General features: G+C 43.3%; 2 protein-coding genes and 1 long non-coding RNA gene across 3 annotated transcripts; 2 read left to right on the top strand and 1 right to left on the bottom strand.

The window, feature by feature from the left end:
- The first annotated feature begins 44705 nt into the window (after positions 1 to 44705).
- Positions 44706 to 91154, top strand: LOC124662992 (histone deacetylase 15-like). The gene is made up of 5 exons (XM_047200761.1): positions 44706 to 44753; positions 45249 to 45328; positions 80718 to 80800; positions 90228 to 90273; positions 90960 to 91154. The coding sequence occupies exons 3-5, from the start codon at positions 80742 to 80744 to the stop codon at positions 91152 to 91154; spliced, it is 300 nt and encodes a 99-aa protein (XP_047056717.1). The 5' UTR covers positions 44706 to 44753; positions 45249 to 45328; positions 80718 to 80741.
- On the bottom strand, positions 83770 to 86108 carry LOC124665257. The gene is made up of 3 exons (XR_006990522.1): positions 85238 to 86108; positions 85038 to 85128; positions 83770 to 84875 (listed from the first exon to the last, which is right to left on the bottom strand). It is a non-coding gene; the product is annotated as an uncharacterized LOC124665257 (long non-coding RNA).
- Positions 91155 to 120655: 29501 nt separating the features above from the next.
- LOC124668209 (disease resistance protein RPM1-like) lies at positions 120656 to 123409 on the top strand. Its single transcript, XM_047205380.1, has one exon. It carries the CDS (start codon positions 120656 to 120658, stop codon positions 123407 to 123409), a length of 2754 nt encoding a protein of 917 aa, XP_047061336.1.
- The last annotated feature ends 20770 nt before the right edge of the window (positions 123410 to 144179 follow it).

Genomic DNA, 144179 nt, shown 5'->3' with positions numbered 1-144179 from the left:
GAGACTTCACTTGGCACAACATTGCAATAAAATAAAGATAAGGAGAGGTTGCTACAGTAGTAACAACTTCCAAAACACAAAAAACAGTAGCAAAATAAAGACATGTGTTATCTCCCAAGAAGTGCTTTCTTTATAGTCATTAAGATGGGCTCATCAGATTTTAATGATGCACTCGCAAGAAATAAGAGTTGAAGCAAAAGAGAGCATCAAAAAGCAAATTCAAAACACATTTAAGTCTAACCCACTTCCTATGCATAGGAATCTTGTACACAAATAAATTCATGAAGAACAAAGTGACAAGCATAAGAAGATAAAACAAGAGTAACTTCAAAATTTTAAGCATATAGAGAGGTGTTTTAGTGCCATGCAAATTTCTACAACCATATTTTCCTCTCTCATAATAATTTTCAGTAGCTTCATGAACAAACTCAACAACATAACTATCACATACAGCATGCTTTTCATGATTCACAAACACATAATTTTTATCAAGCTCAAAAATAATAGGATTAAAACTTTCAAACCCACTTTTATCAATAATGTAACAAGATGATTGATCAATCTCAAAAGATATGGGACTCCTAGATAAAGTCAAGATCTCTCCAATCCCATTTTCATTAGTAGTACAATTAATATTATCAAGTAACATAGGACCATCATCTATAGATTTATCATAAACATTTGCCAAGAAAAACTCTTTAGTACCATGCATTTCGACATCAGGCACAAATAAAGCATTATCACAAGATTTATCAAAGTAGCATGGATTATCATAAATAACAGTAGCGTAATTATTCTCACAAGTTTTACTCATAGGTACTATTTCAAGAGAATCCACAGGAACATAACATTCAACCTCCTTTGGTAAGCATGGAGGACAATCAAATAGTGTAAGAGATAAAGAGTTACTCTCATTAGAAGGTTGGCATGGGTAGCTAATCCATTCTTCCTCCTTTTGTTCATCACTCTCCTCTTCTTTTTCATCCAATGAGCTTTCAGGTTCATCAATTTCCTCCTCTTTTTCATCCAATGAGCTTTCAGGTTCATCAATTTCTTCTTCCACTGGTTCCTGCAAATTGTGGGTGCATTTTTGTGCATTAATGAGTCTCTCTTTATAATCAATGATATATGGATTATCACTGTAGCTTTCTACGTAAAAATTAAGAATAGAAGAGACATAATCTTTAAGGTCCTTACAAACAACACAATTTTCATAATTTTTAGCAATGAAGGATTCGATCTCAGAGGCTCCCATAAATATGACAAATTGTTCTACCTCTTCGAACCCAAGATGAATATAGCTATTCCAATTATAGTTCTTAATTAAAACTTCCTCACTAAAGCCACATTGAAATTTAAGATGTTTAGTATCCTGTTTAGAGCAACATTCTGTATCATGGCGTTTAAGCAAGATTTTAGCAATTGCATTCAATTTTTCTATCACAGCACTCATAACTTTTCCCGTTCTTGATTCTCTATAATTATTATATAATTCAATAAGCTCTGAATAGGTTGTAGGTTCTCCCATAGCAACAGTTTTTAATTTTTCGGTTTTTCAAATTTTTATGGATTTTTGGGTATATAGGGAAAATAAAACAAGACAAAAAGAAACTAGACAAAAATAAACTAAGCAAAATAAAACTAGACAGAAATAAACTAAGCAAAAATAAACTAGACAAAAGTAAACTAGCAAAACAAAATAAAATAAAAACAGAGAGAGAGGTAGAGTGTACTCCCCAGGTGAACTTATGAGTAGAGCTATGCCTCCCCGCAACGGCGCCAGAAAATAGTCTTGATAACCCACAAGTATAGGGGATCGCAACGGTCTTCGAGGGAAGTAAAACCCAAATTTATTGATTCGACACAAGGGGAGGTAAAGAATACTTATAAGCCTTAACAATTGAGTCGTCAATTCAGCTGCACCTGGAAAAGCACTAGTAACAGGGGTGATGTGAAAGTAGCAGTGATATGAGAGCAATAGTAACAGTAACACGACGACGGTAGCGAGTAATATGAGAGCAATGGCACCAGAAAATAGTTGATACTACTTCCAATGACATGTAGAACGAGTATATGATGATGAAAGATGGACCGGGGTTCCCATCTATCTACACTAGTGGTAACTCTCCAATAACAAGTGTTGGGTGAACAAATTACAGTTGAGCAATTGATAGGATTGAAATAGCATTAAGACAGAACATCAAGATCATTAATCATGTAGGCATGTTTTCCATATATAGTCATACGTGCTCGCAATGAGAAACTTGTACAACATCTTTTGTCCTACCAGCCGGTGGCAGCAGGGCCTCTAGGGAATCTACTCGGAAATTAAGGTACTCCTTTTAATAGAGCACCGGAGCAAAGCATTAACACTCCGTGAAAACATGTGATCCTCATATCTAAGCCTTCCCCTCCAGTTGTCCCAATTTCTGTCACTTTGGGGCCTTTGGTTCCGGACATAGACACGTGCAAACAACTTGTAGATACAATCTAAGCAATAAGTATAGAGCTTAAATCTAAGATCATGCCACTCGGGCCCTAGTGACAAGCATTAAGCATAACAAGATTGCAGCAACAATAACTTCATAAACTTTGTAGATAGACAATCATAATGTAACAATCCATCGGATCCCGACAAACACAACACCGATTACATCAGATGAATCTCAATCATGTAAGGCAGCTCATGAGATCATTGTATTGAAGTACATGGGGGAGAGAATACCAACTAGCTACAGCTAGAACCCATAGTCCATGGGGGAACTACTCACGGAGCATGATGGAGGCGGTGGCGTCGATGGAGATGGCTTCCGGGGGCACTTCCCCGTCCCGGCAGGGTGCCGGAACAGAGACTTCTGTCCCCAGAAACGGAGTTTCGCGATGGTGGCGGCGCCCCTGGAGTCTTTCTAGAGTTTCGTCAAATTGGTATCGCGTTTTTAGGTCGAAAGGGCTTATATAGGCGAAGAGGCGGCGCAGGAGGGGCACCAGGGCGCCCTCCCCATAGGCCGGCGCGGCCAGGGGCCTGCCCGCACGGCCCTATTGTGTGGGGGCCCCAGGCCTCCCCTCCGACTCTCCTTCGGTGTCCTGATCCGTCTCGGTGAATTATGATGTTTGGTCTTCGTTTCGTTGAATTCCGAGAATATTGCCCGAACAGCCTTTCTGGAACCAAAAATAGCAGAAAATAGGAACTGGCACTTCGGCATCTTGTTAATAGGTTAGTTCCGGAAAATGCATAAAAACATTATAAAGTGCAAGCAAAACATGTAAGTATTGTCATAAAACAAGCATGGAACATCAGAAATTATAGGTACGTTGGAGACGTATCAGTGCACTCCCCAAATGTTTCTGGAAATGAAGCCCTCATATTAAACCAATGTTTATCCTTTTGAAGCAAATTTTCATACCATAGAGTAGCTTTCTCCAGTCAAGGAGTGTGGAAACAAGTTAGATCTTAAAACTCCAGGGTCTATGTTGGGAGTAGAAATTTTAGCACAAAGTTCATCAAAAAAATTAACATGAAGTTCAGCTGCCAAGGCATTCCCATTATCAAATCTTGATTTGTAGATAGTAATCATTATCTTAGAATCAATGTGGTAACCAATGCCCTTTGTGGTTGTAATATGGCTGCAGCCCCGTGTCGCCTCTCTTAACTTTTTATGTTGTTTAATAATGGTTGAAACTAATTTTTATGTGTTTTTTCAATTTTTTAAGAAAGAGAACTAACAAGCAAAAACTAAGAACAAGCAAACAAAGACTAAAAACAAGACAAATAAAATACGATGTAAAATCTAAAAGAGGTAAGAGAGCTCATAGTGGTGTTACCTCCCCAAGCTTTGGTGAGACGCAGTTGTAAGAATATCTTGTAGGAAATACCTCTTACGCAACAATCGCTATGACGTAACTCCTTTATGGCACCAGAAAATGTCTTGATGATGTTGGGACTCCAAGTGCAGAGTGTTGTGTCAGCAGAGTATTTTCCCCACAAGGGTGACTCGAGGGTTTATATCGAACTCTCAGGGAACTGGCAAAAAGTATTCTCTTCTCCCTTATTCTAGCAATCCTGCAAGTAAAATAAAAGCCTTGTGTCCCCAACTCCACCATGGGTTGTCAATCACAAGGTTTCGTGTAAGTAAATAAAACACAAGTAAAAATAAAGCGAGTAAAACTAGATGAAATAAAGTAACTAAGTAAAAACTGTAAAGGGGTTGATTCTTTTTGGTGTTTTGGATGAAAATAATATAAGTAAAAAAATATTTTCGGATTAAAATAGTGCAACAAATATAAAACAAGATAAAAGTATTATAAAGATGTTTCTTATGATAAAAAATGGACCGGAGTTCAAGAGTTCACTTGACTATTCTCTGTTTTAAGTTGTAGCGAATAAAAAGTAATTCATCAATGAGATATGATGATGCAGAATAATAACATGAGTAAGATACGCATTCATATGGGCATCACGTCCTAACATAGAGATGATGCAAATATCTCTCTTATATTCCACAAGAAGGGAAAACTCCATGCAATCTTGAAGTAAGAATCAACATAGTATAGCTTTAAGTACTTTAACATGATGTTTGAATATCAAATATGCTACCTTGACCAAACAAGATCATCACTATTATCACGTGACGAACATAGCACATGCATTCACTTTATCTCTAGTGAGGTCGAAAAATAAAAGACAAAACCATAATAGATCATGAATTTATTGTGACTATTCAATCACTAAAACCATGATACTCCATCTAATACACACATCACCCCACACACGCTCTTGCATAGATGTTGGATCAGAGCAAATACTTAAGAACGGGGTACATAATATGCATCTATCAATACATCTTACACACAATACGAGAAGATCTCATAGTACAATATCATAGAATAAGGATCCACCACATAAGTATTACAAATATTGCCATAATCATGTGAGGCAGCTGTCACTAAGAACTATGAAGAACATGAGAAAAATAGATCACGCTACTGCCACAACCCCGTAGTCCAGAGGTGAACTACTTCCCCTTGTTCATGGTGATGATGATGAAGACTTTGGAGAAGGTGGAGATTCCTCCGGCGGTGATCCCGACGGAGTTTCCCCTCCAATCTTCTCTGCTGCAGCCCCCGCTTTTGTGTTTATGTCTTTCTACGGCGCTCTCCTCCCAAGAACTCTTCGGGGCCATATATATAGTGATTTTTAGGTCAAAATACGCCGGTGGGTGAAAAGATCATGCGATGTGGACGATCGACGGCCGAAACAGGTGGTGCGCCCTACATGTTTGGGCGCGCCACCTGGGCTCTCTTGGGCCTCAGGCCCTTCCAGGCGAGGTTCTAGTGTCGAGGGTGCTTCTCCTGATGAAAAAATGATGCTCCAAAAATCCCAGCGTCACCAGCCCATCTCTGACGTATAGAGTCTCAATCGGGGGCACGGGCACCAGGCACGAAGTTAGCGTCGAATGAAAGCTAATCATGCATACAACCCCCACTACTAGAAAAAGCCTTATTAGTGGCGCACCACTTTTGCCACCATGGTGCACCACTACTAGCACTTAGTGCGCCATTGGTATCTGGCTTAGAAGTTCCACACAGTGTAGCGCACCACTACTAGCCGCCTGGTGTGCCACTGCTAAAACTTGAGGTGCACCACTAGTAAAAAAAGTAGGTGTGCCACTGGTAAATTTTGAAATCTGGATCTAGATCTTGATTTGGCACATTTTTTCGATTTTTTTTGCTTGTTTTTGTTTTCCGAATTATTCTATCGTTCGTGGTCATAACCTAGCTGTTGGTGAGGATGGAGGAGAGAAGGAGGAGAGGTGAGGATGGAGGAGGGAGGAGAGGAGGGCGCATGGAGAGGAGTGAGAAGGGAGGAGGGTGATACGTCTCCAATGTATCTATAATTTCTGATGTTCCATGCTAGTTTTATGACAATACCTACATGTTTTGTTCACACTTTATATCATTTTGATGCATTTTCCAGAACTAACCTATTAACGAGATGCCGAAGTGCCAGTTCCTGTTTTGTGCTGTTTTTGGTTTCAGAAATCCTACAAAGGAAATATTCTCGGAATTGGACGAAATCAATGCCCAGTGTCCTATTTTCCACGGAAGGTTCCAGAGCACCGAAGAGGGGCCAGAGGGGAGCCAAGGGGGCCCCACCCCACATGGCGGCGCGGCCAAGGGGGGGGGAGCCCCCCTATGGTGTGGGTCCCCCAGGACCCCTCCGAGGCTGCCCTTCCGCCTATAAAGCCTCTCCGTCGCGAAAACCCTAAAGAGATAAGCCACGATACGAGAAAAGTTACGCAGCCGCCGCCATCGCGAAGCCAAGTTCGGGGGACAGAAGTCTCTGTTCCGGCACGCCGCCGGGACGGGGAATTGCCCCCGGAAGCCATCTCCATCGACTCCATCGCCATCTTCATCGCCATCTTCATCGCCATCGCTGTCTCCCATGATGAGGAGGGAGTAGTTCTCCCTCGAGGCTAAGGGCTCTACCGGTAGCTATGTGGTTCATCTCTCTCTCTCTCATGTGATCTTTATGTGATCATGAGCTTTGTGATCTAGTTGAATATCATCTATGTGCTACTCTAGTGGTGTTATTAAAGTAGTCTATTCCTCCTCCATGATGTAAAGAGGACAGTGTGTGCATCATGTAGTACTTGGCGTAGGTTATGATTGTGATCTCTTGTAGATTATGAAGTTAACTATCACTATGATAAATATATTATCTTGGATTTATGATTTGACGTGGATATCCCTATGAGTGGTGTTTGTCAAGTACTTGATGAACTCCGAGCGGAGCTTTTGTAGCCACTACACGATTAGTGATTCCATTAGGAGAGTTATCAGAGTAGCACTATTATACACTCTAGAGGTTACTTTAATATGAACTCCGGATTCACTCTCCACGGTGTTACGGTGACGGTGTGCGCATCGTGTGTGTATCCTTTATGAAGTTGTGGAGCTTGTTAACTCCGGCTTGAGGTGTGCTTTTGTAGCCCTACACAATGAATGGTGTTTGTTATCCAACAAGAGAGTGTAGCATTTATTTATTCAGTTATGTGATCAATGTTGAGAGTGTCCACTAATGAAAGTATGATCCCTAGGCCTTGTTTCTAAGCATTGAAACACCGTTTCCAACAAGTTCTACTGCATGTTTACTTGCGGCCATATTTATTTCAGATTGTTATTACCACTCATATTCATCCATATCACTTGCATCTTACTATCTCTTCGCCGAACTAGTGCACCTATATATCTGACAAGTGTATTAGGTGTGTTGGGGACACAAGAGACTTCTTGTATCGTAATTGCGGGGTTGCTTGAGAGGGATATCTTTGACCTCTACCTCCCTGAGTTCGATAAACCTTGGGTGATTCACTTAAGGGAAACTTGCTGCTGTTCTACAAACCTCTCGCTCTTGGAGGCCCAACACCGTCTACGAGGAATAGAAGCGTGCGTAGACATCAAGCTATTTTCACGGCGCCGTTGCCGGGGAGGTAAGGTAAAAGGTATTCACATCCTCCGACTACTAAGCTATTTCCTAGCACTGTTGCCGGTGTGTGAGTGCTCGAAGCTATTTCCTTTAGATCCTGCAATTGCATCTTTCTGTTTCTTGTTTTTATTTTCACTAGTTAGGCTTAAATTTGTTTCACACTTGCTTTTTGATGCTCTCTTTGCTTCAACTTTCATCCTTATGTGAGCATCATTGAAATTACTGAGCCCATCTTAATGGCTATAAAGAAAGCACTTCTTGGGAGATAACCCATGTTTTTATTTTGCTACTGTTTTGTTGTGTCTTGGAAGTTGTTACTACTGTAGAACCTCTCCTTATCTTTACTTTATTGCATTGTTGTGCCAAGTAAAGTCTTTGATAGTAAGGTTGATACTAGATTTGGATTACTGCGCAGAAACAGATTTCTTGCTGTCACGAAATTGAGTAGCCCCGTCTGTAGGTAACTCAGTAAAATCTGCCAATTTACGTGCGTGATCCTCAGATATGTACGCAACTTTCATTCAATTTGAGCCTTTTCATATGAGCAAGTTAAGTGCCTCTGAAAAATTCGTCTTTACGGACTGTTCTGTTTTGACAAATTCTGCCTTTTATTTCGCATTGCCTGTTTTGCTATGTTGGACGGATTTCTTTGTTCCATTAACTTTCAGTAGCTTTGTGCAATGTCCAGAAGTGTTAAGAATGATTATGTCACCTTTGAATATGTGAATTTTTGATTATGCACTAACCCTCTAATGAGTTTGTTTTGAGTTTGGTGTGGAGGAAGTTTTCAAGGATCAAGAGAGGAGGATGATATAATATGATCAAGAAGAGTGAAAAGTCTAAGCTTGGGGATGCCCCCGTGGTTCATCCCTGCATATTTCAAGAAGACTCAAGCATCTAAGTTTGGGGATGCCCAAGGCATCCCCTTCTTCATCGACAACTTATCAGGTCACCTCTAGTGAAACTATATTTTTATTCCGTCACATCTTATGTGTTTTACTTGGAGCGTCTGTATGTTTTTTTTTTGTTTTTTTTTGAATAAATTTGGATCCTAGCAATCCTTGTGTGGGAGAGATACACGCTCCGCTGTTTCATATGAACACTGGTGTTCTTAGTTTTACTTTTAATGTTCATGGCGAAAGCTTAAAGCCGCTTCATTCATTGCTATTTGGTTGGAAACAGAAAATGCTCCATGTGGTAATTGGTATATTGTCTTGAATAATTTGATACTTGGAAATTGTTTTGAGCTCTCAAGTAGATCATGTTTAAGCACTTGCATCATGTAGTTTAAACCTATTAGTGGAGAACTACCGTAGAGCTTGTTAAAATTTGGTTTGCATGATTGGTCTCTCTAAAAGTCTAGATATTTTCTGGTAAAAGTGTTTGAACAACAAGGAGACAGTGTAGAGTCTTATAATGCTTGCAATATGTTCTTATGTAAGTTTTGCTGTACCGTTCTATACTTGAGTTTGCTTCAAACAACCTTGCTAGCCAAAGCCTTGTACTGAGAGGGAATTCTTCTCGTGCATCCAAATCCTTGAGCCAAAAACTATGCCATTTGTGTCCACCATACCTACCTACTATGTGGTATTTCTCTGCCATTCCAAAGTAAATTACTTGAGTGCTACCTTTAAAATTTCATTCCTTGTCTTTGCAATATATAGCTCATGGGAAAATAGCTTAAAAACTATTGTGGTATTGAATATGTAGCTTATGTGTCTTATTTCTTATAAGTTGCTTGTTGAGTGGTAACCATGTTTCTGGGGACGCCATCAACTATTACACCTTTGTTGAATATCATGTGAGTTGCTATGCATGTTCGTCTTGTCTGAAGTAAGGGTGATTTATCATGATCAAATGGTTTGAGTATGCATATTGTTAGAGAAGAACATTGGGCCGCGAACTAAAGCCATGAATCATGGTGGAAGTTTCAGTTTGGACATCAATCCTCAATCTCTTATGAGAATATTATCTGTTGTTGAATGCTTAAGCATTAAAGAGGAGTCCATTATCTGTTGTCTATGTTGTCCCGGTATGGATGTCCTTAGTTGAGATCTATCAAAAACGAGAAATCAAATGCGATCTATCTCCTTGGACCTTTGTACAGGCGACATAGAGGTACCCCTTTGTGACACTTGGTTGAAACATATGTTATGCAATGATAATCCATGTAAATCCAAGCTAATTAGGACAAGGTGCGAGCACTATTGGTATTCTATGCATGAGGCTTGCAACTTATAGGACGTCTTATGCATAACACATATGAATTATTACTACCGTTGACAAAATTGTTTCTATGTTTTCAAAATGAAAAGCTCTAGCACAAAAACAGTAATCCATGCTTCCCTCTGCGAAGGGCCTTTCTTTTATTTTATGTTGAGTCAGTTTACCTATTTCCTTCTATCTTAGAAGCAAACACTTGTGTCAACTGTGTGCATTGATTCCTACATACTTGCTTATTTGCATTCATCATATTACTTTGTGTTGACAATTATCCATGAGATATACATGTTGAAGTTGAAAGCAACTGCTGAAACTTATATCTTCCTTTGTGTTGCTTCAAAACCTTCTACTGAGAATTTATTGCTTTATGAGTTAACTCTTATGCAAGTCTTATTGATTGTTGGGGGGATGACCCCCGGTATGCCAAAGGCATGCCAAAACCGGATGGTTTAGGCCATCAAGATACCGGTTTAATGTTTATACCGGAGCACGAAGTTAAGGATTTGGCTAAGTGAAGCTAAGCCGGTATCCCCAGAAGGGGTATACCGGAACCGGATAGAAAAGACACCGGGCTACCGGTAAGAAGTGCACTGTAGCACGTCGGCAGGACTGGTCAAAGATTCTCTCCAGAGCTAGAGGACAGAGATGAGCTAAGCAAAGTAGCTTTAAACGAAGGTCTGACGATAAAGAAGAGGATGACGCTGAAAGAAGCCGGAGGACGTCAGCCTCCCTGATTAAAGAAGACCCCGGTGTCATCTATGATTAAAGTGACTTTGTAAAGTAGTTTGTCTAGTCAAAGATGCCATTAGGGTTTCTTCCCTTGTAAGCCACCCTCTCCCGTATATAAGGAGAGGGGTAGCCCTCTTCACGGGCACGTACGTATGTGAGCCCTTGTATTCAGAAACCTGTAACTTATTGAGATCAATAAAGAAGATGATCTAGAGCGAGTTCTTCCTTATGTCTTTCTTCTTCTACCTCTAGCCTTGGCTAAGTTCTTGAGGAAAGCATCCGGAAGTTCATCCCATCTAATCGCAAACCCTCCCCGAATCCTCTAGCGTCCATTCGGCCCCAACTTAAGCCATCCTATGGCATCTGTCTGTTCCCCACGACGACAGTTGGCGCCCACCGTGGGGCATGAAGTGGCGCTTGCTGGAGTTCATATTCGGGCGGGCATCCTCGAGGTCGCCGGCGAGCGAACGGTGTCTGCGCTCGTCCAGCGCCTCTACTCCATGGACTTCATCAACGACAACGCGGGCTGCTTCGCCAACGGCGGCATCTTCCCCAAGAACGGCCGCATCATCGAGTTCGGCAGCCACCGCGTCTACTTCGGCACCATCCCTGAGCGCCAGCGCCTCTCGCCGGTGCTGGTGGCACCGGACCCGCCAAGGTGGCTCTGTGCTGGCCGCGCCGCCGGCAGCGTCGAGGTAATGATGGCCGGCGCGGTCGGCGTGGGCAAGGAGGCTGTGGATGAAGGTGCTGGCCGTGCGGCTTCGACCCGTGCGGCCAAGCCACCGCTGGAGCGCGACGCTGGCGCCGCGGGAGCAACTTCCGCACCACCGGAAACGCCACTCCAAGCGGCAATGAACGTGCTGGCAACGCCCATCGCGCAGAACATCGACCCGGCAGCGGCTCAGGCGGAGCTGGAGGCACAACGCCAGAAGCTGCTCGCGAACGGCGCCGACATCGTCAGGGCACAGCGCGAGCTGAACCTAACCCTACGTGAGTACAACGCTGCCCATGGCTTTGCTTCTGTTAGCGCTCATGCTGCTAGGATACCGGAGAACCGGCTTAAAGCTCGCAATCTAGATCAGGATTTGCGTAAGGAAGTTCTTGCCGGCAAAAGTGCCTCTGCATCTTCGAGCATCGTAGAGAAACCTAAGTACAGTAGCCCGGATAAAACTATAAAAGCTGCTAAGGCTGCAGTAGAGCTATGTGAATCGCTTTCCGGAGATGCTTTGGCAAAGCAGCAAGAGCGTGCCAGAGAGCTGCTAGAAACTATCGAGCAACAGAATGCTGAGCAGCTGGCTAAGCTGAACAAAGCTGCGGCCTCGAAATCCGCGCGTTCAACAAGGAATGCCAGAAGCAAGTCCCATGGGCAGGCCTCGTCCCCCCATCCGGACAGGAGGAGAGAAAAAGAAATGAACGCACAGCAGATGACTGTGTACGATCCGGTCCTTGCCGGAAAACAACAAGCCGGGCAACACGATGCCGGTAGAAAAAGCCAAGGGGCAGATCGAGGCTACGCCAAAGGAGGCTATGCCGGAAACAATCATGCCGGTAGATATGAAACCGGGCAAAACTATCAAGCTGCAAGGGCAGCGTATGATGAGGAGATGCCTCCACCAAGGTACCGGCAGGCAAGGGCCGCGGTACCAGAACGTTACGATGAAGCTGACTCGACAAGACTCACCGCTTACCGGAACCCATTGGGAGAGCGCGTGGGAGAAAGACACCTGCCAGAACGGGATGCGAGGCACCGTCTGGATAGAGTGTGTCTGTCTGAAATGATAGAGGCAGAGGGTCCTCCGGGTCCAAAGTGCTTTGGCCCAAGGATCATGAAAGAGCAACCACCGGTTCGCTACTTCCAGTTGCCCCGTGACACCAAAACATATGATGGCACCACTAAGCCGGAAGATTGGCTCGCGGATTACGTAACCGCGGTATACGTCGCTGGCGGCGGAGGATGTGTAGCTGGAGGAGGAAACCGGCGTTGGGCCGTGAGGATTGTGCCAACGTTTTTAGTGGGACCGGCAAGAATATGGCTGAACAACTTGCCGGCAGGAAGCATAAATGGTTGGTTGGACTTTGAGGAAGCTTTTGTGAGTAACTTCAGTAGCACCTACCGGAGGCCCAACAGGCCTCAGCAGCTCGCTTTGTGCGTGCAGCGCCGTAGGAAACAGACCGGGATTACCTGACCCGGTGGAACTCCATTAGAAACTCTTGTGAAGGGGTGATAGAAGCGCAAGCCATAGCTTGGTTTTGCAATGGATGCCGCAGAGGTTCGCCGTTGTGGCAAAAGCTATAGCGGAACATGCCGGTAACTTTGGCGGAGATGATACGTGTGGCGGATAACTATGCCTTGGGAGACCCAATGCAACCGGCGGTACAAGCTGAGCCGGAACAATCAAACCCGCCTCAGCAGCGCCAAGAGCAATACCGGGACAACCGGAACAACAAAAGAAGGGAAGATTTCCCGGATCGAAGGTACGGTCCGCAGCAAGTGGCTGCCATACAAGAAAACTCTGATGCCAGCGGCAGCCAGAGGCAGAAAACCGGATCGCAGCCATGGGCGGGTCCTAAAAAAACAATGGGTTGAAAAGAAACCCTGGGGCCAGAAAAAGAATTGGCAAGAACCCGTGAAATACACCATGGAAGACGCCATGGATCAACCTTGCCGGTGGCACACGCTGAATCCGGCTCATCCGTCAAACCACCTGACAAAGGGTTGTTCTTGGACCAAGTACTTGATGCTCAAGGGAACAGTAAAAGATGCGCAAGCACAAGGGTGCTCCACAATGTTGCCACCATCTCAAGATATGCTGCGCCAGCAACAACTACCACCACCACCACCACTTACCGGAGCAAATGCTTTACCGGTACAGCCTCAGCCAAACGAGCAGCAGTACCAGCAAGTCAATCAGGTGGGAGAGGGCCACGGCCAACCACCTCCACCGGCACCTTTGGGCCGGAATGTTTATGAGGATCCGGATGTGTGCTGTGTCGTGTTCGTCACTGAGCCGACAGACAGGCAGAGCCTACATCGCCGTTCCATGGAAGTAAACGCGGTGATGCCGGCAGTACCAAAATACATGCAGTGGTCAGATCAGGAAATCTCCTGGTCGCTCAAGGATCACCCCAAGGTAATGCCTAACCCGGGTGGTTACGCTCTCGTGGTGGACCCAATCATGAAAGGGCCAACGACTCGCGTCAAGTTCAGCAAAGTGCTGATAGACAATGGGAGCAGCATAAACATAATGTACCGGCACACCATGCACACGCTGGGCATAACAGAAAACATGCTTCAGCCAACTCGTACAACGTTCCACGGCATCGTTCCGGGTTTATCTTGCGCACCGGTTGGGAAAGTCCTGGTGGATGTCTCGTTTGGAGGACGTGACAATTGCCGAGTTGAAAACATTGAGTTCGAGGTGGTGGACCTAGATAGTCCGTACCATGCACTGCTGGGGAGACCGGCACTGGCAGCTTTCATGGCCTCGACCCACACGGCGTATCTCAAGATGAAGATGCCGGCACCTCATGGACCCTTAACTGTGGTGGGAAATTACAGGATTTCGCTGGAAACTGCTTCCGCCGGATCAAACCTGGCAGAATCGCTGGTGATCGCAGAGGAAAAAAGGAGGATGCAAACTGCGGTTGCGCTGGCTCAGTCTTCACAGTTGAGCTTAGCGGCAATGAGTGCAAGCTTGAGCGCTCCGGCGTTCAAGCCGACAAAAGAAACAAAGGACATCGTGCTGGATCCGGCTTTCCCTGAGCGTACCGTTCGTATCGGTGCCGGCCTCAGTGAGGCATAGGAAAGCGCGCTCGTCAGCTTCCTCCGTGAGAATCGGAATATCTTTGCCTGGTCAACGAGAGGACTTGGTAGGTGTTCCGAGGAGCTGGCTGAGCACTCTTTGAACGTCCGGAAGGATGCGAAGCCGGTGCGACAACCCTTACGCCGGTTTGCTGAGGATAGGAGGAAAATCATTGGAGAAGAAGTGACAAAGTTGTTGGTTGCCCGTTTTATCGTGGAAGTGCTGCACACTGAGTGGCTAGCCAATCCGGTGCTAGTCGAAAAGAAAAAAGATGAGAACCTCGAAGCAAAAGCTCCAAAGGTGTGGCGCATGTGCATCGACTACACCAATCTGAACAAGGCTTGCCCAAAAGACCCTTTTCCTTTACCGCGGATCGATCAAGTGATTGATTCCACTGCCGGGTGTGAGTTGTTGTCTTTCTTGGATGCTTATTCCGGTTTCCACCAAATCCCCTTGAAAAAGGAAGATCAAATAAAAACTGCGTTCATTACCCCGCACGGGGCTTATTGCTATGTCACTATGCCTTTTGGTTTGCGCAACGCTGGTGCAACGTACCAGCGCTGTATGCAAAAATGTTTGTTTGACCAAATCGGAAAGAATGTGCAAGTTTATGTGGACGATGTCGTGGTTAAAACTAAGGCAAAAGAAACCTTAATCGACGATCTCCGGCAAACATTCGATAACTTAAGAAGATTCCGGATGAAACTTAATCCGACAAAATGCACCTTCGGTGTCCCTGCCGGCAAACTGCTTGGTTTTCTCGTATCAAGCCGGGGCATTGAGGTCAATCCGGTAAAGATCCGGGCAATCGAGAAAATGACGATACCGCGAGATCTTAAGGATGTACAAAAGTTTACCGGAAGATTAGCATCGCTGAGCCGGTTCATAAGCAGGTTGGGAGAAAAGGCCTTGCCACTCTACGCTCTGATGAAAAAATCCGATACGTTCGTCTGGACCCCTCAGGCAGACGCGGCGTTTAAAGAGCTAAAAACGATGCTAGCCACTGCGCCAATACTGGCTTCGCCGTTGGAAAGAGAGCCCATGTTGTTGTACATAGCAGCAACTAACCGGGTTGCGAGTGTTGTTGTGGTAGTAGAAAGAGAAGAGGAAGGAAAAACCGTCCAGAGGCCGGTATACTACCTGAGCGAGGTTCTCTCCCTCTCAAAGCAAAACTACCCTCACTTCCAGAAAATGACTTATGGCGTGTTCATGGCCGCCACGAAGCTCAAGCACTACTTTGAGGAGCACCCTATGAAGGTGGTGAGTGAGGCACCCATCTCCGATATCATGTGCAACAAAGATGCTAGCGGCAGGATTGCAAAATGGGCGATCCAGATATCACCATACGTACCGGTGTATGAAAGAAGAGATGCCATAAAATCACAAGCTTTAGCTGACTTCTTGGTTGATTGGGCAGAAATGCAATACAAGCCGCCGGACCAAAGAATAGAATACTGGAAGATGCACTTTGACGGATCCAAACTCAAAGAGGGTCTAGGTGCCGGTGTGGTGCTAACCTCACCCAAGGGGGATCATCTCCGGTATGTTTTGCAAGTACATTTCAGGGCATCAAACAATGTCGCTGAATACGAGGCTTTGATCCATGGACTTAAAGTCGCAAAAGAAATCGGTGCACACCGGATCATTTGCTACGGAGATTTAGATCTTGTGGTACAATGATACGTCCAATTTGCATCACTATTTTATATCATAATTTGCTGTTATTCATTGATATATTTCATATTGGGACACAATACTTATGTTATTTCATCTATTTTGCATGTTTCATGATTATTTGGAGATCGAGCACCGGAGCCAGGATTCTGCTGGAAAAAGCACCGTCATGATGCAATATTTCGGAAGATCAACTGTGGAAGGAAGTTTTACCAAAAATCCTATTTTTCCAGATGACGACGGAAGCCAGAAGGGGGAGCCAGGGGGACCCAAGGTGGGCCCACACCATAGGGCGGCGCGGCCCATGGCCTGGCCGCGCCACCATGTGGTGTGGGGCCCCCTCAGCCTCTTTCGCCTCCTTTTCTTCGCGAAACCCTTCGTCCCGAATACCTAAGCCACAGAGGAATCCTCACGAAGGGTTACAGCCGCCTCCGCGGGGCGGAGAACACCAGAGAGAAAAGAGCTCTCCGGCGGGCAGGAATCCGCCGGGGAAATTCCCTCCCGGAGGGGGAAATCGACGCCATCGTCACCGCCATCGAGCTGGACATCATCTCCATCGCCATCATCATCATCTCCACCATCATCACCGCCATCTCCACCGCTGGACATCGTCACTTCTGTAGCAATTTGGGTTTGATCTTGATTGTTTGATAGGGGAAACTCTCCCGGTACTGATTTCTACTTGTTATTGATGCTATTGAGTGAAACCATTGAACCAAGGTTTATGTTCAGATTGTTATTCATCATCATATCACCTCTGATCATGTTCCATATGATGTCTCGTGGGTAGTTCGTTTAGTTCTTGAGGACATGGGTGAAGTCTAAATGTTAGTAGTGAATTATGGTTGAGTAATATTCAATGTTATGATATTTAAGTTGTGGTGTTATTCTTCTAGTGGTGTCGTGTGAACGTCGACTACACGACACTTCACCATTTATGGGCCTAGGGGAATGCATCTTGTACTCGTTTGCCAATTGCGGGGTTGCCGGAGTGACGAAACCTAAACCCCCGTTGGTATATCGATGCGAGGAGGGATCGCGAGGATCTCGCAGTTTAAGGCTGTGGTTAGATTTATCTTAATTACTTTCTTGTAGTTGCGGATGCTTGCAAGGGGTATAATCACAAGTATGTATTAGTCCTAGGAAGGGCGGTACATTAGCATAGGTTCACCCACACAACATTTATCAAAACAATGAAGATTAATCAGCTGCATGTAGCGAAAGCACTAGACTAAAATCCCGTGTGTCCTCGAGAACGTTTGGTCATTATAAGTAAACAAACCGGCTTGTCCTTTGTGCTAAAAAGGATTGGGCCACTCGCTGCAATTATTTCTCTCGCATTTTACTTACTTGTACTTTATTCATCTGTTACATCAAAACCCCCTGAATACTTGTCTGTGAGCATTTACAGTGAATCCTTCATCAAAACTGCCTGTCAACACCTTCTGCTCCTTGTTGGGATCGACATTCTTACTTATCGAAGATACTACGATACACCCCCTATACTTGTGGGTCATCAAGACTATTTTCTGGCGCCGTTGCCGGGGAGTGAAGCGCTATTGGTAAGCGGAATTGGTAAGGAAAACCTTTACTGTTTGTGCTGATTTTATTTCTGCCTGCCGCTATAAGTCATTATGGAGAGATCTTCTCTTCAATTTCTATTTGGGAAATCTACTACTACTGCAACGGTAGTGGATGAGGCGCCATGTGAGGAAGTAATACCATATAAAATACCTACGAAAATTATTGAACATGTTATGGATAACCGCTATGAAGGGGATGGAACTGTCCATCCTGGTGATCATTTACTGTTTTTGCATGAATTATGCGGGTTATTCAAATGTGCAGGTACTGCTATGAACGAAGTTAGAAAGAAACTATTCTCTATATCGCTGTCTGGTAAAGCGGCGCATTGGTATAAATTGCTGAAGAATGGTGATTCTCTTGATTGGGAGGACATTGTGCCTTTATTTGATTCCAAATTTTCTCCTCCAAGTGAAATTCATAAAGATCGGAACCGCATATATAATTTCTGGCCTCATGATGGAGAGAGTATTGCCCAAGCTTGGGGGAGATTGAAGTCTTTAATGCTCAAATGCCCCATTCATGAGCTTCCTGGTAATGTTATTATTGATAATTTCTATGCAAGACTTTCTTTTCAAGACAAGACCTTGCTGGATACTTCTTGTTCTGGATCATTTACGCGCAATAAAGAAGAGTTTAAAAGGGACCTTCTTGATCGGATCCAAGAAAATACTGAAGGTTGGGAGAACGACAAGGATAGAGAATCAGGTATAATTTATGATTATAAATGCATTGAAGCTTTTATGGATACTGATAAATTTCGTAATATGAGTGCTACATATGGTCTTGATTCTCAAGTTGCTGCAAACCTTTATAAAGCTTTTGCCTCTCATTATGAATTGCCTAAGAAGAATTTTGATAAGTATCATGAACCGTATAAAGATAAAATTGATTCATCTATTAATAAGTGTGTTGTAGTTGAAACTGCTGATCGTGTTATTCCTGAAGCTTATATTGAAAAAACTCCTTTTCCTGCTAAAATGAAGGAGTACTCTGTTATAAATAGTGCGGTTCATAAAAGTGAAAAGAAACCTATAGAACCTGAAGAACAAATAAAAGTTGAACCTGCTGTTGCAATTGTTAAAGATCTTGTGACTGAAAATGTGGAGGATGGTCATATTATTTTCTGTGAAGATGCTTCTAATATTGTTTCACATCCTAATAAACCCAAACAAGCTAGTGTTCCTATGCTATCTGTTAGAATTGGTGATCATTGCTATTATGGTTTATGTGATATTGGTGCAAGTGTTAGTGCTATTCCTTATGAGCTTTACACGGAGATTATGCACGAAATTGATTCTTGTGAACTTGAAGATATTGATGTGGTTATTCAGCTGGCTAATAGAGAAACTATTTCTCCAATTGGTATTGTTCGAGATGTGGAACTTCTATGTGGTAAGATTAAATATCCTGCTGACTTTTTGGTACTTGGTTCTGCTGCTAGTGATTATTGTCCTATCATTTTTGGTAGACCTTTTCTAAATACTTGTGGAGCTATTATAGACTGCAAGAAAGAGAAAATTTTGACTAAATTTGCTGGTGAATCTTATGAGTTTAAATTCTCTAAATTTACCACAACTCCTTATAAAGCTGATTTGCCTAGTAATGATTTTAAAATGGAGCAGTGTGCATCTATTGTTCTTGTTCCTAATAATCCTTTGCAGCAACATTTGGAGAATAGCGAGAGTGAAGTTTTTAGGAAAGAAAGAGATGAGCTTGAGGAGATTTTTCTTCGCCAACCTATTCTCAAGCATGATTTACCGGTGGAAGACTTGGGTACAACACCGCCACCAAAGGAAGATCCTGTTTTTGATTTAAAGCCTTTGCTCGATAATCTTAAATATGCTCATATTGATGATAAGAAAATATATCATGTTATTATTAGTTCTAAGCTTACAGAGTTTGAAGAAGAAAGATTATTGCAAATATTGAAGAAACACCGAGGTGCTATTGGCTATACTCTTGATGACTTGAAGGGGATTTCTCCCTCTATTTGCCAACACGCCATTAATATGGAAGATGACGCGAAGCCTGTTGTTGAACCTCAGCGTCGTCTAATTCCTAAGATGAAGGATGTGGTAAGAAATGAGGTATTACGACTTCTTGAAGCTGGTATTATATATCCTATTGCTGATAGTAGATGGGTTAGTCCTGTGCATTGCGTTCCTAAGAAAGGAGGAATGACTGTTGTGCCTAATGATAATGATGAGCTCATACCTCAAAGAGTAGTTGTAGGGTATAGAATGTGCATTGATTATCGAAAATTTAATAAAGTTACTAAGAAAGATCATTACCCTTTACCATTTATTGATCAAATGTTAGAAAGGTTATCTAAAAATACTCATTTTTGCTTTCTTGATGGTTATTACGGGTTTTCGCAAATTGCTGTTAAAGCTAAAGATCAAGAGAAAACCACTTTTACTTGTCCCTATGGAACTTATGCTTATAGGCGTATGCCTTTTGGTTTATGTAATGCTCCTCCTACTTTTCAAAGATGCATGTCTGCTATTTTTCATGTCTTTTGTGAGAGTATTGTGGAAGTATTCATGGATGATTTTTCTGTCTATGGGAATTCTTTTGATAGTTGCTTGCGAAACCTTGATAAAGTTTTGCAGAGATGTGAAGAAACTAACCTTGTTCTTAATTGGGAGAAATGCCACTTTATGGTTGATACGTCTCCGACGTATCGATAATTTCTTATGTTCTATGCCATATTATTGATGATACCTACATGTTTTATGCACACTTTATGTCATATTCGTGCATTTTCTGGAACTAACCTATTAACAAGATGCCGAAGTGCCGATTCTTTGTTTTCTGCTGTTTTTGGTTTCAGAAATCCTAGTAACGAAATATTCTCGGAATTGGACGAAATCAAAGCCCGGGGGCCTATTTTTCCACGAAGCTTCCGGAAGTCCGAAGACGAGACGAAGAGGGGCCACGGGGTGGCCAAACCCTAGGGCGGCGCGGCCCCACCCCCGGCCGCGCCGGCCTATGGTGTGGGCCCCCGTGCCGCCTCTTGACTTGCCCTTCCGCCTACTTAAAGCCTCCGTGACGAAACCCCCGGTACCGAGAGCCACGATACGGAAAACCTTACTGAGACGCCGTCGCCGCCGATCCCATCTCGGGGGATCCAGGAGATCGCCTCCGGCACCCTGCCGGAGAGGGGAATCATCTCCCGGAGGACTCTACACCGCCATGGTCGCCTCCGGAGTGATGAGTGAGTAGTTCACCCCTGGACTATGGGTCCATAGCAGTAGCTAGATGGTTGTCTTCTCCTCATTGTGCTTCATTGTTGGATCTTGTGAGCTGCCTAACATGATCAAGATCATCTATCTGTAATTCTATATGTTGTGTTTGTCGGGATCCGATGGATAGAGAATACTATGTCATGTTAATTATCAAGTTATTATACATGTGTTGTTTATGATCTTGCATGCTCTCCATTTCTAGTAGAGGCTCTGGCCAAGTTTTTACTTTTAACTCCAAGAGGGAGTATTTATGCTCGATAGTGGGTTCATGCCTGCATTGACACCGGGACGAGTGACGAAAGTTCTAAGGTTGTGTTGTGCTTGTTGCCACTAGGGATAAAACATTGGCACTATGTCCGAGGATGTAGTTGTTGATTACATTACGCACCATACTTAATGCAATTGTCTGTTGCTAGCAACTTAATACTGGAGGGGTTCGGATGATAACTTCGAAGGTGGACTTTTTAGGCATAGATGCGGTTGGATGGCGGTCTATGTACTTTGTCGTAATGCCCAATTAAATCTCACTATACTTATCATGTCATGTATGTGCATTGTTATGCCCTCTCTATTTGTCAATTGCCCGACTGTAATTTGTTCACCCAACATGCTTTTATCTTATGGGAGAGACACCTCTAGTGAACTGTGGACCCCGGTCCATTCTTTAATACTCGAAATACAAATCTGCTGCAATACTTGTTTTACTTGTTTTCTCTGCAAACAATCATCTTCCACACAATACGGTTAATCCTTTGTTACAGCAAGCCGGTGAGATTGACAACCTCACTTGTTTCGTTGGGGCAAAGTACTTTGGTTGTGTTGTGCAGGTTCCACGTTGGCGCCGAATCTCTGGTGTTGCGCCGCACTACATCTCGCCGCCATCAACCTTCAACGTGCTTCTTGACTCCTACTGGTTCGATTAAACCTTGGTTTCTAACTGAGGGAAACTTGCCGCTGTGCGCATCACACCTTCCTCTTGGGGTTCCCAACGGACGTGTCAACTACACGCATCAAGCAAATTTCCGGCGCCGTTGCCGGGGAGATCAAGACACGCTGCAAGGGGAGTCTCCACTTCTCAATCTCTTTACTTTGTTTTTGTCTTGCTTTATTTTATTTACTACTTTGTTTGCTGCACTTATATCAAAACACAAAAAAAAATTAGTTGCTAGCTTTACTTTATTTACTGTCTTGTTTGCTATATCAAAAACACAAAAAAATTAGTTACTTGCATTTACTTTATCTAGTTTGCTTTATTTACTATTGCTAAAATGGCCAACCCTGAAAATACTAAGTTGTGTGACTTCACTAGCACAAATAATAATGATTTCTTATGCACACCTATTGCTCCACCTGCTACTACAGCGGAATTCTTTGAAATTAAACCTGCTTTACTTAATCTTGTTATGCGAGAGCAATTTTCTGGTGTTAGTTCTGATGATGCTGCTGCCCATCTCAATAATTTTGTTGAACTATGTGAAATGCAAAAGTATAAAGATGTAGATGGTGACATTATAAAATTAAAATTGTTCCCTTTCTCATTAAGAGGAAGAGCTAAAGATTGGTTGCTATCTCTACCTAAGAATAGTATTGATTCATGGACTAAATGCAAGGATGCTTTTATTGGTAGATATTATCCCCCTGCTAAAATTATATCTTTGAGGAGTAGCATAATGAATTTTAAACAATTAGATAATGAACATGTTGCTCAAGCTTGGGAAAGAATGAAATCTCTCGGTTAAAAATTGCCCAACCCATGGACTGACTACTTGGATGATCATCCAAACCTTCTATGCAGGACTAAATTTTTCTTCGCGGAATTTATTGGATTCAGCTGCTGGAGGTACCTTTATGTCCATCACTCTTGGTGAAGCAACAAAGCTTCTCGATAATATGATGGTTAATTACTCTGAATGGCACACGGAAAGAGCTCCACAAGGTAAGAAGGTAAATTCGTTGAAGAATCCTCTTCCTTGAGTGATAAGGTTGATGCTATTATGTCTATGCTTGCGAATGATAGGACTAATGTTGATCCTAATAATGTTCCATTAGCTTCATTGGTTGCCCAAGAAGAACATGTTGATGTAAACTTCATTAAAAATAATAATTTCAACAACAATGCTTATCGGAACAATTCTAGTAATAACTATAGGCCATATCCTTATAATAATGGTAACGGTTATGCTAATTCTTATGGGAATTCTTACAACAATAATAGGAATACACCCCCTGGACTTGAGGCCATGCTTAAAGAATTTATTAGTACACAAACTGCCTTTAACAAATCTGTTGAGGAAAAGCTCAATAAAATTGATATTCTTGTTTCTAGAGTTGATAGTCCTGCCTCTGATGTTGATCTTTTGAAATCGAAAGTTATGCCTAATAGGGATATTGAAAATAAAATTGTTACTACAGCAAATGCCATCCAAGTTAGAATTAATGAGAATATAAGATTAATGGCTGAACTGCGTGCTAGGTGGGATAGAGAAGAAAATGAAAAACTAGCTAAAAAGGAAAATGTAGCTAAAGTTTGGACTATTACCACCACTAGCAATGCTAATGATTCATATGTTGCTGCACCTCCTACTATCAATGGTAAAATAATTGGTGTTGGCAATGCTTCTACTCCTAGTGCAAAGCGCGCAAAATTACCTGAAACTGCTAAAACTGCTGAAACTGCTTGTGATAAAACTGCTGAAATTTTTTCCAACCTTGGGGATGATAATCCCATTGCTTTAGATTGTAATGATTTAGATTCTGATGATTGCCACATCTCTGAAGTTATAAAGTTCTTGCAAAAACTTGCTAAGAGTCCCAATGCTAGCGCTATAAATTTGGCTTTCACAAAACATATTACAAATGCTCTCATAAAAGCTAGAGAAGAGAAACTAAAACTTGAAACTTCTATTCCTAGAAAGCTAGAGGATGGTTGGGAGCCCATCATTAAAATGAGAGTCAAAGATTTTGATTGTAATGCTTTATGTGATCTTGGTGCAAGTATTTACGTTATGCCTAAAAAAGTCTATGATATGCTTGACTTGCCACCATTGAAAAATTGTTATTTGGATGTTAATCTCGCTGATAATGCTAAAAAGAAACCTTTGGGGAAAGTTGATAATGTTCATATTATGGTTAACAATAACCTTGTCCCCGTTGATTTTGTTGTCTTGGATATTGAATGCAATGCATCTTGCCCCATTATATTGGGAAGACCTTTTCTTCGAACCGTTGGTGCTACTATTGATATGAAGGAAGGTAATATTAAATATCAATTTCCTCTCAAGAAAGGTATGGAACACTTCCCTAGAAAGAGAATGAAGGTACCTTATGATTCTATTATTAGAACAAGTTATGATGTTGATGCTTCCTCTTTCGATAATACTTGAGATACACTTTCTGCGCCTAGCTGAAAGGCGTTAAAGAAAAGCGCTTATGGGAGACAACCCATGTTTTTACCTACAGTACTTTGTTTTTATTTTGTGTCTTGGAAGTTGTTTACTACTGTAGCAACCTCTCCTTATCTTAGTTTTATGTTTTGTTGTGCCAAGTAAAGTCTTTGATAGAAAAGTAAGTACTAGATTTGGATTACTGCGCAGTTTCAGAATTCTTTGCTGACACGAATCTGGGTCTATCTCCCTGTAGGCAGCTCAGAAAATTATGCCAATTTACGAGCATGATCCTCAGATATGTACGCAACTTTCATTCAATTTGAGCATTTTCATTTGAGCAAGTCTGGTGGCCTAATAAAATCCATCTTTACGGATCTGTTCTGTTTTGACAGATTCTGTCTTTTATTTCGCATTGCCTCTTTTGCTATGTTGGATGAATTTCTTTGATCCACTAATGTCCAGTAGCTTTATGCAATGTCCAGAAGTGTTAAGAATGATTGTGTCACCTCTGAACATGTGAATTTTTATTATGCACTAACCCTCTAATGAGTTGTTTCGAGTTTGGTGTGGAGGAAGTTTTCAAGGATCAAGAGAGGAGTATGATGCAATATGATTAAGGAGAGTGAAAGCTCTAAGCTTGGGGATGCCCCGGTGGTTCACCCCTGCATATATTAAGAAGACTCAAGCGTCTAAGCTTGGGGATGCCCAAGGCATCCCCTTCTTTATCGACAACATTATCAGGTTCCTCCCCTGAAACTATATTTTTATTCGGCCACATCTTATGTACTTTGCTTGGAGCGTCGGTTTGTTTTTGTTTTTATTTTGTTTGAATAAAATGGATCCTAGCATTCACTTTATGGGAGAGAGACACGCTCCGCTGTTGCATATGGACAAATATGTCCTTAGGCTCTACTCATAGTATTCATGGCGAAGTTTCTCCTTCGTTAAATTGTTATATGGTTGGAATTGGAAAATGCTACATGTAGTAATTCTAAAATGTCTTGGATAATTTGATACTTGGCAATTGTTGTGCTCATGTTTAAGCTCTTGCATCATATACTTTGCACCCATTAATGAAGAAATACTTAGAGCTTGTTAATTTGGTTTGCATATTTGGTTTCTCTAGAGTCTAGATAACATCTAGTATTGAGTTTTGAACAACAAGGAAGACGGTATGGAGTCTTATAATGTTTACCATATGTCTTTTACGTGAGTTTTGCTGTACCGTTCATCCTTGTGTTTGTTTCAAATAACCTTGCTAGCCTAAACCTTGTATCGAGAGGGAATACTTCTCATGCATCCAAAATCCTTGAGCCAACCACTATGCCATTTGTGTCCACCATACCTACCTACTACATGGTATTTATCCGCCATTCCAAAGTAAATTGCTTGAGTGCTACCTTTAAAATTCCATCATTCACCTTTGCAATATATATAGCTCATGGGACAAATAGCTTAAAAACTATTGTAGTATTGAATATGTACTTATGCACTTTATCTCTTATTAAGTTGCTTGTTGAGAGGTAACCATGTTTCTGGGGACGCCATCAACTATTCTTTGTTGGATATCATGTGAGTTGCTATGCATGTCCGTCTTGTCCGAAGCAAGAGAGATCTACCACCTTCATGGTTGGAGCATGCATATTGTTAGAGAAGAACTTTGGGCCGCTAACTAAAGCCATGATTCATGGTGGAAGTTTCAGTTTGGACATATATCCTCAATCTCATATGAGAATAATAATTGTTGCCACATGCTTATGCATAAAAGAGGAGTCCATTATCTATTGTCCATGTTGTCCCGGTATGGATGTCTAAGTTGAGAATAATCAAAAGCGAGAAATCCAAAATGCGAGCATTCTCCTTAGACCTTTGTACAGGCGGCATGGAGGTACCCCATTGTGACACTTGGTCAAAACATGTGCATTGCAAAGATCCGGTAGTCCAAGTTAATTAGGACAAGGTGCGGGCACTATTAGTATACTATGCATGAGACTTGCAACTTGTAAGATATAATGTACATAACTCATATGCTTTATTACTACCGTTGACAAAATTGTTTCATGTTTTCAAAATAAAAGCTCTAGCACAAATATAGCAATCGATGCTTTCCTCTTTGAAGGACCATTCTCTTTACTTTTATGTTGAGTCAGTTCACCTATCTCTCTCCACCTCAAGAAGCAAACACTTGTGTGAACCGTGCATTGATTCTTACATACTTGCATATTGTACTTGTTATATCACTCTATGTTGACTATTATCCATGAGATATACATGTTACAAGTTGAAAGCAACCGCTGAAACTTAATCTTCCTTTGTGTTGCTTCAATACCTTTACTTTGATTTATTGCTTTATGAGTTAACTCTTATGCAAGACTTATTAATACTTGTCTTGAAGTACTATTCATGAAAAGTCTTTGCTTTATGATTCACTTGTTTACTCATGTCATCACCATTGTTTCGATCGCTGCATCCACTACATATGTTTACAAATAGTATGATCAAGGTTATGATGGCATATCACTTCAGAAATTATCTTTGTTATCGTTTTACCTGCTCGGGACGAGCGGAACTAAGCTTGGGGATGCTTGATACGTCTCCGACGTATCGATAATTTCTTATGTTCTATGCCATATTATTGATGATACCTACATGTTTTATGCACACTTTATGTCATATTCGTGCATTTTACGGAACTAACCTATTAACAAGATGCCGAAGTGCCGATTCTTTGTTTTCTAGCTGTTTTTGGTTTCGAAATCCTAGTAACGAAATATTCTCGGAATTGGACGAAATCAAAGCCCAGGGGCCTATTTTTCCACGAAGCTTCCAGAAGTCCGAAGACGAGACGAAGAGGGGCCACGGGGTGGCCAAACCCTAGGGCGGCGCGGCCCCACCCCTGTCCGCGCCGGCCTATGGTGTGGGCCCCCCGTGCTGCCTCTTGACTTGCCCTTCCGCCTACTTAAAGCCTCCGTGACGAAACCCCCAGTACCGAGAGCCACGATACGGAAAACCTTACTGAGACGCCGTCGCCGCCGATCCCATCTCGGGGGATCCAGGAGATCGCCTCCGGCACCCTGCCGGAGAGGGGAATTATCTCCCGGAGGACTCTACACCGCCATGGTCGCCTCCGGAGTGATGAGTGAGTAGTTCACCCCTGGACTATGGGTCCATAGCAGTAGCTAGATGGTTGTCTTCTCCTCATTGTGCTTCATTGTTGGATCTTGTGAGCTGCCTAACATGATCAAGATCATCTATCTGTAATTCTATATGTTGTGTTTGTCGGGATCCGATGGATAGAGAATACTATGTCATGTTAATTATCAAGTTATTATACATGTGTTGTTTATGATCTTGCATGCTCTCCGTTTCTAGTAGAGGCTCTGGCCAAGTTTTTACTTTTAACTCCAAGAGGGAGTATTTATGCTCGATAGTGGGTTCATGCCTGCATTGACACCTGGGACAGTGACGAAAGTTCTAAGGTTGTGTTGTGCTTGTTGCCACTAGGGATAAAACATTGGCACTATGTCCGAGGATGTAGTTGTTGATTACATTACGCACCATACTTAATGCAATTGTCCGTTGCTAGCAACTTAATACTGGAGGGGTTCGGATGATAACCTGAAGGTGGACTTTTTAGGCATAGATGCGGTTGGATGGCGGTCTATGTACTTTGTCGTAATGCCCAATTAAATCTCACTATACTTATCATGTCATGTATGTGCATTGTTATGCCCTCTCTATTTGTCAATTGCCCGACTGTAATTTGTTCACCCAACATGCTTTTATCTTATGGGAGAGACACCTCTAGTGAACTGTGGACCCCGGTCCATTCTTTAATACTTGAAATACAAATCTGTTGCAATACTTGTTTTACTTGTTTTCTCTGCAAACAATCATCTTCCACACAATACGGTTAATCCTTTGTTACAGCAAGCCGGTGAGATTGACAACCTCACTCGTTTCGTTGGGGCAAAGTACTTTGGTTGTGTTGTGCAGGTTCCACGTTGGCGCCGGAATCTCTGGTGTTGCGCCGCACTACATCTCGCCGCCATCAACCTTCAACGTGCTTCTTGACTCCTACTGGTTCGATTAAACCTTGGTTTCTAACTGAGGGAAACTTGCCGCTGTGCGCATCAAACCTTCCTCTTGGGGTTCCCAACGGACGTGTCAACTACACGCATCAATGGTTAATGAAGGAATTGTATTGGGACATAAAATTTCTGAGAGAGGAATTGAAGTTGATAGAGCTAAAGTTGAAGCCATTGAGAAGATGCCCTATCCGAGGGATGTTAAAGGTATTCGTAGTGTTCTTGGTCATGCTTGGGTTTTATAGGAGATTTATTAAAGATTTCTCCAAGATTTCAAAGCCTCTTACTAATCTTCTTCAAAAAGATGTACCTTTTGTTTTTGATGATGATTGTAAGGAAGCTTTTGAAACTCTAAAGAAAGCCTTAACAACTGCTCCTATATATAGTTGAACCTCCTGATTGGAATTTACCATTTGAAATTATGTGTGATGCTAGTGATTTTGCTGTAGGCGCTGTTCTTGGACAGCGAGTAGATAAAAAATTAAATGTTATTCATTATGCTAGTAAAACTCTTGATGCTGCTCAAAGAAATTATGCTACTACTGAAAAAGAATTGTTAGCTGTAGTCTTTTCTTGTGATAAATTTAGATCTTATATTGTTGATTCAAAAGTTACAATTCATACTGATCATGCTGCAATTAGATACCTTATGAAAAAGAAAGATGCTAAGCCGAGGCTTATTAGATGGGTACTTCTTTTGCAAGAATTTGATTTACATATTGTAGATAGGAAAGGTGCTGATAATCCTGTTGCTGATAATTTGTCTAGATTGGAAAATATTGCTTATGATCCTGTTCTCGTTAATGATAGTTTTCCAAATGAACAATTGGCTGTAATAAAGGTGAGCTCGCGAGACAGTCCTTGGTATGCTGATTATGCTAACTTTATTGTTTCCAAGTACTTGCCTCCAACCTTTTCAGCTCAGCGAGAGGAGGAAATTCTTTTATGACTTGAGGCATTATTTCGGGATGACCCACACTTATATAAAGAAGGAGTGGATGGTATTCTGCGAAGGTGTGTTCCCGAATATGAACAACAAGAGATATTGAGTAAATGTCATGGCAGTGCTTATGGAGGACATCACGCCGGAGATAGAACCGCGCAAAAGCTTCTACAATCAGGTTTTTATTGGCCAACTCTCTTCAAAGATGCAAGGAAGTTTATTTTATCTTGTGATGAATGTCAAAGGGTTGGTAATACCTCCAGACGCAATGAAATGCCTATGAATTATACTCTTGTTATTGAACCGTTTGATTGTTGGGGATTTGACTTCATGGGACCTTTTCCCTCTTCAAAAGGTAACACTCATATACTTGTTGCTGTCGATTATGTTACTAAATGGGTGGAAGCCATACCTACAAAAAGTGCTGATGGTGAGACCTCTTTAAAAATGCTTTTAGATATTATTTTTCCTAGATTTGGAGTACCTAGATATATTATGACTGATGGAGGTTCTCATTTTATTCATGGAGGTTTTAGAAAAACTCTTGCTAGGTATGGTATTAATCATAGAATTGCTTCCGCTTATCACCCTCAAAGTAGTGGTCAAGTAGAATTATCAAATAGAGAAATTAAATCTATCTTGCAGAAAACCGTTAATAAATCTAGAAAGAATTGGGCTAGTAAATTGAAAGAAGCACTATGGGCTTATAGAACTGCTTATAAAAACCCCATGGGAATGTCGCCTTATAAAATGGTTTACGGAAAAGCTTGTCATTTACCTTTAGAACTAGAATACAAAGCTTATCGGGCTGTTAGAGAATTAAATAAAGATCCTAAACTTGCCGGTGATAAGAGGTTGCTACAATTAAGTTCTCTAGATGAATGGAGAAGTGAAGCTTATGAAAATGCTAAACTCTTTAAAGAAAAAGTTAAAAATGGCATGATAGAAGGATCATCAAAAGAGAGTTTAATATTGGGGATAAAGTCCTATTGTATCGGTCTCGTCTCAGATTCTTTGCGGGAAATTACTCTCGAAATGGGAAGGACCATATGTTGTTGAGGAGGTGTATCGTTCAGGAGCAATTAAAATTAGCTCTCTCCAAGGCAATGCTACGCAAGTGGTGAATGGACAAAGACTCAAGCATTATATCTCGGGTGATTCTTATAATGTTGATGTTGATATTATTCAAGTGGAAACACCGGAAGCTTTCATCAAAGGACAAATTGACAGTCCGCCAGAACTCGACTTTGAATAGGTAACAGTACTGGTAATGAAAAGTTCGCAATTTACTTTCCGAACAATATTTTTGCTGTTTTTGGAAAATATGAAAAATTACGAGATCGAAACGGAGTGGAAAGGACGCACGAGGGCGTGCCACCACAGGCCGGCGCGGCCTGACCTGGGCCCGCGCCGACCTATGGTGGCACCGCCTCGTCGCCCCTTTCCGACTCTGGTTCGACCTGGTACTTTCCGTTTGTTCTGAAATTTTTTATTATAAAATCCCCCGGACCCCTGGAGGTCCGTATATCGTTTTCTCGACGTGTTTTGTTTCGAGCTGTTTCTGCCAGGATCTGTTTTCAGTTTAGAAGCACCATGGTCTCCAAGAACAAGGGCAAGGAGCTTCCGGATGAAGATAATCAAGATCGTGAGTGGGAAGAAGAGGACAAGAGGGTCAAGGAAGAAGTAAAGGAGGATGAAGAGGAAGTCGAAGAAGTTCCGCAAGAGTGCCCACGCACCACCATTGCAAGCATCGGAGTGGTGTCAAACTCGTTCAACGCCAAGAAGAGTGCACGGATTAGGACCGGAGGAGGATTTCCACGTCATTACCTAGCTCCAAGGACATCTTCTTCAGGCATTCACCATCCTTTCCGCAATCTAATCTACAATAATCAAATTGAAAGGACTCCCAAGGCAGCATTGCCTAGCAATTGGGATATAGATCGTTCTAACAATGCAGGAAGGACGAAGCCTGAAGCTGAAGGTTGGGGAAATAACTCCAAGAATTGGGACTCACCGTCGGACATACTTCTTAATCGCGTCGAGCATAATTCGGAGATGATCCGCAACCTCATGTACAAGATTGACGAGCTTCAGGAGCTTGTGGAGAAGCTTGTGAGGAATTCATCACCACCATCGCCAAAGGAGTAATCACTCATCGGTATTGGCATCCCCTTGGTTTGTTGCAAGCTTGGGGGAGTGCCGCGGTATCACATTATCATTACCTTTTACTTTTTACTATCAAGTAGTGTCATATCATGAGTAGGGAAGTTATCGTATAAGATGGGTTGCGGTGTGGAAGTATCTCTCCTTTAGTTTGTCTATGTATCCCTTGGTGTGAGTTATCGTTATGGAATATTAATGAGAAGTCTTATCATTTACATATTGCACACCTTATTTTAGTTTGCAATTTCTACTATATGATTGATCTTGATTTTAGTATTGGTACCACTTTGGGAGCATTAAGTAAATCTATTTGGTTTTGGAAAACTTAGCAATGGTCAATAGCAACAACACTTTGAGTTTAAGAAGAATAGAGGAAATAAATGTAGAAGATGTTATTATCTTTCTTATCGGTTCTTAGCTTAGTATTCTGAAGTTAAAACTGTTTGTGCTTACAAGTAAGATGCATGATTGTTTCTATCACTTGTATATTTGTTTGTTTCCCTCAACTCTTATGCTTGTTATTTAACCTTGCTAGCCAAAGACCTGTACTGAGAGGGAATACTTCTCGTGCATCCAAACCTGAACCCAAACCTATGCCATTTGTGTCCACCATATCTACCCACTGCATGGTATTTTCTGCCATTCCAAGTAAATACTTCATGTGCTACCTTTAAACAATTCAAAACTTATTACTTCTTATTTGTGTCAATGTTTTATAGCTCATGAGGAAGTATGTGGTGTTTTATCTTTCAGTCTTGTTAGGCAGCCTCCACTAATGGACTAGTGGCTTCATCCACTTATCCTATAATTTTGCAATAAGAGCCGGCAACGGGGTTCCCAGCCCCAATTAATCAACTTTCATTAATAATTCTCTTCACATGTTTTGCTCTGATTCATCAGTAAGCAACTTAATTTTGCAATAGACACTCCTCCATGGTATGAGATTGTTGGAAGGCACCCGAGGATTCGGTTAGCCATGGCTTGTGTAAGCAAAGGTTGGGGGGAGTGTCACCCTTAAATAAACTAAAGTACATGTGTAAACAAAAGAGAAGAGGGATGATCTACCTTGCTGGTAGAGATAACGTCCTTCATGGGAGCCGCTCTTTGGAGTCTGTTTGGCAAGGGGGTTAGAGTACCCGCTACCAGTCGTTGACAACAACAAACACCTCTCAAAACTTTACTTTTATTCTCTTTATATGATTTCAAAACTGAAAAAGCTCTAGCACATGATTTAATCCCTGCTTCCCTCTGCGAAGGGCCTGTCTTTTACTTTATGTTGAGTCAGTACACCTATTTCCCTCCATCTCAAGCAAGCATTTGAGTTGTTGTGATCAAACTATTATATTGTGATTTGCTTCATCATGTTTTTACTCTTTCTTGTTTAGTACAAGTTTTACCTGAATGATTATAGCTTTGAAAGTCATCAATGATTAATATGATTGAGTATGCAAGTTTACCATAAGCTTTAATATGAGAGCGCTGCTCAATAGATAAGTATAATCTGTTAACTGTTCTCTGACCAAGAACAAAGTTTGCCATCACCAATTATGATTTCTTATGCACCTTTATTTGTGACTACCTTATACTTGTTTCAAGTTGAGTTATATGAGGAAGTTGTTTACTATAATGTCTTGTGTGAATGAATATGATGCTTCTTGTCCGTATTTTGTTTATCGACTCTTCACTCCATAAACATGCGGTCCTGTTTACCGAGTTCAGTTTCGCTTGGGGACAAGCGAAGTCTAAGCTTGGGGGAGTTGATACGTCCAATTTGCATCACTATTTTATATTATAATTTGCTGTTATTCATTGATATATTTCATATTGGGACACAATACTTATGTTATTTCATCTATTTTGCATGTTTCATGATTATTTGGAGATCGAGCACCGGAGCCAGGATTCTGCTGGAAAAAGCACCGTCAGGATGCAATATTTCGGAAGATCAACTGTGGAAGGAAGTTTTACCAAAAATCCTATTTTTCCAGATGACGACGGAAGCCAGAAGGGGGAGCCAGGGGGACCCAAGGTGGGCCCACACCATAGGGCGGCGCGGCCCATGGCCTGGCCACGCCACCATGTGGTGTGGTGCCCCCTCAGCATCTTTCGCCTCCTTTTCTTCGCGAAACCCTTCGTCCCGAAGACCTAAGCCACAGAGGAATCCTCACGAAGGGTTACAGCCGCCTCTGCGGGGCGGAGAACACCAGAGAGAAAAGAGCTCTCCGGCGGGCAGGAATCCGCCGGGGAAATTCCCTCCCGGAGGGGGAAATCGACGCCATCGTCACCGCCATCGAGCTGGACATCATCTCCATCGCCATCATCATCATCTCCACCATCATCACCGCCATCTCCACCGCTGGACATCGTCACCGCTGTAGCAATTTGGGTTTGATCTTGATTGTTTGATAGGGGAAACTCTCCCGGTACTGATTTCTACTTGTTATTGATGCTATTGAGTGAAACCATTGAACCAAGGTTTATGTTCAGATTGTTATTCATCATCATATCACCTCTGATCATGTTCCATATGATGTCTCGTGAGTAGTTCGTTTAGTTCTTGAGGACATGGGTGAAGTCTAAATGTTAGTAGTGAATTATGGTTGAGTAATATTCAATGTTATGATATTTAAGTTGTGGTGTTATTCTTCTAGTGGTGTCGTGTGAACGTCGACTACACGACACTTCACCATTTATGGGCCTAGGGGAATGCATCTTGTACTCGTTTTCCAATTGCGGGGTTGCCGGAGTGACGAAACCTAAACCCCCGTTGGTATATCGATGCGGGAGGGATCGCAGGATCTCGAGTTTAAGGCTGTGGTTAGATTTATCTTAATTACTTTCTTGTAGTTGCGGATGCTTGCAAGGGGTATAATCACAAGTATGTATTAGTCCTAGGAAGGGCGGTACATTAGCATAGGTTCACCCACACAACACTTATCAAAACAATGAAGATTAATCAGCTGCATGTAGCGAAAGCACTAGACTAAAATCCCGTGTGTCCTCGAGAACGTTTGGTCATTATAAGTAAACAAACCGGCTTGTCCTTTGTGCTAAAAAGGATTGGGCCACTCGCTGCAATTATTTCTCTCGCATTTTACTTACTTGTACTTTATTCATCTGTTACATCAAAACCCCCTGAATACTTGTCTGTGAGCATTTACAGTGAATCCTTCATCAAAACTGCCTGTCAACACCTTCTGCTCCTCGTTGGGATCGACATTCTTACTTATCGAAGATACTACGATACACCCCCTATACTTGTGGGTCATCATACAACAATGTTCCGGAGATTGGGACGCAAAAGATGCCAACATGGCCTCATACCGGTTTCACGTGCAAAAGTTTGCCGGCTTCTTCGAAGGGTGTGAGTTTCACCATGTGCCGCGTGCACAGAATGAAGCCGCGGATGCTTTATCCAAGCTGGGCTCATCTAGGCAAGAAATTCCTCCCGGAATAGCCTTGGCACACTTAAGAGTACCATCGATCAAACCGTGTCCGGAGTCGTAGTCAATTTTTGTACCGGAATCACATGTTGTACCAATGGATATCGATGAAGGAAACCCGGGGACTGTTCCGGCAAGCTCGGGGACTGTTCCGTCAAGCTCGGGGACTGTTCCGGTAGGTTCGGGGACTGCTGCGTCCGTGCCGGAGGAAACAATGTTGGTGGATAACATGGACATAGACGTACCGGTGTTCCTGATTCGGGAGGCACCATCATGGGTTAAACCTATTAAGGAATTCCTGATCAACGGCACCTTGCCGGTTGACGAAAGTGAGTCCAGAAGGATCCAGAGGAGGTCCAAAGCATACACCATCATCAATGGCGAGGTGTACAAAATAAGTGTTACCGGTGTCCTCCAAAGGTGTGTGGAACCGGAAGAGGGAAAAGAAATGCTTGAGGAGATCCACCGAGGGGAATGTGGGCATCACGCTTCGTCAAGGGCGCTGGTGGCAAAAGTGTTCCGGCATGGGTTCTATTGGCCCACGGCTTTGGAAAATGCGGAGGATCTGGTAAGAAAATGCAATGGGTGCCAGAGGTACGCCAAGCAAAATCATACCCCAGCATCCGGTTTGAAGACCATACCGCTAACTTGGCCGTTTGCCGTTTGGTGCCTAGACATGGTTGGCCCATTCAAAATAGCAAGGGGAAATATGACCCACATTTTGGTTATGGTGGATAAATTCACCAAGTGGCTAGAGGTGAAACCCATTGCAAAATGTGATGGGCGCACAGCGGTGAAGTTCTTAAAAGATGTTATTTTGCGGTATGGCTACCCACATAGCATTATCACTGACAATGGCACAAACTTTGCTCAAGGTGAGTTCAAAAGATTTTGTGAGGACAACAATATCCGGTTGGATTTGTGCTCAGTAGCACACCCACAAGGCAATGGCCAAGTTGAAAGAACAAACGCTTTGGTACTTTCTGGTATCAAACCAAGGCTCATCGATGCGGTGGAAAAGTCACCAGGGTGTTGGCTCGATGAGCTACCATCAGTGCTGTGGAGCATAAGAATGACTCCAAACCGGTCTACCGAATACACTCCATTCTTTATGGTTTATGGAGCAGAAGCGGTCATACCAACCGACATTCTCCATGATTCACCAAGGGTGCAACTCTATACCGAAGAAGAGGTAAAAGAGGCCCGAGAAAACGATGTGGACTTTCTAGAAGAAGCAAGAGAATTAGCATTGGCAAGAACAGCCATTTACCAGCAAAACCTCAGACGCTATCATAGCCGGAAGGTTAACTCGAGGGTGTTTCAGGAAGGAGACCTAGTGCTACGCCTAGTGCAGCGCACTGTAGGCCGACACAAGCTTTCCCCCCATGGGAAGGACCCTTCATTGTGAGCAAGGCTCTCCACAATGATGCCTATTACCTGATTGATGCACAGGAATGGAAGAAAGGAAAGGCGGACAGGTCCGGAGAGGAGACCAAGCGTCCGTGGAATGTAGCTCGTTGCGTCCTTTCTACTCTTGAAGTTGTGGTGTAAGAAGTTCCTTTTTGTACCTTATTTGCTATGAATAAAAGATGTCGGAACCTCGAATGAGTCTCGGGGACTACCCCTACTAAAGTTGCATGTAACATGTTTATTTTTTCAGTTTACCGGTTGCTTATTGAACGTTTTTTCTTTCCGGTTTAGTAGTGTGCTAAACCCTACCGGAGTCTTCGACTCTGCTGTTGTCCGCAACCTGGCTTCATGGCAAGCAAGATAAACCGGTAGGGGATAAGCACATGAACTGCGAAGAGGGAGAGCGGGAAAGAACAATCCAATTTTTTTTTAACTAACCCCGGTTGTACCGGTTTTTTGCAAAAATCTCGAGTTATTTCTAAGTTCAAGAAAGTGCTTGCTTGGTAAAAGAACTTTGTGCTCATACGCCAAAAACGCCCAGAGAAGGTAGGCAGAGCCAAAGCAAAAGAGCCAAGTGTGCATCGAATTGGATGCGGAAACAATTTCGGGATTGTTGAGTGCAAGACAAAATCGGAACGATAAGCAAAGTGCTAAGTTAACAAACCAACATAGCTTAAGTTACCGGTATGCAAGACACCGGCATAAAGTTGTACAAACAACCAAAAGGATAAGTTTTATCTTACATCATAAGACCCCGACATACCGGGGTAGAATTTAATCAACACTTTTTACGACAGACAGGAACAATCGAGCATATCATAGCAAATCTTCAGGCAGCAGGAGCTTCTGGAGGCACGACACCAGCTTCTGGGGCTTCCGGAGGCTGCTCATCGGCACCGGCATCTTCCTCTCCTTCGTCCTCTTCTTCCTCTTCATCACTGAGGTAGTCGCGGACGTCAGGAGGAGGGGGGATGAAGGTGCGCACCTGGGCGTACTCAGCAAGCCGGTAGGCCCGATCCTGCCGCTTCGCGGTAAGGACCGGGTCCACATCAGTTGGAGCATCTTGTCGCACGCCGAGGAGCGCATCCAGATCCAGGTCTTCGTACCAAGAGCAGGCGACGCGCAGCGCCGTATCCGCCCCGGCACGAGCCGCGGAGCACTGCCATTCGCGAATCCTCCGCCCGGCATCTTTCAGCCGCTCGGAGGTGAGCGTGAGGGTCTTCGGCAGCGCTTCTCCAGGCCACAGGACCTTATAGAGCTGGATCGCCACGTCAGGCAGGTCGGAGAGATGCCGGTCGACAGCGCGCATGTGCTGGACGCGGGCAGAAAGGGCAACCAAGTGATCATAAGGATCCCAAGGCGCGGCCAGATTCTGGAATTGTTGCGCGGTCCGGCGATCGGAAACTTTCTTTTCCGCATGCACCTGTGAGTCCGGAAAGAGTTCTGCAAAATAAGGGAAAAACATAAGGAAAATACTACCGGAACAAATAAGCTTGTAAGCAAAAGCCGGAAGAGAAAGAAGAAACACTTACTGAGGGTGAGCGCGTCGGTTCGCACGACCAACTCATCATACTCCTTCTGCTCCGCGGTTAATCGAGCGACCTGGTCTTCGGCAGCCTTCCGGAACTTGCCCATTTCCTCCAGCTCTGCCCTCAGCACCGCAGTGGAGTTGGCGGAATCATCCACAACCTCCGCCAGCCTGGCCTCGGCTGCTGCCTTGGCATCCTTCAGCTCTTGGTCATGCTGGAGCGCGGCCTGGATAGCCTGTTCCTTGAGCTCCCTGGAGGCGGTCTTCTGGGCATCCAGTGCCTCGTGGTGCTCCTTGATGAGCTGCTCCTTTTCACCTGGGTACCGGAAAGAAAAGTGTTAGCAAAGTTGCCCGGAAAGAACAAGTTAACCGGAAAAGAAAAAGCGATACCTTGGAGTGCGGTGATCTGAGCCTTGAGGGCTTCAATGGTAGCCTCCGGGACAGCTGTTGAACAAAAAGTTCATAAGTGTTAAGAAAGAAAACGTCCCGGTAAGAAGATGCCGGAGGGAAAATAGGAAACAACCCTTGGCAGTGGCTGTGGGCCTCGGCAAGGTCCCGATGCTCCCAGAGAAGCTCCTCGAAGACCTGCTTCCGAGCATCCGCTGTGCTCTGTTCAAAGGAAGATGAGTGTGAGAAAGAAGCCGGTTTTTCGATGCTTTTACCTAAGTTTCGCGCTAAGAACTGCGCTCTCAACCCGAAACTCGGGGACTGACTAGGCCGGTTTTTCGAGTTTTTGCTTAAGTTTCGCACTAAGAGCTATGCTCTCAACACGAAACTCGGGGACTGGGAAGATAGACAAGATCCGGAAAGAAAGAAACCGGCTTCAACAGAAAAGTTGCAAAAAAGATTGGTGAAACTTACGACCACGTTGCTGGTGGCGTCATACCACGCACTGTCGAACTCCTTCACTGCGCGCTTGAGCCGCATGAAGTGTTCCTCAGTGGACCGGGGTCCAGCAGGGTCTGGTGCCGGAAGCCGATCCTTCCCCAGGCCGCGGGTGGATGCGGATATATCCGCATCGTTCCACTTTTGGGCGTAGGGGAGAAGGTGCCCCAGGTCCCGGCCCTCGCGTTTCAGCTCAACGATCCGGCCCAGGAGGCCAGAAGGTTTTTCTTGGACCGCAGCAGCGGCGGGGCTGACGTGCAGCACTAGAGGCTGCGGGCTGGCGGCTGAGGCGCTGCCCTCCATGGCCTTTCCCCGGGAAACCCCCGGCTTGAGGAACTTTGTGATCTTGAGGGTCTCGGGCGGCGGCTTCGGCTTGGCCGCGGAAGGTCCTTGGCTTAGTGGCGGTGTTGGAGTGGCCCCAGTAGGCTCAAGAATAGGAGCTTCTGGGGGCGGTGTAGAGGAGGCCGGCGCGGAAGTATCCGGCGCGGCCTTGGTGGGGGAAGAGCTGGAGTGCTTCTTTTTCTTCTTCTTTGGGGCGAGAGGAACCAGAGGTTCCGCCCGCCCGGCAGCTTCATCGTCGGCGCCGGTGTTGCTGGCGCCGATATCTGGGTTCTCTGGAGGGGAGGTGAGATCCTCCTCCGCGCGGTGATCAGGAGGTGTAGGGGCCGCGCGCCCCGCACTTGTGGTGCCTCCCAGAGGGGAGGCAGAGAGGTCGCCGGTACCGGATGGTACCGGGCTTGACTGAGGAGGAGGAGTTGGGGTCCTGGCGGTTCCCTCAGAGGTCACCGGCTTCGGCCACTGGCGCTCTTGGACAGCTTGAGAGCAGGGCTGAACAAAAAGGAGAGGAAAGATCAAAAACAGCAAAGAGAAAGGAAAAGTTTCGAAAACGAAGCAAATAGAAAAACAAAGAACTTACCCAGAAGAGACCGGCATCTGCTTATGCTTGTAGCGCCTCCTGCCAGTCTCTTTCCCCCCAAGGACTTCCGTCCGGAAGCGTTTGGCGGGGGGAGCTTGGCTGGAACCGGCGTCAGGAGCAGGCGCCTTGTTCTTCTTGCTCTGAGGCATGAGCTTTTCCAGGAACTCATGGCTAACCTCGGCCTGCAGGGGAGGCACGTGCTCGTGGACCTGTGGTTCGGGGCCAGCAGAGGGAGCGTCTACAGAAGGAAATAGGCAACAAAATATGAGAGACCGGAAGAGGAAACTACCTCAAGCATGGTGAGCTCATCGTCGGAACCGGAAGCCGCGAAGAAAAGTTACCAGGGCGCTGAGTGGGGATGCGGCCCATCTTGAGATCGTACCAAGGGACGAAGGGATCTGGATCAACCTTGTCCAAAGGGCGCTTCCGGCAAGGGCCTCGCCGATCTGATTCGATGCGAGGGAAGCGGTCCTTGGCCTGAAAACAAAAAGAAAGACAGTTAGCCATAGCGTAAAATTTACCGGTAGAACAACCCGGGGGGCGCGATCTCTTACTTCCTTGGTTGGAGGGTTGAGGGAGCTGAGAGGCAGAAAGCCCCACTCCCAGTCATCCGGCATGTCCGTTTGGCATATTTGACTAGCCTTGAGGACCACATCCGCTTTACTTAATGGAAGGCCGGTGATCTTGGTGGGATCGCCAGGGCCGTACATCTCGCTTATCTTATGCGCCCGGCGCTTGAGGGGAAGCACCCGGCGGCTGATGAAGGTGCGGATGATATCATCGGAGCAGATGTTGGTCTCCTTCATCAACTTTTCCATGAAGCGTACCACCCGGTTCGTCTCTATGTGATCCGTACCGGGGAAGTAGCTCCAGTTGACCTTGGTGGGCGGCACCGGATTGAAAGCCGGCAGATTGATGAGATCTGCGGCGCAATCGTTCTTCACGTAGAAGAACGTTGTCTGCCACAACCGGCAAGACTCGAGGCCGTTGAACTTAAAAAAGGGGCTCCCTTGGCGGGAGCCGATGATACAAGACCCGCATTGTACGGGGGGTTTGGGCTTGGGAATGTCCTTGCCCTGGATCGAGTTGATCCGGAGAGAGAAGAAGCGGGCAAAGGTCTCGCGAGCGGGACGGATGCCGATGTAGCCTTCCATGAAGGCGACAAAGCAAGAGAGATAGAAAACGGCGTTGCCAGGAAGGTGGTGAGGCTGGAGTCGATAAAAATCGAGAAATTGGCGGAAGAAATCAGAGGCAGGAAGGCCGAAGCCACGCTCGAAGTGAGCAAGAAAGACAACGACCTCACCGGGTTCAAACACCGGTTCGATCTCGTCGCCTGGAAGCCGGCAGGAGACTCCCTCCGGTATCCTCCGAGACCGGTAAAGCCAATCGATCTCGTGTTATGTCACGTCGGAACCTCTCAGGCCCCGCGTGTGATACCGGAAAGATCTTTTCCGGGGGCCCGGCTGGAGGTGCCGACCTCTTGGTCTTTGCCGGATTCAGTTTCCATCCGGGCGAGATCTACGGTTAGCCCGTCGGAAGTCCTACTTCCTTGGCTACTAGAAGATGAGGCGAGAAGGGATTCTTCGCTAGACATGTGGATCTGGAGGACGCCGGTATCTACCCGCAAAACAGTTTTCCCAAAAACTACCCTCGCGCGAAGATCTACGAGTAAGAGGAAAAGCAAAATAAAAAGTAAGTAAATACTCTACTGGCCCAAGATCTGAAAAGCAAAGAGAAAAGAGGTAAATGCATATTGAGCCTAACCTGAGGCGGCGGAGGTGCTTAGGAAGAAGTTCACCGGAGAAATGGCGAGCTCCTGACCGTCGACGAAAGCCGGCGACGAAGAAGGGCTAAGTCCGCCAGAGGAAGCTCGAATCAGCAGCGAGGAAGGAACGCAGCAGGAACTCCGCGCGGTGAAGAGCTTCGGCGCAGCGAGAGCAGCGTCGCAACGTCGACAGGAGCAGCGCTCTGGCGGCGACCGGCGGCGACGAGGAAGCAAGGGGCGAAGGGCTCGAAGTGCTCTGGAAATGAGGGCAAATGCGAAGAAGAAGATGAAGTGGAACCGCTCCGCCCTTATATAGAGAGAAGAGGAAGTGGGCCGAGAACCGTCGGGCCACGGCGGTTCGCCTCGTGGGCCGCCACGTGGCACGCAGATACATGTGCGGAAAATAACATGCCACAGGGAGGCCGCACGGATCCAAAACGGCCGCGAGGATCCGGTGTGGCGCCATAAATGCTGGCGCAGAAGCCGAAGGGAAGTGACCTCTGACACTGGCGCGTCAGACACAGTGCGCATGTCACTGACAGGCACTGTACCCGAGAAATTCTCGACTTCGCCGAGGAGAGAGTTAATGTCTAAGATGCCGGGGAGTAAGATACCAGAGGCACCTTGAAAAAAGAGAAAGAAGTAAGTCCGGCAAAGATGCCGGAGATCTAAGTTCATCGCCGGAAAGATTAAACCGGTACCTTAAGATATAAGAACCTGGCATGGTCCGTCAGATAGGATCCACCGGACTATACCAGCTTCGGGGACTAATTTTGGGGGGATGACCCCCGGTATGCCAAAGGCATGCCAAAACCGGATGGTTTAGGCCATCAAGATACCGGTTTAATGTTTATACCGGAGCACGAAGTTAAGGATTTGGCTAAGTGAAGCTAAGCCGGTATCCCCAAAGGGGTATACCGGAACCGGATAGAAAAGATACCGGGCTACCGGTAAGAAGTGCACTCGTAGCACGTCGGCGGGACTGGTCAAAGATTCTCTCCGGAGCTAGAGGACAGAGATGAGCTAAGCAAAGTAGCTTTAAACGAAGGTCTGACGATAAAGAAGAGGATGACGCTGAAAGAAGCCGGAGGACGTCAGCCTCCCTGATTAAAGAAGACCCCGGTGTCATCTATGATTAAAGTGACTTTGTAAAGTAGTTTGTCTAGTCAAAGATGCCATTAGGGTTTCTTCCCTTGTAAGCCACCCTCTCCCCTATATAAGGAGAGGGGGTAGCCCTCTTCACGGGCACGTACGTATGTGAGCCCTTGTATTCAGAAACCTGTAACTTATTGAGATCAATAAAGAAGATGATCTAGAGCGAGTTCTTCCTTATGTCTTTCTTCTTCTACCTCTAGCCTTGGCTAAGTTCTTGAGGAAAGCATCCGGAAGTTCATCCCATCTAATCGCAAACGCTCCCCCGAATCCTCTAGCATCCATTCGGCCCCAACTTAAGCCATCCTATGGCATCTGTCTGTTCCCCACGACGACATTGATGCTTGTCTTGAAAGTACTATTCATGAAAAGTCTTTGCTATATGATTCAGTTGTTTAGTCATTATCTTTACCATTGCTTTGAATCACTTTATTCATCTCATATGCTTTACAATAGTATGATCAAGATTATGTTGATAGCATGTCACTTCAGAAATTATTCTTGTTATCGTTTACCTACTCGAGGGCGAGTAGGAACTAAGCTTGGGGATGCTTGATACGTCTCCAACGTATCTATAATTTCTGATGTTCCATGCTAGTTTTATGACAATACCTACATGTTTTGTTCACACTTTATATCGTTTTGATGCATTTTCCGGAACTAACCTATTAACGAGATGCCGAAGTGCCGGTTCCTGTTTTGTGCTATTTTTGGTTTCAGAAATCCTACAAAGGAAATATTCTCGGAATTGGACGAAATCAACGCCCAGGGTCCTATTTTCCACGGAAGGTTCCAGAGCACTGAAGAGGGGCCAGAGGGGAGCCAAGGGGCCCCACCCCACATGGCGGCGCGGCCAAGGGGGGGCGCCCCCCTATGGTGTGGGTCCCCCAGGACCCCTCCGAGGCTGCCCTTTCACCTATAAAGCCTATCCGTCGCGAAAACCGTAAAGAGATAAGCCACGATACGAGAAAAGTTACGCAGCCGCCGCCATCGCGAAGCCAAGTTCGGGGGATAGAAGTCTCTGTTCCGGCACGCCGCCGGGACGGGAAAATTGCCCCCGTAAGCCATCTCCATCGACTCCATCGCCATCTTCATCGCCATCGCTGTCTCCCATGATGAGGAGGGAGTAGTTCTCCCTCGAGGCTAAGGGCTCTACCGGTAGCTATGTGGTTCATCTCTCTCTCTCATGTGATCTTTATGTGATCATGAGCTTTGTGATCTAGTTGAATATCATCTATGTGCTACTCTAGTGGTGTTATTAAAGTAGTCTATTCCTCCTCCATGATGTAAAGAGGACAGTGTGTGCATCATGTAGTACTTGGCGTAGGTTATGATTGTGATCTCTTGTAGATTATGAAGTTAACTATCACTATGATAAATATATTATCTTGGATTTATGATTTGACGTGGATATCCCTATGAGTGGTGTTTGTCAAGTACTTGATGAACTCGAGCGGAGCTTTTGTAGCCACTACACGATTAGTGATTCCATTAGGAGAGTTATCCAGAGTAGCACTATTATACACTCTAGAGGTTACTTTAATATGAACTCCGGATTCACTCTCCACGGTGTGACGGTGACGGTGTGCGCATCGTGTGTGTATCCTTTATGAAGTTGTGGAGCTTGTTAACTCCGGCTTGAGGTGTGCTTTTGTAGCCCTACACAATGAATGGTGTTTGTTATCCAACAAGAGAGTGTAGCATTTATTTATTCAGTTATGTGATCAATGTTGAGAGTGTCCACTAGTGAAAGTATGATCCCTAGGCCTTGTTTCTAAGCATTGAAACACCGTTTCCAACAAGTTCTACTGCATGTTTACTTGCTGCCATATTTATTTCAGATTGTTATTACCACTCATATTCATCCATATCACTTGCATCTTACTATATCTTCGCCGAACTAGTGCACCTATACATCTGACAAGTGTATTAGGTTTGTTGGGGACACAAGAGACTTCTTGTATCGTAATTACAGGGTTGCTTGAGAGGGATATCTTTGACCTCTACCTCCCTGAGTTCGATAAACCTTGGGTGATTCACTTAAGGGAAACTTGCTACTGTTCTACAAACCTCTGCTCTTGGAGACCCAACACTGTCTACAGGAATAGAAGCGTGCGTAGACATCAGAGGGCTCATGGAGAGGAGGGAGAAGAGGATGTAGGAGGAAGGCCAGAGGTAGGATGGAGGCCGGAGGGAGGGTCACCGGAGGTCGCCCGATAGGAGGAAGGAGCTGTGGAGGATTCTCGGGCATATACCTTGGAGCTGTGGAGGTGTCGGAGACAATGACTACATCTTTGCTTTTGAGCATGTGGTGCTTCCAATTGGTAATGATAGAATAGTGATACTAAGATATGTGCTAGTTTTTTTTTCGAGAAAACGCAAAAATCCTTTGCGTTTCATTTCATTGAAGGGAACAGGGAACGAGCAAAACATACTATTCCCATACTATGTGCTAGTTAGTCTGCTTATGTTTCTAATAGTCGACATTTCTCAACCCATACTATTCCCATTTCAAATCAGTGTTTTCTTTTCTTGGTATTCTAGATCCTTAATATAAATATATATACGTGGCACATGTATTCATCATAATGGAATGAAGATTTGTTTGTTAATATGCCACGGTCCTATTTTTCTTTTAAAAAGCATGTCTGCCTACAACACCTTTTTTAAGGGCACACAAATATTTTCTTTATTTTTGCTAGTGCTTCCATGTGCAGCTCTCTTTGTGATACCCCCCCCCCCCCCATTGCTTTTTTCATTGATGCTTTAGTCCGCACTGCATAATTCTTATTTTGGTGTTTTTTCATGTATGGGTGCAGCTGCAGAATTTGCCCCAGACATCACCATTATATCTGCAGGATTTGATGCAGCAAGGGGTGATCCTCTGGGTTGTTGCGATGTAAGGTTTTTCTCCTAATTTTAATTGCTCAATTCTAAAAAATACCTGTTGTTCCCCCTTTTGTGTATGTCTTCTCTTAGACAACTGTGATGATTCAGGCACACATTTGTACATTCAAGGTGAAATAGATGTCAGGACTCAGGACTTGAGACTTATGCAGAAGATTTTCTTTTCTTAGAATATAGCTGACCCTCTATATTCACACTAGTTGAATGCCCGTGTGTTGTTACGCTTTTAAATAGATTATTTGACCTGTGACTATTTTGGTTATTTTGTCGTGTACGGTTCTAAAGTACTCATAAAATACATGTAGACACAAAATCATTTTCCTTTCATTTTGTTCCATTCTTATTTATCTGTGGGCTTTCTGGTCATGCCACAACTATGTCGACGTGTTCGTCTCTACCAAAAAATAGAAGTTCAACTCATGAGGTATTTCTTACTTTCTACCAAACCTTACGACTGGAAGCTCCACCAAAAGTCTAAAGAAAATTTTACGGTATAAAAATGCCACCGTGCCCCCCTTCTGTTTCGCTGAAGTGTTTAGGTTAATCACTTTACCAAACGAGCCCATCCCTGGAGGAAGAATAGTCATTCTTTGTCATTTCTCATTCATCTATGGTTTCCCTACTCCTTCCAAGATTAGCAAAATCAAACTCCTGTGCATAGTTGGTTCATACCTTTTTATATTTGAAGGAAATTATATCTTTGCTTTATTATTGTAGTGCTATAAATTAGTAATACCTGTAACATCATGATATAAGATTTTTTTTCGTGAAAACGCAAAAGCCTTGCGTTTCGATACATCATGATGTAAGATTCACCTCCCTTTGGTAGTGTGCACAGTCTTATTGAACATGCCTGTTACTGTCTACTTTGCTAGTTCATACATGTAACGATGACAAAAACAACTTGGAATAAAAGAACATCTTTCTATTTCTAGGGAAAAAGAAAAGTATTCCAACATAATATGAATTCAGTGTGTTGATAACGATTTAAACACAAAATGAAATGAATGAAATCGAGTAGTTATCTTCTTTGTATCAGCTAATTTACGGAAACAACATGATGTAATGTACTTCATCTTTTTTTGCATATGCTCCTCACTTGAGAAGATACATTAGACTTAACAAGTTGATATCCATGAACAGGGACGGAGGAAGATGGGGTTGAGCAGAGGCTAAGCCACCTCCAATAATCTACTACTCCTACTTTTCTTCATAAACTCCCTAATACTCAAGCTGATAATTAGTAACTCCTGTAGTTATTTGGGTTATTTTGCCCCCTCAAACATGATAACGCCCCCTACAAGGTTAGTGGTTGGCTCCATCCTTGTTCATGAAACATGTACACAAAACTAAATGAGGAATCACAATAGAATTTACATTCGATTGAATAGAGTCTACACAAATAGCACACTGGAATCAATATATATTACAACTTAAAGGGAAGCATATCATATTAGGAGTGGGGCCTCCGGATTAATTTTTGCAAATGCGGCCCGCCCCAATCACAGACAACTTGAAAAACTTTCAATAATCTGTTGATGCAATAGACCTTATTAATCTATTATGTTAGTTAGTGATGCCGGCGGATTTGAGGCGAAAGAAAATGAGATTAGGCCAGTGAGGTGCTTCATCTGGAGGAATACAAACACAAACCTGCATCCCGTCACCGTCCAGGAGATCTAGGTGGATCGGAGGCAACCGCACCGAGAGAACCTAGCTGCAGCAACGTCTAGTGACATGCCTTTTCCTCTGCTCCGCTGCAAAACGTCCATTGCACGTGCATTGTAGAGGAGAGAACGAGGATGGTGAGCTCGCAGCCAACTGTTTCTCTAGCAATCTCATCTCCTCCTCTGGTTTAGACCTGTAGCAATCAATTAATGAAAGTTCCTATATGGTTAATACAAAATCAAAGCGTTCCAAATGAACTCATTTTAAACAGTGTGAACATGACGTACATTCGACCACACGAAGTAGAATAATGCACATGTAGGCTAAGGTGCGGGAGACAGTTTCAGTTACATGTAACAAAAAGCATGCATGCTAATCTACGTGCTCAATAATATAGAGGGTCGCCCACGAAGTGCTCCTCGGGGTGCGTCACGGTTGTCCCGGCGGTCGGTGGGGTGACCCTCTTTCTCGCACCACCTCCATTGTTATAGGCATCATGATCTGCCTCCTATGCTTCCAGTGCTTCCTCCTCCAGGCTTGCACTTGCGGTATGGCTTGTCGTCCTGGTCCAACCTTCCATCGCGTCCGTATCACCTACTGGCGACATGGGGACCGATGACAGATTGGATCGAAACACGATTTTGGTGACTGATCTATATGGAGGGGTAGTTCTCAAAAAAAATCTGTATGGAAGAGTGGGGTATTTAAGGAGCTTCAAATAGCGACTCGGTGGGTGGAGCCTCGGAGGTCAATCGGGAGTCTTGCGGGTGGGCCAGCTTCCCTGTTTTTGTTTCTCTTGATGCGGTCATCGCGTCGCATGTAGGGAAAGATCAAATCAGGTGGATGTTCTCAGGAAAACAATGAGATTTTATCTGTTACCTTTTTGAATTAGGTTTTGAATTTTCCATCCGACTTGTTTCCATCTGCTGCATTCGCTAAAAAAACACCCGGATGATCGATTTTACTGGGCGTACAAGCAGATGGAGCGAATTAATTGAATTTATTTTTCATTTCATTACTTTTTTAATTGAACCATTATGTCGTGCTCTAATGATTTCTTGCCATAGGTGTGATGTAATTTCAGTCTTTTCATGCAATCATCGATGATTGTGCGGAGGATTCCTTTGCATTTTTAGTACAAGGAGAGGATTCTATTTGTTGTCATATGTGTGACGCTCTATCGAATAAATTCCTTTCCAAGTTAGTTTCCATAATTGATGGATATGATAGGCTCTCTCCAAGCACACATGTAGCAGAAGCTAGCATGCGGTGTTACATTCTGTTTTTTTTCATCCGAAGCAACGGTGATTTGATGGGTGATTGACGGTTAAAATTTCTCCAATGTTTGATATGAAAAGTGACATACCATCCCCAACTCTAATATAATACTCTCTCCATCCCAAAATATAAGGCGTCTAAGGATTAGTTAAAATTCAATGTTTTTAAAGTTTGACCAAATTTATACACAAAAATATAAATATTTACAATGCTAAATCATTATCAATAGATTCAACCTAAAGTATATTTTCTTAATATGTCAATTTGATATTGTAGATGTAAATATTTTTTTCTAAATATTTGGTCAAAGTTTGTAAGGTTTGACTTTTGACCGATCCTTAGACGCCTTATATTTTGGGACGGAGGGAGTAGTATAGATTATGTAGGAAACTGAAGCAGCACAATGTTGTGGGGGAACAACTCCACCGTGTTGCTACAACGAGGACAACACAATTGTTGAAGGAACTGCTTCAACGTGTTGCGCTAGATATCGCTCTAGGGGCGCAATCTAGATGCAATCTAAATACCGCTCAGAATACTCTGGAAACCACACACATAATTAGAGGATCATATTACCTAGAATATAGTAGAAGTGTGTAGAAGCTAGTACTGGATCTTACTTCTGTTTTATTTTTATTTTATTTCATATACTGTCCCTCATCATTCTCCCTTGGTTGTTTAGAACTCGACCTCGAGTTATCTTTATAGAGTGCTTGTTCTGGATGATAAAGATCCAAGTCTGCCACATTGAATATGTTGGATATTCCCATCTCAGTTGGAAGATCTATCATGTAAGCATTATCATTTATCTTCCTTAGAACAGAGAAGGGCCCGTATTTCCACCTTCTAAGTTTCTCTTTGATGTCTAATGGAGGTCCTTCTTTCCGGAGGTATACCATCACCTTATCACCGGCTTTTAGCCTCCGTTTGTGGTCACTTTTCTCCTCCTTGGAGCTATTATGATTTGATTGATTTAGTAGAATGATGATCTTGTGCTTGTTCCAAGTGAAAGAGTAAGAATTTTCCTCCCCTTTGTATGTTATATTCACATCATATTGCGAAGGTCTCCCAAGAAGAACATGACTGGCATCCATATCAACAACATCTCATAACACATTTGTGCGATAGTGCTTGCCCAAAGAGAGTGGTAGGTTGCATTGTTTGGTGACCTTCATATTCACTCCTTTCTTGATCCACGCCCCAAAAGTGTAGGGGTTTGGATGATCATGTGTCTCAAGCTTTAAATGGTTCACCAAATTCTGAGAGAGAAGATTTTCACAGCTGCAACTATCAATCACTAATTTGCATACCTTACCATTCACCGAGAATTTGCTCTCAAATGTTTTCTTCCGTTGTGTGTTGTCGGGCTGTGATGTTGAGCACACGAGGGGCTGAATCATGCATATCACCACTTCTCCCTCCTCTTCACAAACATCTTGTCCTTCTACATCTTCCGATTCATATTCTTCGCCATCTTTGCCATCATGGATTGTTGTGTTGACAAATTTCCTCAATGGGCAATTGCTAGATACATGTCCCTCTTCACCACATTTGCAGCATTTCACCACCGCTCTCTGCCCTACTCTTGCCTCTAGCTTTCTTTTGGACAAGTTGTTTTGCTTTAGGTTGAACGATTTTCTCTTCAACCATATGGGAGTTAGATGAGCCTTTTGTATGAGGATATGGAGCCTTACTTGCGCTTCTTGTCTTCACCAACCTCTCAGCCTTTAAAGCTAGAGCTTGTGCTTGATCAAGGGACCAAATTTGCTGCATCATTAAACGATCCTGGGTAACATCATTGAGACCATTGATGTATCTTGCAACCTGCTGATCTTCAGTTTCAGCAAGGTGGCACCTCACTTGCAACCTTAGGAACTCCTCAGTGTATTCTGAAACGGTTCTATTTCCTTCAACACAGTTCTGAAACTGAATAAATAGGATCTGATCGTAATGGAAAAAATCTTCCTCTCAAAACGTTCTTCATCTGTCACCAAGATCTCACACGAGGTTCTCCTCGTAGTCTACGATCTTCTTGAAGGCGATGCCACCACGCACCAACTCCTCATTTTAGCTTGTATGCGACCAAAGGAACTCTACGATCTTTGGGAATATTCATGACCTCAAAGAAAGTCTCTACTTCATACAACCAACACTACAAGAAAAGTTGCCATGGCCGACGAAGTTGAAGTCGCGCCGTGGTTGCTGGTGTACCATGGCCGACGATTTTGGTCCCTCCGTGGTGCATGTCAAAACTTTTTTTTTCTCGTTCTTGAGGCCACCTAGCCCGACGAAAGCGGCCAAAACGTCGCGTATGGTGGCCCGGGACGTGGTGCATCGCGAATTCTCGGGTTCGCCGGCCGAGTCAACGCAAATCCGCACCGCCGAGGGATGTAGGGCCCAGATGGCAGCCTCTCTGGCATTGTTTTTTTTCTCGATCGCGCCATCTCGTTCAACGTTCTCCGATCGAGCCGTTTACGATGCAGGCCCGCATGTCATCCTCTATGAACCAAAATTCTTTCTATTCTTGGATTTTTTTTGACCCCCTGATTTCTGGCTACTTCCTTTTTCTTTTGATCCCTTGCCGCCTTGGAAACGTTGAGACCGCTGCTGCTAAATGGGACCCGCATGTCATCCTCTATGTGCAATCAACTTTCTTTTCTTGGAGTTTTTTTTGGCACCTCAAATTTGGTCACTTGCCTTTTTCTTTCGATCCCCTGCCGCCTCTCAAACGGTGATACCGCTGCTGCTAACTCGGGACCCGCATGTCATCCTCTATGCACTATAAAACTTTCTTTTCTTGAATTATTTTTGGCACCTCATATTTGGTCACTTGCCTTTTTCTTTCGATCCCCTGCCGCCTCTCAAACGGTGATACCGCTGCTGCTAAATGGGACCCGCATGTCATCCTCTATGTACTATAAAACTTTCCTTTCTTGGAGTTTTTTTTGGCACCTCAAATTTGGTCACTTGCCTTTTTCTTTCGATCCCCTGCCGCCTCTCAAACGGTGATACCGCTGCTGCTAACTGGGACCCGCATGTCATCCTCTATCCCCTGCCGCCTCTCAAACGGTGATCCAATTTTCTACTCCCTGAACATGTTGGTTTGCATGGGACTCGACAGTAGTAAGTCTGCTGTTTCATTTTACATGCTCTGTTATATTGGCTGTTGGTATGCGGCATGCACTCTTTGTTTGCTTATTGTGCGCATTACAATGATCTTGTTATAACGACGAAATGATGAGTTCCAAATTCTTTGGCAAACAATATTGTAGTGTCTTTGCCTTTCCATTGTTGCTGTCTTAACTTGTAATGTCTTTGTTTCAGATATAGGTGCTGCATGGACAACTTAAAAGATTGTCGGATCCCTTCATTGTATTGCTAGGTTTAATTACCATTCAATTTATCTGGGTTCTGTAATATTTTTTCAATGCCTTGCAGCTGATGTAATATTTAGTTAGTTTTTATAGTTCTTTCGCGCATTTTTTCTTTGGTGCTTGTGGTAAGTGAGGCTATCCCTTGATTTATCTAAATCACTGCTGCGTAAATATTCTCAATATCTAAATCACGAATTCCCATCCCTTAAACGGCCCAATTAAGCGAAATCACATATGTGCCGGCCCGCAAAATCCTAAAGCGCCTATTACGCCGGCATATAAACAGCAACTAAACGGGCTGGCCCACTTACTTATTGGGCCAGCCCACTTGATTTAAGGTGGACCCCACCACCTACTGGGCCGGCCCACTTGCTTTTGTGGTGGACCCCACATACAAAATGGGCCGGCCCTTTAAGACGAAAGTGGGTCCCACCTGTGTTTTGGCCCGGCCCACTAGCGTGTTGGGCCGGCCCACTTGCTATATGGTGGACCCCACATACTAAATGGGCCGGCCCTTTAACAGAAAGTGGGACCCACCTGTGTTTTTGGCCCGGTCCACTAGCCTGTTGGGCCGGCCCACTTGCTATAAGGTGGACCCCACATACTAAATGGGCCGGCCCTTTAACAGGAAAGTGGGACCCACAAGTGTTTTGGCCCGGCCCACTTGCTATATGGTGGACCCCTCATACTAAATGGGCCAGCCCTTTAACTGGAAAGTGGGACCCACCTGTGTTTTTGGCCCGGCCCACTATATTGTTGGGCCGACCCACTTCCTATATGGTGGACCCCACATACTAAATGGGCTGGCCCTTTAACAGGAAAGTGGGACCCACCGGTGCTTTTGGCCCGGCCCACTGGCTTGTTGGGCCAGCCCATTTGATCTAATGTGGACCCCACGTACTAAATGGGCCGACCCGATAGCAGGAAAGTGGGACCCACATGCTAATTGGGCCGGCCCACTATCTTCTTGGGCCGGCCCAGTTGCTTTAATGTGGACCCCACTTTGTAAATGGGCCGGCCCGGTACCAGGAAACACTACAAGAGATGGGGGATTTGTTGACGAAAACCCTGGTGACAAAAATGCATACCGTCATGGATGTGTCCTTATAGGTGACGAATTCATCTTTCGTCAAGCATTTAAGGTAATGCTTGACGGTATGATTTGTCGTCAAGAAAAAATCGTCACCCATTACCCAAGCGGGAAGGGCTTCCATCGTGTCTCGTTAATAGGTGACGAAATCAAAGATCGAGGTGACGAAATATTACTAAGTTACTTTATTAAATGTTATTAGTTTTATATATCATGCGTGACCCGGTTGTCGGGAACATATTTAATTAAGTAAAAATTGTGGTTTGGAAGAATCGAACAAGGGCTTCGGCGTGACCGACGAGGAGTCTTACCGCTAAGGTAGATATGGAATTTTGATCCGGATCCGTAAGTAGTCTATTCTACATATTTATTTCAATGGTGTGATCTAGATGTTACGACATAATAATTCCCTTATTAATATTTATGTCGGCCGAGGGTGCCTCGTTTAAGTCGCGCCGCTAGCAGACACGGCCTATATAGGTGCTCTTGCTAACAGTCGAATCGACTAGGGTTCTCGTCGAGGTGAGAAGAATTCCGTGAAGGCTCCATTGTGGTGGCGGCGAGATGCATCATCGGTGAGTTGTCCTGATTGTTTGTTATGTCTAGATTTTTTAATCAGTTGTCAAGATCTGTTCTGAAGAACGTTGGCATGTTCTTAACTGAATTGTAGGCAATGGATCGAAGTTGGATAACTGATGGCACCCGAAGTTCACAACAAAGTACATGGCAGGTGTTAGGGATTTCACCAAGTTTGCGCGAGAACACTTGGACAATACGGATGAACCAATCTTGTGCCCTTGCAAGGACCGCCTAAATCCGATACGTCGAGATATAAAAACGATCGAGGATCACCGCAATTGTTCGAGTATGTCCATGACGTATACAAGATGGACTAGACATGGGGAAGATTTTAGTGATGACGAAGGGCGGGATAGAAACGATGATGGTGCGTATGATAGTGACAACGATGAAGAGGAAGACAATGGTGTTTGTTATGTTGATGATTCGTCTAGTATGATCGATGAACTACGAAGTCCGGAAATAAAGGTCCCGACCTGCCAAATCTGTATGCTAATCTAATTGAGTCGGCGAAAAAGAACTTTATGAGGGATGCACCTCTTTCACTAGGTTGTCGTTCATCATTAAGCTCCTTCATGTCAAATCATACAGCTGGATAACAAACAGAGGATTTGATCTCTTACTTCAGCTTTTACGTAGAGCTTTGCCAGATGTGGACTTTCCCAAATCATATGCCGATGCTAAGAGTGTTCTTTTCGATGTTGGGCTTGGTTATGAGACAATTCATGCATGCAAGTTTGATTGTTCTTTATTTTGGGGAGATCACAAGGACGATACGAACTGCCATGTTTGTGGATTATCAAGATATAGAGACCCTATCTGGAAAAAGAAAATCCCTCACAAGGTGTTAAGGTACTTTCCTATAATTAAAAGGTTGCGGAGACTATTTGTTAAAAAGGAAATGTCGACACATACAAGATGGCACAAAGAGAAGAGGGTTGTTGAGCCCAATGTACTGAGGCACCTCGCTGATGGTGAGGCATGGAAGCACTTTGATGGCAAGTTTGATTGGTTTGCTAAAGATCCTCGTAACATAAGACTAGGTTTTGCCACAGACGGCTTCAATCCTTTTGGAAGTATGAGTAATCCTTACAGTATGTGGCCTGTTTTTGTGATTCCTTACAACTTCCCACCATGGATGTGCATGGATCAATCGAATTACATGATGGCATTGCTAATCCCCGGAAAGTATTCCCCAGGGAAAGATTTTCATGTATTTATGCAGCCACTGATAAAAGATATGATGCAGCTATGGAGTGGTGTGGAGACATTTGATGCATGCACAGAGGAATATTTCCCATTGCATGCTGCGTTTCTTTGGTCTATTCATGATTATCCTGGATATGCCACTATGTCGAGCCGAAGCACAAGAGGATTTCATGCGTGTGTGCATTGCGATGAGAATCCTTGCGCTAAACCTTTGAAAAACAAAATTGGATATATTGGGCATCGGCGATTTCTTGATAAAAAACACCCATACAGAGAAGCGAGACTTTTCAATGGTACAACCGAGATTAGAGATCCACCAAGGAAGTACACACCCAAAGAGGTAGCTGCGAAGGTAGAAATGGTTAAGGATTTTGAACATGGGAAAAATCCAATAAATAGAAAGCGGAAGCGTGCAACTCGTATCCGGTGAACCAACATGGCACCCGAAAGTCAGCTTACATCATCTACCGTACTCGGCGTAACTTAAGATAGCTCACAACTTAGATGTGATGCATATTGAGAAGAACATATGTGACAATATTGTTGGTACACTACTTGAACTTGAGGGCAAGAATAAGGACACCGTTAGTGCTAGAATTGATTTGAGGAAATTCAAAATGTGGAAGAAGTATTGGTTGCGAGAAAATTGAGAAGGATGATGATAATGCAGCGAAGAAGTTATGCGAAGCCCCCTGCACCATGGACGCTTTCGAAGGAACGGAAGAGACATTTGTGTAGGTATTTGGCAAACACTAGGTTCCCGGATGGTTATTGCGCAAGCCGGGGAAGATGTGTGAATATTGATGGTTGTAAGGTTACCGGTATGAAGACGCATGATTGCCACATACTTCGCAGCCGAGTGTTGCCTGGCTGGGCTCAAGGGAATTGCATCTAAGGAAATGTATGTGGCTATTGCAGAGCTAGGAAGATTTTTTAGGGAGCTGTGTGCCAAAACCTTGAAAGTTGATGTGCTGAATCGATTGAAGGTTGAAATTGTTGTGATCCTATGCAAACTTGAGAAGCTCTTCCCCCAGCTTTTTTTTGATGTAATGGTGCACTTAGCTATTCATCTTCCTGACGAGGCTCTTTTGAGGGGTCCTATTCATTATGGTTGGATGTATCCAGTTGAGAGAAGATTAGGTTATCTAAAGTCTACGGTCCGTAACAAAGCAAGGCCGAAGGTTCTATCGCAGAGAGCTACATTGTTGATGAGTGTTTGATTTTTTGCTCTAGATTTTTCAAGGATGGCACAGAAACAAGATTTAACAAAGATGATAGGAACCAAGACATTCGGAGAAAACCTGATCTCGACGAGATGGAAGTATTTTCAGTTGGAGCTAAAGGTCTTGGGAAATCCATTTTGAAACATTTTGACAAGGAATTTGACAAAATGGTTTGGTATGTGCTGAACAACCGTGACGATGTAGAACGTTATATCAAGTAAGTAGTTAGCTTCACTTTAATAACTACTTCTCAATGTTGCGAACATAATTGTCCCGTATTTCATATGTGTTTTTTCTATGTTTCGGTGAATTCCGACAAGAATTGGGAGGTAGTGGTGTGCGTGACATCGAGGAGACGGTTCGGAGAGAGTTTGCAGGTTGGTTTGCAAACCATGTGAGACAGTTGGACAATGCATCAGAAGATTTGAAGTCTCTGGCTGCTGGGCCAGACCGGCGTGTAGTAGTATACGCTGGTTGCAACGTAAAGGGTGCGAGGTTTCGCACGCTTACTCGGGATAAAGACCTGAAGACTCAAAATTCGGGCGTAGCGACTAAGGGATCTTTTGGTGATGCAGATGAGACCGACTACTATGGTGTTCTGCAAGAAGTTCTTGAACTGCGATACGGGACTAACAAACACGGTGACAGGTCCGTGTACTTGTTTCGTTGCGATCGGTTCGACCTTGCGAGCAAGGGTTCGAAGATAAAAGATGATGGTTTTTTTAAAAGCGTTAACACTTCTATCCTATGGTTCAAGAATTCACCATTCATATTGGCCAGTCAAGCTGAAACATGCTTCTATTTGGAGGATACAAAGTTTGGTGATCCGTGGAAAGTGGTGCCGAAGTTCAGCCATAGACATGTGTACGACGTTCCAGAATTAGAAGATGGTAACGATGATGCATTTGTACGGAATGAAGACGCATACCAGGAGGATGAAGGTTCGATCGACCATACATTTCATGATGTTGTCGACCTAGACGAGGAAGCAGATGTGGAAGCGGAGGAGGATGATCATCGTGCTCGCTGAAGTTGTACGTATTCATGATGCTCGTACAATCCGTGAACTAGAGAATGCGGAAGATAGTCCCAATGTTGACATGGATATGAGCGAAGATGAACTAGAGAATCGGGAAGATAGTCTCATTTTGGAAGAGAACATACATGATGACGAGGGAAAAAATTCAGAAGAAGATAGTGATTTAGATTGATAGAAACATGTAATGCATACAACTATATGTTTTGTTCCAAACATTTGAAATGTTCTTATTTAGATGTTTACGATCTCAAACTTGTCATTGAATTATCCAGAAGGTTTTAAGAGCAAATTAATATAAGCAAAAATATGGACAAATATAAGAAAGCCAACATGTCGGTAACATAACTTTGACAATGGTTTTAATTAATCGACACTTGACACGATTACAACCAGCAGCACGATATGACTAACTATTGTTTTAACACAAGCAAAATCGACAATCGCATAAAGAGTCTTACAACTTAATTTAAACCTAAAGGGGCTGCATAGTTGGACACACCGGCACCATGAATCACGGACTAGCTACTCCAGATCGATTTCAGGCACATGGGTAGCAAACAAGTAAACCCCTGCATTTCCCAGGTAAAGCAAGAACAGCATCTTGTCACCCATCTGAAGGTGCTTTTCCTTGTCCATGAACTCCTTCCACCCACTGACGCACATACGACCATCGTCTGAAGAAATTGCGTAGGACGAATGCACCAAAGTACTGGGATGGCACACAATACTGATTGCACCATATTGTTCCATACCTTTAGGAACCAAACGGCTAGGGATTTTCTGTTCCAACAGTAGGGACATAGTTTAGTTAACACTTGTACGTAATGTAGGTCGCAAACTTAATGAAATGATATGATCTCTCGCTTACCACGTGTTTGTTGTAATTTTCAGCTGTTTGTCCAATTCGAGTATGCAGCATTGGGACAAGTAGTGCTCCTTGATCATAATCTCCAGCATTGTGGTACTCAACAAGGTAGTCCAAGTTGTCCACCTGAAGAATGACGGTATGCATCATCCTCCAATTTATCATTGTTCCATCAGTACTACTGAGCGAGTCAACAATGTCACGCTTCGTACGGGACAACTGGTAGTAAGCTGCATAATTAAAATAACTGACATAAGATGGAATAATTAATATGATCAATCATTGTGTCCAAAGGTGGAAAATTACCTGGATGGATTAGTGGTTCGGTTCCGGTTATTACAAGAGTATCCGACCGGATGAGTTAACTCTGAAAATTAACTCCATGCCAACCTTAAAATTGTACACTCTAGCAAATTCGTTCCAAAATCTTCCGTTGATATAGGTTACTGCCAGCTCTGTTGGTAACATTAACAACAAATGCATGGCCATCTTTGGTTTTGAGTGCGGCTTCAAAAGTTGTCCTGTGGGAGGTCCGGACACCATACTTCTTAAGGAAATACGGTCTATAGTAGCAAGGGATGACCTAAATTCAGTAGAGTTAATACAAAAGTAAGTTAAATATGCGTCTACTCGGATAATCACCGAGTCTCAGATCTTGGACTTCTATCAGCACATATCTGAACTTCTATCAGCACATATCTGAACTTCTATCGGCATAGGACTGAACTACCTACAACTATCGTAAAACTGGTATGAACGTAAAAGTTATCACAACTATCGTAAAACTCAACCATAAATAAGCGGTTAATACATATGGTGACCAACAATTATTACACACATCTGAATAATAGTACTAAACTAGCAATCACTACTAGGATCACGTGTTAAACTTTGATGTGGCGGCGAATTAATGAAACATCTGAATGAATTTTAAACTTATAAGTGCATGTACCGTCTTCTCCTCAAAACCCTCTTGTAGTGTTTGCACGAAAAAACCTAACGCGACTCCCCTCCGCCGCACATCCCCTTCTTGTCAAAGCAAAGCTGGACAGTGCAAAAAATATGAAGAAAGATTACCAATCGGAAACAACGATCGATCGCGAGACGTACATGTTATTTACGTACTCCACTAGTAGGCGCCATCCTTGGTCTCGACGCGGAGCGAGAGTCTTACAAGTCTCGCCGGCGAGAGACGTGGCGAGCTGTGGCGGCGAGAGACGTGGCGAGATCCGGCGGCGAGAGACGTGGCGAGATCCGGCGGCGGCTGAAGGAGGTCGTGAAATGATGGCAAGTTATATCGTGGAGTAAATTTCGGTAGGTCAATAGGAGTGCAAATGGGCGGTGCTGGGTTTAGACGTGACAACACGGTCCAATGCGCGTCAGTAGGACTAGACCCGCGTCAGTTTTCTCTTCGTCTGCCGTGTCAATATTTATCCCCTTCCCCCTCCCCTACCGTCTCAATATTCGCACCGCATCCTGGTTTCCACTTTCCACACTTCTCGTCGTCTCCTCTCCCTCATTATCTTCGTCTTCCGCCGCTGCGTCGCCATGGACATGGATGAGCAGCAAATCTACAACTGGACTAGCAAGCGCACAGTCCACATCCACGACGACGAGGACCTGGATGTGGTCTACACCAACGACCCCCGGGAAGTGCGCCGCGTCCTCGACATGTACACGGAGTGGCTCATGGAGGAGGAGCACAAGTTCGTCGGCCTCGACTTCGAGTACACCAACCATCGAGCCGAGGACGAGAAGAAGATCGCCGTGGTTCAACTCTGCATGCGTCGACATGTGCTGGTGTTCCACTACGCAGCGTAAGAACTAATCCCCTTTTTTAATCTTTCGTTTGGGGTTTTTTACTTGCCGACGTTCTGTCTCTCTTTGATTTTCGTTTGACATTGTTCCCGAAAATCAGTACATTCCCGATCTAAATCTGCTACACATTGTTCCAGAAAAGCGAGTACATTCCCGATCTAAATCTGCTACACATTGTTCCCGATTTATTAATTTGTTTCATCTTCGTCTCCTCTGTAGGTTCTTGCATATTTGTAACCGATCCGTGACTAGTACATTACTTTGTTTACTGCAGTGCTAACTGGTGGGAGTCTCCGGCAATCTGCGATTTCTTTCGAGAAGGCGCTATGTTTGCGAGTGTTGACATCCGTGGTGACAAGAGAGTTCTGCGGAGGACATGGCACATGGATATTCCTTCTGAGTACTACGTCGATCTCCAGGACGAGTACTTCAAGTACACTGGTCATGCGAGGGCTGGCATGGCTACCATGGCAGCAAGACTCATTGATTCATGGTTCGGTGATATGAAGAAGAAGTTCCACCACCATCGCCACGGATCGTGGGGGACTTCCCACTTCCAAATATGAACATCGAGTATGCAGCCATTGATGCTTGGGTCTCGTACGAGCTCTACCGCAAGATCGTGGTCGACGAGTCCTGTCGATGGTGGATTGATCATCTCTTCTGCTGCATGACCCCCGATCTTTTGGTTTGGTCTCCCTCCTGCGTGAGGTGCTTTTGGCTAGTAGTCCATTCTTTTGAAGCTGTAAATATTTTGCCATGCTATGTTAACAATTGTCTTGGGAGGTTTCAATTTTATGTTAACAATTGTTCTTTTGAAACTAAATGTTCGAGAGCAGTAGAGTTCTTCAAAATCAAAACATAGCGGACGTAAAAATCACCAAAAATTGTGATTAAAATTTTCTTTATGACTTTTACTCATTTATCTGAAATTTTTCATCGAAAAAATCTCAAAGTGGTGAACAATAACATAATATGGTGTCCCCATGGTGCACATGTGTCGAACGAGGGGTTTTCGGACGAAAAGAGGGGCATGATTTGGCACCCTTGTGCACAATGTGATATCACACCTTGCTTGCTATGGGTTTTGATTTTTGGAGTTGGTGGCATGGTGTCCCCATGGTGGACATGTGTCGAACGAGGGGTTTTCGGCCGAAAAGAGGGAAATCGCCAAAACTGACCAAACCACCATGGATTTGGGGCATGATTTGACACCCTTGTGCACAATGTGATATCACACCTTGCTTGCTATGGGTTTTGATTTTTTGGAGTTGGTGGCTTGGTGTCCCCATGGTGGACATGTGTCGAACGAGGGGTTTTCGGCCGAAAAGAGGGAAATCGCCAAAAACTGACCAAACCACCATGGATTTGGGGCATGATTTGACACCCTTGTGCACATTGTGATATCACACCTTGCTTGCTATGGGTTTTGATTTTTGGAGTTGGTGGCTTGGTGTCCCCATGGTGGACATGTGTCGAACGAGGGGTTTTCGGACGAAAAGAGGGAAATCGCCAAAAACTGACCAAACCACCATGGATTTGGGGCATGATTTGGCACCCTTGTGCACATTGTGATATCACACCTTGCTTGCTATGGGTTTTGATTTTTTGGAGTTGGTGGCATGGTGTCCCCATGGTGGACATGTGTCGAACGAGGGTTTTCGGACGAAAAGAGGGGGAAATCGCCAAAAACTGACCAAACCACCATGGATTTGGGGCATGATTTGGCACCCTTGTGCACATTGTGATATCACACCTTGCTTGCTATGGGTTTTGATTTTTGGAGTTGGTGGCATGGTGTCCCCATGGTGGACATGTGTCGAACGAGGGGTTTTCGGACGAAAAGAGGGGAAATCGCCAAAAGCCGACCAAACCACCATGGATTTGGGGTATGATTTGGCACCCTTGTGCACATTGTGATATCACACCTTGCTTGCTATGGGTTTTGATTTTTGGAGTTGGTGGCTTGGTGTCCCCATGGTGGACATGTGTCGAACGAGGGTTTTCGGACGAAAAGAGGGGAAATCGCCAAAAGCGACCAAACCACCATGGATTTGGGGCATGATTTGCCACACTTGTGCACATTGTGATATCACACCTTGATTGCTATGGGTTTTGATTTTTTGGAGTTGGTGGCATGGTGTCCCCATGGTGGACATGTGTCGAACGAGGGGTTTTCGGACGAAAAGAGGGGAATCGCCAAAAACTGACCAAACCACCATGGATTTGGGGCATGATTTGGCACCCTTATGCACATTGTGATATCACACCTTGCTTGCTATGGGTTTTGATATTTTGGAGTTGGTGGCATGGTGTCCCCATGGTGGACATGTGTCGAACGAGGGGTTTTCGGACGAAAAGAGGGGAAATCGCCAAAAGCTGACCAAACCACCATGGATTTGGGGCATGATTTGACACCCTTGTGCACATTGTGATATCACACCTTGCTTGCTATGAGTTTTGATTTTTTGGAGTTGGTGGCTTGGTGTCCCCATGGTGGACATGTGTCGAACGAGGGGTTTTCGGACGAAAAGAGGGGAAATCGCCAAAAGCTGACCAAACCACCATGGATTTGGGGCATGATTTGGCACCCTTGTGCACATTGTGATATCACACCTTGCTTGCTATGGGTTTTGATTTTTGGAGTTGGTGGCATGGTGTCCCCATGGTGGACATGTGTCGAACGAGGGGTTTTCGGACGAAAAGAGGGGAAATCGCCAAAAGCGACCAAACCACCATGGATTTGGGGAATGATTTGGCACACTTGTGCACATTGTGATATCACACCTTGCTTGCTATGGGTTTTGATTTTTGGAGTTGGTGGCTTGGTGTCCCCATGGTGGACATGTGTCGAACGAGGGGTTTTCGGACGAAAAGAGGGCGAAATCGCCAAAAGCTGACCAAACCACCATGGATTTGGGGCATGATTTGGCACACTTGTGCACATTATGATATCACACCTTGGTTGCTATGGGTTTTGATTTTTGGAGTTGGTTGCTTGGTGTCCCCATGGTGGACATGTGTCGAACGAGGGGTTTTCGGACGAAAAGAGGGAAATCGCCAAAAACTAACCAAACCACCATGGATTTGGGGCATGATTTGGCACACTTGTGCACATTGTGATATCACACCTTGCTTGCTATGGGTTTTGATTTTTTGGAGTTGGTGGCTTGGTGTCCCCATGGTGGACATGTGTCGAACGAGGGGTTTTTGGACGAAAAGAGGGGGAACGCCAAAAGCTGACCAAACCACCATGGATTTGGGGCATTTAACGTCACCACATTACCCTACAACAGAAGTTTCACTTCGAAAAGGTTTGACAACCTCTTAGTGCAATTATGTCAACCTAGGTTTCACCAAACACTCAAACTTTCATATAAAATTGAAAATTTGTTGAAATCTTTCCAAACCTTGTGTATTGGCCAATGTGTGGCTAACACTTTCCATGGAAAATAACAAACTAGAAAAAAATTTGGCATAAGGGTGCATCAACATGTGGGTAATGACGCTAGCATGCTATCTTGGCAGTTTGGTTTGAAAATTTTCAAAAATTCATCCCCTAAACTCAAGAAGAGGCTATGTGTGATCACTAATTCGTATTTCAAATATTTTAGAGTTTTTAATACCCATACTGAAAATTCTGTGCCAGCCCATCCGTCATGCGTGGGACCCATGTCAAAGTAATGGGAAAGTGGACGGACTACATGCAGCAATCCACGTTTTCACACCCACGCGTCGGACGAGAGGAACCCAAACGGCAGCACGTACTCGTATATCCATCGGCCCCATCGTCTCTCCCACCCGCAACTTCTATTCCCCAATCTCCGGCGAAAAACCACTGCTTGCACCTCCACCGGCGCAACACCGACCTCCCCTTCCACCGAAGATCCCGAAGATGAAGCGTGTTCGCGGAGACGAGCCGGAGGCGAGTGCGGTCGTCAACGTCGACGGAGGCGACGGCGATGGTCCGGTAGTAGTCGACGTCGCGGAGGCGGGATCTTCTTCCGCAACTGGAGCCGCTCTTCGCCGCGCCGTGACCGTGGAGGGCTCCGCCCAACCGGCCGTGGTCGCCGTCGCTGATGAGGCCACGGGAGACGTCCTCGCTCCCGCGGCACAAGCAGATGACCAGGGCTTCGATCCGAATGACCCGTTCTACCGCCACTCCAGGCAGTACCGCGAGCTATATGGCCCCAGAGAGTGCGACGAGTTCGAAGAGGAGGCCTCCGACAAGCTGCAGCGAGGTACTCTACTATTCCGATCGATCCCTGTTTTTCTTGATCTTACTTGTTCACCATAGGGTTTGCTCATAGGGTAGATTGATTTGCCCTGTCAACGACTTCTTGTACAAATTGATGATTCTGGGGTTCTTGCTCATCTGATTTATGGTTTGTAGTTAGTAGATCTGTAATATTTGATGCACATCTTGATTCAACTGTAATGATTCCTTTTGTGTGATGAATGATACCTGCTTAGTGTAACGCTCACTGCATTTCAAACTTAAATTCATCCGAATATGAATCATACCAGAGTGATTATGATTACAAGAATTATATTATAGGTACTATTAATTGATCTGATACATGGATTTTATAATCACCATTTGTCTTAAACTGGTGCTTATTTATACGATGAAAGCATAGTGTGTACATCATTTTAATTTGGGGAACAAGTGAATTATCGGTTGCATGTAATTTATGACCATAATTTTTGTTCAATTCCTGCTTATTGACGTCATGAATCCATATTGTTTTATGAATCGAGTACATCTTCGAGGGAACAAATGATTGATCCCTGATCCATGAAATTTATAATCACCATTTTCTCTTAAATTGGTGCTTACTTATAATACTGAAATAATGATTGGACTACCCATGAACAAGTTGTGACAACGAGTTTAAATTGGTGGTTATTTATATTAGTGAAGTAATTATGTATGGTTGGATCTGGATCATAAATGTTGATTCTACATGATTAATTCTTAATAATGTTCATACAAAAATATTTAATGCTTCAATTGTATTTCGAGTTAATTTCCTTCTCTCACTTCTTCTTTACTTTCAAAATCGCGGGAAGACTGCGAGGACGTTGACAGCGACAAGGAGGACCGGGACCGGAAGAGCCGCTTCGTTCTGAAGAAGCTGAAGACTGGCCAGATCCCTTTCCGTCGTAACGGAAAGCCACATTGCCCATTCTGCGGCAGGGTTTTCCCGAACGATCTCGTGTGTCTGATCCAGCACGCGACGGGAGTTGGAAAAGGTAGCAAGCAGAAGCACAATCCTGCTAGCAAGGCGAAGCACGCTGCCTTTGGCAAGTTCCTCAGGGACTACGTCAGGACTGGCCTCATCCCGCTCGTCGGTCCAGCTGTTGGCCCTCATGTTCTCCACTAAATTTAGTTTCGTTTAGTTGTTCCCCTGGAGGTTCATGGTTAAACTATGTCATGTTTCAAAGACTATGTTCTACTTTTGTTATTTGGAACACTGGGCAATCATACCCGGTTGTTTAACTTCCAGCCTAGTGGGCTTGTTCTGTTTTTCCCAAGGCCCGGGGAAGTACATATTAATTTGCAAAAAATGAACAATCCCTTCACACTATACAATGCAGGACCAAATCGGTGAAAATTGAGCTGGCGAGTAGAAAAAATGCAGGACCAAATAGTCAATCGTAAAGTTTACCCCCTACATAATCCCACTATACAATCCCTTCACACAAGAGCGGCCGGGGTAGCGATATGACATAAACACACAATGGGCACACACAAATTGTAGACTAAAACAATTATATCATATGATAAAGATTATATCATAGGATATCAACTGAAACTTCAATACCACCACGGCCGCCCTGGTTGAAAAGAATGAGAACAACATTCCCGGATTCAAAGTTGTACTCCTTAGTAAACTCCGACCAGCGAGGAATCGAACTTCATCCTTCCATCGGTAGTAGTGTAGTATGCACCCCGAGGGTGGTAGCCATAGTCATCAACAAAAAAACATGCCTCCCCGCTTTCGAGAGATATTCAAGGACCTAACAACTTCCTTCGGTATACGCTGAATAATAAAAATTAAATTATATATGGGAAGGATATAAAGGATAACTAAGATTACATAAAGAAAACGAGAATTATACCAGTCCATTGCCCTTCAAATCAGTATTCGTCAAGGTGTGCACAAAAACAACACCAAGACCAAGACCACGCTCACGGAGAAGTTGTTCCTTCTTCAATGTTTGAGCAGAGTAGTAAGCATAACACCTTTAGTGTGGACAAGCTGCAGTTGGAATTTCTGCATACAAATTTAAAATTAATAAAAGAATAAAAAAAGAGGAGATATAACATCAGTTATATTAAAAAAATGGGCACCACATGGTAAAAGATAAAACAGAATTACCATCGACACGATGCTTTTCAGTGCCATCAGGACCTACTGCAAAAATCCCAAACAGTTCAGGAGCACTATCAAACCCAAACATGATACGATCACCAACTTTCAGTGTCGTAGTCATGAAGAAATTTTTGGTATCCGAGTACTAAAAACACGTGTCTTCGAACTGCCTTTCTTAACATGAAATTTGTACTTCACTTCATCCGATGTAACGACAAAGAAGATATTACCAACAAGGTTGTTGAACTGCCTCCTCACAAAACAAGGCACAGTCTGAAAAAACAGTAGAACAAAAATGCAGAAAATAAGGATATAGTCTAGAATCTCGTCAACAAAAAAGATACATTCTAAAAAAGGATATATACCATAAAGTCATCAAATCTGCTTCCAAGATAACAACGAAATGAACCGAGAGTCTCCCGCCTCTGCTCGACAATGATTGCCCATCGAACCACAAACAACACAGTTCATCCTGTGTATATTTAGCAATTACCAAAGCTAGTAAAAAATACGGAGTAGGTAGGGCATATTCATAGAAATCTATCCATAGATCCGAAACCATACACACATATATCCATAGATCTGAACAAACAAGATTATTCGAGAGGACAAAAAGGATTTTCAACAAACGAGAGAAAAAGGAGGTGAGGTGAAGTAGTGACATGTAAAAACATATTTTCCTACCTCTCAAAACAAACGAAAATCTTCAGAGAGAAAAGAGTTTTTCAGCAGAAAAGAGAGAGAAAGAAGATGAAGGAGACTTGCTTCACCGCATGAACAACGGAGGGCGGAAGGCAAAACCAACCAGGGGCATTATAAATACAATAAGTAGTAGTAATCGCCTACAACCGCTATTTAATGAGGTCGTGGGGTAGATGGTGGTTGCTATCCTTTAAGTTATTCAAAAGTCAAACACAAAGTATCTCATGCAAAAATACATTGAATCATAAAGTTGCACTTCAAAATTATTTAAAACCATATGATTTACAACTTCAAATGTACAACAACATGTTGACTACATGCCTTTGTTCGGACTATAGGTTAGGTCAACAATTATGGCATGTTAGTCATTTTTTCAACATACATAAAAAACAAATGCTCATTTGTGGACGAAGTGCACAATTATACCAAAGTAGGCATCACTTCAACACATCAAACTACACCAAACCTCATGAAAAATTTAAATTGAATTTTGCACATGAATGTCACAACATTTACTCAGTCCCACTAGTTACTGATGATTTTACATTGAATTTAGCATTTATTATGAGTTTTACTCGTTTTCTGTCATTTTTTAATAAAAAAATCAACAAACACCTAAAAATGTCAGAAAAATCTGAAACTCCTTAGGCACACATACCTACCCTTCATGACCACTCATAAAAATTTGCAACTCAATCTGAGTATTTGAAGTGCAGCTTGCTTGAAAAAGAGCCCTTCACCGACATGATCGATGTGGGTCCACACATGGATCGACCCAACCAACATGAGGTTCCACAAGTGTTTTCAGACAAAATCTCACATGTGTGAACAATAACATGTATATGTGGGATGTGTTCTCACATATACCTCACATGCAAAAGGTTTTACAACTTCCGGGGTCGACGATTCGACCGTTCTGCCGAAAATGTCCTCACTTGTGTAAATTCACATCAAACTACACCAAACCTCATGAAAAATTTAAATTTGAATTTTGCACATGAATGTCACAACATTTACTCAGTCCCACTAGTTACCGATGATTTTACATTGAATTTAGCATTTATTATGAGTTTTACTCGTTTTCCGTCATTTTTTAATTAAAATATACATGTACAGTTCCATTTTCGAGTAATATTTTTTCTTTCACGGCAAAAACTTGTTCCCTCCAAATTGTAGTACGCCGGCTGCCAAAACGCCCAAATTTTTTGTTCCCTCCACTCCTCCCGCGCACCCCACCTATCAAATATTTCGCCCTCCCTTATATACGTCGTGCCTCTACCCCATGATTTACGAGCATCTTAACTACCCACACACCCGACCTCATCCTCTCGTGCTCACCCCGATCCGGTGTCTTCGCCGGACGTTCATCCATCTCGCATCTATCTCCCCGGCCGGTGGTCGCCATGGCCGGCGGTCGTCGAAACGTCGGGGTGAAGGAAAATCGCACACACACGCCGAAGAAGGCGCCCGGCTCGAAGAAACGCCAAGGTAAATCTGTCGGTGATCGGCTTGTTGTTGTGTTTTTCGGATGGTTAGATCCGGAGATCGGTTTTACATGTCTACCACGCCCGTTTGACCTATATCTAGATCTTGCATATTTGATAGATCCAATCCCGACATCATACGTATAGGGTTTATCGTTTTTATTGCAGAGACAATCATGCCGTGCTATACAATCTTTGCCATCCCGCTGTTGTACAATCTTTTGCATAGACAATTGTTTGCCGAAACACTTAACTGAACTAATTCCAGCCGTTGCCGAAAACAGCCTGACGAGCTACAGTGAACAACGACATTGCTTCAGACTTTTATTCGTCAGTTTCAGAGGGAAGCAGAGTTTGATCTAGAACAATTGTTTGATGTTTTCTATGGAACTAGTTAGTTTGCACGTGCAATGCACGTCTTAACAATGTAATGAAGTTTTTTTAATCATGTACTTTGTTTCATCAGTCTATTTATTTCCACAATTTTTGTTTATCTATGTCTTTCAAAAGTCAAAAATCAAATTTCAGCACATATCTCGAACTTCTATCAGCACATATCTGAACTTCTATCAGCACATATCTGAACTTCTATCGGTATAGGACTGAACTACCGATACCTCATTATGTGTCAATTATTTGTTACGAGTAGATATCTAAAAGCACATGATGTCTGATACGTCTCCAACGTATCGATAATTTCTTGTGTTCCATGCCACATTATTGATGTTATCTACATGTTTTATGCACACTTTATGTCATATTCGTGCATTTTCTGGAACTAACCTATTAACAAGATGCCGAAGTGCCAGTTCCGTTTTCTGCTGTTTTTGGTTTCGGAAATCCTAGTAACGAAATATTCTCGGAATCGGACGAAATCAACGCCAAAGATCTTAGAATCCCGGAAGCATCCGGAACACACCGAGAGGGTCGAAGGGGGGCCACAGGGCCACCAAACCCTACCCCGGCGCAGCCAAGGGGGGGGCGCGCCCCCCTAGGGTGTGGGCCCCCCTTCGACCTTCCTGCGCCGCCTCTTCGCCTATATAAAGCCCCTGGATCAGAAAACCCGAGACGAATTGACGAAACCCACAGAAACCTGCCAGAGCCGCCGCCATCGCGAAGCCAAGATCTGGGGGACAGGATCTCTGTTCCGGCACCCTGCCGGAGCGGGGAAGTGCCCCCGGAAGGCTTCTCCATCGACACCGCTGCCATCTCCACCGCCATCTTCATCACCGCTGCTGCTCCCATGAGGAGGGAGTAGTTCTCCATCGAGGCTCGGGGCTGTACCGGTAGCTATGTGGTTCATCTCTCTCCTATGTGCTTCAATACAATAGTCTCATGAGCTGCCTTACATGATTGAGATTCATATGATGATGCTTGTAATCTAGATGTCATTATGCTAGTCAAGTGAGTTTTACTTATGTGATCTCCGGAGACTCCTCGTCCCACGTGTGTAAAGGTGACGAGTGTGTGCACCGTGTGGGTCTCTTAGGCTAGATTTCACGAATACTTATTCACTTGTTGAATGGTGTAGTGAAGTGCTTATTTATATCTCTTTATGATTGCAGCATGTTGTATCACAATTTATCTATGTGCTACTCTAGTGATGTGTTATTAAAGTAGTTTATTCCTCCTGCACGTGTGTAAAGGTGACAGTGCGTGCACCGTGTTAGTACTTGGTTTATGCTATGATCAAGATCTCTTGTAGATTGCGAAGTTAACTATTACTATGATATATTGATGTGATCTATTCCTCCTACATATGCATGAAGGTGACAGTGTGCATGCTATGCTAGTACTTGGTTTAGTCTGTTGATCTATCTTACACTAAAGGTTACTTAAACATGAGCATTATTGTGGAGCTTGTTAACTCCGGCATTGAGGGTTCGTGTAATCCTACGCAATGTGTTCATCATCCAACAAAAGTGTAGAGTATGCATTTATCTGTTATGTTATGTGATCAATGTTGAGAGTGTCCACTAGTGAAAGTGTAATCCCTAGGCCTTGTTCCTAAATACTGCTGAGTTACTACTGCTTGTTTACTACTGCTGCGTTACTACTGCTGAGTTACTACTGCTTGTTTACTACTGCTGCGTTACTACTGCTGCGTTACTACTGCTTGTTTACTGTCCTGGGCAGAGCACTTTTCTGCCGTTGCTACTACTTATTCATACCACCTGTATTTCACTATCTCTTCGCCGAACTAGTGCACCTATTAGGTGTGTTGGGGACACAAGAGACTTCTTGCTTTGTGGTTGCGGGGTTGCATGAGAGGGATATCTTTGACCTCTTCCTCCCCGAGTTCGATAAACCTTGGGTATCCACTTAAGGGAAACTTGCTTGCTGTTCTACAAACCTCTCGCTCTTGGAGGCCCAACACTGTCTACAAGAATAGAAGCTCCCGTAGACATCAAGCACTTTTACGGCGCCGTTGCCGGGGAGGAAAGGTAAAAGGCTCTCATACTACGGTCTCAGGTAAAGTATTTTTCTGGCGCCGTAGTGTGTGTGCTCGAAGCTATTTCCTTTAGATCCTGCAATTGCATCTTGTTGTTTCTTGTTTACACTAGTTTGGCATAATGTACAAGAGTGAGCTTCTTATTCTATTTCCTGATTTAAAACATGGATTGTTTGATGCGAAAATTAAAAAACCTATGAAATCTTCTTTGCATGCTTGGTAGTAATATTAGTATGAACGCTTTGAACACCATTGTTGACAATAATATAGAAAGTTCTAAGCTTGGGGAAGCTGGTTTTCATGATATTTTTAGTCCCCCAAGCATTGAGGAGAAAATTTTCTTTGATGATACTTTGCCTCCTATTTATGATGATAATGATAGTAGTCTTTTGGTACCACCTGTTATGGAGGATAAATTTGATTATGATTACAATATGCCTCCTACACTTGATGAGAATAATAATGATAGCTACTTTGTTGAATTTGCTCCCACTACAACTAATAAATTTGACTATGCTTATGTGGAGAGTAATAATTTTATGCATGAGACTCATGATAAGAATGCTTTATGTGATAGTTATATTGTTGAGTTTGCTCATGTTGCTACTGAAAGTTATTATGAGAGAGGAAAATATGGTTGTAGAAGTTTTCATGTTACTAAAACACCTCTCTATGTGCTGAAATTTTTGAAGCTATACTTGTTTTATCTTCCTATGCTTGTTACTTTGCTCCTCATGAACTTGTTTATTTACAAGATTCCTATGCATAGGAAGCATGTTAGACTTAAATGTGTTTTGAATTTGCCTCTTGATGCTCTCTTTTGCTTCACATACTATCTTTTGCGAGTGCATCATTAAAACTGCTGAGCCCATCTTAATGGCTATAAAGAAAAGAACTCCTTGGGAGATAACCCATGTGTTATTTTGTTACAGTACTTTGTTTTATATTTGTGTCTTGGAAGTTGTTTACTACTGTAGCAACCTCTCCTTATCTTAGTTTTGTGTTTTGTTGTGCCAAGTAAAGTCTTTGATAGTAAAGTAAGTACTAGATTTGGATTACTGCGCAGAAACAGATTTCTTTGCTGTCACGAATCTGGGTCTAATTCTCTGTAGGTAACTCAGAAAATTATGCCAATTTACGTGAGTGATCCTCAGATATGTACGCAACCTTCATTCAATTTGAGCATTTTCATTTGAGCAAGTCTGGTGGCCTAATAAAATCCATCTTTACGGACTGTTCTGTTTTGACAGATTCTGCCTTTTATTTCGCATTGCCTCTTTTGCTATGTTGGATGAATTTCTTTGATCCATTAATGTCCAGTAGCTTTATGCAATGTCCAGAAGTGTTAAGAATGATTGTGTCACCTCTGAACATGTTAATTTTTATTGTCCACTAACCCTCTAATGAGTTGTTTCGAGTTTGGTGTGGAGGAAGTTTTCAAGGGTCAAGAGAGGAGGATGATATACTACGATCAAGAAGAGTGAAAAGTCTAAGCTTGGGGATGCACCCGGTGGTTCACCCCTGCATATATCAAGAAGACTCAAGCATCTAAGCTTGGGGATGCCCAAGGCATCCCCTTCTTCATCGACAAATTATCAGGTTCCTTCTCTTGAAACTATATTTTTATTTGGCCACATCTTATGTACTTTACTTGGAGCGTCTGTGTGCTTTTGTTTTTGTTTGTGTTTGAATAAATTGGATTACATCATGCTTGTGTGGGAGAGAGACACGCTCCGCTGGTTCGAATGAACACATGTGTTCTTAGCTCATAATATTCATGGCGAAGTTTCCTCTTCGTTAAATTGTTATATGGTTGGAATTGGAAAATGATACATGTAGTAATTGCTATAAATGTTTTGGGTAATGTGATACTTGGCAATTGTTGTGCTCATGTTTAAGCTCTTGCATCATATACTTTGCACCCATTAGTGAAGAAATACATAGAGCGTGCTAAAATTTGGTTTGCATAATTGGTCTCTCTAAGGTCTAGATAATTTCTAGTAAGGTGTTTGAACAACAAGGAAGACGATGTATAGTCTTATAATACTTGTAATATGTCTTTTATGTGAGTTTTGCTGTACTAGTTCATCCTTGTGTTTGCCTCAAACAACCTTGCTAGCCTAAACCTTGTATCGAGAGGGAATACTTCTCATGCATCCAAATACTTGAGCCACCACTACGCCATTTGTGTCCACCATACCTACCTACTACATGGTATTTCCTGCCATTCCAAAGTAAATTGCTTGAGTGCTACCTTTAAACAATTCAAAATTTATCACCTCTGATTTGTGTCAATGTTTTATAGCTCATGAGGAAGTATGTGGTGTTTATCTTTCAATCTTGTTGGGCAACTTTCACCAATGGACTAGTGGCTTCATCCGCTTATCCAATAATTTTGCAAAAAGAGCTGGCAATGGGATTCCCAGTCCCAAATTAATTAACAAAAATAGACACTCCTCCATGGTATGTGATTGTTGGACGGCACCGAAGGACTCGGTTAGCCATGGCTTGTGTAAGCAAAGGTTGGGAGGAGTGTCATCATAATAAAACTAAAATAAAAAGGTACTCCTTCATGGTATGAGATTGTTGGCAGGCACCCGAGGATTCGGTTAGCCATGGTTTGTGAAAGAAAGGTTGGAAGGAGTGCCACCCAAAAATAAAATAAAATGGGAGCCGCTCTTTGAAGGTTTGTCCGGCAAGGGGTTAGAGTACCCGCTACCATTCGTTGACAACAACATACACCTCTCAAAGCTTTATTTTTATGCTCTCTTTATGTTTTCAAAATCAAAGCTCTAGCACAAATATAGCAATCGATGCTTTCCTCTTTGAAGGACCATTCTTTTACTTTTATTGTTGAGTCGGTTCACCTATTTCTCTCCACCTCAAGAAGCAAACACTTGTGTGAACTGTGCATTGATTCTTACATATTTGCATATTGCATTTGTTATATTGCTTTGCATTGACAATTATCCATGAGATATACATGTTACAAGTTGAAAGCAACCGCTGAAACTTAATCTTCTTTTGTGTTGCTTCAATGCTTTTACTTTGAATTATTGCTTTATGAGTTAACTCTTATGCAAGACTTATTGATGCTTGTCTTGAAGTGCTATTCATGAAAAGTCTTTGCTTTATGATTCACTTGTTTACTCATGTCATACACATTGTTTTGATCGCTGCATTCACTACATATGCTCTACAAATAGTATGATCAAGATTATGATGGCATGTCACTCCAGAAATTATCTTTGTTATCGTTTTACCTGCTCGGGACGAGCAGAACTAAGCTTGGGGATGCTGATACGTCTCCAACGTATCGATAATTTCTTGTGTTCCATGCCACATTATTGATGTTATCTACATGTTTTATGCACACTTTATGTCATATTCGTGCATTTTCTGGAACTAACCTATTAACAAGATGCCGAAGTGCCAGTTCCGTTTTCTGCTGTTTTTGGTTTCGAAATCCTAGTAACGAAATATTCTCGGAATCGGATGAAATCAACGCCAAAGATCTTAGAATCCCCGGAAGCATCCGGAACACACCGGAGGGGTCGGAGGGGGCCACGAGGCCACCAAACCCTACCCCGGCGCGGCCAAGGGGGCGCGCCCCTAGGGTGTGGGCCCCCTTCGACCTTCTCGCGCCGCCTCTTCGCCTATATAAAGCCCCCGGATCGGAAAACCCGAGACGAATTGACGAAACCCACGAAACCTGCCGAGCCGCCGCCATCGCGAAGCCAAGATCCGGGGACGAGGATCTCTGTTCCGGCACCCTGCCGGAGCGGGGAAGTGCCCCGGAAGGCTTCTCCATCGACACCGCTGCCATCTCCACCGCCATCTTCATCACCGCTGCTGCTCCCATGAGGAGGGAGTAGTTCTCCATCGAGGCTCGGGGCTGTACCGGTAGCTATGTGGTTCATCTCTCTCCTATGTGCTTCAATACAATAGTCTCATGAGCTGCCTTACATGATTGAGATTCATATGATGATGCTTGTAATCTAGATGTCATTATGCTAGTCAAGTGAGTTTTACTTATGTGATCTCCGGAGACTCCTCGTCCCACGTGTGTAAAGGTGACGAGTGTGTGCACCGTGTGGGTCTCTTAGGCTAGATTTCATGAGAATACTTATTCACTGTTGAATGGTGTAGTGAAGTGCTTATTTATATCTCTTTATGATTGCAGCATGTTGTATCACAATTTATCTATGTGCTACTCTAGTGATGTGTTATTAAAGTAGTTTATTCCTCCTGCACGTGTGTAAAGGTGACGATGCGTGCACCGTGTTAGTACTTGGTTTATGCTATGATCAAGATCTCTTGTAGATTGCGAAGTTAACTATTGCTATGATATATTGATGTGATCTATTCCTCCTACATATGCATGAAGGTGACGAGTGTGCATGCTATGCTAGTACTTGGTTTAGTCTCGTTGATCTATCTTACACTAAAGGTTACTTAAACATGAGCATTATTGTGGAGCTTGTTAACTCCGGCATTGAGGGTTCGTGTAATCCTACGCAATGTGTTCATCATCCAACAAAAGTGTAGAGTATGCATTTATCTGTTCTGTTATGTGATCAATGTTGAGAGTGTCCACTAGTGAAAGTGTAATCCCTAGGCCTTGTTCCTAAATACCGCTGAGTTACTACTGCTTGTTTACTACTGCTGCGTTACTACTGCTGAGTTACTACTGCTTGTTTACTACCGCTGCGTTACTACTGCTGCGTTACTACTGCTTGTTTACTGTCCTGGGCAGAGCACTTTTCTGCCGTTGCTACTACTTATTCATACCACCTGTATTTCACTATCTCTTCGCCGAACTAGTGCACCTATTAGGTGTGTTGGGGACACAAGAGACTTCTTGCTTTGTGGTTGCAGGGTTGCATGAGAGGGATATCTTTGACCTCTTCCTCCCTGAGTTCGATAAACCTTGGGTATCCACTTAAGGGAAACTTGCTGCTGTTCTACAAACCTCTGCTCTTGGAGGCCCAACACTGTCTACAAGAATAGAAGCTCCCGTAGACATCAATGTCCCTTAGCCTGCCATATGCCCCCTCTTATGTTTTGTTCGCCGACATCATACGTAGACTCTTATGTTTTCAATCATTTGCTGCTATACAATATTTTGGAAAGACAATTATTTGCTGTTTTCTATGGAATTGGCGCCCTCTTATGTTTTGTTCACGCTCCGCTCTTCCGATTATTTCAGCGGAGACACAAAACCCCGTCAAGCCGGCATATGAGCTTGCCAAGGAGAAACAAATGCAAGAAAATGTAGTACGCATGGAAAAAAATTTCGCTGAAAAATATGGACCTGCCCACAAATTTCGGAAAGATTTCTCCGGTTTTGCACGTACATTAGTGTATGGTGGGGTACAAATAGGAACTAGTAACAATCTAAAGGACTCAGTCTGCGAAGAGATGGAGGTCGAAGAGGACCCTTCGTATGAACCGAATCCAGAAGAGATAGCTACTGCTGATGATGATCTTCATTCAGATGAGGATCAGCGCACTGTCGGCAAAACTTCAGCTCAGGTCTGTGGAACTATGTCTGAACTATGATAGGAAATACGTACATGCTAAATGTTTCCTACTAATGTAGCCTCTACTTTGCTTGCAGATAGTTGCTTCTTCTGCAATAGTTGCACGAAGAAGCGATCCATACCTCAAGTTGCACCATCCAACATTGCAACAAGATCAATGGCAACAATCGAACCTGAAGCCGGGTCATCCGATGAGCCGATGGCCATCGCTGGTCCGAACACTGAAGGAGCACCCTCACCTAACCAGATCATGACATCTCGGAGGCAGCACCTCATCTCCCGAGGACAATCAAATTGTAAACTTTGAGCGGCAAGGTATGAAAGTTTGTAAAAACTAAACACCGTACCGCATATTTTCATATAAAAGAGAATCATTTCATATCTCTTATTTCGGAGACATTGACAACATCTCGGCGGTAGTAAGAGAAAGAGAGGTGGACGCGGACGTACCATGGGCCATGGACTACATGAGTACACAAGAAGAAATGGTGGCAATAAGATGCCAATTGAATTCACTCCCGGTGTCGGGAGACCCAAGGATTATGTCCAGTCAGCAAAGCCGAGCAATGAGGTTGGTATTCACATCCGTGAAAAAATGCCGCTTGCAACACACTCGGACACGAGTACAAGAAAGATGACACTCTCAAACATGTCATTCCTCATGCTATAAGTACGATAGCGGTGAGTCCTGTACAATCTTGGTTTAACCTAATTAGTATGCTACATGATCATCTATCTAAGAATCTACCGATTAATGCATCACTATTTTGAAGGGAAAGTTTAATATGGACAAAAATGATGAGGTGGCTCAAGATGTGTGCACCGATATGCTTGCAAGTTAGTATTCGGCAGTTCCGATATAGGCTTAAAAAGGAGTATTGGCCGAAAATTAAAAATCTCACACCTGGAGCAAGCATATCTCAAGAAGCCAGGTCATGTAGAAGAGAATAGCTGGAAAGAACTGGTGAAAAGATGGTTTGATGAGAAGTACCAGGTACATAAACGTTATTGCTTTCAGTAACAGCTACTGAATTCTTACATTTCTCTGATCTGGATAAATAAAATGCATGTACTGAACATAGGGACTGTGTGTAATAAATGGAAAGAACAGAGAAGCTGTGAAACAGTTCCATACCACTGGATCTCGAAGCTATGTTGCTCACTGGGAACATCTAGTAAGTGTTCTGAATTTCCCAATACAGTTCATACTTCTGTCATACACAGTGTACAATGGTAATGTGCATTCTACATTTTTTCAAGCGAAGGCTAAGCGACAGGAAGAAGAAACCTCTCCAATTGAATTTTTTAGAATCACACACACTAACAAGGATAACATTATGAGTGCTGAAGCAAAAAGTGCATATGTAAGAAATATTTCTTATTAGCACAATATAATATAATCCAGTTTTGTATGTTGTCCATGCAATGATTGTAATCTTTATGCAGGATCAAATGGTGGCAAAAAAGCGGCGCCACGCAATGAAGATGAACCTGATTTGACCGATTTGCAAATTGTTCAGCTAGTTCCGAGCGAGAAAAGCCCATCCACCACCTCGCAACAAGCACATTCCTACCAAGATTGGGCGTCGCAACAAGTTCCGGGAAGTCTTCTGTCTCAGCTACACGCATCGAGAGCTACAACAAAGACCGGCGGATCAAGAGCGAGAACTCCATACGAGCAGACTGAAACGTACCACGGTGACATGCGGGCAAGACTGCAAGAACAAGATGAAAAATTTGAAGAGATCGGGAAGAAGCAGGAGGAAGAACTTGAAGCCGTGAAGAAAGCCCAAGAAGAAAAGACTCGGCTTATGAAAAGAGGCCGACGAAATGGATGCCGTGCTTAATTTGCTCTTGAGGACATCCCAGCCACCATCCATGTCTCAATCCCGGGGCAACTAATCTATTGCACCACCGTCCTACAACATTATTAATCATAGGTCTTTTAATTTCTTTGTGTTCCAATTGTAATTTTCTTATGAATCTTTCGGTCCGTGAGAGACATATATACTTCTTGTGCCACCATTTAAGTATGATATTTATTGTCTACTTTTTGATATTTCGCCAGCTTTTTTGTTTCCCAAATTTCGCAAATAATTCAAATGCTCTCAAATTTTGTCAAATTCAAAAGGTGACGGAAAATGTCACAACGTCACTATTAAATGAAACCACGTGGCACCAATTTCTGGTCCCACTTGTCGAATTTGTGGGTCCCACCAGTCAGCATTATTGGGACCCATATGTCGGCAACAACCTGGTCCCACTTGTCCGAATTTTGTGGATCCCACCGGTCGAATATTGTGGGTCCAGCTTGTCATAATATTTTGTGGGTCCCACCGGATATCCATGTCGGCGCCGTCGGACCCATGTTGTCGAAGCCAAATGGACCCACATGTAAGGCCACGTATGCTTTTTTGGACCAATCGAAGCTTCCCAAGATTTAGATATTGACGAAAGTTGCAATTTTTCGTGACAAACCCGTCTCGTCAACAATGAACCTTTGATGTTGACGAATTTGTAGGTCGTCACCATCAAACATTTGACGTTGACGAAAAAATGCATACCGTCACCCCGATATTTTATGACGGAGCTTCCTTGACGAACCCCATGACGATCAAATTTTGTCACCGCGAAGTAATCCTTGACGAAAATTGGCCTTAATATGACGAAAGTGATTTGTCAAAAAAAATGTCTTCCTTTGTAGTGAAAGTGGGTCCCACATGTCTTGTGGGCCGGCCCTTTTGCCTGTTGACCGGTCAAACGAGTGCATTCGGCCCGGCCCACATGCTTAGTGGGCCGGCCCATTAAAGTTTTGACCAGTCAACCTTAGAGGTTAGGCCCAGCCCACGTAACTAATGGACCAGCCCAGCTATATAGTTGACCGGTCAAACTAAGTCAGCTGGCCCGGCCCGCAAACTTAATGGGCCGGCCCGCTTAAGACGTGGCAGTCCTCGTGTGGGCCTACCATCTACCACGGGGTTTCAGCCGGTTAACGCCGTTAACTGCCGCTAACGGCGTCCGCCACGTGTCGGCTTGCATGACGTCAGCAGTCAACGGGCTCCCGGAAACACTTGGGCAACGGTCCGATTTTCCGTGGCGGAAGGGCGCCCAAGCGCGACGGACCGAAAAAATCGTCGTTGGACTTTGCCTGACGCAGTTTCCACAACGGAACCCATATCGTCGGGTTAGGCCCATAGGCGACGAAAAATACCCCTTAGCGGACGATTTTGAGACGTTGTCTATCAGAACTTTTCTTGTAGTGCAAGCAAGGCACCCCTAAATATCAACATTTCCATTAAAAGTGGGGATGTCAGCTCTCACCTTGTATGTATCCCTCGCATATGTGGAGTTGTGTACTCTTAGATATATATAGAGATCAGGTTCTTCAAGGCCCTCGTCGTATTCGTCACCTTTAGAAGCTTCAGCATACATTGGCCTCCTTGAAGTACTCTGAACAACACGTGAATGAGGTGTTTTTGCTTCAAGATGACCTCCCATTCTTCGAAGCCTATCATCTGCCTCTTTGATGATTCTTCATTGGCAACAGGAGGAACATCCTTTCTTACCATCTCAACTAGCTGATCAAATCTGCGGTTAAGATCTTCACAGAGCGCTTGGATTTGTTGATCTACAACATCCACTCTTTTCCCCAATTCCTCCATTGCTTGGTGCAACTCTCAATGAGGAGACCAACAGCTGGATCGGATCAGCAAGGCTTTGATACCACCTGAAGCAGCACAATGTTGTGCAGGAACAACTCGACCGTGTTGCTACAACATGGACAACCCAATTGTTGAATGAACCGCTTCAACATGCTGCGCTAGATATCGCTCTAGGGGCGTAAGCTAGATATCGCTCTAGGGACGGGGGCTGTCAAGAGTTCAATCTAAACTCTCAACACACAAGATCTAATCCAAGATCTAAAACAAGAACACAAAGTTCTCTTTATTGATTGGTAGTCGGTACATAGTCCGATTACATAGGTAGAGGTTGGACCTCTATTTATAGGCTGCATGAGCCTTCACTACTTAGCTCTACTTACAACTAGAGTGTTCTAGAGAACATAAGCTAGGGAAAGAACTACAAATATCCTAGTTACAAATTATACTTGAATACTTTGAAACCACTACAACACACATAACTAGAGGACCATATTACTCTAGTAGAAGTGTGTAGAAGCTAGTACTGGATCTTACTTCTATTTTTATTTTATTTTATTTTATTTTATTTTATATACTGTTCCTCATCAGAAACTGTGTGTTGTTTGGCCTCCCTCACTTGGAGAAGCTAGTTTTTTAACCACATTCGGCCATTTCAGTACTTATTTTGGTACCACCTTGATCCACTAAACTTTGTCAGCAGGTCATTAGGTCTTAGGCTTTATATCACTGTTGTTTCTTTAGGATGAACTCACTGGTATGAATGTGAGATATATTCAGTTTGTTTTATCATATTTTGTGTTTGGCAGTAGAACTTACTCAAATAAGAAATTGATAAACTACTTATGAAAGGTGGATTGAAAACTCAATTTTAACTTTCAATCCTTGGCTTTGATATTATTCATTCATACTTGTGTGCTAGTTGGGTCTTTCGGAGTTCATTTTTCTGGTTGATATGCCAATGCATGCCAAATCATGTCAATCCATGGTAATTTTTATTTAACCTGATCATTTATAGGTCACTCCTGCTGGTTACTCTCAGATGGCATCCATGCTAACTGCTTGTTCAGAAGGAAAATTGTTGATTATACTTGAGGGAGGGTAAGTACCCTATTCTTTCCTGAACTTATGAAGATGAATGGACGTTCAAAAGTAGACAAGACCAAGAATTTTAGATTTAAGCATGATTTTTGACATTTAACTTCTATACTGTAAGCTGGACACTGAACCCGGTGTCACCATTGGAAATTTGATATGAAACAAGGGTGGAGATGCACCGCTTATCTCGCCATTGGCGTCTTTATCTGGACGGACCATTGGCGTCTTTACCTGGGCGGGCAATTTGCGTATGGATTGATTAGGGTTGATGTATTTGCTATTGTATTTTAGCAGGGACTGATTTATGAACAAAAACATGGCCCACCAGATGCAAGCATTTAAGCTGGCATTCTCCAGTTATTTCTGGATGGGACAAACGGCATGCCAACATTTATTGACTGTTTTCCTCCACAACTACCAGCTATTAAATAATCCAGCGTTTTGTAGTCCGTTTATGGACTATTTATTGTGGATAACTGGATATAGACTGTTTATGCAAACTGTTTTTTTTATGTTATACTAGTAAAAATGCCCGTGCGTTGCAACGGGAAAGAAAAAACTGTGTTTCAAAGATGCACAAAGTGAGATCGCAATGAGTCCGTTGTGACCTCGACGTTTTACCGAATTTGCTATCGTATTGCCAGTCCGCCGGATTCAACGGAACTCTCTGTCCCTATGATTTTCGCCTCATGTTTGAATTTCATGCTTCATATTAGGTTCTCAAAAGCAGATATAGCTAAATCAGAATATGTAATTTAATTAAGCATATTTTTTGTGATCCGTCAGAGTATTTCAGTTGAAGCACAATTCGGATCCACAAATACGTTCAACACATGAAAAAGGTGAACTGGTAACGGTGTTTACCTTCTTTTTGGGTACAATGATCCCGAGGTACTTGTGCAGTCTTGCATGTTCCAGTAGGTCATTCCGGAGGACTTGTCGTCCGTGGCCTTCTTCTTCCCATAGATGATCATGGTCAGCTCATAACCTACATTGATGCTGCCGCAGAAAATAGCCACATGCATTTTCCTATGTAACTAACATTTTAACTTGTATTTTTATCATACATTTTTCTCACTTATTCTTTCTATGCATGCTAATGATTAATTGGGTAAATTACGTTTTCCAACAGAACGAACACTGTAAGAGTATACTATATGAACCCAACCACACTCATATGTGCATCTCTGAAAAACAAGCAAGAAAAATCTCATTTCTTTTCTCGAGAGGTGATTCGATTCTATCCAACGGACTGGATTGCCCGTGAATTAACCTAGCAGTGAGTAGTAAAATTCAACGAGTAGTAGGAAACTTCAGGAAGGAGCTCAAATTAACCCAGTCTATCTGTATCTACCACTTTCCCTAGAAATTTATCTTGAGCCAACGGAAAGAATTAGAAAAAAAAGTAAAACGAAAATAGCAGCATTTCCTATCGATAAAAGTTTTGCAAAAAAAAATTTATAGCCAGTGTAAGAAAGAAAAACAAAAAGTCTTGTGAATCTTCATTTTAGAGCATAAAAAACATCTTATTTACACAAGCCGCAAAAAATTACTCTTTAAAATACACACAATTTTGTTTCCAGAATATTTTGATATTTTAAAGTGCGTTTTAGTAGCCAAAGTGGATTTTCAATTGGTCTTCTCTTACATACACATTGCACTCTACATGTAAAATACCCACATAATTTACAGGTATATACCTTAATCACGTGCGCCTATTTTTGACAAAATATTCAGATAGTTTATTTGCTAGTAAATGGCAATAAAGAATGCACCAATATTTTTCACAAGTATATTAACTCAATCAGGTCGGTGCTCTTTAATAATTAAAAAAAAGACAAACAACAGCACTAAACCTCATATTGTTACTTATGTTTGGAAAGCAATAGAAATCAAAAATAAATCCAAAAGTCGCAATCTTATTTCTTAGTTCGGCAACATAATGCCTGATGATCAAATTTACATGATAGACTTTACCGCATACAAAGTTCCTTGTGACCCTACTTATCATGGTATAATAATTGAACACGCGAGGTTAATATGAGATTTGATCAACTTATTTCCTAGCATGAAGCCGTAGACAGTTGTCCTAATAGTTAATGGTATAATAATTGAACACGCGACCCAAATGAATGCTATGTTATGGTATTCTAGCAGTATAGATTCAGAGATGGCAAACATGACGTGAGCTCATTGAAGGCATCAGGAGAAGCATAGAAGGATGTAGGTGACACAACACACTTATCACATCACCAAATATATATCATCTATGTTTAAAAATAAAACCAATATTGCTTACAAAAGCGTGCTTCTCAGACAGCTGCACTTGTACAAAAGAGGCTCTACATAGCTATGGTGGAGCAGAGAAGATACACCCAGTGGTAGCATGGAGTCAGGAACCAAGGGCATCACTTTAGCTTGACTTGGTAATGGTAGCACAGAACTCAAAAGGAGTAGCAGTGTGCATCAAGGTGATGAGCCGGACCCGAGCGGACGTCGAGGTAGCGAGTAAACACTAAGAATACCAATAAGCTCTTCACCTGGTGCCCGCGAGTTAAGCTCGTAACAGGAACCATCCATGAAGATAGGGCCATACAGAGAAGTACCTGCAAGAACAGGAACCATCCATGAAGATAGGGCCATACAGAAGATAACCAGCTTACCGAACAATGCAGAAACAGAACACTTGTAAGGTCAAAAAACTAAAAAAAAACAGAGAAGTGTATACATCAAGTACTTAGGTTATATATTATGTACAAATGCCGTCTGCAAACACAACAGTCCAATTACTGCCTTTTTTTTCTTGAATGTCCCACCCGGCTTGGAAGCATTGCTGGGCATAAGACAGAACAATGAGGGCACGAAAAGCAGTCTGGACACACAATGGTGACATGCACATTGATACTGAAAAATGGCAGTAATTGGTAAATTCATTCAAGGTTATATTAAATTCCCTGCAATAACTACAGGTAGGGACAGAAAGGATGGCAAGTGACCTTATCTGAAATGTGATACTTGTGGCAGTCTCTACATGCATCAAACATAAAATGCATTTTGCATGATGATATATAATAAGTGAATAATTCATTCAAGGGTAAATTGGTATTAATTCTACAATGTTCCATTTTGTTACCCCCTTATTTGTTAAATAAGCTAGCTATCCAAGAAAGAATTCCTGTTTCATTTACCAAATAAGCAAAAGCTAGCACTAACATGCCTGGAATTTAACATAGTGTGAGGATCATATTTCACTTCAGATAAGATGCTCCATATAATAAGTACCCAAGAAAGAAGTCATGTCGCCTTCACATCTCCTTTCAGTCTGAATGTATGGGGAAAAAATTGGTTGCAAAACTTAGTGTTTGAGTTTGAAAATGTATTGTTTCTTATTCTTGTCTATGTTTAGAGCTGGTGGTACAATAAGAAATGAACTTTAAGAGCAATGTATTGAAGGTAAAAAAGCAAATCTGATAATTGATTAATGCAAGCCACGAATTCGACTGATAGGACGTAAGCCATATTAGTTTGGGCATAGTTTCAATAGGTGGTGAGAGCTATAGTACAGCAAGTGAATTTGATGCCATGTAGAACACTGCACCCTTGGGTAATAAAATCATCATATCTGTGATGATTATTCAGAGCATGGTTTTCTAATCCAACTACAGCGATCTAAGTGATTCAATTAGCTCTTTATACTTATTCTGTCACTGCTATGGTTTTTAGGAGACATTCAGAAACCGAAAATGTTACGCTCTTTCAACTAAATAGGTATCAAGTGAGCCTAGTCCCTGTCAGTCTGCCACCTAGCTATAGTAAGTCAGAAAATGCTATGCTCTTTAAACTAAATAGTCATCAAGTGAGCCCATTCCCTATCAGTCCACCTAGCTGTAGTACGTTGATTCAGACATCTCTGAGGAAACTTATGATAAAAAGTATGGAATACATAGTAGAGAATCACCAAGTAATATCAGTTCATGCTTATGTATTGCTCGCAGGTTAATTATGCGCCACAAGCCACCACATGCGTTGATTCAGACGATGACACGACATACCAAATCTGAACTGACAGTCGGTTCCCCTAAAAGTGTCACCATTGATTGGTTAGAGTTAAAAAAAATACAGTGCTATATACGAAATCAGTGGATCTGAAAAAGAAAAAATACATGAACCTAAACTCTGATTAAACAATTGACTACCAACATTAAACTATATATGACAGTACCATTGCAAAATTCAGTACCTGCCATTAGCCATCCTCAAAGCAATAAACATGCATAAACCTTAGAAATTGCAGCCATCCGTTCCTCCTGACACCATCATTTCTACTAAATCTATCGATTGCATAAAAAGGAAACAAGCCAATCTACTTACAAACAGGATAAAACAGAAGTCACATAATGAAAGAAAGTAATCAAGCATGTGTTATGCACGGTTTCATACCTCTGTCTCCATTGCTTCCATAATAAATTAGGTACGTCTCATCTCTAACAATTTACGGTTGGCCATCTGAAACTAAAAAGAGTTTGAAGCACAAAATTAGATAGTTTAATTATCTTATTTGCAACATGATTAATAATACCTACATCAGATCAACACAGAACTAATTTACTTTTAAGCATATGTATATTTGCCTACAAAGCATAGAAAGGAATGTAGATAACTCAAAACCAATTTACTTTTAAGCACCATTTTCATAGTAGTATCAAATTTCCAGATGTACAAACCATTTAGTTAGTCAAGAACTTTGATTGCTTGATTTTGTATGGAGCCTTGATTTCAATCCAACATAAATGAGTGAGGATGGGCAAGACAAATAGCCTCCAAAACGTCTATATATGAGTTCAATTAACCCTTAACCCAAAATTACACTAACATGTGGAGATTAGAAAAAAAAGGTAATAAGAAAAAATCGCTAACAGGTGGAGAGTTTCTTGGTAAATTTAGGAAAGTGGCCTCTAGTGCAGGATTACATGTAACCTCATACAATGGAAGTATTATTGTAAACAAATCTAGACTACTTTGGCAACGACTTCAATAGAAAATGGGATTCTTAGAGGCAATACGCGTACCTGATTATGAAAGCAACCAAAATATACTTTATAAATGTTCAAGCAAAATAATTCTTGTAGTGACAGAAGCAGGTAATTGGATTGGAGATGTTGTATATCTGGATCATATTATACATGTAGGAATTTTCTTTATCCAATGAAACAAATTTGCATACATGCATGCGTTGTTTCTCTACTGCCTGCACACTCAACAGGAAGAAGGAAACAATTTTTAGGAAAAAAAATACATGGAGAATGAGAGGGACGTCACCGGGGAGCAGCAGGTTGTGGCGGTGGCCAGCAGCAAATTAGGAACGTCGCCGGTGGCAGCAGCTCATGGACGTGGTCGCTCGAAGATGACAGCAGCACCAGCACACAGCAGGCGACAGACAACTTTCCCTCCACGCCTCCCAATCGAAATCCTTGCGCCGCCACTATCGAAAGTAGGGAAAGGGCAGTAAACAATTAAGATCACCCACAAAAACACTTAGATCAGTATTATGGAAGCAACCAAATATCATCCCAGGTAAGTTTAATTTGGCCATCACAATCTCATCTTAAAATTAGAAAAAATCACACCACTTGCTAAAGAGGTAAATACCAATCACATGAAGTGATCTATAATTTCCATTAAAAAATTGACATGAAGTGATATAGAATTTGTAAGACTGCCAAATTAAAGTTCAAGTAAACTGAATTTTACTGGCATTGGGCAGACAAAATGGGGCCGAGAGATACTTGGACATCTACTTCAACAGATCACATGATGCCCCATATACATACCTTATTATCAAATATCAAAATTCAGTTAGCAAGATTTAACTTTGAAGCACAAGGCCTCATTTTTGAAACCGAAACCTTTAATTTGAATATTTTTGGTAGACCAAATATCCACCTTTAATTTGAACCACAAGGCCTAAACTTTGAAACTGAAACCTTTAATTTGAATGTTTTTGGTAAGCCAAATGTGCAACTTTAATTTGAATTATTTTGGTAGGCCAAATATCCAGAAGATTCGGCTGTAACAGAAGTATGAGATGCACACCAGTATTGATGTTTTGGCCGAGATACTTAAAGTGACAGGCAGTGGAATGTATGTCAAAGTTTCTCTAATATTTTCAACTCAGGTTGTTCAGTTAATGATCTGGTTTGAGAACAGATTTAAGCGTATATAAAGGTCTGCAACCAGTCATTTATTGATGTACAGATTTAAGCGTATATAAAGGTTTGAGAACAGATTCAAAACTGAAACAACGAGTAGTCTCTATTGCTGTACAGTTTGATAAACCATGACCAGGATGTACACATCCATTTGAGAAAACGTATATCAGTTTAAACTTTAAAGATATCCCTTAATCAAACACCATCAAACAAAAAGGCTGCACATTTCTCAAAGAGATATATCTATCTAGGTCAATTCCTAAGATTTACATCATATATTTTCGTTTCTTATTTTTCCTTGGAACTCTGCAATTGATCCAGGAGCAATGCTATGACAAATTGCGATGTAATAAGAGCTGCCGAATTTCGGCCAAATTAAGAACACATGCCAATTATCTGATCTCCCTTCACAGTAGGTATTTAAAAGGAGAAAATCCCTCGAATCTTTTGTGTACTCAGACCTAAAATACAGTCTGCCATTCGATTCTTGATGTATTAACTTCACATAGGCTTGTTTTTTTACTGGGCTTGTATCTTCTAGTGTTTTGTCATATATTACTATAATGTATGTAACTCTATATAATTGGATGGATCATTTCTCCTCAGTAACGAACCCATCACCAAGCTCTTGGTCCATTTCTTCTAGGCATGCAATTTGAAGGATTGCATATACCAACTCCAGAGAAGAATAACTTCAAAGTACGGCAAAAAAAACATGCACACCTCTGACCTCTGACCAGTCCATGGCAACCGGTACTCATCGATGACCAGGCGGAGCACACCCCGTTCAAACCCAACGCAACAATGGCAAAGTAAACAAAAAGAATCTATCAATCATACACCAATTGATAAAAAGAATTAAAAGGAGAGTATCAAAAGGACAAATGCAGAACCAAACATACCAGCTGCAGCCCCTAAATTTTAGAACCCCGCCAAGGATCATGGTTGAACCCTTCACCAAACATCAGAAGGGCACACCCCAACGAAAACAGAATACCAGATGCCACCAAAAGAAAGGAAGCTGCAACCACCGGCCCAATCTCGATCTGTTAAAGAAGCAACAGGGGATTATGATCTTGATAACAATTTTCACCTTCACCATAAATCTACTTGCTTATTTGGATACAAGACAATCCATAACCAAAACAAAATCACCTTTTCGGACATGATAGCAGATCGGGGATTTAATAATAATCAAAATTGAAAGGGTCGAGAAGCAATATCCAGTGCTTGAATAACTAATATAGCCCAAGGTGATGCTGGAGCGTTGCAGCACGAAGGAGAATGATGGGGGTGGGGACGCGGGTCCTTGAGCGTGTGGTTCCGTGGTCGTCTCTCCGTGCGAGAGGAGGCGGGCCCGGGCAAGCCTGGCCCCGCCAAACTGCGGTCGGTCGGGGCGATCTCCTGTCCTGGCCGAGCTCGAGCAGAGGCTGGGCAGATAGAGGGGCGGCGGGCAAGGTGATGGTGAGCAGCAGCGGACAGGTGGTAATCGACGTGGTCGAGCGGCGGCGTGGAAGAAAGCGGCGACGGAGCCAAACCCTAGGAAGCGGTGGTTCCGTAGAGCCTGTCCTGGGCCGGCCCTGACATGTCCGAGCCCGGTGAAAACAAAGAAACATGGGGCCCTTATACACAAATAGTCATAGTGCTTCTTTTGATATTCCAAGTAGTAAGTTGTACTGAACAAAGTTCTTTCGAAAAGACCCACTATAACATAACAGAAAGTAACAATGGTCTTATTGGTGACAAATCAATTCAAAAGATACTATATATTTATCAAAATATGCATGATAAGCTCACACTCTAGCTCTACGCTCCAGCTCGCACTCTATAGCTCTGCACTCCGGCCAGGTCTCCGGCTCGCACATGTAGTAAACTTGCAAACAGGCAAGTGCACTGGTTATGTAAAGGATTTTCGCCCAACTTTTTTGAGGCAAAATAATTTGTTGAATTCTTTGTCTCGCGTTACTTTTTTATTTCAAAGCCTGCCCGTAGACAGAGCCAAATTGAATAAGGATGGGGCAGATCAGAATCGGATGAACTAAATTATGTAGAGAAGGGGATTGTACTAACCGTTGGAGATTTGACGAGGGAATTGATGAAAAGCAGCAAATCGAGATTTCCATCTCCTCCGCCATTATTTCCGTCTAAACGACCAGAAATCGCGAGGCGTTCCATAGTCGGCATGGTTGAGCGAGGAGTCTGGAGGAGAATGAGGGAATCCATGGGATTAGGACTTTTTCTTCCACGGCGCTCAGTCGAAGGCTCAAATTTGTTGCGCTACGGGCTATGTGCCGTACCTGTGTGGGGGGCCTGCCGATGGGGGGGCCTCTGCGGCCGCGCCGCATGCACATGCCTAGGGCCGGCTGGCTTCGCCAAAATGCGGTCGGTCGGGGCGATCTTCTGTCCTGGCCGAGCTCGAGCAGAGCCGGGCCAGGTAGAGGGGCGGCGGGCGACGCCCTGACGAGCGACGGTGGACAGGTGGTGCTCGATGTGGTCGAGCGGCCGCGGTGCCAAACCCTAGCGCGCGGGGTCCCTTTTTTTAGTACCTCGCGGGGTGGTTCCTGGGAGATGCAACGGAGACGAGGTAGTGGTGCGAAACGGATTTATTGGGCTTGGCCCATTTGTGCGGGAGCGACGCGCGACGACGAAGGACGACCAAAGTTTTGACGTATTGCTCATTTGGCAGAATAAGGAACATGTTCCTTCTTTTTAAGTAGTGTAGATAGATTCGTGTTTTATATATGTCATGTGTATATCTGTTCCTCTAATGTTAGTGATGTACTTCTTTTTCTAGATCTTCACAATGGATCCAAATGTTTTTATAACTTTTGTAGCGAACGTTATTAGAACTTTGGGTTGTTCTGGACATAAATGCAACATCACATGAGATTATTGATATTCATGCTTCATGTAGCTGTACTGGGCTCTTGTAGACACTAATATGCACGTGCTTAGATTTGAACATTTGTTTGCCAATGTTCTTTAAGTTTTTTCAATTTGTTTCTCAAATTATTAAATTTGATGTACTCCCTCCGGTTCATATTAATGGACTTTAGTTTGTCTAAATTCGCATGTATCTAGTTAAGTTTTTAGACTAGATGCATATGTATCTAGACAAAGTGAAGTCCATTAATATAAACCGGAGGGAGTACTTTTTATTTGAGAAGGCCGCATGAACACTCATGCATTGTTTTCCTTCCTGTCCTATCACCAATTTACAGATACAATCTTCGGTCTATATCCTCATCAGCTACTGAAGTTGTCAAGGTTTGTATTCTTCACAGTAGAATATATTTCTTGTCAGATGGGATGTATGAATACCACAAACATGTTTAATTGGAATTAGCGGCTTTAGTAATATCCAGTATCGTTGTTATCATCAACAGATCGAACCTTTGTGTGTATGGACATCAAAAGTTCCACAGCCATATTTTAGCAGTTGCTTAAGTATTTGTTTGCTTTTATTGTTAGGCTGACTAGAATACAAAGAAGAAACGGGTTGCTGAACAATGTGACTAATTGCAGCGCGTGTTGTGATTGTAGATGCTTCAGCTTTTTCACATTGCCACCCTTCATTTGTTGTAGAATGCATGTTTAAAAGTTGATATCTGCTTGAATCATTACAGCTGAGAGAACAATTATGATTACTATGTTAGCGTAATACTGTAATGTAAATAGATCCTGACAATACTTTGACACATGTAGGTATAGGATTAATGCACTAGCCAAGTTTTCCAAAAGACCGATCTGATGGAAGGAGGCTAGGCACTATATTTATATTCAACACTCCCCCTCACGTCTAGGCTATTTTAGTCCTTAGCGTGGGTTCGGTGCACAGGCCGCATAATCACCTCTTGGCTCTGATACCATATAGGATTAATGCACTGGCCAAGTTTTCCAAAAGACCGATCTGATGAAAGGAGGCTAGCCACTATATTTATATTCAACAGTAGGTCCTACTTGGAGATAATCCAAGTCATAGTACAGGTGCAGCTGCACCATCAAAGGAGGGCATGCAGACTGTCTTGCAAGTTCTGGAGATCCAGCAAAAATACTGGCCAGTTTTGGTTCCAATCTTTGCATCACTCGAGGCACGGCAGGAGCGGAGTTCTTCCAGTATGGTAAGGAAAAGACAACCAGCAATGTAGTTACATTTTTACCGTCCAACCCTAGTATTTCTTTGTAGTCAACCTTCCCAAGAATCGCGGACCATCGTCTCATGCTGGTTATGTTGGTCTCTTTAAGCAGATTTTAATCTTGTTGGTCTGGTTTCTACTCCCAGATTAGTTTATATCTGCACATGCCATAGAGCTATCTGAGGATTAATAGATCACCTTGCTTTTGTCTAGTTAATGGGGAAAACAAGCTGAAGAGAAGGATGCTTGCGGCAGGACCAGGGCCTGTGTGGTGGAAATGGGGAAGCAAGAGGCTTTTGTACGAAGTACTGTTTGACGGACTCGGTCCAAGAAAGAGCAAGACGAAAGGAAAATGAAGATGGACTGATGAAACAAAACCCTAGATTGTGTACTGACGCTGAAGTCCCCTGAGTTGCTGGCCTTCTTGGCATGGGTAGTGTAGCTTGCTTATTAGGGCTCCTAGAGCAGATTAGCTTGCAAACACAGAGCCATTTTTTTGACTGAACAATTGAACTGTGGTCGTCTTCATTGGTGATTTTAGACAAAGTTGGACAGCATTCCTGTTATGTAGACATGTGTTAGTTGATCTTAGCAATGCGTCAAAATTTACCATCCACTGTCCATCATGTCATACTGTGGCAAATACTACTAGCAATTAGCAATGTGTATCCTAACCCTCGTATTAGCAATGCTGTGATCTGTCTACTATGACATTTTTCCTATCTACTCCCTCCGTTCACTAATATAAGATGTTTGTCATTTTTGAAGTAGACTAGATACAAAATAAAAGGAGTGAATCTACACATAAAAATAGAATAGATACAAACAAAAGTGAGTGAACCTATAAACTGCCAAAACGTCTTATAAAACTGTGCAAAGGGAGTATTTGAGTATTTGAGTATTCCTGTTATGTAGGCTGCTGTTACCTTCCCACGGCGTCAATTTTTTCAGACCGGAAGGAGTACATCTTAGTAGTTTTTCCTACCTGCTTACTTAAGTGTCCGTTGGTTTTCATGGCTAAAACCAATTTCTATTCAGGACAGCTCCAATTCCTCTTCATATAGTATTGAAACAAGAAGCATATAAGCGATATGTGGTTTTGAGGTTTTGAGGTTTTCCTTCTGTTTCAGAGGAAATAATTGTTCTATAGGGCAAGGATTAATTTTCTGCTTCATTGGCCAGGGACAAGCTAAGATGCCTCAAAGGTCATATGAGCTCCTCCAATTGGTTAGTTTTTATAGTTTAACTGAACCAGAATTTTTCCCTCTAGACTATGTGTGTTTCTCTTTGATTTTCGTTGATGTCTTATTTGATGAGCTGGAGAAACTAATTTGTTGCTGATTTACAGATTTCTCATTGATTTAAAAAATATAGCTTGTTTTTGGTTGCTAGCTAACTTGATGAGATGGAGAAATCACAAAGTGGTGCTTATGAAATATATGCCATCTAACTTTATGTCTTTTATTTTCTTTGTTTCATGGCGTGGGCTGCTACTGACTATTATTGTGAATGTTTCTCTAATAGGTAGTTCTCTTTCTTCACTTTATGCTACCTCTGATCCATCCTTCCTCTATGCATTATATGCTCTGTTTTGAAATAACTGGACCTAGATACGTTTTTCACGGATTTGTTAGTTCATCTATGAAGAGTTACTTTATTCAATCTAAATATCCTCTCATATTTTGTATATCGATGACAAGACTGTTATCATCTGATCTGGAGAGCCTTGCTCTACGAATCGCCGCTTCGGATTGAGTCTGAAGATGTGCTTTAGTCGGCACCTCCAGCTGAGTTTGAAGAGGTGTTTTTTTTGCACACTAAATATGTGCGCTGACAAGCAATACAGTGATCATGGTCAATGATATTCGATCCAGCCGGAGCTATGAAATAAGATGGTAAGACAAATTTAGAAGCTTTTATAGTCTACAAATATCACTTTGACAGAAAATGAGAAGCTTTATCACTTGGCAGGCAAGATAAATATCACTTTGGAACTTGATTCCCACCATACCTAGCCATGGGAAGCCCGGCCCAAACGGCTCCGCCCGAATTTTCGAGACTTGGACCAGCCTGAGCATATCTATGGGCCGGGCCTGGCCCGAAGATTGAGGCCCGATGGTCGGGTCGGGCCGGGCCTGGACCTAAAAATATGTGAAATAGAGAAGCGGCCTGGCCCAAGGCCCGAGGCCCGACTGGCTTTTGTAGTGATGGGTCAGGCTTGGGCCTATAGGCCCGATGGTCAGGCTGGGCATGGGCTTAGATTTTTTTTGCGTCGGGCTTTGTTAGGCCTGGCCCGAAGCCTGGGCCGGCCAGAAGAATGCCCAGGTATAATTCCCACTGAAGCAACCAAATATGAAGCTAAGATTAAGTAGAAAGCGAGAACAGCAAAAACTTTTTTTGTGTGTAACAAAGGCCACCTCTGTATAACCAACATGAATAGTTGGTTGTATATAAGTTCTGCGACTCAAATAATGATTCATATTGGTCCTTGCCTCTGTTTTCTCTAAGAAAAATAGAAAGTGTATAACATAACGTTCATCCGTACGTATGAAAGAGGGGAGCCGCCTAAGGTGCTCCTCTAAATCTTTTAGAGCCCACTATCATAGTAAAAAATCATAAGGCGTAGATCTTAGCTTTTTTAATATATATATTTTGGATGCACATTGCTACTATGCTCCTCAGTCTTTTGCATCTATTTGCATATTTATGTGTTAGTTTTCCGCTACAACTTTTGAAGTACGCAATTGTTCTAGCTATGTTTCTATCTATGGAATTGCTCACCTATCTGGTACACTTGGTTTATTGTATACCGACATTGCTTTGTGAAACATAAGTGTATTATCATGTTGACAGTTATTATATAGAATGTATATTGTCATGAGCTTCACGGGATCGTGCGCCAAGGCGCACATTTAAATCTAGTTCGTCTGAAAGCACGAGGCCTGCAAGCGCGTTGAAATACTCTGAGAAAAACCTCAATTTGATCTACTCCGTATGAAATTGCCTCGAATGTACGTTTTAGTCATGAACTTGCAAAATCATGAATTTTGGATCACGAACTAGCCCCGTGCGAATGTTTTGATCACTAACCCATTAGTTGGTAGACGTGGCCGATTTTTTTTTGCAAATTAGCCCCTAAAATTCAGTTTTTTTCTAGTTCTTGGTTTGACTTTTTAGGGGGCAATTTGCAAAAAAACAATTGGCCTCGCGAGTAACTAATATGGCCATGACAGAATGACTAAAACGCTCGCGTGGAGCAATTTTTCAACCCACAATTCACGATTTGCAAGTTTGTGACCAAAGCGCACATCAGGGCAACTTCATAGACCAAACTAGAGATTTTCTCAAATACTCTCGTGCTAAATAGTATATCAATTTAATATCCTCTCAAGGGAGTTGAAGGTATTTCAAACATATTTCCGACCAAAGCGGTCTATTGTCTAGATTGGAGTGCACTCGGGCATAACCGGAAATATTATCGTAGGGCTTGTCGTTACTCTATTGGAGATGACCTTAGAACTTGTTAACCAATTTATTCGTGCAAGATTTGGACGCAAAAGTTCAATTGGAAATTCTTATTTAGAGTATTGTGAATTATTTTTTTATTTAGATTATTGTGAATGATTTTTTATTAAAGTTTATTAAAATATACAAACAGTATATGTTGAAGTTTTAGTCATTGAAATTTCACGCGGAGAACAAAGAAGTCATGGAAACGCTAGTTAGGGCTTACGGCCCAGTACAATGAAGCCCATGGAGCAAGGCAACACGATTGTTCTGCCCTGATGGTGACGCATTGCTCTCTTGCTGGAAAGGGGTATGAGACCATGCCGCCGGCAAGGGCTCGTCTCGGCGGCGGCGGCGCGGCTGCTAGAGCACCTCCTGCACCCGCAGCTTTGGCCTCGGTGGTTCGGCGTACGGTAGAAATTGCGTTGACAAGCTAAGCAAGCCAGCTCCCGTGCTAAGTGAGTTCGCCATTAGAGAATATATCCTTTCCCTTTTCGTGTTTGTGAGTGAGAATTTGGACTTTGTAGTCAATAGTACCAAACCAAGGCCTAATTAAGCTAGATGTCTTCTCAAGCGTCTTGCAAGAAAGCATTACCATATCGATCTGTTGATTTCGTGCAGGCCATCTCTCGGCAAGAGCACCAGTTGACCCTCAATAGTGTATCAGATTAGGCTTGGTGCCGCCACTAGTGAGGTATGATTTTCTGTAAATCATATGGCTCCAGCTGTCAATAATATGCCTTGATCATGCCATCCGTGTCCAATGTCTTCCAGCACCAAATATTGTTTATCATGATTAACTTTGGGCGATGATCAAATAGTGTTTACTACATCAGTTCATTATTGTCAACAAACGAAGTAATTTATTAACAATAGAGTTAGTGATCTGAACATGCCTCCCATTACTTGACTAAAATACCCTTCAAGTCTCTCTTTCTTTTTCACACCTACCTGGCGGTTGCTGGTAGCTACCCCATGTTGGCTCAGACTAACAGGTTAAACTCAATTGTTGGGTTTATTAGGAGATGCCGGCCAGAGCAATGCTACGTTCAAATAACGAGCACGGCTAAACTGTCGATGGGCTACGTTGGAAAGAATTGAACAATTTATCCTCGATGAACGAGCTTCGGGATCTGATCGTCGCATCATAGCAGGTATGCAGTACATACGCGTCGCTAGCTGTACTGAAGTTTTGTGTTCAATATATCTCTATCTGAGACTGCGAAGCTTCATATCAAAACTTGTGAATCGACAGCCAATCAACACTTCTCAGGAAGCAGCTGATCGATCATCTATTACATTGGCAGGTATGTATTTGCCGTGTCATTATTTTCTCCCAAGTTAACATCCACGGGCATGAATCTGTACAGTCATCTCCTATAAACCAAGTAGTATTGGTACAGTTATAGGTTCTTCTGCCTGGATGCATGACCTTAATTAGTTGCCATTTTGATACGCATCTAAGCTGCTAATATCTTGCATCAGCAAGAGCCAAGGTGCAAAGGCAATTAAATCCATCTGATTATCTAAGCTTCTATATGCAAACTCAACTGAAAAAATAGATTAACGGGAAGTGGTTACCAGTTCCATTCTCATTGAAAGCAAAACCATGTCACAAGCAGGTTCATGGTTAAAAAAGAATGTTGTTCTGCTAGATCCTGTAGCAAAAGAAAGGGAAACAAAACTACTTCATTACATGCCACAAATCTCAAGTAAACATCCCAGACTTCTGGCTTTCAGATCCTCGGATCTCATGGTATTCTCTAGTTTATTTTATTTGCTAATCATTTTTCACACTTTGTTTTCCCCAAAACAGATTCAATTGCATACCGTTATCAGATAACAGAGGAGAGATGTAAACAATTACAGTTTTCTTTACACACACATAAGACGATAAATTATGCACAACACTCTTTTGCTCCGCTAAAGCAAAAGAAAATGAAAATTTCATCAGTGAAACAAACAGAAGCAGCACAAAAAAAGAGAATGCCTCTAGCTTGGTGGTCTCCTTGTCCCAAAAGAAAGGAATCAAGTCCCTCTTGATCCTTGTTGGATGGGACATCTGGAAGGATTGTCGTGTTTTGGGGGCTCGTTCTCTGGCCACCTTGTACATAACTGTTCTACTCTATTAATTCAATCAGGCAAAACAGACAAAAAATTACATTCATCCCTGACGCATAATTGTTTTGGCTAAATTAAACCATTTAAGACACAGATTCATGCTCACAAAATTGGACTCGGTTTGTATCTTAGCCATTGACAGTGTTCTTGTTTTCTCTGACACTACTCATTAGCAAAACAAGATGAACACTGCCAGCTCCCACACCACCAGCTGAACACTCCCACCTCCCACCTACCAAGGCCCCCTCCATGCCGGATCCACCCACACCACCAGCTGAACACTGCTCCCGCGCAGCCAAGCTCAAGATGTTGACCTTACCTGCAAGACACCTGCTGCCGCGACCAACTGTCCAAAAAACCAGGCGCAAGGTCCTCCCAGACAACTTCATCCCACGGTGCAGCAAAAGAGTCCAAGCCCGTGGCGCTGGTCAAACGGAAGGGCCATCTCGCAGTTGCACCAAGGCCATACTTCTGAAACTTGGCATCTGCGTTGAGGACGAAGATCGTGCTGCGCCCTCGCCGGCTGCCATGGCTCGATATGAGCAGCAGTTCAGGAGAATCATGGGACGTAGTCAGATCGCTGCTTTGGCTTCTCTGTATGGCTGGGATTTGCCATCTGACAACGAGCTCGCAGCTCAGACTGCATCTGCGAACAATCCTCTGGTCGTTTCTAGTCGCTCGCACGGATAAATGGTAGCCCAACCTGTCTTGGTCGTTAACTGGAACCCTCGTGGCCTCAACGCCCTTGGTCGTCGCTCTGGTGTGCGTAATATGGTACAGTCCGCGGGGGCATCCATCGTTTGTCTGCAGGAAACTAAACTCGCACACATCTCGCTTACAATTGTTATGCAAACCCTGGGCAATACATTCCTCGACTTTGTCTATCTGCCGGCCTGTGGCACCCGTGGTGGCATTCTCCTTGCTTGGAAACCTGATGATGTCTCTGGCTCTAATCATGACGTCCGCAGATACTCTGTTACCTCTCGCTTCACTAATGTATCCAACTCCTAGTGGCTAACCACGGTGTATGGTCCTCACACTGACGACGAGCAGGTTGAATTCCTTGACGAGTTACGTGACATTCGTGCAACTCATAATGGGGCCTGGGTCGTGATGGGCGACTTTAACATGATATACCAGGCCTGTGATAAAAACAATTCAAACGTATCCCGCCGAGTCATGGGATGTTTTCACCGAGCCATTGATGATCTCGAGCTCCGAGAGCTTCCACTCCATGGTCGTCGCTACACCTGGTCCAACGAGCGCGAATCCCCAACCCTCGAGCGCCTGGATCGTGTCTTCTGTTCTGTCGACTGGGAGGCTGGCCACCCCAACTGCTTCCTAACCTGCACAGCCACTCTCATGAGCGACCACTGCCCTCTAATTCTGCATACCGAGCTCTCCTCCCCGCAGCACAGGCGTTTCCACTTCGAATCTTTCTGGCCCCGGATCCCTGGCTTCCAAGAAACTGTCCAAGCGGCATGGGAGGAACCGGCGCATGGCAATCCCATCACCATCCTTGATCACAAACTACGGAACCTTGGCCGGAGACTGAAATCCTGGAGCGACAGGAAGGTGGGCAACATCAGGTTGCAAATCGAGTGGGCGAAAGAACTTATTCTGCGCTTCGAGGAAAGCCGCCAGCTGAGCCCACTAGAAGCCTGGTTCCGGTGATAACTAAAGAGAAAATACCTGGGGCTTTGTTCTCTGCAGCGAACCATCGCTCGTCAGCGATCACGCATTGTTTGGCTCAGAGAGGGTGAAGCCAATACCAAGTTCTTTCACCTGCACACCAATCATCGTCGACGGAAGAATTACATCTGAAAGGACACGGATGTCGCCTAGAGGGGGGGTGAATAGGCGATTTAAAACTTTTACGAGATGGGCTTTACAAATGCGGAATAAAACTAGCGTTTACTTTGTCTAGCCCAAAGCCTATATACTATTGTTCACCTATGTGCACCAACAACTTATTCTAAGCAATGGTTCACCTATATGCGCCAACAACTTATGCTAAGCAATACAAGCAAGTATGTGATAGCAAGATATATATAACTTCAAGCACGATGGCTATCACAAGGTAAAGTGCATAAGTAAAGAGCTCGAGATAACCGAGGCACACGGGAGACGATGATTTATCCCGGAGTTCACACTCTTGCGAGTGCTAATCTCCGGTGGAGAGGTGCGGTTGCTTAGTGCTCCCGAACGCCACAAGAGGCTCACCTTGAGGTGTGGTTGCTCGATGCACACCAACGCCACAAAGGCCTCACCCCAAGATGCGGTACTCACACCACACACCGAACGCCACGAAGGCGCCTCACCTAAATCTCCGGTGACCCTCGCCACAAAGGCCTAGGTCACGGTTCCACTAAGGGATTTCCTTCGAGGCGGAAACCGGGCCTTACACAAAGATTGGGGCACACATCCACAACTTAATTGGAGGCTCCCAAGAAATCGCCACAAAGGCCTAGAATCCGTCTAGGGTTCGAAGAACCCAAGAGTAACAACCTTCTTGCTTTCACCTCCACGAATCACCGTGGAGAACTCAAACCGATGCACCAAATGCAATGGCAAGAACACCACAAAGATGCTCAAGTCCTTCTCTCTCAAATTCCAACAAAGCTACAAAAGCTATTGGGGGAATAAGAGAGGAAGAACAAAGGAATTCACAAAGAACACCAAGATCAAGATCTAGAGAGTTCCACTCACAAAGAGATGGATTTGATTGGTAGAAATGTAGATCTAGATCTCCTCTTCCTTTTCCCTCAAATGGATTCAAGAATCATTGGAGGAGTAGAGGGATGTGTAAAGCTCTCAAGGTCAGCAATGGTGGAGAGCCAAAGGAGGAAGAAGAAGTAGGAAGAAAGAGGAGGAAGAAGGCCTTAAATAGGGGTCTCAGATTTCTTCCCGTTGGGGCAAAAATCGCGACAGGCCGGCAGTGCCGGCCTAGTTTCACCGCAGTGCCGGGGTGGCCGGCAGTGCCGGCCTTGTGACACCGGCAGTGCCGGGGTGCTCCCGGCGGCAGTTCCGGCCCCCCGTTTTTTCCCAAACACCCGATACGAAAACCTCAAGAACTTTTGCATTCGGACTCCGATTTTGATGATCTTGGGCTCGTTTCGAAGCTAGTAACAAGCTCTACAAGATCATGCAGGGAACCATCATATTCCAGCAAAGTAGGATAGAAACAAATGGATAAAGGTTTTACCTATCTATAAACAGCAAACCGGTAAAACCTCCAATATGGAAAATGCAACAACTTGAGTTAGGAAACTCGGATTTAGGTGAAACAAATTTTGTTGTAAAGAAGATGACAAGAGCTACCCCACAAAGAGTGAAAAGCTTAAGAACAAGTGGGGTAGGTTTTTCTATGTATTTTAGAGTGAAACCTCTCAATACGAGAAACCGAGAAAAACTCCAATATCGAAAACGCAACAAGTGATTCATGCGGAATCCGTTTTCGATGAACTAGAGCTTGTCATGAGAATAAGAACAAGCTCTAAAACATCATATGGATAAGATCCAAATAACAACCAAGAAGGATGATGCAAGGATGCAAAGGTTTTGAGCTCTCCGAAGGATACGATCGAGTTACTCACTCGAGAGCCCTCTTGATAGTACGGCAACTAAACTATAAACCCGTCTCCAACTACACCATGAGACCGGTGAGAAAGAAACCCTATCAAGAGCAAAGCTTAACCTTGAGCATTCCACTTGAGATTGATGATGACGATCTTGACCGCAACAAGATGGAACACCTTTCTTAATTGTGCTTGCTTGACGAAGTCTTGTGGATTGCTCCCCCATAATCCACCATGGGAGAGCTTCTTCTTCGGTGCAACTTCATATATCCATGAACACCATATGGAGGGCATGCTTCAAGCAAATGATCTCTTTGAGATGGCTCACCTTAAACTTGCACTTCATTTCTTCATGGCAAGCTTCAAGCATATGATCTCTTTGAGTTGAATCATCTTGAACTTGCACTTCATTTCTTCATGGCAAGCTTCAAGCATATGATTTCTTCGAGTTTGGCTCATCTTGAACTTGCACTTCATTTCTTAATTCTTCATCATGTTGATGTCTTGAAGTAACTTGAGGGCTCACTTCATCTTCATCTTCAAGACATACTTGACACTTGATATCCTTCAACAATTTCTTCTTATTGCAACCTTGAAGCCAACATATGGTTCAAGCATTGCCTATGGACAACACCTACAAATATAACTCAATGCAAACATTAGTCCATAGGGATTGTCATTGATTACCAAAACCACACATGGGGGCTCCATGTACTTTCAATCTCCCCCATTTTGGTAATTGATGACAATCTCTTTGAGAGGGTTTATATAAGGAATTTAAGTAACAAACAAGTTGAATATATAGAGCAAACTCCCCCATAATATATGCATGTGTGAATGATCTTGACTTTCATTGCATATATTGGCATTCAAATCCTAGTGGAGTTTCCTCTAAATATTCAACTATGCAAAGCAACAAGACGCAATGCAATAAAGGCACATGCTTAAGCACAAAGCAAAGACATAACCAAATTCCCTTAAACCCTCCAAACTTCTCCCCATTGGCACCAATTGCCGAAATGGGTGAAAATTTTAGAAGGCCAAAATAGTGAGAGTTCCTCCATAGCGTGTGCATTTCTCATAATTTGAGTGGGATCAAATGCACGTATCCAATGACGAATATTCGGAAGGAATCACACTATAGATAGGATCAAAGATTGCAAAAAGATAACAAAGTCAAGAAGCTTCAACAAATGAAGCAAGCAACCAAATGAACCACAAAGAAGATACCAAAAGAAAGATAGATATTATGATAAGATCAAGAAGATTGCTCTAAATAATATGAGAAAACTCCCCAAGGTTTGTGCACAAAACTAGACAAATTGCATTGGAGTATAAAGTGCACAAACATGGAATCATCACTCCCATAATATCATTCAAAACAAAAGATACCAAGTGAATCAAACTCTAATGATCACCACAAAATAGTGCCTTAAATAAAACGAGGAAGCTCCCCAAGGTACATGCATAAATTAAAATGTTGCATTTGAATACAATATGCATAATATGGAATCCTTACTCCCTCATTACCATTTAAAACACAAATTTGCAATAGATCATAGATAGAAAATTAAGCTTAACACTTGCAACAAACAAATGGTTGAGCAACAAGTAAGAGGCACCATAATAAAAGGCTCAACCAAGAGGATATGTGAAAGGCAAGATAAAGCATATTATAAGACTATTACAAGGATGAGCAAAAAGCATCATCATAGTCTTCAATGAATTATATTGCTTAGCATGACCAATCATCACGCAACAAATAAATAAGATATCAAATGGAGATGTATCATCTCTTATGTGTATAAGTTTCTCTAAGTGAGCAATATCACAAAGATATTTATCCACAAAGAAATATGCACACACAAAATAGATACACAAGAAATATAGCATGATATCCAAGACGAAGTTATGCAATATACCAATAAGAATTTTTGCTTAATAGCATGGCCAAAGGCTCAATTTTATCTTATGGTACATTCATGAACTTCAACCACAAACATCTAAAATACATCACAAATATCAACAAGGGATAGAAGATAGTTGGGATGCATTGAGAAAGGAAACAAGTATCACAAAAGAAGATACCAAAAGAAATAACTCAATTTGCACTTTCATCGATATTGCACATGTGTGAGGTTTGAGGAAATGATATGCAATAAAATTGCTAGATAGACATAGTTGAGATGGATGAATCATGAGCATGATTTAATATACTTCCCAACAAATGCACTCATCTCAAATTACTCACATTCACAATAAAGAGGTTTCATTAAGACTTTAGCAAGAAGCACAACATTTGCAAATCAAGAGATTCATGCCAAGATGCAACCACATGGTTGGATGCAAGAACAATATGCATGAGAAGATACTTGTTACCGAGATAGCATTGGTGAGGATGTAGTAGATATGTGTTCGTTGACCATCCTAGCTTGCCTCAAGTTACCATTGAGTCACCACTTGTCCCCAAGAGTGAGACAAGCATCCAATGCATATCCATTGTACCTAACACAAAGGTAAGTGCAAAATGGTCCCCAAACTAATTGGGTCCGAAGTAGTTAGACACACTACAACATATAGGACAAACTCCACAATTCTATGTGCATATAGATATGAAAATGAATTTCATGCACATCTTAGCTAAATTAGGATTTGATGGAGTTTACCCTATATATTGGATCAAAGAAAGTAACACATGCCATAAGATATACATATATTAAATATGCATGCACAATACTTTCAAGAACCAAAGGAAGATATAATTTGGACAAGACATGCACCAAATAAATCAAGAGACAATGGTTGTCCAAATTATATCAAAGAATCAAATCAACACAAGATTGACTCCGAAGACTTATCTCATTATAAGAAGCTAATTAATCCTAAACACAAAGGAATGAGATAACCAACTCCCAAGAGAGCAAGGTTCCAACAAATAAACCAAACCCTCGACACTTTTTATGATGGCACAAAGTACCAAAAAGAAAATTTATGTCTCCCAAAACCAAATTTTTGATAATGATCAAGAGATGTTAAGCATTCAAACAAATATAGGAGAGCTCCCCAAGATTAGTGCATTATCTAGGATTTGGCATATGAATATAAAATGCACAAAACTGGGATCATCACGCTACCTATATCTACTAAAATGCTAAGAAAGTTTGAATAGACAAATTAGATCCATAAGATGCAAGGAAGACACATGGGAGTCAAAGCAAAACAAATTCATGGCAATAAATAAGGCAATTTGAACACAAGAGCCAATGTATATATGATCAATAAATATCTACCTCATATTTTATTACAACTTGTCCTAGGACAAGAGGTATTAGGAAATATTTCCTAGTGGTAGTTTGTAAGTATACATAAGATCATATTTACAACGAATAAAGCATATGGTAAAAGATAAGAGTTAACCATCATGCAAAGGGAGTTTCTTGATAGCTTCAATTAGTCATACCAACATGCAAAGCAATTAATAGTATTCATACCAATATGCAAAGCAATTAATAGTATTCATACCAACATGCAAAGTAATTAATAGTATTCATACCAACATGCAAAGCAATTAATGGTATTCATACCAACATGCAAAGCAATTAATAGTATGACTTGAAGCATATGGTTTTCCAAAAATGTATTGAGGGACACATTGTGAAAAACCATGCCAAGAAAAACTTTCACAAATAAGATCCACAAAGATATTAGCAATGAAGCCATTTAAGCAAATTGGAACTTGTTTGAGAAAACATGTCACATATGAGAGATAATTTACAATATCAATTCTATGTGACACAACCTCAAATGTTCACATTTCCTAGGCTTGTAATATGCACAAAGCTTATTACTCCCCCATAATGTGATAAATAATATATTTTCACAAGAGGCAAATAAGATCCAACTAGAGATATTAATGGATATTGGAATTTGAATTTCTCATGAAGATGACATACCACATAGAGACTAGATAATCTTGCAATATCAATTCTAAGTGATATTCCTCATGTACACACATTGTTAGGATCATGAAATTCCCAAAGGAATATCACTCCCCCAAAACGGGATAGTCCATTAATCTCTCATAAGAGCCATATAAGATACAACAAGATGCAAAGAGGCTCCAACATAAACACAAGTACACGGTGTGCAATCCAACATACATAGACTTGATTTCTCAAGAAAAGCAAGTAGGAAGCACAACATATACAAACACATGCTAGGAACAAAACTAACACATGCAAAGGGGCGAGTAACTTTCAATATAAGTGAGTTGAGAACATGTTACCGCAAGGAGGAACATTGAATACATGATAGAAGCAAGATAACCAAAAGACTTGGCTTGAGATAATATAAATGATGAAGATCCCTTAATTCTTCATGATGTAGCCAAGTCTCCAATGCCCTCCAACAAGCACCTATTGATCAAGTTTTGGATTGTTGGTCCCCAACTAAGTTGGGTCCTAAGAGGTTAGTCACAATAGACTTGGCAACCCAAATGGTTCTTTTCTTGACACCACTTTGAGCACCAACATATTTGGCAAACACATTGCCACCCTCATCCTTACGAAGAGAATAAACATCATCAAAGGTGATAGAGTTGGATGAGGTACCGATAGTGCAAAAGGAGGAGATGTGGCCCTTCTCACGGCATATGTAGCAAGTTCTTTTCTTCTCCTTCTTCTCACTATATTTCTCCACAATGGGAGCATTGACTTGCTTCTTCTTGGGAAATGGCATTTCTTCAACTTGAGGTTGAATATGAGTTTGAGCTTGAGGCCGCTTCCCTTTTTGCTTCTTCTTCAAAGGGCAAGATCTAACATGGTGCCCTTCAATATTGCACTTGAAGCAAACAATCTTGGCCGGGTCTTTGACATGTACTTGGCCCTTCTTATTATTGTTGTTCTTGGACTTGTTCTTGTTGTTGGATTTGAATCCAAGTCCACTCTTATCATTGGGGGATTGTTGCATACTCAACATCGTGTCAAGTTTGCATTTCCCTTCATGACTCTTTACCAAGTCATTATTCAAAGAAGTGGCTTGGGCCTTGAGCTCTTTGATTTCCTCTACATGGTTAGTAACAACACAAGTACTAGAGGAAGTAGAATCTTCATTGTTAGAGCAACAAGGCAAGGAAGATAATTCATCACAAGATTTAGCAATATTATGAGTGGATGAATTACTAGGACTAGCACATGGCAATATAGCATTTTGAGTAGTAGTGCTAGTATCCACATGAGACTTACAAGGTGTTGCCTTTGATATGATAGCCTCATGAGCTAACTTTAGCCTATCATGAGAAGCTAGAAGATCCTCATGGGAGCTAGAAAGCTTTCCATGATTTTCTTCCAATTTCCCATAATTGCTAGTTAGCAATTCAAGTTGAGCCCTTAGCTCAACATTCTCCTTCAAGATAGATGCTTCACAAGAAGTAGAGTTAGTAGCACAAGCATCATCACAAGACATATTAAGAAGAGAGGGTAACATAGCATGCTCTTTTAAATAGGAAGCTTGAAGTTGCTCATGGGACTTGGTGAGGATAGAGTGTTCGCTCTCCAAGACCTTGTGGGCCTTGTCTAGATCATCTAGATCCTTAACAAGTTTATCATGACCAACACCAACTTTGGGATTTTCCTTTTTAAGCATTTTTACTTGAGCTTTAGCATGGTCTCTTTCCTTAGTGAGTTTAGAAACTATTTCATTTTGAGACACTTCAAGGGTTTCAAGTTGCTCTCCAAGAGAGGCTATGGTCTCTTGTTCTTCTTCAAGGTCATTCTTTAGGGATGCTACATCATTGGCATACTCTCGTTCAAGAGCACCCTTTTTATCAATGGTGTTCTCATGCATCCAAATAAGTTTTTGGCTCTCAATAGCGGTAGTCAAGATTTCAAAGAAGTGAGTGCTAGCAATTTTATCTTTGCAAATAACCTTGAATACGCTCTTACCCTTATCGCGTAGAGAGACAACCCAATCTTCTTCTTCATATTCATCCTCATCCTTATCACCACGAGACATATTAGGTTCCATGGTAGGAGGTACCATGGAACCCTTGGCCATAAGGCATATATGAGGACCGTGAGATAAAGATGAGGAGTTACTTGAGGCTCCTTTCAAGATCTTGTCTTGACCAATAGAATCTTTGGTTTCCTCTACATTGTTAGACACACAACAACTAGAGGAAATAGAATCATTTTTATCATGGCCACAAGACAATGCAAGCATATCATCATTAGATTTTTTCAAGCAACTTACACATGATATGCAAGGACTATCAACACAAGCATGTAAATCATTTCTAGTGCTAGATGTGTTTGAGTCCGTAGATGAAACATTGCAATGAGATAGAGATGAAGAATCATCAATAGAAAGCTCAATATCAACATTGCAATTTTCATCACCACTCACCATATCATTACCTTGTGTCTTGACACACTTTGGTGAAGTGGATGAAGATGAGAACTCATCACGGCCGGAAGTGGAAGCAATACAATCATCCTTAATAATATTGGACACATCATATTTGTCTTGAAGCTTTGTCCATAATTCATGAGAGCTCCCAAAAGGCATGATTGACGAAGTAACTACATTGCTCACAACAATGGAAAACACATGAGAAGCAAGAGCATCGAGGCAAGAGTTTTTCTCCTCCTCAAGAGATAAATTTTGAGGATCCTTAGGAGAAGAAAAACACATGCCAAGAAATCGCTCCATGTCCGGGGACATACCCCGTAAGATTTTAAGCACATAAATTTTCCATAGATCATAATTTGTGCCGTCAAATATAAACAAGTTATTGTGCGCTAATCCCCTAACCGACATCTTTACTCTCAAGGCGGTGAAGCCTAAGAATGAGAGACCTTGCTCTGATACCAATTGAAAGGACACGGATGTCGCCTAGAGTGGGGTGAATAGGCGATTTAAAACTTTTACGAGATGGGCTTTACAAATGCGGAATAAAACTAGCGTTTACTTTGTCTAGCCCAAAGCCTATATACTATTGTTCACCTATGTGCACCAACAACTTATTCTAAGCAATGGTTCACCTATGTGCACCAACAACTTATGCTAAGCAATACAAGCAAGTATGTGATAGCAAGATATATATAACTTCAAGCACGATGGCTATCACAAGGTAAAGTGCATAAGTAAAGAGCTCGGGTATAGAGATAACCGAGGCACGCGGGAGACGATGATTTATCCCGGAGTTCACACTCTTGCGAGTGCTAATCTCCGGTGGAGAGGTGCGGTTGCTTAGTGCTCCCGAACGCCACAAGAGGCTCACCTTGAGGTGTGGTTGCTCGATGCACACCAACGCCACAAAGGCCTCACCCCAAGATGCGGTACTCACACCACACACCGAACGCCACGAAGGCGCCTCACCTAAATCTCCGGTGACCCTCGCCACAAAGGCCTAGGTCACGGTTCCACTAAGGGATTTCCTTCGAGGCGGAAACCGGGCCTTACACAAAAATTGGGGCACACATCCACAACTTAATTGGAGGCTCCCAAGAAATCGCCACAAAGGCCTAGAATCCGTCTAGGGTTCGAAGAACCCAAGAGTAACAACCTTCTTGCTTTCACCTCCACGAATCACCGTGGAGAACTCAAACCGATGCACCAAATGCAATGGCAAGAACACCACAAAGATGCTCAAGTCCTTCTCTCTCAAATTCCAACAAAGCTACAAAAGCTATTGGGGAATAAGAGAGGAAGAACAAAGGAATTCACAAAGAACACCAAGATCAAGATCTAGAGAGTTCCACTCACAAAGAGATGGATTTGATTGGTAGAAATGTAGATCTAGATCTCCTCTTCCTTTTCCCTCAAATGGATTCAAGAATCATTGGAGGAGTAGAGGGATGTGGGAAGCTCTCAAGGTCAACAATGGTGGAGAGCAAAAGGAGGAAGAAGAAGTAGGAAGAAAGAGGAGGAAGAAGGCCTTAAATAGGGGTCTCAGATTTCTTCCCGTTGGGGCAAAAATCGCGACAGGCCGGCAGTGCCGGCCTAGTTTCACCGGCAGTGCCGGGGTGGCCGGCAGTGCCGGCCTTGTGACACCGGCAGTGCCGGGGTGCTCCCGGCGGCAGTTCCGGCCCCCCGTTTTTTCCCAAACACCCGATACGAAAACCTCAAGAACTTTTGCATCCGGACTCCGATTTTGATGATCTTGGGCTCGTTTCGAAGCTAGTAACAAGCTCTACAAGATCATGCAGGGAACCATCATATTCCAGCAAAGTAGGATAGAAACAAATGGATAAATGTTTTACCTATCTATAAACAAAGAAACCGGTAAAACCTCCAATATGGAAAATGCAACAACTTGAGTTAGGAAACTCGGATTTAGGTGAAACAAATTTTGTTGTAAAGAAGATGAAAAGAGCTACCCCACAAAGAGTGAAAAGCTTAAGAACAAGTGGGGTAGGTTTTTCTATGTATTTTAGAGTGAAACCTCTCAATACGAGAAACCGAGAAAAACTCCAATATCGAAAACGCAACAAGTGATTCATGCGGAATCCGTTTTCAATGAACTAGAGCTTGTCATGAGAATAAGAACAAGCTCTAAAACATCATATGGATAAGATCCAAATAACAACCAAGAAGGATGATGCAAGGATGCAAAGGTTTTGAGCTCTCCGAAGGATACGATCGAGTTACTCACTCGAGAGCCCTCTTGATAGTACGGCAACTAAACTATAAACCCGTCTCCAACTACACCATGAGACCGGTGAGAAAGAAACCCTATCAAGAGCAAACCTTAACCTTGAGCATTCCATTTGAGATTGATGATGACGATCTTGACCGCAACAAGATGGAACACCTTTCTTAATTGTGCTTGCTTGACGAAGTCTTGTGGATTGCTCCCCCATAATCCACCATGGGAGAGCTTCTTCTTCGGTGCAACTTCATATATCCATGAACACCATATGGAGGGAATGCTTCAAGCAAATGATCTCTTTGAGATGGCTCACCTTAAACTTGCACTTCATTTCTTCATGGCAAGCTTCAAGCATATGATCTCTTTGAGTTGAATCATCTTGAACTTGCACTTCATTTCTTCATGGCAAGCTACAAGCATATGATCTCTTCGAGTTTGGCTCATCTTGAACTTGCACTTCATTTCTTAATTCTTCATCATGTTGATGTCTTGAAGTAACTTGAGGGCTCACTTCATCTTCATCTTCAAGACATACTTGACACTTGATATCCTTCAACAATTTCTTCTTATTGCAACCTTGAAGCCAACATATGGTTCAAGCATTGCCTATGGACAACACCTACAAATATAACTCAATGCAAACATTAGTCCATAGGGATTGTCATTAATTACCAAAACCACACATGGGGGCTCCATGTACTTTCAACATCCCTCAAATTTTGCACAACAATGAACTCCTGATTGAGCAGGCAAGTATCGAGCAAGCCGACCACTATGAGCAGCTCTTCAGTGCACCTCCTGACCGAGAATTCATGCTTAACTTCGAAGCCATTGGAGTTCCTACACATGATCTCTCCTCCCTCGACGACGAGTTTGACGAAGAAGAGGTTTGGGTAGCCATCAAGGATATGCCGGGAGACAGATCGCCCGGCCCTGATGGGTTCACAGGCACGTTCCTCAAAGCATGCTGGGGCACAATCAGAGTTGATCTCATGAATGTCTTCAGGGCCGTTCGCCTTGGTCGTGCACATGGCTTCGCAAAGCTCAACAGGGCCCTCATCACGCTACTTCCCAAGAAACAAGACGCATCCACTGTCAACGACTACAGGCCAATCAGTCTTGTACACTGTGTGGCGAAGCTCATCGCCAAAACCATGTCGCGCTGTCTTGCACCTGTCCTGCCAACGCTCGTATCTCCCCAATCAGCCTTCATCAAGGGTAGAGCCATCCATGACAACTTCATGCTCGTTCAACAGCTTGCCAAGTCCTTTCACCGCGCAAAGCACCCACGGGCCTTCTCAAGCTCGACATTGTCCGTGCCTTTGATACGGTTTCTTGGCCTTTCATCATTGAGCTGCTACAACACCTGGGTTTTGGGCAGATTTGGATCAACTTGGTTTGCCTTTTGCTCTCCACAGCTTCCACACGGATCCTCGTTAACAGCCTGCCAGGAGACGAGATCTTTCACCACCGTGGGGTCCGGCAAGGCGACCCCTTGTCCCCCATGCTTTTCGTGCTGGTGATGGAAATTTTCCAACTGATTGTCGTACTTCCCTGTATGCCGATGATACGGTCGTCTTCATCAAGCCCACCAGCTCTGACTGTGCAACCTTCAGAGACCTCCTGCAGCTTTTTGGCTCGCAAGAACTGGGCTGCACACTAACTTCCTCAAAAGCTCTGCTACCCCAATCCGCTGTAGCGCCGAGGAACGGCAGGTCATTGCTGAACTGCCCGGTCAAGGATTTTCCGATACCTTACCTAGGTGTTCCCCTGTCCATCTGGAAGCTCCGGCCCAAGACTTGCAACCTCTCATCGACAACCTGCACGGCAAACTCTCTGGCTGGCGCGCCGGTCTTCTCTCCAAGGGCGACAGGCTAGTGCTCATCAAATCTATCCTGGCAGCAACTCCTATACACATTATGCTTGCCACTGACCTGCCTAAGGCGATCTGTGAAGCAATCATCAAATGCCAACGCACTTTCTTCTGGGCTAATGGTCGTAATGTCAGTGGAGGCAATTATGCCGTGGCCTGGAACGATATTTGTCGACCAAGGAGGCCTAGGTGTTCTGGACATCAAGCGCATGAGTTGGGCACTCAGGGCTAGGTGGCAAATGGCTACGTCGATCTGACACAACAAAACCCTGTTCTGGACCGACAGATGGATCGACAAACAATGCATTCCCGACATTGCTCCTGAGGTTTTGGTCGTTGTCAAAAAACCAGGAAGGTGGCTGCAGCGCTACCTGGCAGCGCTTGGATCAAGGACATCTTTGCAGCCCTTTCTGCTGACGGGATTATACAGTTTCTACACTTGGTCGACATCCTTCAGACTATGCAGCTCTCTCCAGACACTCCAGACGTTTTGATCTGGCACCTGACGGAGTCCGGAGAATACTCCTCTAAATCTGCTTATAGGGCTCTCTTCGAAGGGACGGTGACCTCACCCCATCATGGTGCCATCTGGAGGTGTTGGGCTCCCCTTAAGTGCAGAATTTTTTCTTGGCTCGCATCCCTGGACAGATGTTGGACCAATCATCGGAGACAGAGACATGGCCTCACCACTGACGATACCTGCGCTCTATGTGATCAAGACACCGAGTCGATTGCACATCTCATGGTCCAATGCTCCTTCTCCCAGCAAATATGGTTTGACATCTGCACTAGCCTCAACCTCCCAACCTGCATGCCAAACCAAACAGCTGAGTTCAGTGAGTGGTTCGCGACAGCCACTGCCAATGCCCAACCCGACACACAAAAAGGAGCCAAATCCAGCATCATACTCACCATGTGGAGGCTATGGAAAACCAGGAATGACGCTGTCTTCAACAACGTCGCACCCAACAGGCAGTATGCCGTTCAGTCCATCCTTGAGGAGGCTAAATCCTGGTCGTTAGCTGGTGCAAGAGCGCTGCGCCGCTTGCCGTTACATGCTAGGCCTCCTGACTCTCTCGTAGTTGATTTAGGTGCTTAGGTTAACAAAGTTAGCCTGTATGGTGCAAGAGCGCTGCACCGCTTGCCGTTACATGCTAGGCCTCCTGACTCTCTCGTAGTTGAGTTAGCTGCTTACGTTAACAAAGTTAGCCTGTATAGTTCTTTTTCTTTTTCTTCTTGTTTTCTTGGCTCTTGCCTTTTGTACATCTGGTTTGCTCCCGTCCTCTTGACGGCTTCTTCTAATATATAATGACACATGCTTTGGCATGTGTTCGAGAAAAAAAAACAAGATGAAAGATGGCATTTTATTCTAAACCTGGCCAGAATGTCCCTCTTTGCATGGGTCCATCTTTATTTTCTCTCTCTTGTTATCTTTTATCTCCAATGTCTTAATTTTGTTGGGGGCCAACAGGAGTAGTAGCTACACAGCAGCCTACTGCACTTAAGCACTCACCAAGCAAACGAGACTGAGAGGCTTTTGGGACTCAAAGGTATAAAGAAGAAACCATGGGTTAGAGACCAAATTTATAGTCATTAGCAAGCATGTAGGCAATAATTCTCAACCCATTCCTGTTTGATTTGGCTGTGGTTGTCAGTTCAAGAATGATAAACTAGATTGGGTTTGAGCATCATTAACTTGAATTTTAACCATGCAGATTCTTTACCTTTTTATGGCTTCAGCAACAAGAACTGTTTTGATGGTTTTACATTCAAAAACAACACAAGGAGGTCACGGTAATCTCATGTAACCCATTCAAAGGCAGGTACACCACCCTTCAGTTTTTTATTTTATTTTTTATTTTGCTATATTAGGTTGTTTTTAGTCTTCCTCCTTCAGTTAAAAAATACCATATGACTTGTATTGCGAATTCTTCTAGCTAGCACCAACCAAGAGCACAATGAGGATATTTTTTCATGAAAAAGGATGAGTCTAAGAACTTTCTGATTCATTTCTAGCTACCACCTGTCGCGCGCCCCGGCGACCGCCGCGCGCCCTGGCCACCGCCGCCCCCACCACCTACAGCGCGCCCCGGCGACCGCCGCCCCCACCACCTGCAGCACGCAGGGCTTCCGCCGCCCCACCTCCCGCCTCCCGCGCCAAGCTCCTCCGGCGGCGCCCCAACCAGATCGAGTTCTGCAGATGTGAAAATTAAAAAAATCTCTAGAGTACAAAAAATCAGGAAGTTCACATCTACAAGACTCAGTAGTTCACATATGCAGAATTTGGATGTTCACATACACGAAATTTGTAAGTTTAGAAAATTCTCCAGATTTCAAAAAATCAGGAAATTCACATCTACAAAACTTGGAAGTTCACACTCGCAAAAAATTCAGAAGTTCAGAAATTTTATCTAGAGTTTAAAAAATGGGAAGTTCACATCCGCCAGAAATTTAGAAGTTCACTTTCGCATATTGGTGAAGTTCACTTTCGCCGAATTCAGAAGTTCAGAAGGCAGCTGCATCACTAAACATGAAAAATCAGAAGTTCACTTCGAACGCAAATAGAAGTTCACATTATTTTTGGAAGTTCACTTTGAACAAAAGACAAACACAACTCTGAAGTTCAATTCGAACATGTGGAAGTTCGCAAAATATTTTCAGAAGTTCACTTGCCACCATCGGGAAGTTCACTTACCTCCGTTTGAAATTTCACTCTTCGTATAGAAGTTCATATTTGAAAATGGAAGTTCACTCCTTACAATGTTGAGGTCCGTCTGGAAGTTCAGATGTAGATAAGGGGAAGTTCAGATCTGTATCCAGAGAAAGTGCAGATGCGACGATAGTTCGCTATATTTTCTGAAGTTCACTTCAAACTAGACTAAAATTTCGGAAGTTTGCCCTGTACAATATTGAAGTCCGTCGGGAAGTTCAGATTCAGGGGAGAAGAAGTTCACATCCACAGAAGTTCGCTATAATTTTATTACATGCCTGAAACTTTTATACCGCGATCGGGAGTTCACTAACAGATATAAGGAAGTTCACTTCTATATTCGAGCACCTCATACACTCTGTTTTTCTGGACGGAAATCATACGCACAGAAATCGTCCGTACAACCACCGATTGCTCAAATCGACCAACTCAACGTACAATTAGCACTAATATAACTCTACTAATACTCCAACATATCGCAATGCCACACCTAATCAATCTAGATGAGCCAATTTCGAAATGTTCTTGTGTCGGCGTTATCTTCACTTTTATGTATTTCTGAAATTAAACTAAAACCATTTAGAATTTGGAAAAACATTCAACATGAAAAAGATTCGCCTAATCAATATCTTTTCAACGCAATATCATTTGGAACATTCCGATAAGTGGTTCGGAAATAAGCCCCAAAAAACAGTTCGAAAAACCGAGAAGTGTTCTTCATGAAAAAGGTGCGCCTAGTCAGCACCTTTCCAACGGCATATCATAGGCATCATTCCGATAAACGGTTTGAAAACTGGAACCCCAAAACTGTACATAAATAGAGAAATCCGCGAAAACGTTGTTTTGTATATTTCAAATTAGTTTTAATCCCGCCGCCAGCCAGGCCCCCCACTACCGGCCTTGCTCCGGCTGCCGCAGGCCTGGATTAGCGCCGCCGGCCTTGCAGCATCCACTCCCGTGAAGCCCCCCAATCGCCGCCGCTCGAAGCACCCTGCGCCGCCGGACGAAGCTCACCTGCGCTGCTGCCTGAAGCCCCTCGGCGCCGTGGCCTGAGCTCTCCCCGCGTCGCCACCGAATAACCCCGGCGCCGCCTCCCGGAGAGCCCCAAAAGCTGCCGCCCAGAGCCCTACTGTGCGGCTACCTTTTTAGCCCACACGCGGCCGCTAGCCGCCATGGCGGCCTCACCTACTCCAGCGCGCAGACGCTACCCCCGCTCTGAAGCTGCATCACCTGCGCGCATGCGTGAGTGCTCTCAGAAGGATGTGCGAGCACCTGACCTCCCTTGCATCTCTCTTTGTTGTCGGCTTGTCCATACAGTAGCAGTTCAGCACTTCAGTGGTTCACGAGGTGAAGCAGAAAACAATTTGATGCATGAAAAAAGGAATCGAGCCATTACGCTACGCCTGCAGCTGGAGCAGACGTTTGTTCTATACTTTGATTGTTTTTCTTTTCATATTAGTGCCCGTTTCAAGTCTTTCTCTGTAAGTTCTAAATCTGGTTAAAACATAGAGGTATTTGCGATGTGTAGCTGTTTGAGTTTATGCCTCGAAGGAGATTTTTTTCTATTTGCCGAGTATGTGCCGATGCTCCAGCATTTCTTCTTTCCCCTCGCTACTAAGCAAGTACGTATCTGGCCTTAGTGCAGTACAGGCAGTAGTTTTCAGAAAGTTCACATTCCATCAAACAGCACAAATAAAAATTATTTTTTATTCCTACTTGTTCAGTTTGTGGCACTGAACCTAAAACGGCTCTCTATGCGATGGAAATGTGCAATAAAGCAAAATCGCTTTGCCCATGCATAACAAAGAAGTAGTCACTCCCGCGGGACAAATATTTAGCTACTTTAGATATGATGATTGGGTCCTAATCTCGGTTCAGTGAGTATGCATTCCTCCATGAATTGAAAAATATTTATAAAATGGTCTAGAGTTTGATTAATTTGTTTCGAACTAATTTGAAGTATGCTTGAATTTTGTGTGCAAAGTACAAAGAATGCACTCCCTTTTTAAAAGACAGTGTCCTTGGTCACTTCATTTGTTTTCTGTGTGACTTCCCCACATAAAACTGAACCTAGCTTAAATCGTGGAGAAGTAGAACCGAGTGAATAAGGCATTACAACAATGTGGTCGGACATTTACATGTTGAAAAATATAAGATGATTGAAATATCGGTCAAGGCTCCCGCAAACGGATGCTTTACCTTGTCGTCAACCCCTGCTCTGTTGGTCCATATTTTAGGATGATTTTAGGCAGCGGTACCTTGATAGATTTTTCCTTCGCTATCCGTGATAGATTGATAGAATATGCAGTTCAACCTTCACAGGAAGGCAGTTCAACATTAACGGACAAGCAGCTCAACCTTGCAGGTAGGTTGTTCAACATTTCATAAAAATCGCGCCGGCATCCCGGGGCGCCCGATACTCCCTCCAGCTCCTGCACGCCGGCAGGGCAGCCCTTCCTCTGGCACTTGACCTCGTCTTCCCCCTCCCACCGCCTCGGCCGTGCAAACCTTGTTCTTCCACGGCTGCTGCCATGTCTCCTCTCATCGACGACCAACGATGTCGGTCGTCCATCCCCATTGGATAGAGACAGCGACGTCGACTGCCGACGGGGAAATAGGACCGGCACTACCGTCCCTCATCCTCCCTGCAGCGCCCTCTTCCTCCTACACTATTTTGCTTCATTCAGTAGTACAAGAAAGTTCAGAAAAGAAGTGTACTGGGTTATAAAGCAGAAGCACAAATATTATAGTGCATGGCCAGATGAAAAAAATCAGAGTAAACCAGCTAGCTAAGAAGTGTGACGCCCCCACGATGTTTGTGTTTATTCCTCAATGGACGGAGTGTGGCCTCGTTGTGTAATTCCTAATGGGAAGTATATTTGATATTTTTGTGAAGTACACGGTTCGATGGTACTCCGGAGGGGGGAGAGAGGGAGCCATGGGGCGCACACGAGTTACTCGCTAGTTAAGAACGTAGCAATGCTGACATCGCGCTGAACAAAAAAAGATAAATAATTAAATAATTGTCTAGTGCAAAGCGCAAAAACTAAATACAAAGAAATACACAAACTTCATTTTCAAGAAAAGTACACATCCCATCGTTAGTCCATGAAAATAAATGTTTGTACCAAATCTATCCAACAGAAATTATAAATGTTTGTCAAAAAGTACAAGGAAAAATTAGTAAGGCCGTCGAGAAGTACAAGGAAAAATTAGTAAGGCCATCGAGAAGTACAAATAATTAAACCTAGGAAGTAAAAAAACACATATGAAGTGTAAGAAAAAATAATAAAATTGTACACCAAAATTATAAAATTCATCCATACGGAATAATAATAAAATCATCTTCAAAAAAACTATCCGATGGTAAGTACATACAAGGACGATGGAAAGTACAAGTGTTCACTCCCGGTAAGTACATATAGTACTGATGGGAATTACATGGGTTAAAAAAACTATTCGACACGAGCAGTACAACCACTTATTATAGGAAGCACAAATAACCCGATAAAATCCAAATGTACAAAAAAAATCTCGTAATCCACGAGGTAGTTCAAATACTAGACTATGAGAAGTACAACCATTCGACATTAGCAGGACAACCACTTACTATAGAAAGTAAAAGAAAATCGACAAAATCCAAATGTAGAAAAAACAAAATAATCCCATCATCCGCGAGGAAGTTCATATATTTGATGACGAGAAGTACAACCATTCGACATGAGCAGTACAACAACTTAATATAGGAAGTACAAGAAAACGAGTAAAAAACAAAATGTAGAAAAACAAAATATTCCCATCATCCGCGAGGAAGTACAAGCAACGATCACAATAAGTACAACCATTCGACACGAGCAAGTACAACCACTATCTGCGTGGAAGTACAAGCGGTGCTTGGAGAAGTTCAATGGGAGACTATAGGAAGTACATGCAATACGAAAGCACAAAGTATCCAAAGAAGATCCCCCAAATAATTTCACATAGAAACGTTGGGAAGTCCAAACATTAAGATTCGGTAGCAGAATCTCTTAAATAGAGCATAGGGACAATCTAAATTATCATTCCAAAACACATATGTTTAGTTTTAGTAAAACACACTAATATCAAAACATTTCTGGGAAGTACAACCACGAAGGCCAAGAAGTACAAGGGTATGTCGCTGGAAGTTCAGATGCGCGTGGTTGTGCTGAGAATTTTATGGGGCCCTGGACCTCAAATGGACACTATACGAGAAACTTATAGTTGTTTTACTGAACACTTTCGTGAAACAACGCCAAGAAGTACAACCATTCGACATAGGTAGTACACCCACTTAATGTTGGAAGTACAAGAAAACCGACAAAATCCACATGTAGAAAAAACAAAATAATACCACCACCCGCGAGGAAGTTCAAATACTTGAGTACGATAAGTACAACTTTCCTACATAAGCAGTACACCCTCTTAATACAGGAAGTACGAGAAATACAACAAAATCTAAATGTAGAAAAAACAAAATAATACCACCACCCACAAGTAAGTTCAAATACTTGCTTATGAGAAGTACAACCATTCGACATAAGCAGTACACCCACTTAATATAGAAAGTACAAGAAAACCGACAAAATCTAAATATAGAAAAACAAAATAATACCACAACCCCGTGAGGAAGCTCAAATACTTGAATACAAGAAGTACAACCATTCGACATAAGCAGTACACACACTTAGTATAGGAAGTATAAGAAAACTAGCAAAATCCAAATGTCGAAAAAACAAACCGATTACATCATCCGCGGGAAGTACAAGCAGTGATTTCGAGAAGTACAAGCATAGACTACATGAAGTACAGGCGGTAATTACAGTAACTACAAGGTGTCCAAAGAAAATACAGGAATTATAGCTGTTTTACTGAACACTTTCATGAAACCGCACCGAGAAGTACAATCGTATTGCCTGATAAGTACAAGTTCATGTCGAGGGAAGTTCAGCGCTCTGTTTTTACGGGGCGGAAATCTATTGTGCAAATCTCGTCGATTTGATCATCAACCACTTCAATCATTGTCACCAAAAGCTTTATATGGTAGAGTATATGTCTAATTTCATTACCTACAACATTTACAACAAATAAATGGATCTAAGTCATCAAATTCAAACCATTATCCCACAAAATATACCGGAAACATGATTTCAAAACTTCTAAAATTAGTTTTAAACCGTTTGGATTTGGCAAAAATGGTAAATACAAAAAATATGCGCCATTTTGTCAGCTTTCCAACCGTATATCATTTCCATTGTTTAAATATTCCGAATGGAAATCGCGGGGAAATCATTTGGTGCCCGTCACATAAACCGGGCGGACAGTAATTCGAGTTATTCTCTTAAACTGTAAGGAATTAGAGAATATAATTGGAATAAGAAAGTTGCGCCTAGTCCATAGCTTTCCAACGCCATATCATTTGCATCATTCCGACAAACGGTTGAAAAAATTCATCCAAATTACTGTCCGCTCGTTTTTGAGTACGTTCGAATTTCGGTATTTTCAAAATTGTTCAAAAACTGTGAGGATTTTGAAAAAACTTAAAACATGAAAAAGTTGCGCAATTTCATTATCTTTCCAACCGTATATCATTTGCACAGTTTGGATAAGCGGTTCGAAAATCGAACTAAAAGTTCGTTTTCTGGCCATATAGAAGCGTTTTCCTATTTTCAAAATTAAATTTAAACCGTGCAAAATCTGTGAAAAGTGTGAACATGAAAAAGTTGCGGTTTTTCATTATCTATCCAACGGTGGATCATTTGCATAGTTCCGACAAATGGTTGAGAAACTTGTGGTATAATCAGTACATCTGAAGAAAACGGGAAGTTCAGGAAAGTTCGACAGAAAGTTGAACCCTGTTATCCGGGAAGTACAACCTTGTGTCCAGGAAAGTACAAGTCGGTGCTCAGAATATTATTCTGCAACCGGTTGCAGAATAGTGCTGTATATATATATATATATATATATATAGTGTTGAGGCACAACTCACGCATGCATGAAAAATGCCATTAGTGACATGCCATTCATACTAGGTAAATGCCCATCAAATCCCGCACTTTTACAAGAAAGTTTGCAAAAACTTGAGAACTTTCCTTCATTAAAGACAGTACCATTATGACTGCCATATCAACAAATAAAGTGTCACACAAACCTAAAAGCCATATTATGTGAGAACTGGTCCTTTCCATTCGAGCTAGACTTGTTTCTCTCTCTTTTAGGTTAAAAGCTGGTAAAAATATCCCCTTAGAGACTCTGGCTTGACTCCCTTTTTTTTTTGACCTGCGCCTGTATAGCCCATCTATATATCCATCCCCGTTCTCCTCTCCCCTCCACCTTCGCCACCCACCCAATTTCATGTTGCAAAGTTGCAGATTAGGTCCCAATTCAGGGAGGAAGGGTAACATAGGAGATATGGGTAAAAATACTGAATCGTGGCTCTTCAGCCAGAATTCAACGACCACCTTTTTTAGCATTAATCTTGTTTTTGCGCATGCAATGAGAGGCAGAAGCATGGAAATATCAGGAGCTTTTCTCACTGTCAATTGCACCGTTATTCTTTTATGAACTCTTAACTTGTAACTAGAAAAGGAAAAACATGACTATTTTAAAATATTTGATTATAGGGGTTGATTACCTGCTTTCGCTTACATAAAAATCCAACATTTACTGCATTAATAGCCAATGCTAGAAAGGCTAAATAGTACTTTTTATTTTGCTTTTTTTAGATAAATGGAAGATGCACAAAGCCAATGGTCCTACTAAGGTTGGGTGCACGAGTTTACCACAATCCTCATTGAAAAAATATGTGTACTTTGTCACATGAACATATATTGTATGGCTACATTCAGCACAAAAGTAATACATGAGTTTTTATAAGTTTTGACCGTAGGGGTCGATAACTTGTCCCTTACATTCTACTACGTTATTGGCAATTTGTTTTCCAATGCTTCAGTTCCCTTACCGCAATGTACCTTCCTTTTGCAGATTATGTTGTAAAATAAATCTGAAGACACTACTCAACAACTGTGCAACCTAGCGTCATCAAAGTCAAATCAAATGGCTGAGCCAGTGATTCTTTCAGCGGTGATAAAGATTGGTGTTGCTCTAGGGAGTGAAGCACTAAATCAGGCTAGCTCGCGGTTACAGAAGTTCAGTACACAGCTAACAGAGCTTCAGGGAAGCATGGGTCGGATCAGAAGGGAGCTCAGGCTAATGCATGGATTTCTTTGCCGAGTGGACGTACGGAATAGGAAAAATCTGACCTATGCAATATGGGTTCAAGAGTTGAGAATGCTTGCCCATGGGATTGAGGACATGGTGGATGATTATTTGCATCTTGTAGGTCATAACCATGATAGTGGATGGGGTACATATCTGAAGAAAAGATTCAAGCGACCAAATGTGTTGCTTTCTTTGAACAGGATAGCTTCATTGGTTAAGGAAGTAGAGGTTAATCTTGTGCACATGTTCAAGGCTAAAGATCGGTGGGTTTCAACCCCAAGCCCTGGGAATTCCACAGACTCAAGTTACATTGTTGAGACATCCCAACAACTCGTAAGCATTTCAAGTTCCCTTAACGAAGATGATCTTGTGGGGGTGGATAAAAATAGAGAACAGCTCGAGCAGTTGTTGGCAGGTGATGATTTGGAACGCTCTGTGATAGCACTGCATGGAATGGGAGGACTTGGTAAAACAGCTTTGGCTGCAAATGTCTACAATAAGGAGAAAGAAAAGTTTGAATGCCATGCCTGGGTCTCCATCTCTCAAACTTACTCCACAAAAGATGTTCTGAAATGTCTAATTACTGAATTGTACAAAGGGGGAAATAGCACACCAGGTAACATGGATCATATGAACACTGCAGACCTTCAAGATAAATTGAAGACATTCTTAGAGGGCAAGAAGTATCTGATTGTATTGGATGATGTTTGGGCTCCAGAAGCTGTGACTGACCTATTTGGAGCACTTGTTCAAAATCAAGAGAAGAGTCGAGTACTTGTGACAACACGCATTGATGGTGTAGCTAACCATGCTTTGCAAGACCGGAGAATAACACTTGAAGCTCTGTCAAAAGATGACTCATGGGAACTCCTCTGTAAGATGGGGTTTTCGAGAGATACAAATCATAAATGCCCCATTGAACTGATAGAATCAGCACAGGAAATTGTTACCAAGTGTAAAGGCATACCTCTTGCAATTGTCGCCGTTGCCAGGCTCCTCTTCGTGCGCGACAAGACCAGAGAGGAATTCAAGCGAATATGTGACCAGCTCGAGTGGGAGCTAGTTAACAATCCAAGCATGGAACATGTCAGGAATATCCTTTACTTGAGCTTCATGTACCTTCCTACACACTTGAAAAGTTGTTTACTGTATTGCAGCTTATTTCCGGAGGACTACCTTTTCAAAAGAAAAAAACTTGCACGGTTATGGACAGCAGAGGGATTCATCGAGGAGAGGGGTGCAAGCACATTAGAAGAAGTGGCAGAAGGATATATGAACGAGTTGGTTCACAGAAACATGCTACAACTTGTTGAAAGGAACTCATTTGGCAGGATAAGGAGATTAAAAATGCATGATATCTTACGTGAGTTGGCCCTTGATTTGTGTCAGAATGATTCATTTGGTGTGATATACGATGAACAAAAATGTGGGGGGTCCCTTGAGAAGGACGGGCGTCGGCTGGCAGTGCACAAAATAGCGAAGGACATTGGACAATCAGTTCCAAACATACACCAGCTTCGGTCCATCATTGCATTGGACACTAGCATGTCATCTTTCACTCTACTACCTCTTTTATACGAGAAGTCAAGATACATGACAGTGCTCGAATTAAGCGGTTTAAGTATTGAGAAGATTCCAGATGCTATTGGGGATCTCTTCAATCTCCGCCATTTGGGTCTGCGTGATTCAAAAGTCAAGATGCTCCCGAAGTCTGTTGAGAAACTTTCAAATTTGTTGACCCTTGACCTTCATGACTCTGGCGTACATGAGTTGCCTAGTGGGATTGTGAAACTGAAGAAGCTTAGGCACTTATTTGCTCAAAAATTGAATGATCCATCTGGTAGAGTTCTCTGGTCATTAAGTGGTGTAACCATCCGCAAGGGTCTTGGTAACCTAACTAACCTGCATACACTGCAAGCGTTGGAAGTACAGGATGAATCTATCAAAGAACTTGGTGAGTTGAGGCAAATGAGAAGCTTGAGGTTATTGAATGTGAAGAGAATCCACTGTGAACGCCTTTGTGAATCTCTAGTTCAGATGCACTTTTTATCCACCCTAGAAGTGAATGCAAGTGATGGGAATGAGGTTCTCCGACTGAATGCCCTCCCGTCAAATCTACAAAAGCTAAGTCTGAGAGGAAAATTAGTCGATGAGGCTTTAGAAGAGTCTCCTTTCTTCCACGCCCTAGGTCAAAACTTGTACTGGTTGGGTCTAGATTTCTCGCGGCTGATAGAAGATCCACTGCCATCCCTTTCTCAATTGACAAATTTGACGGAGCTGTTTTTTACCGAAGCATACATTGGAAAGCAGCTGGTCTTTCGCAAAGCGTGGTTCCCAAACCTGAAGACTCTGCAGTTAATGGACCTGCCACGTCTGGAGCGGCTAGAGATAGAGGAAGGTGCTATGGAGGCTCTGAACAAATTATTCCTAGTCAATCTCAACAGCATGACTGACATCCCATCTGGCATTGAGTTACTCTTGACCCTCCATTATGTATGCTTCTACGAAATCACCCTAGACTTTTTGACATTGCTGCGCCAATGTTCTAGAATTGGTGGTATGCGGTTCTGGCACAGTCTTCGTGATTGACTGCTGCTGATCCATAGAAGTGCATGTAAGTCACTCAACTGTCAACTATTATTTACACTAGTGCCTCATTTCCTCATGCATATTGCTAGTTTAAACATGTGTTGATGAGAGTGGTTGGCTATATATATCAGCCAGAGGAAGTAATTAAAATTGTTAACACCACACTAGTCTCACAGATCGATTACTGAAGAAATGAGCTTACACGCCATGGATTCAACATGTTCTAGCCATTAGAGAGGAAGAAGAGGAATACGGGAGGAAGAAGATAGGAGGCCGAAGCCGTTCCGTTCCAAGCCGCCTTCTTCGCTGTTGGCTGCTTGATCTTTATAGCACTTCTCCGATGCTGCTGGCCCATCCCCATACCAACAAGCCTACTGATGTTGTGGCCCATGGTAGTAGCAGACGTAGTTGCTAACAAAAATGTCTGTCTGATGTTTCAGGACTCCTGCCGCTGGCTCTTCTTGATTCGACTACTGCATCTCATGTTCTACTGTAATCCATGCTTCGCTCTTCATGTTAAAATAACAACTATACTACTATTGGTGTGCTTGTGCAGTGTGTTTATATACATTACTTAATATAACGTGGCACTTGCTGTAAGATTGCCATTGGGTTATGGTTTGATACTACCCACACTTTAAATTCCACATTGCTTCTCTCAATTGCAGTGATGTTCAGCGTGCCCGTGATCTGTCTACTATGACATTTTTCCTATGTATTTCAGATGTATTTGTACTTACACGGTGAAGTAATTGTAACCGTGTACGTCCCACCACTATGGCATGTGATTTCACAATTCTCAGATATTGTCAACTTGTCATATGTATATGGCCACTGCCTTTAGTTGTTGTAAGTGTATACCCATAGTTGAGATCCTTGAAACTGTATCAGCTTATTGTTATCTGTCACACGAAATTTGTAGGATTAAATCCTATGAAAATTCTCCCCACTGACTCAATTCAATAACATGATGCATATATTTAAATTTAAAAGTCAAACTTGGTTAGCATTCCTGGAATTAAGAATCATCACCCATCTGCATCTGAATTTCCTGTGATGGGGCACATGCTCATTATCTTCTTGGACGATTAGATGGTGGGCATTCGTTTTCAAGTTTCACTGACGGAGACGCATGTTGACACGTTCGATTTTTATTCATGGAGGTCGTGACGTGTGTGCGTGAGATGATGAAGATGAAGTGATATAAGGGTGTGTTCGGTTGTAGCACCAAGTGGAATGGAATGGGATGGTGACATTCCACAGGAATAGAATGTCACGGTTCCATCTCATTCCTGTGTTCGGTTGCACAAAATCTGATGGAATGGAATGGTTTGCCTAATTTAGAATTAATAAAAAAATTAACACTAATTTAGAATTAGCAATTAAATTAGTACTAATCTAGGGATTAGATTGCAGATAAGGCACTGCGGCCGCTCGACTGGGAGGGCGCCGCTGCTGGTCGTGAGTCGTGACCTCGGAGGAGAGGCCGGAATCGTTGCCCTCCGGCGCTCCGGCTCAAATCCAAGATCGCCGGCGATCTGTCTCAGCGCCATGGAGCCCGGCCGCCCCGTGCTCGTCCTCTCCAACGCACGGCCGGAGCAGGACGACGCCCGCCGCTCCAGGATGCGCGCCTCCTGGCGGGGCTCCGCCGGCCGGCGACCTTGGAGGAGGGCGGCGAGCTCGCACGGCCGGAGCAGGACGACGCCCGCCGCCGCCTCCGTCGCGCATGGCCGCCGCCGCCCCTGCCCCGCCGCCGCCTGGCCGCCGAAGGAGGAGAGGGCCATCTTGGCCGCCGAAGGAGGAGAGGGCCGTCCTGGTCGCCACGGCCCCGCGTTGCTCCGCCACCGCGTGCCTGGCCCGGCCTGCTGGCCGCCGTCGCCGCCTGCCCCGCAGTGAGGGAGACACGTGAGAGAGAGGTTAGCACAGGGGAGAGAAAGGGATTAGCACGCAGATCGAGACATTCCACCTCGTCCGGCCGATTTGCCCGGACGGGTTCGTTCCGCATCTGGGCGGAATATTCCCTTTCGAGGAACGGTTCCATTCCACCTTATCCCTGAACCGAACGCGAGAATGGCTCCGAGGAATGAAATGGTTCCATTCCATTCCACCTAATTCTACAACCGAACAGACCCTAAGATTGGGCGGACCTTACCTAGCAAAGACGATCAGAGAATGACTAGAGTAGCCTCCACGCCTCGTTTGTTCGAAATAGAAATTTACATACATTGACGAATATATGCCCTTGATGACTGTCATATTCAGATTCAGAGGTGAGGCCCATGCTATCCTCTAAACTCCAGTCCAGGACCATGTGGATCCAACCTCTGTGATGTAGCTACTCACCGACTGGCCGTCTGGCCATCGCCAGCTCTCCCGCATTGGCCGCCGAACATGCCGCCACGATCGACCACGATAGACACACCCATGACCCATCGATGAGCACGACAGCGACCGAAGAGGACGGCCCAGGGAAATTGCTGTGCAAGCCAAATCGGAAAATTTGCCATTTCAGTGGACGCACCCAGGTTCAGGTGGCCAGTTTCCGCGCCACAGATTGATCGTCTCACCACCGTCGATGGCAAGCTTGCATTCTTGCCTTCATCGTCCTAAAATCCTGGTTCGAGCAAGACACATTCATACTCACTTGAATATTTTGCGCATGGAAGAGTGACGCGAAGGGCAAACTAGATCTTACTGTTTCGATTTGTATGCGGGTAAGACGGCTTATATAGCTTTCAATTAGTGTGAGCAGTACCCAAAAAATTAATGCAGAACTCCTATGCAAATAGGCTGCTTTCGGCAATCGAGCGGGAATCTGAGACAAAGCACTCACGCAGCATCAAAATCAGTGCACCATGCGTTAGACTGCCGGCCTGCCAGGGCGGATCCCCGCTCGAGGACCTGCCTCCATCGCATGTGGCGGCATGTGCCAGTTGAGCATGCCGCCCCTTGCTCCGGCGGCATGGCCCGCTGCGGTAGATGGCGGCCGGACGGCGACGCTGGAGCGTAACGTGCCGCCACGACGCTCGGCGGCAGGACGCTGCCGCCACTGCCTCCCGTGGCAACCTCTATGTGTCGCCTAGGGGCTCCGCCGCTACACCCGACCTGGTCTTTTTTGTTAATTATATTCATAGGTGGTCCTTTTTATCAATGAATTGGGTAGGGTGGTCCTTTCCGCCAAAAAATCCATATGGGATATTTGTAACTTGATTATGATCGGAATGTTTCATGTGATTCTTCGCAGTGTTGTTTCATTTGTAGGCTCAATAGCAGTTGATTGTAATTACTTCAATTTTCAAGGTAGCTGAAGTAGTACTCCCTCAGATTTGTAATAAGTGTCGTGATTTATTTTAATTTAAACTAAAACCGAGACATGTACTATAGATCGGAGGCTCTAGTACTTTGACTATGATTTCATCCATGTTTCTTTGCCCAGTTCTTGTTCTGAAGAAATAAAATTCAGATAAAGTTAGTTGTTATTTAGTACTAATAACATATTTACAAATATTTATATAAAAAATAAATAATTTATTTGTTGTAGATACTTACAATTTCAATGTTGTACATTTAGCCAATAGGTGCGTTGCACATAGACGTTTAATAGTATTGGTCAAACCTGCGTGACATATGTACAAATGGAGACACCCGCGCCATATGTCACCGCGCAGATCGTTCTCCCCACTGACGTATCACCCTGAATTCAATAACACACGATGCATATATTCAAATTTAAAAGTCAAACTTGGTTAGTACTCCTCAGATTAAAAATCACCACCCATCTGCGTCTGAATTTCCTGTGATGGGGCACATGCTCATTATCTTCTTTGGACGATTAGACGGTGTCATTCATTTTCAAGTTTCACTGACGGAGACGCGTGTTGACACACTCGATTTTTATTCACGGAGGCCGTGCGTGTGTCAGTGTGTGCGCGCGTGAGATGATGAAGATGAACTTATATAAGATTGGTCGGACTTAGCAAAGGCAATAAGAGAATGACTAGAGTAGCCTGCCCTTTATGCACGCCACGCCTCGTTTGTTCTAGTAACAGAAATTTACATACATTCACGAACCACGATAGACACCCCCGTCGACGATGGCGACGGCGACCGAAGGGGACGGCCGAGGGAAATTGCGGTGAAGCTAGTACAGTAGATCGGAAAATTGCCATTTCCGTGGACGCACCCAGGTTCAGGTGGCCAGTTTCCGCGCCACAGATTGATCGTCTCCCCATCCCACTCGGACGTCTTCCTCCGCTTTGCGGCCGCGCGAGTTTGGCCAGTCATATGTGCAGCCTGCCTGCCTACTCGTCAGTCTACCAGTACACGTCTGGATGTTGTACGTCAACTCGTTTTCAATCGAGTCTAGGAAGAATGGTTTCGTGTATGACTCCGCTTCTCTTCTGCCTTTTTTCAGCAGCGTCCTGAAATTTCAATTTTGCTCTTGCATGGTCAATACTTAATACGGAGCTGTGCAGTGAATTGTTCTATCAGGAAAATTGTTCTGGACTGAAGACGGCTATATGGTTTTAAAATCTACTGAGTTGCGTATCTATCGGCCTTGTCAGTGAAGCAAACCTTGAGCTAGGTAGATCGGGCCATCCTCTTTAGATTTTCCAAGTATGGGATTGATCGCTAGCACTAAGTTTTAATCTTCAAAATAATGGAGGAGAGAGAGTAAAAGTCGTGGTGATGCGAGGAGGAAGAAGACCTTAAATAGCCTCCCCATAATCTGCCCGTTGCATATTCACTAACCTAGAGATTCCGGACTGCTGGTCCGAAGATTCATGTTATTTTTTCTCAATGCTGCTTCAATTGTAGGCTCAACACTAGTTGGTTTTTGCAACTTTAATATTGATGGTTAGAAAACCCGGAATACGAGTTCTCCGAATCGAACCAAATTTTGGAGGCTCGGATACTTCCACTATGATTCTGTTAGATTACTAGACAGTTTTCGAGTGAATTTAATTACTGAAAGCAATATTACAGATGCACTAGCATATTGAATCATACACATCAGACTAAGTACATGCATCATATCTGAACATGAAACAAGTAGCAGTGCAAGATAAAAGAGAGAAATGACATACATCGCGACTGGGAAGGTCGCTCCAGCAGCAGCAAGACCAGCACCATGGCCTTCGTTGATGTCTCCTATGGTGTAGTCAAATTTGTTGAGGAAGCATTCTAACCGATGAAGAAGAACACGAACAGTAGCAAACAATCGCGCCAAGACGCTCCCAAAAACCTTATTGTCCGCCTCTCGATGCAGGATCTCAACGGACAGGTTTTCGGAGGCCTACTCTCCCTAACGGCTGTGCACGTAGTCGCCGGGATGGGTAAGACTACAGAGTAGCACAACAAAAGGAATTTCGAAAGAGAGACAGAGAGGAGACGAGTTCTCCAGATCTGTTTTGTATCTTGGTATAGCCTTGGAGGAGAGCCGGCCGACCGCGTCATCACACGTAGGAAGGCAGAGACACGCGGGGAACATGCACATACACGGTCGACACGTACCCAAAATTTAGGCTTCCACAAAATCGGTTTCGAACTCGAGTCACGAAACGCGGCGCTACGCGCATGTGTGCAGGCAGCAACGGAGGAGGAGTGCGTGAGGATTCCTTCTATTCTTACTCACTTGGAAGGACTAGAACAGCAGCCCTTATAAACCACTTCAACCCCCTCCCAACTAGCAATGTGGGACTAAACTTTGTCCCCAAATCTGTCCTCAAGCTGCTACCAAAGATGGGTCTTGAGATTTCAGAAATTGTAGACTATATGGGCCACCTAACTGGAGTGCTGATAAGGGGTTGCCCGATCTTCTCAGTAAGCACGGTGGATGGTGATGAACACACGATGAACACATCGGAGATAACACGATGAGGAGGTGGAGATAACTCGTATGATGCCGACGAAGTCTCTCGATTGATTCCTGTCGCCAATGCAACAGCTCTCAACCCTGCAATATATTCGCAACTCCACACACTTGCGCACGTAGCTGCCGACCACGAAGCGGTAAATTGCAACCGTCTAATTCCCAATGGAACAGCAGATCACACAAAACTTTCAGTAGCAAAACACCAGATCGATGCGAATTGGTGTATAGATTTAATAGAGTTGTAAAGCAATCAACTATGAACTAGGGTTTATCTTAAAAGTGGTCTAAAACTATTATGGGGGCATCATGGGCACTTATATAGGGGTTCAGGACGACCAGAAGTCGAGAAAATGCAATAATAACCGACCCAGATCGGGATCTGGTTGAGACTGACTCGGACACGGCCGGCCTGGGGGCCGGTCGACCGGGCCAGGGACCGGGCTGTGACCGGACCAAGGGGCGGGGCTTTCAGTATACCCGTCCGGATGGCATCGGTCCAGGAACCGGCGGGCGCCGGGCTCACCCGGCGTGGGAGCTGGTGTGACCGGGCGTGGGACCGGACCGGCCGGTGTGGTGGCCGGTCGCGCCGGGCGTAGCGCCGGCCTGGACTTCGTCTTCCTCCTTCGCGCATGCCTCTCTCTCCTCCTGATGAGGACATCCCTACTACACCACTACCTCTGTCATTGACAAATGAAGATGAACCTGCTGTGAAGCTCAAGTCTGATGAAGTTCGGATTGGACCAATTACAAGGGCTCGTGCGAAGCTACTTAAACAACATGTGAATTTGTTTCTAAACGATACTTTGATTGATGAGAACTTTATACTGCCTAAGTCATGTTACTTATGTATCATCAGGTATCAAGAGGAGACGAGCATCGCACGAGGAGTAGAGGAGCAGCTGGACGTGAAGACGGACGTCAAGATGGACGTGAAGCTGGACATGGAGCTGGACATGAAGATATCATGGACGCGCGAGGGAGGAGCGGGAGGCATGCGCGAGAGGAGAAGTTGACGTCCAGGCCGGCCCAGCGCCCGGTCAGACCGGCCGCCAGACCGGCGCGCCCGGTCCCTGGCCCGGTTCAACCGGGCGGCACGCCGGATTCACCCCGGCGCCAACCGGGCGTCGTACTGGGGCCAACCGGAAGAACTTATGCGACACTTCCGGTTGCCGCCCGGTCCAGGACCCGGTCTAGATCGGCCAGCCCGGTCCCAGACCCGGTCAACCGGATTCCAGACCGGACTAGTCCGAGTCTGTCTCGACCAGATCTATTCTGGGTCGGTTTTACTTGTATCTTTTCGACCAGAACTTGTCCCGGACGCCTATATAAGTGCCCAGGACGCCCCCTAGCTGCTTTAGACCACGTTTAAGATAAACCCTAGTTCTTAGTTGTTTGCTCTGCAAAACTATTGAATTCCCTACACCATATTGCTTGATATTGTGTAGATCCTGATAAAGTCTTGTGTGATCTGCTGTTTCATTGGGAATTAGACGGTTACAACTTACCGCTTCGTGGTCGGCGGCTACGTGCGCAAGTGTGTGGAGTTGCGAATATCTTGCAGGGTTGAGAGCTGTTGCATTGGCGACAGGGACCAATCGAGAGATCTCGTTGCATCATACAAGTTATCATCCACTACATCGTCGTGGTCCTCCGCTGCTATCACCCCGTGATCATCATCACCACCGTTGCTTACTGAGAAGATCGGGCCACCCCACATCATCTTGGTATCAGATTTCCAGTTTTCCTCGGTAAGTCATCCACAATCCACCCCATAGTTGAGTTGTGAGTGTTTCCTATCCAGAAAAAGCCAAAAATATTAGGGTTAGGGTTTGCCATAGCCTTAGATTGCACTAATTTCGAGTTTTAGTTGCTTTTCGTAGTTGTTTTTGGGTATCTTTTTCTTGCATCTAGTATTGTTAGGGTTTGAGTCTCTATTTTTATCTAGTTTCAGTTTTGTTACTCCGAGTCCACATAGCGTACAGTGTGCTTGTTCCCAACCATAGACACAGCCTATCGATATAAAGTGACTAGGAACTCCCCCAGAAGATTCTAGTTTTACCGCTCGACAGGCTGCTCATTAGGGTTTTGGTGCTTTGCATATCTTGTTGTCCGTGTTATCAAGGAGTTGTGTCATAAAATCAAAAAAAAAAACAGAAAAAGTGAAAAGAAGCAAAAAGAGCTACATCGTTACGTTACAAAAAGAAAATCCAAAAAGAAAAGTGAAGTGCTAGTTGAATCAAGTGAAGGTCTAAGTTTACTTTACTGCACCCGTAGTTGAGCAATCTTGTGCCTGTCTCGTTGAGCTTTGCTAGCATCTCTCTAGTGCATTGCAACCTTTTCCTACATATAATTGCATTGCCCCATTATATCGCCTTGTGTGAGTATCATTGGTTGTCTACGATCAGCGCTAGAGCTTGTTATTGGTGCAAATAGGTAGCCTACCTACAGCCCCACATATACCCTGCTTTGTCGTGTGATTTGTTCTTATACCCTTGATATTCGCTTCGCTACATCCGTGCACTAGTTGTTACTACAAGTGGTAAGCAACACTAATTTACTTTGGAACGGTAAGATCCCTTTTCTTATCAGTTGGTGAGTGAGTTGTGAGAGTACCACCATATATTTTTGATTTAGTGCACTAATCTACTAACGATGTCTGCTAGTGATCATAAACTTGTTAACCAGGAAAACAAGAGTGCTGCAGATATCATCACATGGAGGGAGTATGAAGCTCTTCGCAATGAGATGCGACGTGAATTCCGCGCTCAAGACGATGTGCTTAATGGGAAGGTTGAAGAGATCTCCCAAAAGCTGGATGCTACTCATGTGACCGTCACTACAATGCAAGATCAAATGACGGATGTACAGCGCAGTCTTGCTGATTTGCGCTTAGCTGTTGAGAATTTGACCGCGCAACAACAACAAGAAGATGACGAAGATCCCGAGCTTCAAGATGACGCACACAATGCTCGTGGTGCGCCACGTGGTAATCGTCCTCGCGGTTGGGCTCCACTTGGCCGCAATGGTCGTGGACAAGATGAGGAAGATGGATTGGGTAAGCCCAAGTTTTCTATACCCAAGTTTGAAGGAGGAGCTGATGTTGAAGAATACCTCACTTGGGAGCTCAAAATTGAGAAGTTGTGGAGCTTACATCCACATTATACTGAAGATCGGAAGATCAAGCTTGCTTCTTCCAAATTTGATGGCTATGCTTTGCGTTGGTGGGATGCTTTTGTTCGTAATCGCGAAGAGGATGGTGAGCAACCTATACGCACATGGCGTGCTATGAAGGCGGTGATGAATGCTCGCTTTGTGACTACAAATTAGTTGCGGAATATATTTGATAAGTTGACTCTTTTGAGGCAAGGTGTGAAGACTGTAGATGAATACTACATGGAGATGGAGATGCTTATGCAGCGTGGCCGTGTCCGTGAGTCTCTCGAGATGACAATGCAGCGTTTCCTCAACGGTTGAAGTATGATATAAAGGGCGTTGTTCGTCACTACAGTTACACCGATATGAACCAATTGTTACATCATGCAAGAGAAGCTGAATCATAGTTGGCTGACGAAGCAAAGGTCAAAGGTTGAGCTACAGGAGCTGGGCGTTTCACACCCCGCGCGGCACCATCTATGGCGCCAGCGCCTTCGACGCGCTCCGCACCTTACTCTACTCCGCCTAGCAAGCCGGTCTCAAATGTGTCTAACACAAAGAAGTCTGAATCTGCTGGAAGTACGAGTGGCTCTAATGTGTCTACTGCGCGTAACCGTGATATGCTTTGTCATACATGTGGTGGCAAGGGTCACTTCAAGAGAGATTGTCCTAACCGCAAAGTCATGATTATCAATGAGGACAATGAGTACGAGACTGGAGATGATGTTGATCCTAATGCTCCAGATGATGATGACTATGACACTGATGGTGAAGATGCATATCCGTCTGATGCTCGCACCATTGTTGTGTCGCAGCGTGCTCTTAATGTGTTGCCTAGTGCATCTACTCAGCGCTGCGATTTATTCCAAACAAAGGCTTTAGTTGGTCCTGACAAGGCTTGCAAGGTCATTATTGATGGTGGGAGTTGCCGCAATTTAGCAAGCAAGGAGTTGTGTACCAAGCTGAAGTTGAAGTATCTACCGCACCCGCATCCATACTATATTCAGTGGTTGAGCGACAATGGTGAGATGAAGGTAAACCACATGGTGCGTGTTGAATTTGCTATTGGACCGTATAAGGATTGCATTGATTTTGATGTTGTTCCTATGACGGTGTGTCACCTACTATTGGGTCGGCCTTGGCTCTATGACCGTTCTGTGCAACACAATGGCCGTGCCAATACATATCACTTGGAGTTCAAGGGCAAGAAAATTAACTTATAGCCTATGACACCACAGCAAATTGTCAATGAGTCTCGTCAGAAAGTTGAAGTCAACTTGGAGGATGCTTCTTTCGATAGGCGAGAGAATTGTAATGTTGTGAGTGATATAACGAAAAGTGAGAGAGAGAATTCCTTAGTCTCATTAGCCACCAAAGAAGACATGAGAGAATTTAGTGAGGATCCTACAGCCATGCCTCTTGTGCTCTTGTACAGGGGTACAGTTTTGGTTTCTAACGACATGACCCCTCTTCCTCTTGGTGTTTCTAATGTTTTGCAGGAATTTGGCGACATGTTTCCGGATGAGGTACCCGCAGGACTTCCACCATTGCGAGGTATTGAGCATCAAATCGACTTGATCCCCGGAGCTTCGCTACCCAATCGGGCACCATATAGAACGAACCCCGAAGAGACGAAGGAGATACAGAAGCAAGTACAAGCGCTACTCGACAAAGGTTATATTCGCATAAGCCTTAGTCCTTGTGTTGTTCCTGTTATTCTAGTTCCTAAGAAAGATGGTACTTGGCGTATGTTCGTAGATTGTAGAGCTATAAACAATATCACTATTCGATATCGTCACCCTATTCCCCGTTTAGAGGATATGCTAGATGAATTGAGTGGTGCTGCTGTGTTCTCTAAAATTGATTTGCGTAGTGGTTATCATCAAATTAGGATGAAAGAAGGGGATGAGTGGAAAACAGCATTTAAAACAAAATTTGGTTTATATGAGTGGTTAGTAATGCCTTTTGGGTTGACTAATGCACCTAGCACTTTCATGAGACTGATGAACCATGTTTTGCGTGAATTTATTGGCAAGTTTGTGGTTGTGTATTTTGATGACATATTAATTTACAGCCGCAATGAATCTGATCATACTATACATATTCGACATGTTTTGCAAGTGTTGCGTGATAATAAACTCTATGATAATCTTGAGAAGTGCACATTTTGCAAAGATAAGGTCATATTTCTGGGTTATGTTGTCTCGAAGCATGGAGTAGAAGTAGATGTGTCTAAAACTGAAGCTATTCAAAATTGGCCTACTCCCATGAATGTGAGTCAAGTTAGAAGTTTTCATGGTCTAGCTGGGTTTTATAGACGATTTGTGCCCAACTTTAGTACTATTGTTGCACCTTTGAATGACTTAACTAAAAAGGGTGTAATATTTGAGTGGGGCGCAGCCCAAGATCATTCTTTTGATGAACTGAAGAGATTGTTAACTTCTGCACCGTTGCTTGCACTTCCTGATTTCAATAAGCAATTTGAGATTGAATGTGATGCTAGTGGTATTGGAATTGGTGGTGTGTTGATGCAAGAGGGTCGCCCAATTGCATGTTTTTCTGAGAAACTTTCTGGTGCTAAGTTGAACTATCCTATCTATGATAAAGAATTGTATGCTTTAATTAGAGTTCTTGAGGTTTGGCAACATTACTTGTGGCCAAAAGAATTTATCATACATTCTGATCATGAAGCTTTGAAATATCTGAAAGCACAATCTACTTTGCATAAGCGTCTTGCTAAGTGGGTTGAGTTCATTGAGTCTTTTCCATACATTATTAAGCATAAGAAGGGAAAAGATAATATTGTTGCTGATGCTCTATCTAGGAAGAATGTGCTATTAACTCAACTTGATGTTAAAATTCCTGGATTAGAAGTACTATGTGATTTGTATGCTACTAATCATGATTTTGCTGAACCTTATCGCTTATGTGCTCTTGGTAAAGCATGAGAAAAATATCACATACATGATGGGTTCTTGTTTAGAGCTAACAAACTATGTGTTCCAGAATCGTCCGTGCGTTTGCTCTTATTGCAGGAATCACATGCTGGAGGTTTGATGGGTCACTTTGGGCGTGAGAAGACGCTACTCATGCTAGCTGACCACTTTTATTGGCCAAAGATGAGGCGGGATGTGGACAGGTATGTGAAGAGATGCATTACTTGCAACAAGTCCAAGTCCAAGCTGAAGCCTCACGGTTTGTATACTCCTTTACCGGCACCTACTACACCATGGGAGGATATTAGTATGGATTTTGTGTTGGGTTTGCCGCGTACTAAGCGAGGCCATGATTCTATATTTGTGGTAGTGGACAAATTTTCTAAGATGTCACACTTTATTGCCTGCCACAAAAGCGACGATGCGTCGTATATTGCTAACCTATTTTTCAGGGAGGTTGTGCGACTACATGGAGTCCCGAAGACTATTGTTTCTGATCGTGACGTGAAGTTTATGAGCTACTTCTGGAAGACGCTGTGGAGAAAGCTGGGGACGAAGCTACTGTTCAGTACTACTTGTCATCCCCAAACTGATGGATAAACTGAAGTGGTGAATAGAACATTGTCACAACTGTTGAGATCCATGATCAAGAAGAACCTGAAGGAGTGGGAAGAGTGTTTGCCGCATGTGGAGTTTGCTTACAATAGGGCGGTACATTCTACCACGGAGTTGTGTCCTTTTGAGGTGGTGTATGGTTTCAAACCCATTACCCCACTTGATTTGTTGCCTTTGCCCATACATGAGAGAGTTAATATGGAGGCATCCATGAGGGCAGATTTTGTGCGAAAGATCCATGCGAAGACTAAAGAGTTGATTGAAAAGAAAGGAAAGAGCAATGCTGCAAGGATGAACAAGAAGCGCAAGGAGATGTTGTTCAAGCCTGGTGATATGGTCTGGGTACATTTTCGCAAGGATAGGTTCCCGAAGCTGCGGAAGTCTAAGTTGAAGCCTCGTGGTGCTAGACCTTACAAAGTGCTTGCCAAGATCAATGATAATGCATACTCGATAGATCTTCCAGTTGATGAGTTTGGTGTCAGTAATTCTTTCAATGTTGCTGATTTGACACCATATGGCGAAGAAGACCTTGGAGCGTCGAGGTCGACGCCTTTTGAAGTGGGGGGAGATGATGAGGACATCCCTACTACACCACTACCTCCGTCATTGACAAATGAAGATGAACCTACTATGAAGCTCAAGTCCGATGAAGTTCGGATTGGACCAATTACAAGGGCTCATGCGAAGCTACTTAAACAACATGTGAATTTGTTTCTAAACGATACTTTGATTGATGAGAACTTTATATTGCCTAAGTCCTGTTACTTATGTATCATCAGGTATCAAGACGAGACGAGCATCGCACGAGGAGTAGAGGAGCAGCTGGACGTGAAGACGGACGTCAAGATGGACGTGAAGACGGACGTCAAGATGGACATGAAGATATCTCATGGACGCGCGAGGGAGGAGCGGGAGGCATGCGCGAGAGGAGAAGTTGACGTCCAGGCCGGCCCAGCGCCCGGTCAGACCGGCCGCCAGACCAGCGCGCCCGGTCCGTGACCCGGTTCAACCGGGCGGCACGCCGGATTCACCCCGGCGCCAACCGGGCGTCGTACTGGGGCCAACCGGAAGAACTTCTGCGACACTTCCGGTTGCCGCCCGGTCCAGGGCCCGGTCTAGACCGGCCAGCCCGGTCCCAGACCCGGTCAACCGGATTCCAGACCGGACTAGTCCGAGTCTGTCTCGACCAGATCTATTCTGGGTCGGTTTTACTTGTATCTTTTCGACCGTAACTTGTCCCGGACGCCTATATAAGTGCCCAGGACGCCCCTAGCTACTTTAGACCACGTTTAAGATAAACCCTAGTTCTTAGTTGTTTGCTCGCAAAACTATTGAATTCCCTACACCATATTGCTTGATATTGTGTAGATCCTGATAAAGTCTTGTGTGATCTGCTGTTCCATTGGGAATTAGACGGTTACAACTTACCGCTTCGTGGTCGGCGGCTACGTGCGCAAGTGTGTGGAGTTGCGAATATCTTGCAGGGTTGAGAGCTGTTGCATTGGCGACAAGGACCAATCGAGAGATCTCGTTGCGTCATACAAGTTATCATCCACTACATCGTCGTGTTCCTCCGCTGCTATCACCTCGTGATCATCATCACCACCGTTGCTTACTGAGAAGATCGGGCCACCCCATATCACCTCCCTCGCGCGTCCATGAGGTGTCTTCATGTCTAGCACCATGTCCAGTTGTTCTCCTCCTCCTCGTGCGATGCTTCCTGTATCCTCGTACCTGATCATACACAAGTCAATGGATTTAGGTAGTATAAAATTCTCATCAATAAAATTATCGTTTAAGAACAAGTTCACGTGTTGTTTTAGCAGATTCGCACGAGCTCTTGTCATAGGTACAATTCTGACTTCATTAGACTTGAGCTTCACAGCAACATCTTCTTCATCTTGCAATGATGGAGATAGTGGTTCGGTAGGGATGTCCTCATCATCTCCCCCCCCCCCCCACTTCAAAAGGCGTCGATCTCGACGCTCCAAGGTCTTCTACATCATATGATGTCAAATCAGTAACATTGAAATAATTACTGACACCAAACTCATCAGTTGGAAGATCTATAGAGTATGCATTATCATTGATCTTGGCAAGCACTTTGTAAGGATCATCACTACGAGGAAGCAACTTGGACTTCCGTAGCTTCGGAAACCTATCCTTGCGAAAATGTGGGACAGACTTGTATAGAATCTCTCCATTAGGTAGGATCATAGGATCAACCCAGAAAAAACATATTTTGAACAGGCGAAAAAATCTGAAAATAATAAACAGCATGCATATAGGTTGTATCTACAACTCCAAGAAATTTCAGCCTAAAATCTGATCTACACTTGGAGAAACAAAAAAGACAAATTCTATTGTGAATAGTGTCAGATCTGGTTGAGTAGTATTTCACACTATTCAGATTTATCTTTTTTGTCTCTCCAAATGTATGTCGAATTTGAAGTTGCAAATTTTTGGCGTTGCATATATAACATAGATGTGTGTTGTGATTTTTTTTCAGATTTTTTCAACAAGTTTTGTTTTTGCAAAAAAATTGATCTCATAGATCCTATCTAAGACCTGATCCTACCCAAGTCTTCCCCGCGAAAATGTACCCAGACCATATCACCAGGCTTGAACAACATCTCCTTGCACTTCTTGTTCACCCGTGCAGCATTGTTCTTGCCTTTCTTCTCTATCAACTATTTAGTCTTCACATGTCTTCCGTACAAAATCTGCCCTCTTTGATGCCTCCATATTGACTCTCCTATGTATGGGTAGAGGCAACAAGTCAAGTGGAGTAATGGATTTCAAACCATATACCACCTCAAACGGACACATCTCTATGGTAGAATGTACCGCCCTGTTGTAAGCATATTTGACATGCGGCAAACAATCTTCCCACTCCTTCAAGTTCTTCTTGATCATGGATCTCAATAGTTGTGACAATGTTATATTCACCACCTCAGTTTGACCATCAGTTTGGGGATGACAAGTAGTGCTGACAAGTAGCTTCGTCCCCAGATTTCCCCAAAGTTTCTTCCAGAAGTAGCTCATAAACTTCACGTCATGATCAGAAACTATAGTCTTCAGGACTCCATGTGGACGTACAATCTCCCTGAAAAACAGGTTAGCAATATGTGACGCATCATCGCTCTTGTGGCAGCCAATAAAGTGTGACATCTTAGAAAATCTATCCACTACCACAAATATAGAATCATGGACTCTTTTATTACGCGGAAAACCCAACACAAAATACATACTAATATCTTCCCATGGTGTAGTAGGTGCAGGTAAAGGAGTATACAAACTGTGAGGCTTTAGCTTGGACTTGGACTTGTTGCAAGTAATGCATCTTTTCACATATATGTTCACATACCGCCTCATCTTTGGCAAATAAAAGTGATCAGCAAGCATGAGTAGCGTATTCTCACGCCCAAAGTGACCCATCAAACCTCCAGCATGTGATTCCTACAATAAGAGCAAACGCACAGACGATTCTAGAACACATAGTTTGTTAGCTCTAAACAATAACCCATCGTGTATGTGATATTTCTCCCATGCTTTACCAATAGCACACAAGCGACATGGTTCAGCAAAATCATGATTCGTAGCATAAAAATCACATAGAATCTCTAATCCAGGAATTTTAACATCAAGTTGAGTTAATAGCATGTTCTTCCTAGATAGAGCATCGGCAACAATATTATCTTTTCCCTTCTTATGCTTAATAATGTATGGAAAAAACTCAATGAACTCAACCCACTTAGCAAGACGCCTATGCAAGTTAGATTGAGCTTTCAGATATTTCAAAGCTTCATGATCAGAATGTATGATAAATTCTTTTGGCCATAAATAATGTTGCCAAACCTCAAGAACTCTAATTAAAGCATACAATTCTTTATCATAAATAGGATAGTTCAACTTAGCACCAAAAAGTTTCTCAGAACAATATGCAATTGGGCAACCTCTTGCATCAACACACCACCAATTCCAATACCACTAGCATCACATTCAATCTCAAATTGCTTATTGAAACAGGAAGTGCAAGCAACGGTGCAGAAGTTAACATACGTTTCAGCTCATCAAATGCATGAGCTTGGGCTACGCCCCACTCAAATACAACACCATTTTTAGTCAATTCATTCAAAGGTGCACCAATAGTACTAAAATTGGGCACAAATCTTCTATAAAACCCAGCAAGACCATGAAAACTTCTTACTTGACTCACATTCATGGGAGTAGGCCAATTTTGAATTTCTTCAATCTTAGATGAATCTACCTCTACTCCATGCTTAGAGACAACATAACCCATAAATATGACCTTATCTTTGCAGAATGTGCACTTCTCAAGATTATCATAGAGTTTATTATCACGCAACATCAAAACATGTCGAATATGCATAGTATGATCAGATTCATTGCGGCTGTAAATTAATATGTCATCAAAATACATAACCACAAACTTGCCAATAAAATCACGCAAAATATGGTTCATCAGTCTCATGAAAGTACTAGGTGCATTAGTTAAACCAAAAGGATTTACTAACCACTTATATAAACCGAGAATTTTGTTTTAAAGAATGTTTTCCATTCATCCCCCTCTGTCATCCTAATTTGATGATAACCACTACGCAAATAAATCTTAGAGAAAACAACAACACCACTCAATTCATCTAGCATATCCTCTAAACGGGGAATAGGATGACGATATTGAATAGTAATGTTGTTTATCGCTCTACAATCTACACACATGTGCCATGTACCATCTTTCTTAGGAATTAAAATAACATGAACAACACAATGACTTAGGGTGATGCGAATATAACCTTTGTTGAGTAGCGCTTGTACTTGCTTATGTATTTCCTTCGTCTCTTCGGGGTTCGTCCTGTATGGCGCCCTATTGGGAAGCTTGGTACCGGGAATCAATTCAATTTGATGCTCAATACGGCGCAATGGTGGCAATCTTGCGGACACCTCCTCCGGAAACACGTTGCTGAATTCCTGCAAAACATGAAAAACACCAAGAGAAATAGGGGTCATGTCGTTAGAAACCAAAACCTCACCCTTGTACATGTGACATAGGCATCCCAAATGGGCCTGCCTAATATAGTACCCGGGGTTTATTGAAGGCCCACTACCCGAAGAATAAGAAGACTCGACAGCCCAAGATGTATTTAAGGAAAAGATAGAGTTGTAATAGGAAGTGTTATTTGTAAATCTGGCGGGATGAGTTAGAAACCGTCCCGGACTCGTAATCCTTGTATAACACGAATCCCTCGGCTCCACCTATATAAAGGGGGGTCGAGGGACGAGAAGATCATCGAATCATTGTCCGCAAACCCTAGTTTTCATATTCGTCGAGTACTTTTCGGCTGAAACCTTCGAGATCTACTTGCCCTCTACTTCTAACTAAACCCTAGCCTATAATCCATAGGCATTGACAAGTTAATCCCTTGTCAATTGGCGCCGTCTGTGGAAGTTAGAGGCGTAAGGATCTGATCTCGATGGCACGTTCAAGATCTTCGACATCGTCAACCGGGAGCAACACTATGGATCGAGGTAAACAGATCGCTACTGGTCCTGTTGATTTTGTTCCTCACCCACCCTCCCGTTTGGATGCATATGCGTATCTGGCGGAGCCCTTGGAGATGACGTTCGGAAGGTTCCACTTTCGCGTCGAGAAAGAAGGATCGTATCGTGTCGAAATTCCGATTTCGTCGGGATCGTCGGCGGTCGATTCTGAATTTTCAAGCTATGCATCATCAACTGAGTCAGAAGAAGAAACTTCGGCAACACGCTACGTCGGCACCGGAGCAAGAGAGAAACTCGCCAAGATCTTCGAGCAACGCATCGTCCGGGTCATCTGCGGACTCATATATAAGCGATGGCTCAAGCGATGTCGACGATTACGACTTCGTCGACAAATCTCTCACGATGGGCAAGGTCTTCATCAATCTCAACAATGATGTCACCGAACCCAACATAGATCTGAGTACAAAATATCATCGATTTATGCTATCGAAGATCAAGAGGAAACATCGGAGGCTTTCGATCAATTGGGAAATCCTTTTGTCGATCCCTCGGATCTAAGGAGAGGTATGGGCACTAAATATGTCGGGCCCACACCACGCGTCGAGTCCAACTTCCACGAGCAGCTCGGGATAGAGCGGCAAAAGCCATAGATGGTTCGGAACCAATGACGACAACAGCTACAGCTCAAGAACTGCAAGCTTATCAATATATGCTCGCACGAACTGCCCGAGAAATAGAAAAACAGACAGACTGAGCTAAACAGGAGAAAGGAGGCAGCTTCGCATCCAGCGAGAGAAGGGCAGATCTAAGTGGACAATCTAGAGTTTCGGGTGATAGCCACGGGAGGCTCGGAACGAGAGGAAGATCAAGGCTACAACACATACCCGAAGCGGACAGAGAGTACTTGGTTCAAAACCTCGACATGTCCTTTATGTCGATAGATACAAGAGGAAATATTATCCCTAGGACACCGGAAGCTGGGTATATGGCGACACAAGCTTACATCCTCGCATCCAAGCCACCCCAGGAGATCCAAGGGAAACATTATACAACATGGCATTGGCAGGAGTTGGAGCTATGGGGACAGCGTTCGTAGCAACGCCTCCCGAAGGAGCGAGCAAGGCAAAATAGTCCACGACCTGCAGGCAGTAACGGCGGCAGCTCCGGAAGGACCAAGTGGAGCAAGAGACACAGGAGTACAAGCAAGGGTCGACAGAGCAAGGCAAAGCGAAGAGATCATCGGCAGTCCCGGAGCTTAATGACGAGGATATGTGTGGTCTACCTTGTTTCACGAGAAGAGTCCGAAAAACTCGAGTCCCCTCGGGATTCAAGTTACCCGATCACTTCAAAAAGTTCGACGGCTCGCAAGACCCGGAGGATCGGCTAATCGATTACCTCGAGACGGTAAAGCTAGCTCGGAGGAACTAGAGCAACAGCCATGCAAAGTATTCAGGTGCACCTAAGTGGAGCCGCACGATCTTGGATCAAAAAACTTCCGCCGGGATCCATCGACAGCTGGGAAAGTTTCGAGGACGTTTTCGTCAAAAACTTCAGATCCACATGCAAAAAGCCTGCATCGTTGGAAGAGTTGAGGGCGTGTCGACAAAAGCCAGATGAGTCAATGAGAAAATACATCCAAAGGTGGAACATCATAAAAAACTCGGCAGAAAATATATCTGACGAGAGAGCAATAGATGCGTTTGTCGCGGGAATCAGGCGCGGAGATTTTGTCGAGGACTTGGGAAGGACCAATCCAAAAACAGTATCCGCGTTGATGGAGATAGCAAATAGATGGGCAGACGGAGAAGACGCCGTCCACAATAAACGACACAGGTCGCCAGAGGAGGACCGTAGTCGAAATTATCAGACGAGGCGACGATTTCCTCGGCAGTATCCGAATTACGACGCCCGGGGCAAATTTCGGCAGGATTTCGGTCAAACACAGGAGCAAGCAACAGAGATGATTATCAGAGAAGCAATGAGCAGCGAGGCGATAATAGGGACGACTCCCGTAACGAGGCAAAATAGTGGGCCAAGGTTTCCACGACCTTTTATGTCTCCCGAAGAAATGCTGAACGGACCGTGCCGGATGCATTTTTTCCTCGATAGCAATGGGAAAAGACAGTCGGGACACCTGCGGAAAGATTGTCGAAATTTCCAAGCAATGTTCGGATGTGCGAAAACGCTCACGCACGAGCAGCACGAGAGAAACCCTCGGGAGCCTAGGAGCGAAATTCATCTACCGCCACCTCCCGCGATTACAGAAGGCAATCAACACCAGCTCGGAATAGCGGCAGCACCAGCACCACCACCCTATGTTGATCCTAACTCCAACGGAGCGGTGTCGATGATTCGAAGGGAAGGCCATCCAATAGAGCTCAAAAAGTAATCTCGCGACAGGTGTTCATGGCGGAGAAAATGCCTCCACCAACAGTTGAGTACCTCAATTGGTCAGGACAAGACATCGGCTTCACCATAGCGGACCACCCGCAGCAAGTTCCTCGACCAGGGCGGTCGGCACTCATTCACGCCGGCAGTTATCGCAGGATTTGACGTTTCTCGAGTATTCATAGATGGTGGCAGCAGCTTAAACCTCATGTATGCGGATACATTGAGGAAGATGAACATATCCTTAGCAAACCCGAAGCCAACGGACACAAGGTTCCAC

The sequence above is a fragment of the Lolium rigidum genome, chromosome 6 (genome assembly GCF_022539505.1).
Source record: "Lolium rigidum isolate FL_2022 chromosome 6, APGP_CSIRO_Lrig_0.1, whole genome shotgun sequence".
NCBI classification, from domain to species: domain Eukaryota; kingdom Viridiplantae; phylum Streptophyta; class Magnoliopsida; order Poales; family Poaceae; genus Lolium; species Lolium rigidum.
This window is presented reverse-complemented; position numbering and strand designations above follow the sequence as displayed.

Coding starts and splice junctions, on each gene's coding strand:
- LOC124662992 (XM_047200761.1), top strand. CDS start 80,742: ATGGCATCCATGCTAACTGCTTGTTCAGAAGGAAAATTGTTGATTATA. Junction 80,801..90,227: donor TTGATTATACTTGAGGGAGG/GTAAGTACCCTA, acceptor ACCAATTTACAG/ATACAATCTTCGGTCTATAT. Junction 90,274..90,959: donor CAGCTACTGAAGTTGTCAAG/GTTTGTATTCTT, acceptor ATTCAACAGTAG/GTCCTACTTGGAGATAATCC.
- LOC124668209 (XM_047205380.1), top strand. CDS start 120,656: ATGGCTGAGCCAGTGATTCTTTCAGCGGTGATAAAGATTGGTGTTGCT.